This window comes from Myotis yumanensis, unplaced genomic scaffold (genome assembly GCF_028538775.1).
Source record: "Myotis yumanensis isolate MYYU_CA2020_CCGP unplaced genomic scaffold, mMyoYum1.0.hap1 SCAF_3, whole genome shotgun sequence".
Classification (NCBI taxonomy): domain Eukaryota; kingdom Metazoa; phylum Chordata; class Mammalia; order Chiroptera; family Vespertilionidae; genus Myotis; species Myotis yumanensis.
Genome location: NW_027223754.1, coordinates 171,247,126 through 171,391,304, shown reverse-complemented (window position 1 = coordinate 171,391,304; position 144,179 = coordinate 171,247,126). Strand labels below are relative to the sequence as shown.

The following is a 144,179-nucleotide window of genomic DNA, read 5'->3' as shown; positions in this document are numbered from 1 at the left end:
CACGATCTGTATAAGTTACCTATTGTTGTATAACATTATTACCACACACTTAACAGCCTAAACTGACAGCACATATTTTCTCATGGTTTATGGGTCAGGAGTGTTAGTGAGGTCCTCTGCAATCTAGGTGTAGGCCAGGACTGGGTTCTCACCTGAGGCTTGACAAGGGAAAGGTCTGTTTCCAAGATCACATGATTGCTGCCAGCATTCGGTTCCTTGCAGGCTGTTGGACTGAGGGCTTTAATTTCTTGTTGGCCAGTCTAAGTGCCACAGGGCCCTCTCCATATGGCTGCTCCCCACGTGGCAGCTTATTCTTCAAAGCCAGCAATGAAGAGGGTTTCCTAGCAAGACAGGTGTTCCAGTCATATGCAACATCATCATATATATATAATCATGTATATTCTATAACCTTTGTTGTATCCTATTAATTAGGAGCAAGTAACAGGCTATCCCCACACTCACAGGGAGGGAATTATGCATAGGTGGGAACACCTGTACCATGTAAGATGGTAAAAGCCTATCAACTACACGACTATTATTCTCACTTTGCAGGTGAGACATAAACTAAGAAAGGTAAAATAAATTTCCAGTCAGCAGGCAAACCAGGTTTTGAACATAAATGTATCTAAATCCAGATTTTGCCTTCTCAACCACCATTTGCCAGGGAAAGGGTCAAAGAAGACGTAGAACTGGAATTGCTAACAGAGGTAGAGCAGGAATTGCTGATTCTGAATAAACTGAGAGAATGGGGTGAGGGAGCAACATGAGCCAGAAGGCAGGAAAGAGTGGGTGTATTATAGGAGAGTGAGGAAATGGTCCGATTACAATAAAGTTTATTTGGGTGAATGGTGGCGGTGAGGATTGGGGGAAGGCAGGATAACACCAGAAGTCTAGAAAGTCAGAGATGCGTCCGTCTATTGCAGTATTCATGAGGGGATTATTGCAGGTTTTCAAGCAGAAGTTTTTAAAATATTAAGATAAATAGAGTAGCACTGCCTCATTCTAATCAATATATCTGAAACTTTAAGCAAGAACAGTTAGAAGAATAAATATTGATGTTAACCAAAGTAGATATCCACCTCTACTTAGCAATGCCCTTTTAAATGGGGCTGTAAATTATTTAAACAAATAAATATTGACTATTAAGTTAAAAATATTTCTCAAGGAGCATCTTCCGTTAGATGTAAATGGAAGAAAGACCTGGCCATTAAAAGAAGAACTCTGTTTAGGAGGCTTCTACCACCCTCCCCACGTCATAAATCCTAGAACTGGAACACCATGGACACCTTCTAAGCACTGGAGAGCACACAGCCCTCCAACCCACAGCACAGCCAACCAGACGCAGACCTGCCTGACCCTCTAGAATTCTTATCATATGGAATAGAGGAAAAATTTGAGGTTTTGGAAAAGAAGGCTGTTTCAAACAATGATTGGAAATTATAAAATGAAATGTTTTTTCTGTCCAACACTCATGTTCCTCACTTTTTCTTCTCCTAAATTAACAAATATCACCATAACGTTTGGTACAGTGAGATGAGTTGAGTGTTTATCTGTCCGCTAACAATCCCAAGTGTGGGCTTGGAGGCAGGCTGCCTGGGTTGGAATCCTCACTCTGTGTGACCCTGAACAAGCTACTGCATCTCCTCCCTGACGATTTCCTCCTATCTAAATGGGGGAGTAATAATGAGATCATGAATAAAGTTTGCAGAAGGATAAAATGAGATAATACATTGAAAAGGGTGTAGTATACAGACTGAAATGTAGTAGGCCCATGATAAAACATCCTTGATTATGTCATTTGTGCACAGCATAAGGGTTTGGTAATAAAAGTCCAGTGAATTTTGTTGAATAAAAAATCCAATGTAATGAACACAATCCTGAATCCTTATCCATCTTGAGCCTTTCCTAGGAGGGCACATGTACCTCCAGGGCACACAGCCACAGTGTAAATGATTATGGAGCTCTTCTTGAAATCAAAGATTACTTTTCTGGAAGATTTGGGGGATGAAAAAAACTCACAAGTAGCTTTTTTGTTATCTTGATATTAAATTCATAAAAATTTAATATGTTTTTGTGGCTGGATATATACTAATTTATACTAATAATATTGATTTAAATATATATGAGTTTACTTTTAGGTCCACAGTTTAGAAGTCAAATGTATGGATTTAAAAGTTATAAAACATAATTTTATATTAAGTATCTGGAGGAAAGACTCCATTCAAAAGAAAACTTGACACATTAATTTTTTAATTTGACTCATCTTTTATCATCAGGTGGTAAAATACTAGTGTCACTGTTTTATCAAAATAAATCTTACCACAAAGCATAAGCAACTTTTACATTACTTAAATATCTGTTTTCTTCACTAGAGAAAAAAATTGGTAAGCCAGGAAAGTCAGACAGACTGTCTTGAGGGCCACAATACACAGCCTACAGCTAATTGATTGGACCACTTGTTAAAACTCTCAGAACTGCCGAAACCTGTTTGGCTCAGTGGGTAGAGCATCGGCCTGCAGACTGAAGGGTCCCAGGTTCGATTCCAGTCAAGGGCATGTACCTGGGTTGCGGGCACATCCCCAGTAGGAGATGTGCAGGAGGCAGCTGATCGATGTTTCTCTTTCATTGACGTTTCTGGCTCTCTATCTCTCTCCCTTCCTCTCTGTAAAAAATCAATAAAATATATTTAAAAAAAAAAAACTCTCAGAACTTTGATTTTAGGAATCTGACCTACTTCACAGAGATGCTGATAAATTTAAATCAGATATATACAACAAATGAAACATAGGAACTTAAAATTATAGCTCCAGTTCCGAGTTATAATTCTCTACTCCCCACTTCCCTGATCACCTCTTCCTACAAATGTCAACTTCACATCCCACCAGCCATCAATCAGCATGTTTTTGCCTTTTAATGGAATCTGAACTTTCTCTCTTTTTTACTTTCTTATTTAATATGTAAGTTTTAAAAATTATAGATAAGCCACAGACTGGGAGAAAATGTTTGCAAAATATATATTTGACAAAGTACTAATATGCAGGATATAAAAATAATTCCTAAGACTCAATAATAAAAAGAGGACCTAATAAAAGATAGGCAATTGATTTGAACAGACACTTCAAAAAAAAGATAATTGAATTATCAAGTACATGGAAAGTGTGCATCATTAGTCATCAAAGAAATGGAAATTAAATTCATAATAAAGTACTCTACACACCCAAATTGTTAAAATTTTTAAATTGAAAACATCAAGTGTTAGCAAGGATATGAAGTCAACAGAACTCTCATATTCTATGAAACAATAATTCCACTCCTAGATTTTCACCCAAGAGAAATAAGCACATGTCTACAGAAAAACTTGAACAAGAGTATATATAGCAGTTTTATTCACAATAGCCAAAAACTGGAAATGGCTCAGATATTCACCAATAGAAAAATGCATAACCAAAATGTAGTATATTCATACAATGGAACACATCTCTATAATAAAAAGGAACTAATTATTAATACATGCAATAGTATGGATGAGTCCAAAACATTATGCTGGTTGAAAGAAAAACAGTTTATACTATATGATTCCAAGTATATATAATTTTGGAATAAGCAAAAGGTGGGAATTACCTCAGAAAGAGAATGAGGAAACAGTGTAAGATGGTAGTAATGTCCTATATCTTGATAAGGGTCTGCATTGTATAGAAGTTTATAGTTGTCAAGACTTAATACATATATACGTGCTTAAGAGATGTATATTTCTTAGTATAGCAAAACACTATAAATAAATATTGCAAACATGTATTGATGTCTGCAGTTTACTTCGAAATGTGTCAAAATTTAAGATGGATTAAGGGAAAAGAAGAGGACAAATAACCAAACAGATACATGTTAAAATAAATCGAGTAAAATATTAATGGTAGAATCTAGGTTGGGGGCATATGTGTGTTCACTGTAAAATTGTTTCCATAACAAATATTGGAAAATTTGCTTGGCATAATGCAAAACTGAATTGTAAAAACTCAATGGTGAGAAAAAATTCACAGTAGTTGCTGAAGACATTCCATGAAGGACACCATTTTTAAAAATCATAGACACACATACATACAGTCTTTTAATTACAATGGAGCATCACAGAGCATTTATAATAGTGTCTGATATATAACTATTTTCCTAGAAAAACAGTTTCTAAAAGCTATAATGGTTATAAAATCTATATAATAAAAGCCTAATATGCTAAGTGTCCGGTAGGCCAGTCGGCCATTCAACCAATCAAAGCGTAATATGCTAATGATATGCTAAGGTCGCTCAACAGCTTGCTATGACATGTACTGACCACCATGGGGCAGACATTTGACCGGTCTATGAGTGGCTATGATGTGCACTGACCACCAGGGGGAAGATTCTTGGACCTGTAGGTTAGCTTGCTGCTGGGGTCCAGCCGATCGGGACTGAGCAAGATGAGCTGGACACACCCTAGAGCCCTCCCTTGGCTCCTCCCTGGCTGGCCAACCTCCCACATCCCTCCCTGGCCCCGATTGTGCACCAGTGGGGTCCCTCGGCCTGGCCTGTGCCCGCTCATAATCTGGGACCTCTCAGGGGATGTAGGAGAGCCGGTTTCGGCCTGATCCCCGCAGGCCAGGCTGAGGGACCCCACTAGTGCACGAATTCATGCACCGGGCCTCTAGTAAAAATATAATTAAAAGGATATTAGCACAGATCTTGATCTCAGAAGCTAGGAAATAAGTTCTTTTATCCCAAAAAAAAATATTCATTGAGAAGGAGAGGATCTGTTAGGAAAATTGGATGGCAAAGATTTTCTTCAGATTACATTAACATCTGCTTTTTTTTTAAGGTCAGACACTGTGACTTTGAGGTGTGTTTTTAATGCTTTTTGCTCGAAGTTTACTCTATTGCCTATATCAGTGTTTTTCAACATTCAGTAGTTCTTGAGCATCAGAATCACTATGGAAAATAATAGTTGAAAATTCAGATTCTTGGGCTCACCTCATACCAACTGAATCAGACTCTCAGAAAGGTAGTGAAATTTTATCTTTTTTTTAAATTTTCATATGTGATTGAGCCAGAATTGAGAACCATAGCTCAAAACCATGCCGTTATCAGATATTAAATATGCTCTGCTAGCAACAGGCACATAATAAAGACTCACTGGCAATCTACCCACTAACTTGTGCCAACTTCCAAACAGCTCCTAGTGTGTGTTTCCCAGTTACTCCTCCCTCTCGTCACTAACACACTTACTGGTGGTCTCCTATGTGTTAGACACAAGCTTTTTAAACGCAAGCTCATTTTCCAGCTGATTTATAGAGTAAGGCTGATGGCTACATTAGAGGATAATATGGGATCACTTGCAGTGCTATTTCTACAGCTCCCAGCCAGGGCTGGTTTAATGGAATATGCAGAGCATGCTGTGCACGGGGATCCCCAAAGAGAAAAGGACCCAGCCTCTTATCACTGCTTTCATTCATTTAACTATAGATGGTTTTGTGCATCTACAGCACAGGGACCAAAAGATCTCCGTTGTTGTTGTTGTTGTTGTTGTTGTTCCTTAAAGAATATCCCTCTAAAGTTTCCAATGGAGACATGCACATTGCAGATATATACATATGATTTAACAGTCAACTTTCATCAGGATAAAAATTGATGAAGATGTAAGTTGAAGGGCAATAGTAAAGAGGAAAGTAAGGAAAAACATGAACCCAGGAGGTTTCTGGGGGTAGAAATGGTGATAAAGCCAATCCCAGACTCAAATGCCCTTGGTCTATAAGTAGAGAACAATGACCCTTTCTATTTCTTCATCTAAACCAGTGGTTCTCAACCTTCCTAATGCTGCAACCCTTTAATACAGTTCCTCATGTTGTGGTGACCCCCAATTTCATTGTTACAAATTGAACATAATTAAAGCATAGTGATTAATCACAAAAACAATATGTAATTATATATGTGTTTTCCAATGGTCTTAGGCGACCCCAGTGAAATGGTCGTTCGACCCCCAAAGGGGCCGCAACCCACAGGTTGAGAACCGCTGATCTAAACAATCCACAAGCCTAGTTCCCAAAGCTACTTGTAAGAGCAGGTCTCCTTGCCCTGGGAGCCTAGAACTATTGTCTCCATTTGTCAAATTGTGTTCCAAACTGTGATCCAAAGAAAGAATACTTATTCCTACAAACCAGTAGCCACAGTTGAATGAGTTTCAGAAATGCTGCAAATGATATCCCATTTGGGTTTGTCACCATATTGCGCCCCAAATTAAAGATTGATTCATTCTATCCAAAGAAAATCTATTTAACTTTTCTTGACACTTTTCTGAAATTATACTGCTAATGCATTTTCATATATAACATATAAATGAAATGGCCTAAAGAACAATATTTTGAAATGGCTGCCTCAAGATAGGCTTTGCCTCCTTGTATTCTCTTTCCTATATGCCTGAGATACCTAATACTCTTATACTGTGTTCTGGCTATCCAAATTCCCAACTGAGATGTTAATCCCAAACCCAGGATCCAGCTACATAATTTCCAGGGTCACCCAGTGTGAAATGAAAGGGTGGGTCCCTTTGTTCAAATGTTATTAAGAATGTCAACATAGCAACAGCAGAGCATAAAATCAAGCATGGGATCCTTCCAAGTGTGGCTCGTACCTGCCTTCATTCCCTCACCTTTAGAGTCACCCATTAAAAAAAGGAAAGCAATCTAATTAAGTTAATCATGTGAGTTGAAAAAATTGATCACACTAATAGAGGAAAGACTTGAAGGTATTTACTTCATAATACACAAAGAAACAAACAACAAAAAAAAAGCCTGCTTAATTGATGGGTTGATTTTTAGAAGCAAAGAGAGGATGTTTAAAGGAAGGTTGTAAGTGGTGAAGCATTTTGAAATCATTTCGTAGAGAAAATGGATTTTATCTAAAATGTGTCAAGGTCAAAGAATAGAGACTTTGGAAGTTGAGAAAGTACAGCATGGTATTTGTCTTCTATGAAGGCCTCATGGGGATGGGACTTGAGCTAGTTCCTAGTATCTTAATAGGATTTGATTGAGGACCAGAGGTTGGAAGAGCACAGTAGGCAAAGGACCAACACTTGTCAAACAGAAGGAGAACTTCTTGGTGGGTCACTCCTGCCACTTAAAAGGAAGATAAGGCTTCAATTTTTCTTATGTACTACTCCTAAATATATCATATTCAAATTGCTGAAAAGAAAAGAAAAGAAAACACAAAAGTATTGAAGGTAGCCTGAGAAATAAGACATATTACATATAAAGGAACAAAGAGGAACTTACAGCAGACTTCTCATCAGAACCTATACAAACCAGAAGGCAAGAGAGGGACTTGTTTAAAGTACTGGAAGACAAACGCTGCCAACCAGAATTCTATACCCAGCAAAAGTATCTTTCAAAAAATGAAGGAGCAATGAAGACTTTCTCAGATAAATAAAAACAGAGAAGCCATTGCCTGCATACCTATTCTGTAAGCAATATTAAAGAAGTTTTTCAAGCAGATGGGATATGATATCCATCTTAGTCTGCTTGGACTGTTATAAAAAAAATACCATAGATTGAGTGGCTTAAAAAACAGAGATTTGTTTTCTCACAGCTCATGTTCTAAGTGCCAGCATAACGGGGTTGTGGAGACAACACTCTTTTCTGGCTTGCAAATGGCCACCTTCTTGCTGTGTCTTCACATGGCAGAGACAGGTAGGAAAAGCAAGCTTTCCGATGTATGTTCTTATAAAGATACAAATCCCATCAGACCAATGCCCTTCCCTCATGACCTAATTCCCTCTCAAAAATATCATCTCCAAATACTATCATATTGGGGGGGAGGGGATTAGGACTTTAATGTATGAATTGAGATGGGGGGGCACCACAAACATTCAGTCCATAACAATATCAAAGTAAAACTTGGATCTACACACACACACACACACACACACACACACACACACACGAATAGCACTGGAAATGGAATACATGAAGCTTTGATAGAATAGGAACATCACCTATTTGGTTCATTGCTATGTCTTCAATACTTGGAAAGGTGTCTGACTATCTGAGGGTGCTGGTATTGGAGAGTGACAATACTTGAATAAGGACTGGGGATTAGGTTACTAGATTTATTTTTATAAAGCAAGGAGGAAGCACCCAATAAATGTTACCAATGTTTGATGTCACGTATTATCATACCTAATCTTCACAACCACACTGAGAAAGATGTTGTTACTTTATTTCTACATTTTAGAAAGCAGACGCATAACAGTTCGGTGTATCACACAAATTATAAGTAAACCACCCTAGATTTCACCCCTAGTGTGACTGACCCCCAGAGCCCATGCTCAGTTTACTGGGCCACACTACCATGCAAAATGCACAACCTACATGCGTAACAGTGTGTGGCAGCAACAGGAAGACAGTGATAAGGTGGCTTCTGTACCAAACTAAAGTTAATATGACCCTGCAGCTAATGGCTCAAAGAACACCTATTAATCTTGACCTGTGTTTTGAGAACTTCATTTACTTCTTCTTAATAAATGATGGAATAACTTGAAATGACATTTTCATTATTACCTCAAACTATAATGCCAAAGGACCGCAAGTGACATGTTAATTACTATGCTGTTATAGTTATGAGTCTTTTTTCATCTATTTTCTACTGGCATCACTACCAGCATTTCCATTAATAAGAGAATGTCAATGATGGCCTAGAAACCTCTATTATCAAGTTAGTCATATTTTGCTGTTAAGAATTACATAGGCTAAAGTTTTGGCCTTAAAAGGCCATAGTCCAAGAATTACAAGATACATCTTTCATCACGTTTCAGTAAAATGTTTTCCCAGATGAAAGAACTCAGATTCAGTGATTCTAAGCATTTCTGAAAACCTCATGCCTACAGTTCCCTGAGATTAAATCTGAAAATCATTAGCCAGGCTAGTGCAAACTATCTTAATTGCCATGCTAGCAGATAAGGGAGAGAAAAACTACTAACAAAAATGGGTCACAAACTATCTAGGCTTGCTTTAATCAGTTATGTAAATTGGCTCCAAACCCACAAACTAAACCCATGGAGAAAAAGAAATCAGGCTAGCTGGAAAGGCACATGACTATACGCAGAAATATTTTTAATTAAAGTGTATTTTAAAAGCACATTAGCCTGTATATGTCAATGCTGAGCTGCACACAATAAAATCCAAATAAATGTGGAAGGGAGGAAAGAAAGAAAAGGCAGTCATTTCTAAAGCAGTCAGTGCTGATTGATGGCCCAATGCATCACTTCTAACCCTAAGAAAAGGGGGGAAATGGTAAAAATTACTAATTCAAAGAAGAAAGGGCTTAATGATTTTTAACTAACCTGCAATCCTGACATGCAACATACATTAAAATTTACACCAAATTTGAATTCATAACTCTCTAAAAAAAATCACAGAATATTATATAACATAGTGTAATTTTGCCGATTCTTTGAAAAGCTTCTCAATGCACATTCTTTTTCAAAAGCAGTTACATAAACCTGGTGAGTTCGACCCAAAAAAATGGAGAAATTAACATCTGCTACATTCATAGCCATGTGGCTACTATGATGAGGAAAATAACTTCACACACACACTTTGTTTGAAGACATTGGCTAACTGTAAAACACTGTCCATGTGAGTTATAACACTCAGGGAGGTCTCCAGTGGCCCTGCCTGGTGCTCTGCACTACGCAACTTTAAGGTGGTATGTATTATTGTTGTTCTTGTTGTTGTTGTTTTGCCATTATTATTATTATTAAATATTATTCTAAAAATCCATAGCCGTGTCACCAGGGAGCCGACTGTGGGTCACTCAAAGTACAAAGACAGTACCCACTAGACAAGAACAGGGCAAAGCTTTTTATTGACAAGTGACTTTCTTGAACAGTAACGTCCTTTGCATACATAGGAAGTGTTCAGTAAATGTGTAATGAATAGACCCAAACTGAAGCACTCCCTGACTATACTTCAGCTTTCCTCAAACATCTCACCCCAAGGTAATATGATAGGAATAAAAATATCAACAGGCACTATTTATCGATACTAACTATGTACAGGCTGAACATGCTAATCACTTTATATTCATCAGCTCATTTAATCCCCACAACAAATTTAGAAAACAGGTACTGCCATTATTCCCATTCCACATATGAGAAAACTGAGGTCAGATACATGGAGTGATTTTCCCAAAGAGAACAACACCTGGTAAGTAATGGAAATAAGCTTCCATGGGTTTCTCTGACTGCAGTGCCTATGTCTTAACCACAAATGAGGCTGTAATATCCGCATCTATCCTTCATGTTGGAGAAAGAAATATAATCCCAAAGGGGCTAATAAAAGAGCAGGCCAGGGTTGCCTTGCACTTTGAAAACCCAGGGTATCACGTCTGCCTGTTGTCAGTGGGGATTCTGCAGGACATGCAAATCCATGGGTCCTAGTAAATGTGCACTCACAGGAAAGTCCAGTGTCTGCAGCCCTCACTGATGGTATATTTATCATGGTTTCAAGGTTCAGACTTACACATCTCACTCTGGTTTAATAGGTTTCTGCCTTTTGCTAATGAAGCAAGATCTTTCCCTTTCCACTTGGGAGAGAGGAAGTGCAGCAGAGAGGAGGGCTGTGGCAGCATGCCTTTGAAAACCAGGGGACTTTGAAGCTGGCCTTCAAATGGTCCGGTTAGAGAAGCCCCAGACTACATTCTCCTCCCACATCCACTGGAGCCCTGAAGCCTTCTCTTTCAGAGAATCCTCTATTAAAATGCAGAAGTCTCCATCACAGCCAGACATCTGCCAGAGGCCTGCTGGTTCCAGCGGAGTTCTGGACTTGGCCTCTAGTCCTTGGATCCACAGCACCTGCCACAGCTCCACTATCTGCCCACATTCCCAGCCCAGCTCCCTGGACAGACTTTTTCCTTCATTGTGCATGTTCACTACCAAGTCTTCCATCTCATGCTCTCGCCACTGGCTCACCTCCCTCAGCCTTCTAACACTGCAATGCCATGAGATTTATGATCCACATCATAATACTTCTGAGAGTTAAAAGGAACAGTATGTTAATACTACACTGGGTAATAGATTTAAATCTGTAAATCTAGATCTGATCACTCCATCGAATACCCACAGGACTTCTCTGTCCTTAAAACAAAATTATCATTCAGTCTGGTGCCTTTTCTAGAAACTCATCCATTCTTCCCCTTTCTTCTCTGCAAAAATTCCAGAACTTGTTGTCTGCAAACGTGCCCTCCATGTATTCACCACTCACCTATTCTCTAATCTCCAATCATTTGTCTTCTTCATCTACCATTCAACTGAATGGACTTTCTACTAAATCAAATCTCATTTTTTTAGTCCTCATTCTCTTAGAACTCCCAGCTCAACTTGGTTCTACTTGATCCTTCTAACTTTAGCTTCCCAAAGGTCTCACTGTCTCATCTGTTCTTTGCTTGTTCCCTATTATAAATGGTAGATGCCTTCAAATATGTGGAAAATCTGCCTTTTCTAAGGTAAACCTCAGTCATCCTTCATTTGGCATCATTATGATAATTATGAGATGCTTTCATCCTGGCTGATTCCTCTGGTTGAGCTCAGTTTCATCAATATTCACTTTGAAATGTTTCATCCAGGAAGGAGCACACCCTAACCAGCATGGAGAAACTCAGGACTGCTTCTCCCCACTCCGCCTCTCTCCACTATTGCATCCTCACATTGTCTTAGCTTTGTTAGCAGGCTCTTCACTCCAGCCGCTTCTATCATGGTGACAGTCAACAAAATCTCCTGGGTCCTTATTCATGAATTCTTACCAAGTTGCTCTCGTCTATCTTGGCCTTGTGTGGTGAATTTTTGTTGTCAACCAAAATATAGGATTTTACATTTATCCCTATTACGTTTCAACGTCTTGATTTCAATCCTATTTCACAGCCTGTCAAGACCCTTTTGAGTTGTAATGCTATCATCTATCATGTTAACCCTTCTTTCTATTGAGTTGTCTATATATTTGATAAGCCTCCCTTATATGATTTTCTCTTTACTGTGCTAATTTCAGCTTGGAGACAGCTGCTTTTTCAAATATAAGTGTTAAAGACTTTTCACTGCCTCTTTATTTTTGCTGCTCTGTGTGACCCAGTGTGTCACCAGGAGTGCTCACCTCCCCAGCCTGGCATTATTAGTCCTGTTATTTGGAATGGTGGTCCTCAAACAGTAGACATCAGCATTACCTGTCACATCTGTAAAAATGCATTTCCCAGGCCCAGACTTCAGCAATTCTGATTTAGTAGACTGGAGAGAAATATAAGAATAAGTGCCTTTAGTAAGTACCCCAATAATAATAATAATAATAAGCATATAATATCTTTTCTGAATTGGGTGCAGGGGAGAGAGACTGGGGAAGGGGGGAGTAACGGTGATAGAGATGAATTAGATTTTCTAACTGCCCTGTCAATTCCCAAATGTCTTTTCAGGGAATTGAACATAATGGAATTCTCCTGTCATTCAGTTACTCTTCATTCACATTTTCTAGGTAAATTCACATTCAGCATACCAAATGACTCCTTAAAGGACTGGACATTCAATTTGAAAATAATAAGGTGAACATATTTAAATGGCTTCTTTATGGTCATAAATTTAAATAGATTATTTTTGGTCTTAATTTCTATGTCACTGATGTGAGATTTATAAAATAACTCTTCTGGTCATACATTTATGCAATATTATAGCTGTATTTATTTAAAAGAATTTTAAATGTTTCTGTGCTCTGGTTTTAATTTCTCTTGTTTTAAATTTCCTTTCTCGTTATGTTTAACTCAGCATTATTTTATTGGTTTTTAACCTCATAGATTTCATTTCCTTTTAAGCTTTTTATACTTGGCTTAAAAAGAATTTTACTTAAAGATTCATCACTTACCTTGTTTTCAAATTTTTTAGCTTTAAGACTGTCTCACCTGCTTTAAATTGTTTCATTTTGTGTAACCATCCCTGTTCTCATCTTCTGCTTTTCTATTTTTTGTCTCTTGCTTGCACAATGCCTGACCAAAAGAAAGTGGGTCATAGGAATGCGGAATGCTCAAAATGGAAGGAATCCAATTACAACCGGAAAGTATCACAGCTGCCTGGCCACCTTGGTACCTGCTTCTCTGGCTTCCCCCAATTCCTCATCCTGAAGACCCAGGAGACTCACAAATCATCCTATAATAGGCACTTTGACATAATCTACCTAGAAAATTTTATGTCATTTTTCTCTTGCTGTATATTAGCAAAGCCTATTACTTTATAACTACTAGTGTTAGGATGCACATGCTCCAAATTGTTTTTGTTTTCTTTTCCTAACCTAAACTTTTGCTATAACTACCTTGATGCACAGTCAAATCATCAAGTAAAATGATCTATTCAGCATACATTGATTCATTAGGCCCTGGTAGAAAGAGAGACATAAATCGTACTGGTTACCATTTATTGAGTATCTACCACATATCACCCTCTGTGTTAAGACCTTTATATATAAGGTGTCCCCCAAAACTGTATACATACTCACCCTGAATAATTATAAAGGCAGTGTTTATTAAAATATATCCCATTTTCAAAATTGAGCTTGCAGCTGTTAAAGTGTGTATATATTTTGGGGGGAGACTCTCTATATTCATATATATGATTAATCTTCACAAAAATTCTGCAATGAAGCTATTAACTTTATTTTACAGATAAAGAGTTGAGACTTTCCTGCTCCTTCTGCTACTCCACAGCCATGCCGTCAAGGGGGTTGCTGTGGAGAGGTAGGAATGCTACTTGTAGAGGATATGGTGATGCCTGGCAGACTCTCGGTCTGAGCCCTGGGCCTGCTGCTGCCTGACAGCCCTCCCGTTCTGACCTCCCTGAGACTGACCCTCAGCCAAAGAGAGCCCCTCACCCAAGGTCATACCCCTTCCTGGGGCAGCCCACATTCCACAGCTCATGGATGGTGGAGGGAACGTAAGGACCAGCCCAAACTCAAGAAACACTAAGGGCCATCTCAGCTCCAGATCCCCCTGGGGCCAGCTGAAGGCTTATTATAACCATGATGAAGCCCAACTTCTCTGTCCGTCCTTCTTCCTTCCTTTCCCTCCACTGTATGGATCTCGAGAGCACTTCCTACTAAACTTCCTGCATCCGAATTTCCTTATCAGAGTCTGCTCCTTGGAAAATCTGACCTACAACATTAGTTTTGTGGTGAAACTTAGCAATGTTTATTTATGAATCCTCTTTAGCAAAAAGCATCAAAGGCAGTTTTCATGAATATGTAAATACAAGTTAACATATGAGAAGTGGCAGAGAAAGGCTAAAGAAATAAAAAATAAAGAAACCCAGGGAAAGGACATAAAATGGAGCCAGGCATGTAGCTAACATAAAAACAAATCCCTTTAGTAGGGTCATAAATTTGGCTCTGTTTTTGCCAATACAAAAGAAAGTAAACCCTACAATTCACAGTGACCTTAAGATTTGGTTAAAGATAAAGTTGCTCAGGATAAACAGACCAAAGAGAAATACTTCCTGAGCATTCATATAAAGACCTTGACAGTCTTACATTAGAAGCACAGGTGAGCTGCATGGGGATGTGTGACTGGCTGGTAGGGTGACCAGCTATTCAGGTTTGTCTAGAATCAGGTAAAATTCCTGGGACATGGCACACTCAGTCCTAAAACCAGGACTGTCTGGGACAAATTAGGATAGTTGATCACCCTGGTGATAATCCAAATCCAAGATCAAATCAGTAAAAACCAAACCTGCAAAAAACCAATACAAATCAGTTCAGGTGCACAGGTTTATGCAGGCCTGGCTTCATCCAAGGATATTTTGGGGTAACCCAGAAGACTATTTAAACTGCAAAGCCTTCACACAGCCCTCTGTAAAGACTGTTGATCCCGACTGAGCTTTTGAGAGATAATGTACAGTAGTTCCCCCTTATTCGCAGTTTCACTTTCCATGGTTTCAATAACCCACAGTCAACCATGGTCCAGAAGTAAACAATTCATGCGTTTTAAATTGTGCCCTGTTCTGAGTAGCATGATGACATCCATGCTGTCCCACCCAGGAATGGATGAATCATCCCTTTGCCGGTGTATTCACACTGCATATGCTACCCACCCATAAATCACTTAGGAGTCCTCGCGGTTATCAGAGCAACTCACAGTATCGCAGTGCTTGTGCTCAAGTAATTCATGTAGTAGCCTAACGCTACGTCCAATGTCTACACCAATTCACCTCACTTCATCTCTGCGGGAAGGCACTGTGTCATCTCACGTCATCACAAGAGGGGTGAGAACAGTACAGTGAGATATTTTCAGAGAGAGGGAGAGATACCACCATAACATCACAGTATATTGTTATAAGTGTTCTATTTTATTATTATTGTTAACCTCTTATTGTGCCTAATTTATAAATTAAACTTTATCATAGGTTGTATGTAGAGAAAAAACATAGTATACTAGTACATAGGATCCAGTACTATCTGCAGTTTCAGGCATCCACTGGGGGTCTTGGAACATGCTCTCGGTGGATGGGAGGGAGGCACACTACTGTTTACAGCAGTACGTTCAGGGTGCATTCCTCAAAAATAACTAAATGCGGCTATTTGATGCTGTCGGTGCGGCCAGATCCTTGTACTCGAGCAGACAGTAGAGCTGGGGATAGAGTTAACATCCGTAGGTGAAAATTGAAAAACCAGACAAGCACAGAAAGGCGATTTCACCTCCATTTGGTGGTGGGCTAAAGGAGCACTTGAGGCCAGAAACAAAATTCTCCTTTGAAAGTCATATTGAACCTTCTCTACTGAATAATTGCATTCATTGAGGTAAAAATATTCTACTCAAAGAATTGAGCCACCACAATCTTAGTCTGGAAAAAACAGAAACTGAAAAAGGCAGATGTTACCAAGGAATCAATCACAATAAAGCACCCAGAGTAATTAACTTGATTCTCCCCCACTTTCATGTATAACCACCATGGTCAACTATCTGAGGAATCAACAACAAAGCAACAGAATGATGGCCCAGAACCTGATATTCACAGCTACCCCCATCTACTCTGTAACCAAAATGATAATCTGCTCATTTGTAAGCCTGACTTGTTTCTAATGGACTGAACCCAAGAGTTACAGTCAATAATCCTGATTTAGGAGGTCCAGTTTAGCCGCTGTCTTTCAGCAAATAACCTTTGGAAGTCATTTAACAAATAAATATTCCCTATTCCTGAGTGGTCTAATCAGCAATCATATGGATTTTCTTTTCTGTTCAGTTCTAGTTGTCGATTGTAATTTGTAAAAGAAACTGGGAGGAAGTTGGAAACAAAGATGGCAATTTTCCCACTAACTTGGGGTCTGTGTACGGCTGCACACATGTCAGATATGTTTGAGGACAGTTCTATTTCCATTGACAAAACTTCCGGATGATGGCTAACATTCTTCCATGTGTCCCGCTGCACAACCACAAGTAAAACCGAAATGAAGACATCCTGTGGTGCCCGATCCTCGAGGCACAGTGTTTACAGGTCGTGAGCACTGTCCCCTGAGGTTATCGACAGAGGCATAGTCAGTTTTTTGTTGTTGTTTTTTTAGCCATTCTTTTCCCCTCCCTTGATACAGGAGTTGGTGGAAATATTTGCTAGTGAGACAAGGAAACGTCCGTTGGAAAGCCCAACGAGGGCAGACAGTCTTTCCTGTGCATTACTTGCAGTTTCCCAGGGAGGCATCGGCTCTCTTACAGCTTATCTCAGGCATTCACTTCACAAAAGCGGAGCACTGGCATCTACTGGGGCTTCTGAGCTCTGGCAACAGCCCAAAACTGATGTCCACCCCTGGAGAGCCTGGCTTGTATTGCTTCATCGCCTTATTCACCAGCTAATTCCCAGCCCTCCATTTCATTGTGTGCCAAGTCCACCCAGCGAGTGAAGGATCCAAGACCTGGGTGCCCAAGGGCCGTGCACTAAGGCCACGCAGTGAGGCCTCAGGCTTCCTTCCCTTTGCCTTCTCGGCCGTCACCCCGCCTGCTTCCCAGCTACCTGAGTTCCATTAGATGCTGCTTTGCTAAATGCAGCGGTAGCCTCAGTCATTAGACAGGAGGGAAAGGGCACCCTTTGCTGCACGATGAACTTATCCATTTCCTCCGTTCAGCACCCAGGCCAGCTTTTCTTCTTTCTGCGTAACTAGCTTCAGCTGTGACTAAGAGGTCTGAAATCTGACTCCTGGACCCGCTCACTTTGCATGGCATCAGAGCGAAGGTCTGTAATCTTCCTGACAGCAGATTTCAAACCAAAGAAGCTTAGCATTGGAGTCTAGGAACGTAACCCTCCTGCCCTCCTGGGGCACAGCTCATGGAACTGCAGTGGGCTTTTCAAACATGCTGGTGAGGACAGCATGGCTGCACCACCCGCCCCTCCCACCCTGCGGCTAGGCCTTCAGACACCAGGCAGGCCTGCAGCAGGCGCCCAGGCTCCCATCTTTGTGAACTCTTGAATCAGAGTAATTTCCAAATACATCACTGTCAGTACACACCCTTCGCCTGCCCAGAAATTGGGCTGCCACCTCATTCTTTTCTAAAAGTGAAATGGCCCCTATTTAAAAAAAGAAATGCGTTGTGTTGTTGTGAATATGAACTTGGACCTTGAACAAATGAGTGATATGAAGCATGTTTTACTCTCTAATTAACATTTCTATTTCCAAAATGTACGTGCATACATTTGTTTAAAAATAGCTGCCTTCATTATCATAATGATTTTTTTCCCCTGTGTTCTGGAGCTCAGGGAATTAGTGATAAATGTAAATGTAATCAGGGACACCACTGTGCTCTTAATTTGGCAAGTGAAAACCATTTATATCTCTCATCATTGTGCAGGACAGGCAGTTTTATAACCAAAAGAAGCTTGAAGTCATCTGATTGCCATCTGACTTTTTTTCCATGTGTATGTCTTTCCTGACTAAAAATGCTGGACTTACTATCAAGGGAAATGCACTGTGGTGAAGGGTGTAAATTGGTACTACCTTACTGGAGAACAATCTGCCAAAATATATTAAAAAATGTAAAAATGTGATTATCCTTTACCCCAGAAATCCCCTTCTATAAATTTACCCTGATATAGTTGTACACCTAGAAGAAGATTCATGTTTGCTGTTTTGCTATTTACAACAGAATAAAAATAAAAAAGGAAACATCCTAAATGTCCAATAAAAGGCAACTATATATTATGATATGCAAATAAAAGTTATCACAACTATTTAAACAAATACGATATTTAAATATTGTTTAATAAGAAACATCTTATATCATATATAAAATTCACATTAAATGTTTTCATGCAACAAATATTTGTCAAACTCTAAGTAATAGCCATTATTCTATAGCAGAGTTGGCAAACTTGTCCTAAAAGATCTACATAGTACATATTTTTTACTTTGCGGGTGTATAGTTCCTGCCACAGCTGCTCAACTGTGCCATTGGACCATGGGCAACGTGTAAACAAATGGGTGTGGCTCTGTTCCAATAAAATGTTATTTACAACTACGCTACTAGACAAATTTGACTGCTGGCTATTAGTTTGCTGAACCCTGTTCTGGACAATTGGAATATATAAGTGAAGCAAAACATACAAAAAAACTGACTCCAAAAATCTTAATATATATATTAGTGACCCAGTGCACGGATTTATGCACATTGAAAGGAAATTAATTTGAAGAAATATTTTAATATCTCTATGCGCCCTTTCTCTATAATAGAAGTGTCAACCAAATTCACGGTTGACAATGACAGATCAAAACACATGCGTGCAATTAGCACCAGCGAGAGCTTTATATGTATCACGCATGCGTGAGTCAACGTTTATTTTTAAATTGCTAGTGCACGTCATATGTACCTGCCAATTGGTCAGTCGGATGGTCGGACGGATATACAATCAGTCACTTAGCCTTTTATATATAGAGATATATGAATAATCTGATTAGATAAATGTTCACCATTCATTAAGCAATCTTTGCAGACTGCCAGACACCATGTTGTAATTAGCTAGTGATCTAATGGTAAACAAAAGAAATTTGGTCCCTGTCCTCACAAAGTTCATGGTGCAATGGAGAAGACAGGCTAAAGACAGTAAAAAGAACAGTTATAATTTGTGAAAACTGAAAGGAAGCAAATAAAATGATCAATACATTATCTCTTGGTAGTGAAATATCTAATGAGTTTTACTTTTTTCTTTTTTACTTTATCATTTGAAGTTTTTACAATATATGTTTTATCATTTCAAAAACAATAAAACTAGTCTCCAGAAGATGTAAGTAATGAAAAGGATAAAAGTTCAATTTGTGAACACCTAATCCTGATGGATTTAGAACAGTGGATGAGCTCTACATTTTTTATAGTGATTTGTCTTTGAAGTTGTCTATCTAGAACAAAAGGTCTTACTATTCTTAAATAAATAAACAAAACAAAAATCCTTGTCTTTGAGATATAAATGAGACTGAGTGAGAGACACAAGAACCTTAATTCTTCTCCATTGATTCACTAATCTCAAGTGTAAAGCCAAGTGCTTACGGAAGTATAGGAAAGAACCCAAAGACTGATGATCCTTTGAAATGACTGGCTCCAAAAATATATATTTTTTATTTTGAAAGGAAAGTATATAGTAGAATATATGCTTGACTCAAAGAGAGGTCTGGCCTTTGCCCTGGGCTTCAGGAAGGTCATCTCTGACATATTGGATAGGCATATTTTTGTTCAGGATTAGGGCTGGCCACACCTGATAGTCTTAGGTTGTGGGTTGGCCATGCCAAAAAGATCAACCAAGTGATTTAGAGTAGGAACATTGGATCTCATGGTCTCAGTCAACCTGGTGACTGAGTTCACCTGCATAGGCAACTAATCAAACATTCCTATGAATAATGTCCCAGTGACAACTTTGAAAACAAAGCTCAGGTGAGCTTCCCTGATGGACAGTACTCATGTGTGTTGTCAGGTATTGACACCAGGAGAGCAGTGTGTCCTGAGGACAACAGACCTTCACATTTGGATCTCTCCCAGAGTCTGCAAATCAGTGCATTTACTTGATGCAGCTCCTCCTCTGGCTGATTTTAACATGTACCCTTTCCTTGTAAGAACCATAACCACAAGCATAGTTGGCCTCAGTGAAATCTTGTGAGCCCTTCTGGTGAATTATGGAATTAGAAGGTGGTTTGGAGAAGCCCAAAACTTGCCTTTGGGGTCAGACATAAGCGTGGTCCTGCAGAGAACTGTGCCCTCAGACCATGCAGTTTGGTCAACATTGTGTAGGGAGTGTTCAGAGGAAAAGAAGAGAAGACCATGTGTTAGTGGAACTTCAACTCTCCATTTTTGTGAGATTGTGTTCTTGGGGTTCTTTCTCCCTCTATTTCTGAATTTCCAACACCATTCACCAGGTTTCACAGAAGGAGTCACTGCATAGCACATTCAGATTTTACAAAGATGCACAACTGTCCTGATAAAACGCATGTCATCTGGGCACATTTACATATATTATTTTCACACTGTACCTGTAACTTTATCTGTATAATTTTTTTCTCCTTTAATATATAAGAAGCAAATAAAAACCCAAAGACTCAAATCAGTTCATTTCCTTGAAGCAAAGAGCATATATTTTGTCAAAATATTTGCCTGGCTGCTTTTTAGTGAGTCAAAGAAAAACATTTATTTGGTTTCCTAATTTATTCCATTAAAAAAATTATTTCCTAGAACACCAGGGTTTAGATACATTCCATGTGTTCAAAAGAGCTACAAAGACTACAGGTTTGTGAAAGTTTAGATGTGTGTGTATGCCTGTCTTTGAGCGCTGAGATCCTGAGTAATCAACAACTTCTACTGACTCTTTCTTAGGGGAAGCTTTGGGCTGTTAGTAATGGCAGCCTCTAGTCTATTTATCTTTAAGGTATAAAAACTTGAGAAAATCCCTAAAGCTTATTCTGTCATTTCTTAGAGCTTGCCCTAGTGGCTCTCCCAGTCAAATGTGGGTATGTCACAAATCCTAGGTCATCCAGCCCATTGTTTTCAAATATGAAAAAATAATCCAAGAGAATTAACATGGTGAGCCTCCATCCACAACTTGGTCTGAAACTGAAAAGTATTTCCTCCTTGCCTGCATTGCAGCTGCATAAGCCCTGTGATATTCATTTTGAGGACTTGAATTCAGGATAGATGCAACCTCTGAAAACACATTCTAGTTTTGAATTTGTCCTTGCCCAGCACTTGAAAAGATCAGGTGCAATTCAATTATGAAGCTGTGTCTGACTTTTGAAGTGTAAATCCACTGCACTTGAAAATGGCAAGTGTAAAATCCATTCTTAAAAAGCACTTGACATTTTCACATACAGCTTTACAGCCATGGAAATGTGAAGAGGCTCAGAAAGAGATGGCCAAGAATGACTTTTTTTTTTTCAAATAAAGAAAGGGGGTTCTAATGTTTGATCAGAAGCAGAGAAGTCTGATACTTAGCTTTTTGTTTTGACCAGGAAATTAGAACTTCTTTAAAAGCTGTGCTTTGTACCACTCATCTGTGCGAGCTGATTTTTCCTGATAATGTTTCACTGCTGGTTTGTATACCTAGTCTCACATGCCTTTCTCTTCACAAGGCCTTAATAGGTGGTCTATATTCTGTACTTACAACGAGAAGTGATCACGTAGATCAGGAGTTGGCAAACTTTCTGTATAAAAGGCCAGACAGTAAATATGTTTGGCTTGCGGGCCATATGGTCTCTGTCATCTCTGCTGTTGTAACACGAAAACAGCCATTGACAATTCGTATGCAAATGAAAATGGCTGTATACCAGTAAAACTTTATTTATGGACACTGAAATTTGGATTTCTTATAACATTCACTTGCCTCAAAATATTATTCTTCCACCATTTAAAAAAATAAAAACTATGTTTAGCTTGCAGTTTGTACAAAAACAGGCAGTGGGCTAGATTTGAACTCCCTGATATAGATGGTAAAAATAGTTTAACAAAATAAAGCATAGATTGCAGCACACATGTTCTGAAGTCTTATGCACTCTGTGGGAAAGATCTGCTGCAGATGCTCACTACCATTCAGTTCCATCAGTGCTTCAATACGCTGGCTATGCTGCTGATGTCAGGCAGTCGGTGCTCTGGCCCGTCCTGCTCCTCACTCACACAGCAGCCTCTCCACCTGGGAGCCAGACCCATCCAAGCGTCCTCCTTACGCCAGCCACATCGGCATCAGCTGGGAGCAGGTTGTAAATACAGAACCTCGGGCTCTGCCCCCCAAATCTTCTGAATCAAAATCTGTAGTTTAGTGAGAGAAGCCAGACATGAAAGTCACATGTTGCATGGCTCCATGTATTTGAAAACGGAGAATAGGTAAATCCACAAAGACAGGGAGCAGACTGTTGATTGCTAGGGTCTTGGGGAGAGGGAGGAATGGGGACAGTTTGATGGACATGGGATTTCCTTGATGACATAAAAGTCTTAAAACTAAATGGAGATGATGGTTGCACAACATTGTGAATGTGCTAAATATGCCACTGAATTGTACACTTTAAAATGATTCATGATTAATTTTACGTGATGTGAATTTTGCTTCAATAAAAAATGAAAAACAAAGACTCAAAAAGAAAGATTTCCAAGGAAAAGTTGAAATTGACAGACTACTCAATGTGTTTGAATGTTTAAACAGAGATACTAGTACATAGTACTGGGGGAGAGTTTGGATATGAATTAATGATAGGTAGGTAAAAAAAACAAATCAAATTTTAAAATGGGAAAATCCACATTTTAAGAAGACCCCAAGAGGTGGCTCATATACGCATTAAAGTTTGAGGAGCAAGCTCTAATAGAAGACCATTAGGTATTTTCAGTCATTTTCGATCTGGTTTATAGAATATTGGGTTTTCTATACAAAGGAACAAAATATCCATTGATGTTAACGCATATAGCAGCACAATATTGGTAGTTATCTAAATATTGTTGATACATTTTTCTTAAACCTCTGGATTATAAAATGTTAAAATAATCTCACTTTTAAAATTCTTTTGCCCAAATATGTCCTACATATTCCATGGGGAAATTGCTAACCAATGATATATCAAATCTGCTTCATCTTTAAATATGTTTGTGCAATTTTTTCTTATTCCAAAAACTGTTCCCTAGTACCACCTATTTCTTCCTGTTATTTATTCAGCTATAACATTCTTTAAAAAACAATTTTTTAAACTTTCGTAGATTAACTCTCTAGAAGTTTACCCTACTTGATATTCAGTATATATTTTCTTGTGACAGCTTTATGGTACAATTACATTTCCTACATTTTTTTCAGCCCTCTCTGAATATGCATTAGAAAGCCAACCATCATAATTCTAAGCCAATTGGCTTGATTTGCTTACTTAAGCCCAGATCGTAAAGACGTGCTACATTTCCATACATTCCTTTCCCATCTGCACTCCAGCCACCTGCCCCAGTTCTTGGTTGTGCTGACAGTGGAAAAAAAAACACAGGACATTGACCATCACAATACAATCTCCATTAGAAAGCTCCTTAGATTCTGAACTTTAATATGCCAAACTGTATAGTGGTGCCAGGTCATGTAAGAAACCAAAAATTTTTCTGGCTAGTTTGGCCAGTGGATAGAGCATCAGCTTGCAGACTGAAGGGTCCTAGGTTCGATTCTGGTCAAGGGCACGTACCTCAGTTGCAGGCTCAATCCCCAGCCCTAGTCAGGGCACATGCGGGAGGCAAACAATGAATGTGTCTCTCTGACATTGATGTCTCTCTCTATCCCACCTCCCTTCCACTCTCTTTAAAAATCAATGGAATACTAAAGGGAGCAACTCAACAAGAGGATATAACTCTGATAAACATAAATGCAACCAATACAGAAGCACCCAAATACATTTAAAAAAAACTCCTGGAAGATATCAAGGGAGAGATCAACAACAATACAATCATAGTAGGGAACTTGAATACCCCATTGACACCACTGGATAAATCCTCTAAACAAAAAATCAGCAAAGAAACAGCAATCCTAAATGACTCACTAGGACCAGATGGCATTCATTGACTTCTTCAGAACATTTCTCCCCATAGCTACAGAATATACATTCTTCTCAAGTGCACACAGGACATTTTCAAAGATAGACCACATATTGGAACACAGGCAAAGTCTCTTGAAATTTAAGAAGATAGAAATTATATCAAGCATCTTCTCAGATCACAATAGCATAAAATTAGAAATCAACTACAATAAAAACAAATAAAAAAACAAACACTTGGAGGCTAAATAGTATGCTATTAAACAATGATTGGGTTACCAAAGAGATCAAAGAAGAAATAAAAAGCATCCTGGCAACAAATAACAATGAAAACACAACAATCCAAAATCTATGGGACACAGTGCAAGCAGTCCTGAGAGGGAAATTCATAGTTCTACAGGCCTACCTCAAAAAAACAAGAAAAAATGTTAATAAATTATCTAACCATACAACTCAAAGATTTAGAAAGAAAGCAACAACAAAAGCCCAGTGTAAGCAGAAGGAAGGAAATAATAAAGATCAGAGTGAAAATAAATGACATAGAGGAAAAAAAAAAAACAATACAAAAGACCAACAAAACCAAGAGCTGGTTCTTTGAAAGGATAAACAAGATTGATGAACTTCTAGCCAGGTTCACCAAGAAGCAAGCTAGATTTAATAAACAAAATTTAATAAACAAAATCAGAAATGAAAAAGGTGAAGCAACAACCGATCCCACAGAAATACAAAGGATTATGAAAAAATGCTATAAACAACTCTATTTCAACAAAATGGACAACCTAGACGAAATGGACATATTCTTAGAAAAATACAGGCTCCCAAAATTCAATCAGGAAGAATAAAAAAAAACTGAATAGACCAATAACTACAAATTAAATTGAAGCAGTAATCAAAAAACTTCCAGCAAACAAAAGCCCAGGTCCGATGGCTTCACAGGGGAGTTTTACCAAACATTCAAAGAAGAACTAAAACCTATCCTCCTCAGACTACTCCAAAAAATTCAAGAGAAAGGCATACTTCCAAGCTCTTTCTATGAAGCTAGTATTACCCTAATCCAAAAACCAGATAAAGACACCACAAAGAAAGAGAATTACAAGCCAATATCCCTGATGAATATAGATGTTAAAATCCTCAAAAAAAATTCTAGTAATTTGGATCTAGCATTACATTAGAAAAATCATGCACCATGACCAAGTGGGATTTATTCCAGGGATGCAAGGATGGTACAATATCCGCAAATCAATAAACGTGATACATCACATAAACAACTTGAGAGACAAAACTCACATAATCATATCAATTGATGCAGAAAAAGCATTTGACAAAATTCAACCTCCTTTCTTGATAAAAACTCTCAGCAAAGTGGGATTAGAGGGATCATACTTCAACATAATAAAAGCCTTATACAAAAAACCTACAGCCAACATCATACTCAATGGGCAAAAACTAAAACCATTTCCCCTAAGAACAGGAATAAGACAGGGATGCCCACTTTCACCACTCCTGTTCAACATAGTACTGAAAATGCTAGCCATAGCAATGACAAGAAATAAAAGGCATCCAAATTGGAAAAGAAGAAGTAAAACTGTCATTATTTGCAGATGACATGATATGTACATAGAAAACCCTAAAGACTTCATCAAAAAACTACTAGATTTAATAAGTGAATTCGGCAATATAGCAGGATAAAAATTAACACCCAAAAATCTATGGCTGGAAGACAAGATGGCGGCGATATAGGCAGACGCGTCCCAGGTCTTGTCCCGGAGCAAATGGAGTAAGCAGCTGAAACTAATAACACCCACCCTGAATTGGCGAAATTACTCAGCTGGTGAGACGGTTTGCAGCCGGGAAGGGCAGAGCTCCCCTGGAAAGCAGATCCAAGCAACAGCAGCCTCCTGATCACCACGCCCTCTGTCTGAGGAACAGCAGCTGTACGTGAAGCCTCCCCCGACCAGCCAGAAGAGCCACCACAGCTGTGAACAGCATCCACCAGAGAAGCTGCTGCCAACTGAGGAGCAGCTGCTACCGCAACTGCCCGAGGAGCAACCACAGCCCAAGGAGCCACTGCCACCCAGGGAGCAGCCACAGAACGACTCAACATCTAGATATGTCAATGAGATCAAACCTGGGTAGGCAAAGAAACCCTCAAAGGAAAGAAAAGGACTCACCAGAAAAACAGCTAAGTAATACAGAGGCATGCAACATGACAGAAAAAGAATTCAGAATAAGGGTCCTAGAGTGCATAAACTGGATGGAGGAAAAAATCAACTACTTATGCAAGAAGCAAGAAGAAACAGATGAAAAAATCAACAACTTATGCAAGAAGCAAGAAGTAGCAGATGAAAAAATGAATAACTTATGTAAGACCCAAGAAGAAATGAAGAGCGATATAGCTGCAATAAAAAACACCATTGAAAGCATCAACAGTAGACTAGGAGAAGAGGAGGACCGAATTAGTGAATTAGAAGACAAGGAAGCAAAACACACCCAAACTGTACTGCAATTGGAGAAAAAAATTAAAAGACAGGAGGAGAGCCTAAGGGAGCTTTGGGACAACATGAAACGAAACAACATACGAATAATAGGGGTGCCAGAACAACAAAAAGAGGAACAAGGATTAGAAAACCTATTCGAAGAAACAATATCAGAAAACTTCCCTGAGGTGGGGAAGAAAAAAGTCACACAAGCACAGAGAGTCCTAAACAAGGTGAACCCAAAAAGACCAACACCAAGACACATTATAATTACCATGGCAAATGTTCAGGACAAAGAGAGAATCTTACAGGCTGCAAGAGAGAGACGGAAAGTTACATACAAGGGATCTCCCATTAGATTATCAAATGATTTCTCAACAGAAACACATCAGGCCAGAAAAGAATGGATGGAAATTTACAAAGTGATGCAAAGCAAAGGACTGAATCCAAGAATACTCTAACCAGCAAGGCTACAATTCAAAATTGAAGGGGAAATAAGAAGCTTCACAGACAAAAAAAGGCTAAGGGAGTTTATCACCACCAAGCCAGCAATGCAAGAAATGCTAAAGGGACTGGTGTAAAAAGAAGAAATAAAAAGCTCAGAAAGAAAACAGCCACACAAAATAAGAAATGGCTACAAACAAGTACCTTTCAATAATAACTTAATAAACGCAAACGGACTAAACGCTCCAACCAAAAGACATCGAGTGGCTGAATGGATAAAAAAAACATGACCCATACATTTGCTGTCTACAAGAGACCCACCTCATTAGAAGGGACTCACACAGACTGAAAGTGAAGGGATGGAAAAATATCTTTCAGGCAAATGGAAAGGAAAAGAAAGCTGGGGTAGCAATACTTATATCGGACAAAATAGACCTCAAAGTGAAGACCATAACAAGAGATAAGGAAGGCCACTTCATAATACTAAAGGGATCAATACAACAAGAAGATATAACCCTGGTAAACATATATGCACCCAATGCAGGAGCACCCAAATACATAAAAAAAACTCCTGGAAGATATCAAAGGAGAGATCGACAACAATACAGTCATAGTAGGGGACTTTAATACACCACTGACATCACTGGATAAATCCTGTAGACAAAAAATCAGCAAAGAAACAGCAATCCTAAATGACTCAAGAGATCAGATGGACTTGACATCTTCAGAACACTTCACCAAAAAGCCACGGAATATACATTCCACTCAAGTGCTCATGGGACAGATTCAAAAATAGACCACATATTGGGTCACAAACAAAGTCTCCCCAAATTCAAGAATATTGAAATCATACCAAGCATCATCTCAGACCACGATGGCATAATATTAGAAATAAACTACAATAAAAACAACCCAAAATACTCAAACACTTGGAAGCTGAATAGCATGTTATTAAATATTGATTGGGTTACCAATGAGATCAAAGAAGAAATTAAAAGCATCCTGGAAACTAATGACAATGAAAACACAACAATCCAAAACCTATGGGATGCAATGAAAGCAGTCCTGAGAGGGAAGTTTATAGCTCTACAGGCCTATCTCAACAAACAAGAAAAAATGGTAGTAAATCATCTAACTCTACAACTCAAAGAACTAGAAAGAGAGCAACAAGAAAATCCCAGAGTGAGCAGAAGGAAGGAGATAATGAAGATTAGAGCAGAAATCAATGACATAGAGACCAAAAAAAAATACAGAAAATCAATGAAACCAAGAGCTGGTTCTTTGAAAGGATAAACAAGATTGACAAACCTCTAGCCAGGCTCACCAAGAAGCAAAGAGAGAGGACCCAAATAAACAAAATCAGAAACGATAGAGGCGAAATAACAACAGACCCCACAGAAATACAAATGATTGTTAAAAAATACTATGGACAGCTCTACTCCAACAAACTAGACAACCTGGAGGAAATGGACAAATTCCTAGAAAAATACAACATTCCAAAACTTAATCAGGAAGAATCTAAAAATCTCAATAGGCCAATAACTATGGAAGAAATTGAAGCAGTCATCAAAAAGCTTCCAGCAAACAAAAGCCCAGGATCAGATGGCTTCACAGGGGAGTTCTACCAAACATTCAAGGAAGAACTAACACCTATCCTCCTCAGACTACTACAAAAAATTCAAGAGGAAGGAACACTTCCAAGCTCATTCTATGAAGCCAGCATCACCCTAATACCAAAACCAGGTAAAGACAACACAATGAAAGAGAATTACAGGCCAATATCCCTCATGAACATAGATGCCAAAATCCTCAACAAAATCTTAGCAAATCGAATCCAGCAGTACATCAGGAAGATCATACACCATGACCAAGTAGGATTTATCCCAGGGATGCAAGGATGGTACAATATCCGCAAATCAATAAACGTGATACATCACATAAACAAATTGAAAGAAAAAAACCACATGGTCATATCAATTGATGCAGAAAAAGCATTTGACAAAATCCAACACCCATTTTTGATAAAAACTCTCAGTGAGGTGGGAGTAGAAAGATCATACCTCAACATAATAAAAGCCATATATGACAGGCCCACAGCCAACATCATACTCAATGGACAAAAACTAACACCATTTCCCCTAAGAACAGGAACAAGACAGGGATGCCCACTCTCACCACTCCTGTTCAACATAGTACTGGAAGTATTAGCCATTGCAATTAGACAAGAAGAAGAAATAAAAGGCATCGAAATTGGAAAAGAGGAAGTAAAACTGTCCTTATTTGCAGACGACATGATATTATACATACAAAACCCTAGAGACTCCATCAAAAACTACTAGACTTAATACATGAATTTGGCAATGTAGCAGGATACAAAATTAACCCCAAGAAATCTGAGGCATTTCTATACACCAATAGTGAACTTGCAGAAAGAGAGATTATAAAAACAATCCCATTTACCATCACACCAAAAAAAAATTAAGCTACCTAGGAATAAACTTAACTAAGGAGGTAAAAGACCTATACTTGGAAAACTACAGGACGTTGAAAAAAGAGATAGAGGAAAACATAAACAAACACAGAAGAATATACTGTGTTCATGGATTGGTAGAATCAACATCATTAAAATATCCATAGTACCCAAAGCAATCTATAGATTCAATGAAATCCCCATTAAAATACCAACAGCGTATTTCAGAGACCTAGAACAAACACTCCAAAAATTCATATGGAATTTAAAAAGACCCTGAATAGCTATAGCAATCCTGAGAAAGAAGAACAAAGTTGGAGGGATCACAATACCAGATATCAAGTTGTATTACAAAGCCACTGTTCTCAAACTGCCTGGTACTGGCACAAGAACAGATATATAGAACAATGAAACAGTACAGAGAGCCCAAAATCAACCCAAGCCATTATGCTCAATTAATATTTGACAAAGGAGGCAATAGCATACAATGGAGTCAAGACAGTCTCCTCAATAAATGGTGTTGGGAAAACTGGACAGATACATGCAAAAAAAATGAAACTAGACCACCAATTTACACCATAAGCAAACATAAACTCAAAATGGATAAAGGACTTAAACATAAGATGGGAAACCATAAAAATCTTAGAAGAATCCATAGGCAGCAAAATATCAGACATATGTCATAGCAATATCTTTACCGATACAGCTCCTAGGGCAATGGAAACTAAGGAGAAAATAAACAAATGGGACTACATCAAAATAAAAAGCTTCTGCATAGTAAAAGAAACCATCAACAAAACAACAAGAAAGCCCACTGCATGGGAGAACATATTTGCCAATATTCTGATAAGGGCCTAATCTCCAAAATTTACAGGGAACTCATACAACTTAGCAAAAGGAAGATAAAAAATCCAATCAAAAAATGGGCAAAGGACTTAAACAGACATTTTTCAAAAGTGGACATACAGAAGGCCAAGAGACATATAAAAACATGCTTAAAGTCACTAATCATCCAAGAGAAGCAAATCAAAACAACAATGAGGTACCATCTCACACCTGTCAGAATGGCTATCATCAACAAATCAACAAACAAGTGCTGGAGAGAATGTGGAGAAAAAGGAACCCTCATGCACTGCTGGTGGGAATGAAGACTGGTGCAGCCACTGTGGAGAATGGTATGGAGTTTCCTCAAAAAAACTTGAAATAGAACTCCCATTTGACCCAGTGATCCCACTTCTAGGAATATATCCCAAGAAACCAGAAACACCAATCAGAAAGCATATATGCACCCCTATGTTCATAGCAGCACAATTTACAATAGCTAAGATTTGGAAACAGCCTAAGTGCCCATCAGCAGGTGAGTGGATTAAAAAACTTTGGCACATCTACACAATGGAATACTATGCTGCTGTAAAAAGGAAGGAACTCCTACCATTTGCAACAGCATGGATGGAGCTGGAGAGCATTATGCTAAGTAAAATAAGTCAGTCAGAGAAAGATAAATATCACATGATCTCACTCATTTGTGGATTGTAATGAACAACATAAATCGATGAACAAAAATAGATCTAGAGACAGAGAAGCATCGATCAGATGCTCAAACCTCAGAGGGAAGGCAGGGAAGGGTGGGGCTAAGGGGGAAAGATCAACCAAAGGACTTGTATGCATGCATATAAGCATAACCAATGGATACAGACACTGGGGGAGGTGACGGCATGAGTGGAGGGATGGGGGGACAATAGGGGGATAAGGACACATTTGTAATACCTTAATCAATAAAGGGAAAAAATCTTTTAAAAAAGTGGACATACAGAAGGCCAAAAAACATATAAAAACATGCTCAAAGCCACTAATCATCCAAGAGAAGCAAATCAAAACAACAATACGGTACCATCTCACACCTGTCAGAATGGCTATCATCAACAAATGAACAAATAACAAGTGCTGGAGAGGATATGGAGAAAAAGGAACCCTCGTGCACTGCTGGTGGGAATGAAGACTGGTGCAGCCACTGTGGAAAATAGTATGGAGTTTCCTCAAAAAATTAAAAATAGAACTCCCATTTGACCAAGTAATCCCACTTCTAGAAATATATTCCAAGATATCAGAAACACCAATCAGAAAGGACATTTGTACCCCTATGTTCATAGCAGCACCATTTACAATAACTAAAATTTAGAAACAGCCTAAGTGCCTATCAGCAGATGAGTGGATTAAAAAACTGTGGTACATCTACACAATGGAATACTACGCCGCTGTAAACAAGAAAGAACTTTTACCATTCACAACACAATGGATGGACATGGAGAATATTATGCTAAGCGAAATAAGCCAGTAGGAGAAAGATAAATAGCACATGATCTCACTCATTTGTGGAATATAATGAACAACATAAACTGATGAACAAAAATAGAGACAGAGAAGCATTGGACAGATCATCAAACTTCATAGGGAAGGTGGGAGCAGCGGGGAGGTAAGACTTGTATGCATGCATATAAGCATAACCCATGGACACAGACACTAGAGGGGTGAGGGCATGTGCTGGGGGGTGGGAACAGCTGGGAGAGGTCAATGGGGGGAAAAAGGAAACATGTAATACTGTAAACAATAAAGAATTTAAATTTTTAAAAAATGGAAAAATACCTTCAGGTCAGGATTAAGAAAATAAATAAATAGATAGATAGATAGATAGATAGATAAATAAATAAATAATAAAATAAAATTTGAAAGAAAAGAAACTGAAAATTGAACATCTATAGCAGCCTGGGCCTGTGTTTTTCAAAGTCTTCATCAGAGTTTAGCATATGAGAAACTGTTATCACAACTTAAGATTATGAAAGAATCCTGATGTTTAGATGGACTAAGTAACTTAATAAGGCTCATCTAGATGCAAAAATCAATGAGCATCAAGTTAACATTAACTTTTAATGCTTGCCATTTTATGTTAATTTGTGTTTTTAAATGATGGCTGATTCTTTGCAATCAGTCTATAGCTAATTATATCTCCAACATGCAAATCTGATGAAGTGCTGGCACCAAAGAACAACAGAAGATACCCCACAAAGACCTTCGGGACTCAGAGCGGTGATGTGCCCCCATGGACTGGTCCGATGCAGCCTGCGCAGCAGACCTCAACCTCTGAACTTCTGTCCCTGCTCTTTCTCAGGGAGCAAAGCTTAGTTTGCTCAACCGTGGGAACCATATTGATGCATGCTGGCAGGTGTTTTCCCTGTGTTTTAGTTTTTATCTTTGAAGCTGATGGCTCTATCCTAAGGACACAAAAGCTATGTGTTGGTAGATGTAGACTGGTTTTTCAAAAGCCTCCTTGCTGAAGCAAACTAAATAAGAAAGCTGGAGTAAAATATATTCTTCCACCCAACACTAACATTCTACATGATCTTCAATACCAGACAAAAGGATTCTTGCAATTATTCAAAAACATCCAGGTCTAAGTAGGATGTATTCTAATGACACATTCTCATCAGAACTTAGGATTCTGATAATACAAAAACTAATATATAGTTAGTATTTAATGGGGGTCTACCCTGAGCCAGGCCCTTTGTAAATGCTATTTATCTCACTTTCCACAACAACCCTGCATGAGAAAACTGAAAGATGTTTAACCAAAGACACCATCCTAGTAAATGACTAAAGCAGAGTGGTCTGATTTCAGTCAGGTAGATCAGGGTTGTTCTAATCCAGGTGCTACAAATTTAACAGATATTTATGTGTTTATTGACCACTAGCTTTAAGACTCTAATTACCACATTTCACAGGTGAACACATTGAGGCTCAGAGAGGCTAAGCAACTTGCTCAAGTTGACACAGCCAGTTATTGGCAAATTCAGGACCAGAGCCGAGATCTCCTGTCCGCTCAGCTATCTTCTGATGTCCAGGGTTGGGTCCCACTTGGTGCCCTGAGCTGCCAGAATAGGCTATGGCCACCAGCATCCCTGAACTAGAATAAGCAGGTTGGAAATCATTATCTTACTTGTTTTCATTAGTCTTTCTTAATGTTTGTATAGCTCACATTCATTTCAATGTTTAATATTAAAAGTGTTTTGGTCTTTAGAAGTTTGGTGATGCTTTTGTGACCAGAAATATACCAGAGGAACTTAACGCCTGTTTATATTAATTAGCCTAGAGTAAAATTGGTTTTGCTATACATCGTTTTTGCTTAAAGTCGCAGTTTCCAGGAACCTATCAACAATACTAACTGACACCTTATTGTACGAGGGCTCCAATCACTCCACATCCTTACCAACACTTGTTATTGTCCATCTTTTTTACTATAGCCCTCCCAGTGAGAGCGGCATACTTCGTTGTTGTTTTGATTTTCATGAAATTCTTCAGAAATCTGAACAAGGAGTGCCTCGTTTTCATTTTACCTTGGATCCAGCAAATGATGGAGCTGGTCCTCACCAGAGCAAAGTAACTACGAAGGGAGTACCAGCACCCAGAAGCCATAGCCCCTCCTTTCCCTCCTTCCTTTCCCCAGAGACAAAAAAAAAGGCTGGGGTGTGGGAAGAAGGAGAAGAAATCCATCAGACACTCAGAAGAACTGCCTGGTTCACCCTCTGAGGGGACCTACTGGGATTTCAATTCACCCACCCACCCACCCAACCCTTCCCCGCTTCTACTCCTTCAACTTGAATTTCTTCAAGGGAGATGGAACCAGCTTTTTCACTCTCAATCCAACAAGAGTCTGCTACGTGCCTGCCAGGTACTGAGCTAGGGCCGCGGCTACCATGGCAAGCAGTTCCGAGTCCCTGGGTTCCCAAGCGTGAATCAAAGGCCTGGTTGATTTGCCACATTCATTAAAATTCACTCACATTAAATTAACGTTCCGTGTATTCATTGACAGACATGATTTTTACAAAATCAGTTTCTGATGAAGAAGAAGGGAACAAACAGGATGTGGGATCCCTTAAATTGGGGCAGCCATTAAGAGGTAACAGAAAATGGAAGGTGGAGAAACAAAGAACATTGAAATATTTTAGAACCTGCCAAAGGATGGCCCTGTTTGCCCATAACTGGGCAGGGCTGAGAGCCACCCTGCTCAGAGGAGCTTCTGTCTTGTCAATGCCTAGTGGCAGGCAGCTCTGCCGGGCTTGATTTATGAAGATGAGATCAGAGCATATTTTTTTCAACACTGCCTCTTTCCCCGAGGATTTGTTAATTGAGGTATCACCTCTCAAGAATCATTGAGTAAAACTAATATATTACATTGCATGTTTCTGATTTCCACCAGGGAAAATTATTTCACAATGTGAATTAAAAGGGAGACCATGCTTTTGAGCATGTCAAATAGAAAGCAGTTTATTCAGGACTAAACTGGAAGAGGTTGATTTCCCTAATTTACACCCTGGAATTGGACTTTATTTCATTTCTTTACCCTATTTCTAGAAATGAAATCATAAATTTCTCCTGACAGGTTAGCACAGATTAGTTTTAAGTGCTCGTAATTCAGTTATCTTTGGCTTGTCTTCACCAACATTCAGCAGAAGTTCATCACATAACTTGGTAGCACCCAAAATGGCACACTTGACCGTTTCTAGTATCTGGGGATGATTACTTCCTACCTAGAAAGGTAATAAAATAATCTAGTATAGTTCTAGGGTTTCCTAGACTCCTGGCAATTTGGGAAGGTACAAATGGGGCCCTTAAGTATTTTTCTATTTCTGAAGTTCTAACAAAAATCAAACAATACATCTGCACACACCAACAACATCAGTAAAAGGCTTTTTGTATGTGGCTGGAATTGTATCAACTCACATTCATCAGACCTTCTGATTGACAACCATGTGTTGTTGTTCGGTTAACAAAAAACATATTAGTCATCACTTAAAATCATTTTGTAGATATTTTTTTAACTGGAGGATGTGTCAATCAATAAAGAGGCGTTAGTTTGTATTAGTTTCAAGTGTTTCTCTGCCGTAGCAGGTGTGTCTGATGAAGACCCAGCCATGGTGCCTGGAGGATGTGTCAATCACTAAAGAGCGATTGGTATTAAGAAGTGGGGGGGGGGACGGAAATAAACTATAAAACATCAGAAAATTCTATTCCTTTAGCAGCTATTGCTTTTGAACGCAAAGCTATTTCGGAAGTCATGTTCCTGCTTTCTCATCCCTGTTCACAGGCCTTTCTCCCCCTCCCAGTTCTCCCGCCTAGAAGTGACCACATTTGGGGGTGGGGCTCCCAAGCAGGTACTCTTTGTGTGTTGAACAATCAAAATAATTTGCATTGTTGATACATTTTCTTGACAACCTCAGCTTAGAGTTCATTTGGGATATTAACATCAACTGTTTTCTCTCTGCTCACTGGAGGGGCTCTTGCCTGGCATGAAAGTCCAGAGAAATCCGCATGGGTACCCCTGCTCCCGTTTGAAGGTTTGAGCAAGGATAGCTCTGATTAACTTGATTGTTCTCTGTTGGGGAGTTTTACATATGACCAGACTAATGAAACTTCTTAAACTGGGTCTTTACCAAATGCCTCTCATCATTTCCTAGAAGTGAATTCTAGTTCAAACCCAGTCTTACCAAAAAGTAAGATTAAATGTCTATCAAAGTCAAAGGGAGACAGAAAAGAGGCAGGGATGGGCCATTCCTTCTATAGAGAAGCTACAGGAGCAACGTGTGCGCTCTCATTGTCAAAGTTAATAATAGTAACAATAACAATAATGCATAAAGCTCGAGTTTCAGAAACTCTGAGGTGGGGCCCAGCAACTGTGTTTTAACAAGCCCTCCAGGTCGTTCTGATGGACACAGTTTGAGACTTGCGGCCCTAGCGTATGTCCTTGAAAGTTCGCTGCACCTCCTGGTCTCTGAGTAAAATGAAAAACCTTCCAGGGCTCCTGTCAGAGATGCTGCTAGCGCCCTCTGCAGGCCATGCAGATAGAGAGAAATGCAGCCGACCTTTTCGGAACAGGGACCTATGTCCTGTCCTGCCTCACCCAGCATAGAGCTCTTCATAGCTGACACACAGTGTGCCCAGTCTGTGCCCTCCCCCCAAACCCATCCCCCCAGCAGCCAGGCCGCTCCCCTGCAAACAGCAGAATCAATGCAGTGAGATTAGCCACAAGGTCAAAATCTGAGTCTGAACTATAAAGGTGCAGCATTTGACATTTATACTGCCAACTGCTTTCTGTAGCATCTCAAATATTTAACGAGTAGCACTTCCTGATATTTCATTTTTCAGGGTTAACAACGTATTTGACGTTCCCAGGATGTGGACTCAGATATCAACCTTACCCTGCTCATAAATTCTGCATTTACCTTACCAGGACCTCGTGCGCCAGGCTATAAAGTACACCATGCTTACCAGGTTCAGAGTTGGCTGCCAGCTCCCAACGCCTGGGTGTCTCTCGCTCTGTCTGACCCATCCTAGAGGAGACACAAGGCAGACCCTCAGGCTCTTCGGCCGCTCCTTGTAATGGTTCTGACGGATTCCATTATTACAGCTTCCTCCTTAATTACTGACATGTGTGCAATTCAAGTTACTTTCTTGCAATTATGTTATTCAGCAATAATTGGGTTTCTAGTTTTAATTGGGCCCTAAATTAGCGATCACTTTCATGAAAGCCATTACAGTGATTTCTCACTACGCTTTTTGGTGCTTTTTGAGTCCATTATGTTTCAAACCGACTGATTCGCCAGTAGAAGTCACAGCTGCAGTGGACTCTTCCATGGTTTCCTATTAATGACTACAAGGTGGGTGCTGCTCCGCTGTGACTAAGCCTTTGCTGCAAATACTACCCACTGAGCATCGCTGTGTCACGGAGAGGCTGTCTCCTGCCTGGGGTTACAGCACACAATTCTGTCTGATGAAGACCCAGCCATGCGACCAGCTATTTAGCTCGGTTAAATGGGAAGAGAATCTATTTTTTACCACCTGCTACGGCGGAGAAACACTTGAAACTAATACAAAAGAAAATCAAATTATTCTTGAAAGCTATGAAAATCAAAATTTTGTTGAAACTACAGAAAGCATAATCCCATGGGTGTCTTCTTTTCCTAGAGGGACTGTCTACTCGAATCAGCCCAACAAACATGCGCTGAGTATCCGCTATGCGCTAGTTATTGCAAAGGGCACTAAGCTGTTGGAAGCAGAAGAGGAGTAACAAGGACATCGGTGTTTGTTCTCTTGAATATTCCCCACAGATCTTGTAGGGCACTCCTGGATTCTAGCCAGTGGGTGCTACCCCAGCTCATTTCTACTGTGCTCACCCCCGTTACTCTGTCAGCCCACCGTGTTGACCTGATTTGCTTTCTTGGCTCTTTAATCTCTGATAACTCACTCATTTCCAGGTCCCTGCCTCCTTATCGTCCTGCAGCTCAGTCCTGGTTCTAAGCCCACCTCTAGTTAACCTCTGGCCTTCGAGGTACTTGTGTTCAGTTACCCACTCAGCGCTGGGTGCATCCGGGCTCACAGTCCAGAGCAGAGCTGTCCAGCAGGACTTTCTGTGATGACGGACAGGTTCTGTATGGGCGCTGTCCAATCAGGTACCTGCTAGCACAGGAGCACTGGAAAGGAGGCTAGAGAGACTGAGGACATGAACTTTTAATTTTATTTAATTTTAATTAACTCTAATTTGCATCGCCTCGGGTAGGAAGCTCATTTTAGTGTGGAAGATGGAAAAGAATGAAGATTTGTTAGATTTTGGAGAAGCAAGATGGCGGCGATATAGGCAGACTCGTCCCAGGTCTTGTCCCGGAGCAAACGGAGTAAGCAGCTGAAACTAATAACACCCACCCCGAATTGGCAAATTTACTCAGCTGGTGAGACGGTTTGCAGCCGGGAAGGGCAGACCTCCCCTGGAAAGGTTAAAAACCAGGGATCTGGGCAGGAAAGTTTGCCAGACCTGAGCCCAGAGGGTCGGAGGGAGACCGCATGGCAGACAGCCGCGTCTCTTGGGACAGACACAGACCCTGACCAGGGTAAGGAGTTCCGCGGGTTTGCTGGCGCCAGGAGATTTGAGATTTGGATTTTGTGATTGCGGAGAACTGAGACTAAAGGGGGCATCCTGAGGAACTGATCAGACCATGCAGTGCCCATAAGAGAGGAGCGTTTCCCAGACCATGCAGTGCTGGTAAGAGAGGAGCGTTTCCCAGACCGCAGATCCAAGCAACAGCAGCCCCCTGATCACCACACCCTCTGTCTGTGGAACAACAGCTGTACGTGAAGCCTCCCCCCACCAGCCAGAAGAGCCAACACAGCTGTGAACAACACCCACCAGAGGAGCTGCTGCCAACTGGAAAGCAGCTGCTACCGCAACCGTCTGAGCAGCAACCACAACCCAAGGAGCCCCTGCCAGCCAGGGAGCAGCCACTGAACATCTCAACATCTACATATGTCAGTGAGATCACACATGGGTAGGCAAAGAAACCCCCAAAGGAAAGAAAAGGAGGACTCGCCAGAAAAGCAGCTAAGTGAGACAGAGATATGCAACATGACGGAAAAAGAATTCAGAATAAGGTTCCTAGAGTACATGCACCAGATGTTCAAGAAGCAAGAAGAAACAGATGAAAAACTCAACTACTTATGCAAGAAGCTAGAAGAAACAGATGAAAAAATCAACAACTTAAGTAAGTCCCAAGAAGAAATGAAGAGTGACATAGCTTCAATAAAAAACTCCATTGAAAGTATCAACAGTAGACTGGGAGAAGCGGAGGACCGAATTAGTGAATTAGAAGACAAGGAAGCAAAACACACTCAAACTGTATGGCAAATGGAGAAAAAAATTAAAAGACAGGAGGAGAGCCTAAGGGAGCTTTGGGACAACATGAAACGAAACAACATACGAATAATAGGGGTGCCAGAACAACAGAAAGATGAACATGGATTAGAAAACCTATTCGAAGAAATAATATCAGAAAACTTCCCTGAGGTGGGGAAGAAAAAAGTCACACAAGCCCAGAGAGTCCCAAACAAGGTGAACCCGAAAAGACCCACACCAAGACACATCATAATTACCATGGCAAATGTTCAGGATAAAGAGAGAATCTTACAGGCTGCAAGAGAGAGACGGAAAGTAACATACAAGGGATCTCCCATTAGATTATCAAATGATTTCTCAACAGAAACACATCAGGCCAGAAAAGAATGGACGGAAATCTACAAAGTGATGCAAACCAAAGGACTGAATCCAAGAATACTCTATCCAGCAAGGCTATCATTCAAAATTGAAGGGGAAATAAGAAGCTTCACAGACAAAAAAGGGCTAAGGGAGTTTATCACCACCAAGCCAGCCATGCAAGAAATGCTAAAGGGACTGGTGTAAAAAGAAGAAATATCAAGCTCAGAAAGAAAACAGCCACACACACACACACAAAAAGTAATGGCTACAAACAAGTACCTTTCAATAATAACTTTAAATGTAAATGGACTAAATGCTCCAACCAAAAGACATCGAGTGGCTGAATGGATAAAAAAACATGACCCATACATCTGCTGTCTACAAGAGACCCACCTCATTAGAAGGGACTCACACAGACTGAAGTGAAGGGATGGAAAAATATCTTTCACGCAAATGGAAAGGAAAAGAAAGCTGGGGTAGCAATACTTATATCTGACAAAATACATCTCAAAGTGAAGACCATAACAAGAGATAAGGAAGGCCACTTCATAATACTAAAGGGTTCAATACAACAAGAAGATATAACCCTGGTAAACATATATGCACCCAATGCAGGAGCACCCACATACATAAGAAAACTTCTGGAAGATATCAGGGGAGAGATCGACAACAATACAATCATAGTAGGGGACTTTAATACACCACTGACATCACTGGATAAATCCGCTAGACAAAAACTCAGCAAAGAAACAGCAATCCTAAATGACTCACTAGATCAGATGGACTTAATTGACATCTCAGAACACTTCACCCCACAGCTGCGGAATATACATTCCTCTCAGGTGCTCATGGGACATATTCAAAAATAGACCACATATTGGGTCACAAGCAAAGTCTCCACAAATTCAAGAAGATTTAAATCATAAAAAGCTTCTTCGCAGACCACGATGGCATAATGTTAGAAATAAACTACAATAAAAACAACCCAAAATACTCAAACACTTGGAAGCTGAATAGCATGTTATTAAATATTGATTGGGTTACCGATGACATCAAAGAAGAAATTAAAAACATCCTGGACACTAATGACAATGAAAACACAACAATCCAAAACCTCTGGGACACAATGAAAGCAGTCCTGAGAGGAAAGTTTATAACTCTACAGGCCTATCTCAAAAAACAAGAAAAAATGGTAGTCAATCATCTAACTCTACAACTCAAAGAATTAGAAAGAGAGCAACAAGAAAACCCCAGAGTGAGCAGAAGGAAGGAGATAATGAAGATTAGAGCAGAAATCAATGAAATAGAGACCAAAAAAACAATACAGAAAATCAATGAAACCAAGAGCTGGTTCTTTGAAAGGATAAACAAGATTGACAAACCCCTAGCCAGGCTCACCAAGAAGCAAAGAGAGAGGTCCCAAATAAACCAAATCAGAAATGATAGAGGCGAAATAACAACAGACCCCACAGAAATACAAATGATTGTTAAACAATACTACGGGCAACTCTACTCCAACAAACTAGACAACCTGGAGGAAATGGACAAATTCCTAGAAAAATACAACATTCCAAAACTCAATCAGGAAGAATCTAAAAACCTCAATAGGCCAATAACTATGGAAGAAATTGAAGCAGTCATCAGAAAGCTTCCAGCAAACAAAAGTCCAGGGCCAGATGGCTTCACAGGGGAGTTCTACCAAACATTCAAGGAAGGACTAAAACCTACCCTCCTCAGACTACTACAAAAAAATTCAAGAGGAAGGAACGCTTCCAAGCTCATTCTATGAAGCCAGCATCACCCTAATACCAAAACCAGGTAAAGACATCACAATGAAAGAGAATTACAGGCCAATATCCCTCATGAACATAGATGCCAAAATCCTCAACAAAATCTTAGCAAATCAGATCCAGCAGTACATCAGAAGGATCATACACCATGACCAAGTAGGATTTATCCCAGAGATGCAAGGATGGTACAACATCCGTAAATCAATAAATGTGATACATCACATAAACAAATTGAAAGAAAAAAACCACATGGTCATATCAATTGATGCAGAAAAAGCATTCGACAAAATCCAACACCCATTTTTGATAAAAACTCTCAGAAAGGTGGGAATAGAAGGATCATACCTCAACATAATAAAAGCCATATATGACAGGCCCACAGCCAACATCATACTCAATGGACAAAAACTAACACCATTTCCCCTAAGAACAGGAACAAGACAGGGATGCCCACTCTCACCACTCCTGTTCAACATAGTACTGGAAGTATTAGCCATTGCAATTAGGCAAGAAGAAGAAATAAAAGGCATCGAAATTGGAGAAGAGGAAGTAAAACTGTCCTTATTTGCAGATGACATGATATTATACATACAAAACCCTAGAGACTCCCATCAAAAAGCTACTAGACTTAATACATGAATTTGGCAATGTAGCAGGATACAAAATTAACCCCAAGAAATCTGAGGCATTTCTATACACCAATAGTGAACTTTCAGAAAGGGAGATCAGAAAAACAATCCCATTTACCATCACACCAAAAAAATTAAGATACCTAGGAATAAACTTAACTAAAGAGGTTAAAGACCTCTACTCAGAAAACTACAGGACGTTGAAAAAAGAGATAGAGGAAGACATAAACAGATGGAAGAACATACCATGTTCTTGGATTGGTAGAATCAACATCATTAAAATGTCCATACTACCCAAAGCAATCTATACATTCAACGCACTTCCCATTAAAATACCAATGGCCTTCTTCAAAGATCTAGAACGAACTCTCCAAAAATTCATCTGGAATAAAAAAAGACCCCGAATAGCTGCAACGATCCTGAGAAAGAACAAAGTAGGTGGGATCTCAATGCCAGATATCAAGCTGTATTACAAAGCCACTGTTCTCAAAACTGCCTGGTACTGGCACAAGAACAGACATATAGATCAGTGGAATAGAATAGAGAGTCCAGAAATTAGCCCGAACCAATATGCTCAATTAATTTTTGACAAAGGAGGCATGAACATACAATGGAGCCAAGATAGTCTCTTCAATAAATGGTGTTGGGAAAATTGGACAGACATATGCAAGAAAATGAAACTAGACCACCAACTTACACCATACACAAGAATAAACTCAAAATGGATAAAGGACTTAAATGTACGACAGGAAACCATAAAAATTCTAGAAGAATACAAAGGCAACAAAATCTCAGACATATGCCAAAACAATTTCTTCACTGATACAGCTCCTAGGGCAGTTGAAACTAAAGAGAAAATGAACAAATGGGACTACATCAAAATAAAAAGCTTCTGCACAGCAAAAGAAACCATCAACAAAACAACAAGAAAACCCACCTCGTGGGAAAACATATTTGCCAACGTCATATCTGATAAGGGCTTAATCTCCAAAATTTATAGGGAACTCATACAACTTAACAAAAAGAAGATAAACAATCCAATCAAAAAATGGGCAAAGGATCTAAATAGACACCTTTCAAAAGAGGACATTCAGAAAGCCAAGAGACATATGAAAACATGCTCAAAGTCACTAATCATCCGAGAGATGCAAATCAAAACAACAATGAGGTACCATCTCACACCTGTCAGAATGGCCATCATCAACAAATCAACAAACGACAAGTGCTGGAGAGGATGTGGAGAAAAAGGAACACTTGTGCACTGCTGGTGGGAATGCAGACTGGTGCAGCCACTATGGAAGGCAGTATGGAGGTTCCTCAAAAAATTGGAAATGGAACTCCCATTTGACCCTGTGATCCCACTTCTAGGAATATATCCCAAGAAACCAGAAACACCAATCAGAAAGGATATATGCACCCAGATGTTCATAGCAGCACAATTCACCATAGCTAAGATCTGGAAACAGCCTAAGTGCCCATCAGTAGATGAATGGATTAGAAAGATGTGGTACATCTACACGATGGAATACTATGCTGCTGTAAAAAAGAAGGAATTCTTACCATTTGCAACATCATGGATGGAACTGGAGAGCATTATGCTAAGTGAAACAAGCCAGTCAATGAAGGAAAAATACCACATGATCTCACTCATTCATGGATAATAAAGACCATTACAAACTTTTGAACAATAATAGATACAGAGGCAGAGCTGCCTCAAACTGATTGTCAAACTGCAGTGGGAAGGCCAGGGAGGGTTGGGGGGGAGGAGGGAGGGGATTAAGAGATCAACCGAAGGACTGGTATGCATCCATATAACCATAACTAATGGACATAAGACACTGGGGGGTAAGGGAGGGCAGGGGTCTGTCAAGGGCGGGGGGGAAAAAAGGACACTTATGTAATACACTTTGTAATACTTTTAGCGAAAAATAAAAAAAAATAAAAAAATAAAAGGTAGAATGAATCATAAAGCAAAAAAAAAAAAGAAGGAACTCCTACCATTTGCAACATCATGGATGGAACTGGAGAGCATTATGCTAAGTGAAACAAGCCAGTCAATGAAGGAAAAATACCACATGATCTCACTCATTCATGGATAATAAAGACCATTACAAACTTTTGAACAATAATAGATACAGAGGCAGAGCTGCCTCAAACTGATTGTCAAACTGCAGTGGGAAGGCCAGAGAGAGTTGGGGGGCAGGAGGGAGGGGAGTAAGAGATCAACCGAAGGACTTGTATGCATGCATATAAGCATAACTAATGGACATAAGACACTGGGGGGTAAGGGAGGGTAGGGGTTTGTCAAGGGTGGGGGGGGAAAAAGGACACTTATGTAATACCCTTTGTAATACTTTAAGCGAAAAATTAAAAAAAAAAAAAAAAAAAGATTTGTTAGATTTTGAATTTTTAAACAGATTTTGCTGGAACTCACCCTCACAGAAAGTGTGGCAAGAATAAAGTATGTCTGTAGTATGTTTTCAGCTTTACTTCTACTTCCTTTCCCCAAACCCATATATCATGTCGGAAGCTACTCTCTGAGCTCCCTGCAGCAGCCCTCAACCCTGACCTGCTTTGCCCTGCCTCTCCTTGGGGCCTCTGTGGTGGGTGTCCTTGCCCCCACAACTGTCCCCACCAGGCTGGGAGGAGCATTAGGCGAGCTAAACAAGGAGAGGAGGCAGGACCAAGGGGGCCAGAGCCAATCAAACCAAACTGTCCAGCTGAGCCCCTTCAGGAGTAAAAGCCTAATTCTCACTCTAGGTCCTGCTCTAGGATTTTTCCATAGCATTTTTCACATTCTAAAAGACTATGTAATTTAATTATGTTATGTTGACGATTTAATACTCCTCTCCCCACCCAAGAATATGAGCAGCACAAGGGCAGGAAATTTCATCTGTATAGTTCACTAATGTACCAAATTACCTACAGCAGAGTCTGCAGAATGAATGGATTGGCCAGGTGAGGGAGACAGGGACTGTGGCAAGTAGTACGTAAAGGCATTAAGATGCTAGGATCTCAAACACTCCTTGGCCTTTTGGCTCAGTTCAAGTGAAGATTCTAGGATCCCAGATAGTTGCTGGAGGGTACAAGAAATAGGATTTCGTTCAGGACTAGACCAAAGGGTGAAACCTGTGTGCATCTCCAAAAGAATAGTAGTTGCCTAACCACAAGGTTAGGAAGGACTGTAAAACTAGCCCTGAACCCAGAAAGAAAAAGAAAAAAAAAAAGTGTTTTAACTGATTAGTTATGTCTGCCATAAGTGCAGGAGTAGTGGTCATAATTGATTAGTTATGTCTGCCATGAGTGCAGGAGTGGTGGTCCACATTTGTCAGTCTTGGCTAGTGAATCTAAGAATTAAGGCTCCGGGACTTGGTTTCCTCAGCTATGAACAGAGAGAGTTGGATTGGGTCAATGGTTACAAAACTGTGATTGCCACAACCCTAGGATTGCAGAGGTACATCAGGAGCCCTGGAGGGAGATGATACTAGAGGCCAAGTAGCTGAAGATTTGAATTACTTCCCCACCTCAACGTTTGGTCTGTTTTATACAACGGGGCTTCAAATCAGATTTTGTTTGAGAAAAATCTCACTACACACCCCCAAAAAGGTCTGAAAATCATTAAATAGTGACTATAGCATTTTTTTCTTTTAAGTAATTGTCGTAATTATTCAAAAGAAAAATCCAATAATGTTGTATACTGGGCCTTGATTCTTCACTTCTCACTGCTTGCCAAGATTTCACTACTGCATGTGGTTTTATTACTTTCCACACAAAGGTATTTATACTGATGATAATGAGTTTTAAAACAAATCTAATAAAATATGCAGTTTGGGTAGGATTGTGAGTTCCTAGAATACACAAGCACTGATGTAGGGAACCAAATTCTATAGCTACCAGGAGAGAAGGCTGCCCAGGAGAAGGCTGAAGTGCAGCCTGCATCTCCTTGCCCTTCCCTGCACCTGCTGCCCAAACATCCCTACCTGCTCCCTATCACATTCCAGATTGGATTTCATTACGGGATCATCTGATTATTCCCATTTAAAATAGTCCTCCAGCACACACACACACACACACACACACACACTCACACACACGCTCACCTAGAGGAATTTTCTAATAGGCGATAGATCCTCAGGACAGGGTCCCGTTCAGTCAGATGTCAGACATAGCATACCCACATAACTGATTATATTGCTCTCCCCATAAATATTCCACCACCAAGGAAGAGATTTACGATATTGTATCTTCAGTTCAATTTTCAGAACGATTTACAGCTCACACACATCCAAAAACTTATTACCAACTGCATTATTTGAAAACAAAGCGATAACTTGCTCTCCTCTGAGAGGACCGACGGAGCCTTCGGCGGCGCGCTCTATCTCTCTCTCCGCTATCTCTGCTGCTCCCACCCCTGGAATATATAGAACAAACCTCCTAAGTGAAATTACAAAGCACACATGCGACATGGTGGGTAGGAGTCTATTAAGTGGAAAGCCTTCAGAGGATCACATATTTGTCTTCAGACTGGGAACCTTGACAGGACTTTTCAAGAAACTGACAGGCCTAAAGCAGAGATTGTGCTGAGAAACGATGTGCCCCTCGGAGCACACTCCTGCTGATAACAACTGGCTTTCTAACATCTGACACCACGGCACAGATGCGGAGTCTGGCCATCCATAATGTCCTGTAGGCCCCTGGCTTCGTGGCTTACACTCCTGTCCCCAGCCAGTCCCGTGTGAGCGTGCAGCAGTGTTCCCAAGCCCCAACTGCATATCAGAACCAAAGAAACTTTTAAAGAAAATACAGGTCTTGCCCAGTTGGTGTGGCTCAGTGGTTGAGCATGGACCTATGAACCAGGAGGTCACGGTTCGATTCCCGGTCAGGGCACATGCCTGAGTTGCAGGCTCGGATCCTCAGTGTGATCCCCAGTGTGGGGTGTGCAAGAGGCAACCAATTAATGATTCTCTCTCATCACTGATGTTTCTATCTCTCCTTCTCCCTTCCTCTCTGAAATCAATATGTTTAAAATATATTTTTAAAAGAAAACACCAGTCCCCAGTCCCATATTTAGCAATTCTGACTTAATCAATCTAGGATTGGGACCAGACATCAGTATTTTCAAGTGAAGAGCCCCCTGGATGATTCCAATGTAGCAGAGTTTGAGAACCTCTGACTTCAAGTCTCTGAGCTTTAGTTTGCTCAGCTGTGAACTATAGTAAGTTAGGCATTTCTTTGACAAGTTGTGTGAATTGTTAGCCATCGTAGCTCACACTAGCACCTGCCATGCATTGGTAACTCGGTAATTAACCAGTGAGTGAACAAACACAAAGTGAGAGGCATGGCGCTACATGGTAGTCCTCAATAAATGAGAGCCAACAGTGTTACTCCAAGTGCTTTCGTTAACCTTTAGATTTACAGCTTCATCCACGGAACTGTTCATATCTGACTCTTGCTTTCCCATTCCAGAGGCGTGGTTTCCTTCCAGGACCAGTGTTTTAGTGGCATTATCCCATTACACGGGAGAGCTATGAGACCAGATACAAGAAAGGTACCATCATTCAGTATCTTCATGCATCTTTTTATCCTGAAGTATTTTCCTGTGTCCTGTTTCCATGGTATATTGGACAAGAAATGCATTTCTCATTTATTGAGAACATATTTTTCCCCAAGATTAATGTCATACTACATGAAAAAAGAAAATGATGTCCCTAAATTCAATATGCTTACAAAAACTGAGCCAATACCTTTGTTTGTGGAGGCAAAATCACAGAATAAAAAATTCTCAATTACAATGTCCATTTTCATTTTAGTGCCAACAGCATCAAAGTCCTTTGCTGTTCAAGTAGGAGTGGAACACCAGTCATCTCTCTAAATGAAACGCACCTCCTCTTCACGTACACAATACGTTCACTTTGGCCCATGTCATTGACTGGTGCCAAGAGCCACACAGTTGATCATCTGGGGAAATAGTAGCCCTCATGGCCAGCATTGGGGAGGAAGGCAGCTGGAAGAGGTACTGCTACTGCGCTGAGTTCCAGGGTGGATAGATGGCTACAACTGTGAACTCAGTTATAGCAGAGAAGGGGAATTCCGGCAAAGTAGCCAGTTCACACAATTCATCAGCCCATTTACTTGAGATTCATGCCTAATCCTTCCTTCTGTTTTCTCAAACTGCATCTCTCCACATCACTTAGGTGGCCCTGTGATTCCTTTATACTACATCTTCCTTTTAAAACCAGGTGCTTCACAGTCATGACTTAAAAGTTTCATTCAGATTCGGTCCCTTTGAAAGCCAACTTCTGGCTGCTCTTTAAAACGTGAATACTTTTCACTCCCTGGGCCAATCAGGTCGCGCCCGCGACATTCTTTTGAGGTGCATGTTCCCCTCGGATTGCCTCCAATTGCTTGCATCTTTGAAAAATATCTGTAATAAAAATTCAAATGCATTCAGAAGTGCACATAAATAAAACATAATTTGCTCCAAATGATTTATAATATACTAAAACATTCACTCCCCTGTCTGCCTGCCTGTCAAGAGCACCGCGGCGTATCCATCCTCGGGTGGTGGGACTTTCCCTGCAGACTCTTCCACAGGCGCTGCCTTCACAAGAACACCCAGCGACCCGCCGGTCCTCAGAGAATGTCGGTCTCGCTTTATACATCAAAGCATCAGGGTGGTTTTCTTCATGGCGGGATAGTATAGCTCTACATTTACTCCTCGGAGGGCTCTACTTTCAGAGAAAATGCTCTGATGATGTAAGAATCTGTCAGGGTGGCAACAGGTAAGAGACAAAGGAGTGACTCACCTTCTAGGCTTCCCCAATCTTAGGGAGGGCCCTGTGGGGTTAGGTTCACTCCTCCACACCTCCATGCCCCGTTCCCTGCCAGTGCCCAGGCCCCTGCCTTGGTATCCATGAAGGTAAATGGGGCCTTAGGCAGTGGTTGACACACACAGAATCATCCCCAGAAAGTCCTGTGAAAATGCAGGTAGCTGGGACCTGCTTCTGAGCTCCTGACACAGTAGGTCTTCGGATGAGCATTTCTTTGTTCCAACGTTATTGAGATAGAATTGACATATAACATTCTGTAAGTTTAAGGTGTACAACGTGATGATCTGATATATGTATATATTGCAAATTGATGACCACAATATGGTTAGTTAACACATCCGTCACCTATATAGCTGCCATTTGTGTGTGTGTGATAAGAACTTTTCAGATCTACTCTCATCAACTTTCAAGTATACAATACAGTATTGTTAACTACAGTCACCATGCTGTACATTAGATCCCCAGAACTTATTGATCTTATAACTGGAAGTTTGTACCTTTTGATCATCTTCAACCATTTCCTGCAACCTCACCATTCCCTGCCACCCCTGACAACCACTAGTCCAGTGATGGTGAACCTTTTGAGCTCGGTGTGTCAGCATTTTGAAAAACCCTAACTTAACTCTGATGCTGTGTCACATATAGAAATTTTTTGATATTTGCAACCACAGTAAAACAAAGACTTATATTTTTTATATTTATTTTATATATTTAAATGCCATTTAACCAAAAATATCAACCAAAAAAATTAGTTCGCCTGTCACCTCTGACATGTGTGTCATAGGTTCGCCATCACTGCACTAGTCTATGCTCTGTCTCTATGATTTTAGATTCCACATATAAGAAAGATCATAAAGTATTTGTCTTTCTCTGACTTATTTCATTTGCAATAATGCCCTTGATCCATCCATATTGTTCCCAAATGGCGGTTATTTCCTTCTTTTTGTGGCTGAATAATATTCCTGTGTGTGTGTGTGTGTGTGTGTGTGTGTGTGTATAATCACAGTCTTTTCAGACCATCGTCCATCTACAGACACTTAGGTTGTTTCTATGTCTTGACTGTTGTGAATAAAACTGCAGTGAACACGGGGAGCAGCTATCCCCTTGAGATAGTAATTTCATTTCCTTTGTATATATACACAAACATGAGTCCAGTGCATAATAAATGATAAAAATATCAAGATAGTTACATATGGGTATACATTTTGCAGTCACAAACTTAGATGTGCAAAGATAGAACTTCTAAAAACATGTTTCTCTATAACTCAAACTACCTCAGCTCTCAAACCTCCATTTCACCTGAAGCAGAAAACTTTGTCTAGTCACTTCCAGGAAAACAATCAATTCAGAGTTCTCACCCTCTCTATTAACTCTTTTTTTGCCCAGAGATTATTTCAGTCATGGGGTCTTCAGTAGAGTTTCCTGTGTATTGGTAGACAGCATCTTTTCCCCATCTCCATCTTCCTTGGTCATATGCTGTGTCTACTACTAATACATCTTGCAGGATGTTTATGCTCTCTGGGCACTAACCTCACTGCTCTGCACCATACAGGCTGCACCCTGCTCCCAGGGGCTCTAGGCCATGCTGGTCACCTGCACCCTTCTTGTCTAGATGTCTAGGCCTCTCCAATCTCCTGGCCACTCTCAACCACTTCTTCACCCCTCTTCAGGATACAGAAAAATTTCTTTATTCTCCCACTTCAGGGACAAAGAAACTTGATGATTGTGGGCTGTCAACTCTTCTCTGCTTAAGTAAACCACTCTATCATTTTTAATCTACTGGAGACCCACTTGGTTCAGGGGATCCTCAGTCTAAGAGGCTTTCTGTTTTCTCAGGCTTCACCCAGAAAGCACATGTTCCCTGCTCTGGAACTTCCCCTGACTTCTCCAGGCTTTCCATTGTCCAACCCCTGCCAAGGACCCAGGAGGTGTGGCCTCCCTTCTCCAGCACCCACTAGCTCCAGTTATAGCTCCTCCAACCCACTTCCTACCACCAATGACTGACTGTACATCTCTTTTTTTATTAAAATTTTTCCACCATTATTATTATATTATTTGCTTCAAAGTACATCTCTTTTTGAGCAGTTAAATTTTACCTTAAAAAAAAACAACAACAATAGCCTCATCTACCTCCAAATTATTTGAATAGTGTACCTTGGTCATTCTTTTTTCATTTATTTGTTTATTACTGAATATCTATTATTATATCAAATATGTTCTAGGCACTGAGGATACATCAAGAAACAAAACACATAAAAATATCTGCACTCTGAAGCTTACATACTAGAGGAAGAAGGTAGACTATAACCAATAAATACAAAACATTATATTATCACATTTAGTATATTATATCTATCATATGAGAAGATTATGTAGCATACTCACTAATTAAATAGTATTTTAGATGATACGTGTTATGGAAAAAGAATTCCACTGTTGGGGGCCTAATGCAAACCAACGCATTAGGTTCTGTGGGTGTGGGGTCCTGGCATCAGCATTTTTCAAAAGCTCCCCAGGTGATTCTAATGTGCAGCCAGATGTGAGAACCACTGCCTTTGTCCATGGAAATTATCATTATCGCTCTGTGGGAATTCTTGCTTTTGTCTTATTAATGTCTTTAGCTGTTGATTCATTCAATAAGTTAAATAATAAATCAATAAATATTTACTTAGTAAAATGTAGCACCTCCCTTCTCCAGCCTTGTTCAAACTACCAGGGATTTGGCAACAAAGAAATGAGACAAGGTCCTTGCTTGCATGCTGTTCGCATGCAGAGGATTGCTTTTTCCTCCCATCGTCTCAATTCATTCTCACAACACACATATGTGACCATTCTTATCCTCACTACCCAGGGGAGGAAACTGAGCTTTCATCAAAGTAAGAAACTCACCCAAAGTCGTACAACTATGAAGTGACAGAGCTGGGACTCAGATCTGAGGAATCAAAAGTCCATATTCCTACAACCTCTCTCGTAACAGCATTTCTCAGTGGAAGGCCTTCATTCATGCTTCTCTCCATCTTATATTCAATACTCATGATAGAATTTAATAGAATTAAATTTGAACAGCTCAAAATTGTGTAATTGATTACATTCAGTCTCCATCACAAATTACTAATTTGATTCACACCTGCCAATGTGACACCTGAGGGAGGGATTAGCTGGGGGCGGGGGGAGGGGGGCGGTGGTGGTGGTTAGGCCTTAATGATCTACGATATATGTGCTAATCGTGTAAAATAAATGTAATTTTAAATTCCCAGACGGGCTGTGATTAGGCAGGCCACATAGCTATCATTAGCTTACCTGTTAGACACCTGAAAATTATTATAATTAAGCCTGGTAAATTCTGAAATTAATTTTCATTAAATCTCCCTATATGAGAGGTACACTGAGGATATCTCAATGTATTATCTATATAGTATATAAAAGGCTAAGTGACTGACAGTCTGGCTGGCCGGTACCTATGACACGCACTGACCACGAGGGGGCAGACGCTCAACACAGGAGCTGCAGAGCTGCCGTGACTTGGCAGCAGCCGTTCTCAGGTGACACACCCAAAACCAGAGAGGAGGGAGCCCAATTCCTCACGGGCCACACGATTCCACCTTCAGCCATGGGGTACGTTGTTGCTGGGGCACTATCAGCCCGAATCTGGTTTACTGCACACTTGCGTTTGTGTTCCACACTCTGTACGACAGCAACTTTGCAGAGTGCCCTCTTGCACTCTGAGACCTCTCAGGGGATGTCGCAGAGCCGGTTTCGGCCCAATCCCCGCAGGCCAGGCCAAGGGACCCCACCCGCTTACTCCACAGACGCCCTTGGAGCCAGGCGAGGAGGGACCACGGGAGGTTGGCTCCAGGGTGTGTCCAGCCCATCTTGCCCAGTCCCGCCCACCGGCCACCTTCTATAATTAATTTCCTTTCAATGTGCACGAATCCACACCGGGTCAGTAGTATGATATATTCTCAACGTATGTTTCATATGTTAAGCTATATATCTCATCTAATATATATCATACATGATATGAGAACATATATTTATAGAAATTCTAAATTTTTAATCATCATTTCACATTCACTACAACTGTGAGTTATTTTAAAGACATATGTTGCTGTGGACTGAATTGTGTCCCCCCCGAAATTCTTATGTTCAAGCTCTAACCCTGGTAACTCAGGATGTGACTGTATTTAGAGTTTAAATGAGGCCATTAGGATGTGCCCTAATCTACTATGACTGGTCCCCCTATAAGAAGAGGAAATTTGAACACACAGAGAGACACCAGGGATGCGTGCACACAGAGGAAACAATCATGTGAGGATACAGCGAGAAGGCAGCCATCTGCAAGCCAAGGAGAGAGGCCTCAGAAGAAATTAAACTTGTCGACACCTTGATCTTGGACTTGTAGAATATGAGAAAATAAATTTCTGCTGTTTAAGCCACCCAGTCTGTAACATTTGGTTGTGGCAACCCTAGCAAACTAATGCACATGCCTATTGCATTCAGTTTAACAAATAATTACTTTTCTGTGTCTGACTAAGCTATACTGTTAGGGGATGTCATGGACTCTTTCTTCAAGGAATTTGCAATCTCTTAGAAATACACACACATGGGTGAGACAATTAGAAAATATTAGGAGGTCCATTCGAGGAAATAAGTGCTACCTTGAGGGGATCAAAGTCAAGATAGATGAGCAAGGATCACAGAAAGAATAGAGCTGGAAAAGAAGGGGAGGCATTTTTTAAAACTTTTTATTAAACTTATTGGTGTGAGGGATACAGTCAGAACTTAAATGATGATAAATTTTCAAAACACACACACAAAAAGGGAAGGCATTGAGGTTGGGTAGGCTTGGGGTGAAATGAACAATAATACAGAGTAACAAACAGAGTATGCAGGATTATGAGAGAGTAAAACATAGAGGTCAAGAGTATGTGCTTTGGAGCAGCCACCACCACTTACTAGATGTGCGGCCTGCAAGCGGAGAGAGTGCACACCTGTGGGGTGGCGGTGAAGACGGGCTCTGAGAGCTCTCTGCTGGTATGTGTTGAGTTCTCAATAAGTACAATGGACGTATGGGAGGGCAGCAATAAGAACCTCACTCAGAAAAATAAGATTTAGCCTGAGAAATACTGAAAGATAAGGGACAAATTTGGCAAGGACTAGAGGCTAACCTAAATTCTCCCAGTAAATAAGATTTTCTCTAAAAGGAATATTTTGCTTCCACATTGATGGTACATCAATATAATCACAGCTGACATTTGCTGAGCACACAGGTGTGCCAGGCTCTATTTCAAACACTTCGCATGTGTCAATTGCTTATATGCTCATAACAATCCATTGCGTTAGGGCTGATAATCACAGCTGTCCCCATTTTAAAGATGAAGACACTGAGGTAGAAAAGGTGACCAAAACCACATAACCCATGGACACAGACAATAGTGCAGTGAAGGCCTGGGAGGGCCTGGAAGGCAGGGGTGGGGTGGAGAGGGTCAACAGGGGGGAGGGAAACATCTATAACACTTTCAACTCTAAAGATAAATTTAAAAATAAAAAATGAATGAAAGAAAAGATGACATAGACAAGCCACCGTTACACAATTAGTAGCAGAGGAGGGGCTCACACACAGGCAATTCTGTCTGAGAGCTGCCACACTACACGCGTTGCACCCACTGCACCCACACGCTGCTCTAAAGCACCACAGTGCTCCACACTGAAGAGCTCTCAGAATCCTCTCAGCTTATTAATGAGGAAATTGAGACAAACGGGGAGGTCCTATGTTACTCAAAATTGTATAGCAGGGATTGTCTGGTTTTTTTAGGAGAATACATCCTCTATAACCCTCCCAAAGAATTCTGATGATTCTCATCAGACTCTGAATACTTCCTACTTCTCCATGTGACTCAGCAACTACCAAATAAAAAGAATAAGAAGAAAATCTCAAAATATAAATTCTGTGACAATGGGGAAAAATGAAAATTTAAATACAACTTCCCTTACGTTTGCATGATAAATGCTAATATTTATTAAGACCCTAAGATATGGTGAGCACATTAACTGCATCTCCTCCTTCAATCCTCACACCAACCCTTGCAGGTAGATGCCATTATTATCCCATTTTAGAGAGGAGGAGACTGAGTATCAGATGTGAAATAACTCGTCTAAGTCTGAAAGGTTGTCAGTGGTGGAGCAGGGGAATTCAGAGCCAGGCCTATCAGACCTCAGCACCCACACTTCTAACTCCACGCTCTGTTACCTCCAACTCATGCTCTTTTCTGTACTTCCACTCAAGCGAGCCCCCGACTCCTGAATGCCTTCCCTCTCTCCAAATCCTAATTATGTTCCAAAGCACCAGTTCCCACCTTCTCTGCAATACCTTCAGCTTTCTTTTTAAATGTATATATTTTTACTGATTTCAGAGAGGAATGAAGAGGGAGAGAGAGATAGAAACATCAATAATGAGAGAGTCATTGATCAGCTGCCGCCTGCACACCCCACACTGGGGATCGAGCCTGCAACCCAGGCATGTGCCCAGACCAGGAATCGAACTGTGACCTCCTGGTTCATACGTCGATGCTCAGTCACTGAGACACGCTGGCTGGGCACCTTCAGCTATTTATACCAGAACGCAGGCATCAAAATCACTCAGGGTGGCCCTGGCTGGGTGGCTCAGTTGGTTGGAGTGTCATCCTGGGCACCGAAAGGTCGCTGGTTCAATTCATATACCTAGGTTATGAGTTCAATCCCAAGTCGGGGTGCATATGGGAGGAAACCAATTGATGTTTCTTTCTTCTCTCTCTCTCTCTCTCCCTCTCTCCTCCTTCTCTCTCCCCTCCCTCTCCCTCTGTTGCTCTCCCTTCCTCTCACTCTTTAAAAAAAAAATCAATAAAACATATTCTCAGATGAGATTTTTTAAAAATCAGCCAGGGTGGCTGGCTGAAATGTAGGTTCCTGTATGACACCCCTGATCCAATGAATTACAGTCTAGGCGAGTGGGGCTCAAATGCATTTTAACAGGCTCACTGGGATACTCTGAAGCTCACTGATGTCTGAGGGTGCTGGTCTGCGCTACCCTGCATGAAACTGTGTGCTAGACAGGTTGACCGAAGGGGCACTTGGAACCTGGCAAGGGTTGCCACCAGTTCTGAGCAAGTGTGGACACAAAGACAGCTGTTTGGCCTTTCTCACAAGACCAGGACTATCATTTTTTTGGACTCAGGTTAACCAACCAAAGCTGGGCTATCCATAATGTGGCTTAACTATGGCGCTAGGTAAGCCTTGGTAGTAATTACTGAAGAAACACAAAGAAAGAGAGAATACGGTAGCTCGCAAAACACATTTTCTGGAGTTCATGTTTACTCCATATTCACAAGTTAAAGAGTATCCCCTTATGGCATTTCCACTTCAAATGTTCAAGAAAGAAAAATAGATAACAGATTTAAATCAAGCCCTGTAAGAAGCCACTTCTAACAGCCAGGTGGCTAATTTAAATTAGAATACATTTTGATCCTTTTCTGAATAACAAGGAGGAGCAGAAAAGACACATTTTCAATAACATTTATGAAGCATTGATTTCCCTGTCTTTCTAACCCACGGGTATTCCAGTCACTGCAGAAAGCCCACCCTAAATAGGAACACGATTAACAACGATGATTTGATGACAGGTAGTTAGAGTAAAGCAATTCCTTCATTGGCACTAACGAACATTTACACCTACTATCTATAGAGCATACATTGAAGTAGAGATTTGAAAAATATTTAGGTTTACACCATGGTGACCTAAAGATGACAGTATCTGAGAGAATGATTACGCTGAGTCCTGGATCAGATCTGGAATATTTAAGGAGCATCTATATCCAGTCTGACCAAAAAATTATAGAAACACTAGAATGTAAGTTTTCCTCAGCTGCCTCCTCAGCTAGCAGGGTTTGGTGAGCAGGAACTGCCTTCTCCTGGCCGCTCTTCTATTTTTCCAGAACAACCATGATTGAACGAATGGTCCCTTGGCCCTGCCAATGACTCCAGATAATTTGAGCAGGGGGAATCAATGCATCTTCTATTGTTATACTTTCAGTATCTGTTGAGAAAATGCATATTGTTAAAAGGTACCATAAATTCAGTATTATCTTAAAATAACATGCATTTTATTAAGCACAGCAATTTCTATATAAACCTAGAAAGTAGTTAAACATCTCATTTATTCAGTCTATATGGACAATGCTTGGTGTACTGGGGAATGGGAAGGTCCCTTTAATCATTTCAAGGGCCCGGGCCGAGGTTGGAGTCCCACTAGCTGAGATTTGTTGCCTCAGCCTCTGATCTCAAGGGATTTCCTCCCAGACTCTTCTCCTTGACTGGTCTGTGGAGAGAGAGCCCAGTGCCCTTTGAAAGCAAGAAGGTCAGACCTGTTAGGACATGGGGAGGCTCGCAGCCAACGCTGGGCTTCTGCAGTTTCCTTACAGCAGCGTTTTCAAAGGCCATCAGGGTCTCCACCATGTTTAGCCTTGGGGACTGAGCCTAGACTGTCTCAGAGCAACTACTTCGCTCTCTGTGAAGACCTGATTTCACCCTCAGAGGATCCCCTGGCTGGCACAGAGCATGGTGGGTAGAAAAGGATGAGGTAAAAAAGCATTGTCAAGCAGCTCATAAATGCCCAATTCTCTCCAATGGAGGCAAGCGTTATCCTTAGGAATAGTTATGTTATAAAACTGTAGGCAACAGGGAAGTGCGCTAAAGCAGACCATTCGTAAGGTTTATTCCTCAGAAGTCAAACATGATTTCAATTTGGGGTCATCCACCAAGCATGAAGGTTGTGGAGAACAGAATTATTAATATTCCATAAATTCTTTATATAGTACTCAGTGGAAAAATCATCATTTGTAATATTTATCTGGTGCTTGAATGGGAACATGCGATAATATGACAATTCAATTTTCTACTTTGACATTTCAAATATGACCAAGTCATTATAATCAATCCGTAATACATTTATCATCTACATGAAGCCAATTATGCCCCAATAATCAGTGAATTTTCGAACTTGTAACCTAGACCCGTGTGCAGTGATGACAGCGAAGGTGGAGACATTTGCTATAATTATGCTGTTATTGCTTCTAACAAAATGCTTTATACCTGAAAGGGCAGACAGTGCTTTTAAAACCTCAATTCAAGTCTGGCTTTTTATTACAAATTGCCTTTTGAATCATAAGCTTTTTAGAAGGGCAATAGGAGATGCAGTCATCAGCATGGGTATATGCCTTTGGAATCAGAGAGGCTGTGGTTCAAATCCCGGCTCTGCATTTATTAACTGAGTAACCTTGTCCAAGTAATTTATTAAGCTCTCTAAGCCTCAGTTTCCCCTTTTATAAAGGGGATGGTAATAATTACCTTGCCATGGTGCGTAAGGATTCACCATGATGTATGGCACAGAGGTGACCTACAAAATATAGGCGCTATCATTGTAACCAAAAGAACATAATGAAATCTTAAAGGTTTAGATCATGTTTTTAAAAGGATAAGTATAAAACTTTCAGCCAATGTTGAGAGAAGAGAAACATTTAAAACATAGAACTCAGTGTAATCAAGTGTTTTTTAAAATATTCTGATTACTAGACAATTATATGCACTATTTTAATAATATCATAAAATGGTTGCACTTTGTTCTTTGTTTATTGCATTCTAAAACCCCGTGTTAGAATTATAGGCCTATAAACTGGGGCTATTAGGAATGCCTGCAGAAGGCACTTACTGATGCATCATTTAGCCTGAATCTTGTCTTTGGAAGAGAGAAATCCAAATGGCTGCTTCTTTCAAATGTCACCCAGATACATAGTGTTCATTTGAGATCATCTAAATAGCATATGTGTGTGCATTTTAGCTTAGCTTTCCACAGTGCCTCATGGGAATTTTTCTTCTCCTATGAGACAGTGAAGAATACTGTCTGGGACCAGGATGGATTTGGAGATAACCACTATGCGTGGGATGTGTCACTATAGGAAAGTTCCCATGAACCTCTTCTCTGACCCCAAATAGTTGGCCTCAAACCTCATGGAGCTACAGTTATTGCCAAGGATCCTTGAATCAGTGTGAGCACAATCATTCACCTGTGCACAATATAGAGAGCATGTTATCACAGAGGATCTGTGTTCCAGTTACCTACTGTGGAACAAACCACCCCAAAACATAGAGGCTTAAAACAAAAATGATTCTCTCACCTCATTTTCTGGGTTGACTGGGTGGTTCCACTCCACGTGGTGTCCGCTGGGGAGCCAGGATGGCTGCTGTCATCAGGGGACTTAATTGGGCTGGAACATCCAAGATAGCTCATTTATAGGCTCGCTGCCTGTTGTTGGCTGGGAGCTCAGCTGCGGCTGTCAATCAAAAAAAAAACCCACACGTGAATCTCCACATCGTTGGGGCATCTTACAGTTTGGTGGTTAGGCTGAAAAAGGTAGACTCACAAAAGGAGAATTCAAAGAGCCAGATGGAAGCAGCAAGGCTTCTAATGACCTTGCCTTGGAAGCCACCAGTGTCATTTTGACATCCTGTTGGTCAAGCAACTCACAGGGCTAGCCTTCACTGCTCAATGGGAGTGCTGCTATTTTTCAAGTGTTTTTCAATATGTACTTGCTAAAGTACAAATTTATTGAAGGATAACTTTTAGTCATCAGGTATTTTTTTAAATCAACTTATAAACTGTATAAGCAATCTTACAAAATGATTAAGAATTTAAGATTTGGTCCAAGCCAACTCAGTGGTTGAGCATTCACCCATGAACCAAAAGGTCACTGGTTCAATTCACGGTCAGGGCACATGCCTGGGTTGTGAGCTTGATCCCCAGTAGGAGACGTGTAGGAGGCAGCCAATTGATGATCTTTCTCTCTCATCGATGTTTCTATCTGTCTATCCCTCTCCCTTCTTCTCTCTCTTAAAAAATCAATTAAAACATATTTTTAAGAAAAGAATTTAAGCTTTGTCATCACTTTCCAAGCACTGAGACCACAGTGTCTGATCAAATGTTGGTCATCAAAGCATTCTTTGGATTGATGTATGGCCAAAAGGGGTAACTGTGGACAAAAAAGGGGAGGGAGGTTCTGTGAAAAGTAACATCATGGTGATCTGATCATAAATTCCTAACTGGGCAGGTCATGGTGGATAGTCACACCCTTTAGTAAAGGCCTATCTTTTTCTCAAGCAAGCCCTGTCCATTGTTTCTGCAAATCTACATTAACACACCTTTGAAATAAGCTATCACCACCTTCAAGAGAGCACTGTACTAGTAAGCTTGTTAACACATCCTGTAATCTAATCCCAGCCTTGCTTTTGTTCACCTCCATGTGAACTTCCTTACTTTTTCTCTTTAATTTCAAATTCATAAAAGAAGCTACAAAACTCTCTGGAGATCTTGCTCCTGGCATATGTCGTCACCTTGGCTTAAACTTTTAAATATTTAAAAAAAAAAAAAAAAAGCTTTGTAGTCAGACAGGTCTGAATTTAAATCCCTATACTTATTGGTTGTATAACCTTGAGAAAATCACTAAGCCTCAACTTCTCTACCTCTAACTTGGCTACAGAAACTTCACAGAGTAGCTTCAAAAATTGCATTAAAAATGTGTGACAGATGCTTAGGACTCAGAAAAAGTTAGTTAGCTGTAGTTACTGTAGTTACTGTAATGCCAGGAGGCAGTGCTGTAGCTGCATCTCTGTTCTTCTCCGGCTCCCTGCTCCACCCCCATCCCTTCCCTCACCTCATCTTACTAGTATATTGTATTCGAATGGATGCATTGCTACAATGCCTGACATGTGCTCTGGCTGGGAAGTGTCCATAATTAGAAACTCACTGGAAAGATGGATTTTAACATTTGTTTAGGCACAAAATTTACTAATGACAAACCATTTAAGGAGCAACCTGTTGATAGAAGAGAAGGAAAACTGAAAAAGTAGCCTTGTTATAATCAAATACCCTTTTTTAAAAAAAAAATCTTACAAGTCAGAAACTGACTCCTACATATTAATCACGTTGTTAGTGCTGGCCCACTTGCCACATTTCTCGGGACAAACTAACCAAGAGTCAGGAGTGGGCTCCGTGCTTACTGAGCTAAAGGTGGCCTCTGAGCGCACAGTGGGCACACTGGGTCCCACGTCCAGGAAAGCAGGAGGGGCTGCAGGCCGAAGCAAAGCTTATAACTGGGAACCAAAGGAACTGAACCCAAGCAATGTGGTTAAGGCAACAGGGCCGATGCACTAAATGAGAGGCAGGAAGTTCACAGAAAGAATTCTGGTGGCCTCCTTGTGGCTGTTCCTCCTACTGCCTGTTCCAAGCAACTCTTCCCAACCTGGAGTGCAAAGCTGCACAATGCAGCTTCCGACCACCCTTAGCCCAACCAAGTCCAAGGTTAGTCCAGCAAAGCACTCAATGCAGATTTTAAAGTGGAAATTTTGTTCAATTCAAATATTTTATTGGAAGGAAGGAAGGGAGCTCTCTGGCCCTGAACTGTTCAAGTGACTACCTTATGAAGAACTGAATGGCCCGGCACACATAAAGCATGAGGTTTCTCTCCCATGTTCTGAAGCCAACAAGAGCTGTGCACTTTGGAAACTCTGAGGGTGAAAATGTTTGTGGAAGTTAAATGGACCGGGTCTCTCTCTGGGTGGCATAGCTCTGCGTGACATGAGTGAAACAAGCTCTCCTCATGTCCCCAGATAAAGCTTTTTTTAAGGCTGCTAGAAGGGTCTGCCTACTTCTCTGCACTGTAGTTGATCTTGTTATATATTAGGACCCCATTGGATAAGGCCTTCTCAGTAATGATTTTTCTCCCAGTTCTTGGACTATACCTACAAATTCGCCCAGCTACCCATATCCATTGTTCTCATGCTGCTGCTCCGTGTTAGCAATGCTAAACAATGGATTTACAGGCAATACATTAGCCATTGAAAACAGACTCGCCCTAAGACTTTCACATCTTATCACAGCATTTGGAATACTATTGAGAAAAAACTCTTAGATGCTAACCCTTTCTTAACTTACAAGCTAGAAGGGAGAGCCATCACTTAACATTCCTGGTGGTGCTTCTCACAGGCTGTGAGTGCCACCAAAGAAACAGCTGGCTAGGACTGCCATGTCCCTGTGAGAATGTCTCTCATACGCTGATAGTCACAGCATCCATCGAGTCACTACTTTGACAAGAATTGTTTATTTATTTTCGTTTAAACTCAAGAGATTGTCATCGGATGACCAAGTGGTTCCAATGAATCTCATTGCTTTTTGCTCCTTTTCCCATCCAGAGAGATGCTTTTGCCAAACTCCCCATTGGTCAGACTCTACTTTCATTGAAAAGAAGGGCCTACCTTCTCTAATCCGTCATAGAAGCCTGTCAGCAATTCACGGATGATACTCAAATGTTGCTGCACACCTTCAGGCAGCCATTTATTACTTAAGACCGTTATATCAGAGAAAATTCAGTTTATATCTCACAGAATTAAATTCTTCTGACTACACCCTGCCGACTACTTGCATTTAAATGTACACTTAATTGGATGGGAGTTTAGCCAGGCGAAGGTGACAGATCTGCAGCCACCAGGCCATGTGGAATTGACTGTCACTCATTAAAGTTATCCTTAAGATAAAGATTTAAATCTATTTCATTTCCTTGCTCAGGATCAGCAAAGTAAATAGGACTAAGACACGGGAATTAAAGGAGATATTCTAGCCGAGAGCATTGACAGCTGAAATATAATCAGTTTCTAAGATTTATAATGCTATTGACTTTTCTTTTGCATCATAAATTCCACTGCTGACTCTCTGCCTGGGCTTTATTATAATATCATATCATATTAGGGAGATCAGTTTTGCTGGTGACGAATGAAAACCACTGGTATGAAAAAAATTCCCATTATCAGCTCATCACCTAATTATATTAGCATCTTTGTATCCTATTATCAACTCTTTTTATATAAAATAACATTTCCTAATGACAGGGATTTCACTAATGCTATATGAGTGATGCTAATATCATTTGCGAGTTCTCATCATGCATGTCCTGCTTGAAAGCAGAGTGTATTTGTTTTCTACACAGACTTCAAAATTGCAAAAGTGGTGTCTAGCAATGCAAGCAAAAATGGTGCTTTCTGGAAAAGCTCTCCTCTTGCTTAGCATTGTGGGCCCTTCACAGTTTGGGTCCAACCTTCAATTAATAGCATGATGACCCCAAATGTGAAGGTGGTTACAGCAAAAGGAAAAAAATCGGCTAACCTACACGGAATGCAAAGTTGGATATATCTAATTTCTTCAATTATCACTCATCCTACTCTCAAAGTCACATCAGGGTAAAGTTCAGCCAAGTGCACTATTATCCCAAACCACAACTGTTCTACATCAATGCCACTGAATAAGAAATTTTTACCTATTTCTCGGCAAACTCACAGCTTTCTTCGCTGGTTTGAAACCTGATAAAGGCAAAAAAACAACAACAACATCATTTCTAAACTTCATGTTTTAGAATGTGATCGAGTCGTTGGAGTTTCTGGCTGTAACTTTGAGATACTGAACCAGTCAATCACCTCAGCGATTCATCTTGACAACCAGTCAATGCAGCGAGAAAATCAATTTTATCAGTTCATTGAACTGAACCAATGCCCATGGACATGTGCAAATCCAAGGCCCTCCACGGCCTCCCATCACCGGGGCGGCAGCTGCTTCTCTCTGGCCATGTGGGTAAGGCTCTCACCTAGCCAAAATGGCCACACTGGGGAGCCTGGCTCTTCCAGGTGTTTTTAAGTTCCCATGGCATCTGGCACCGAACTATGAGACACTTGCTGGGCAGCACCAAGTACGTCTCCTGGCCAACGCCAGCTCAGGGCCCGGTGGAGCAGACTGGGCTACTCGATGAGCTCTGTGGCGACCCTGCTCATTCCTTGTAGAATTCAAGGCCTGACGTGGACCCTGCTGTCCAAGTGCTCTCACACCGTTTCACAGACTGGCCGTCAGAGCAGCGTCTCTCCAGCCTGCCTTCCAAGAGCCCATCTACCAGGTCCTCGTGGTGGAGCCACGGACCTCCAGGGCCAGTCCTGAGATTCCAGAATTCCTACAGTGGTTAAGTAGCTTGACTTCTTGAACCCTCCCTACAAGTCATCAGCTGAAACCTAAGTCCTTGAAATGGAAAATTCAGGTCTTTATGACCTGGGCAATGAATGGCAGATCGTAGGGTTTATTAAATATCGAACAACTGGATTAATTAATTAAAAGCAATGGCTCTCAAACTTTAATTAGCATTTTTTAAATCACGTGAAATCTTGTTTATGGATTCCTGCACTCCACTCTCCCCCCCAAAAAAATATTCTTATTTAATAGGTTCTGGGTAGGGTGCAGGCATCTCAATTTTAACAAGTACCTTAAGTTAACATGCTTCAATTCAAAGTATCAGTTGTCTTCCACAGATCTGACTCATCCCCGGTTTGGCTCAGTGGATTGAGTATCGGCCCATGGACTAAAGAGTCACGGGTTCGATTCCAGTCAAGGGCTTATATGTCTTGCTTGCACACTCGATTCCCGGGGGATGTATCTCTCTCACATCGGTGTTTCTCTGTCTCTCCCCATCCCTTCCACTCTCTCTAAAAATCAATGGGGAAATATCCTTGGGTGAGGATTAACAAAAGAAAAAAGAAAAAAAACCCACGAAACTATGTAAATGTTTGCTGTAAGAAAAATGTTGTAAGTTGGCCCATTTCTGCAGCAAGTTGTTTTGATGCATCATTTATGTAAGCCTGGGAGAATGGTCAAGCATTTAAGTCATATTCCCAGCTCTCAGTTTCAGAGGAAATTAGTTGGGAAAACATCCCTAGTAAAATGTATGAAAGTATTTTCACAGGGAATGCCTGAAATTCTTAAGCAATGTCTCCCCTCACGTGGCTTTTTTTGAGTTACCTTAGCCTCAGCGAATTTCCAGGAACCCAGCCACAGGAAAAAAAAAAAAAACCACACCAGGTTCTGAGCATTAGTTCCCACCTTTAAGGAGAGGTGAGAGGAGTCACAGAGAAGCCTAATGATGCTGTCAGACTAAGGAAGAAAGTGCGGGAAAGCCAGCTTCTTGGGAAGCTGTGTAGAAGCTGAACAATACAGGGAGGGTGAAGAGGTTAAACTCTCACATCTCTGAAGGTGTCTCAGCTGCTCCTTGCCAGGGGACATGTGCCCTGTTCTGTGCTCCTATTCTCAAGTGGTAAGTCTACCTGACTGTGCTTTTCACAGCAGTGTGAGCTTAAGGGCTCACTGTCCACAGGGGCAGTAAGCTCCTTGGCGAGGGGCCTATGATTGCCAGTGTCGTGGTAAAGAGCTTGTTTTAGAGCTAGACCCCAAATTCAAATCCAGATCTACCACTTCCTGACTGTGTGAGCTGGGCAACGTATCCTCGAAGCCTCAGCTTCCTCATCTGAAAAATGGATACAATAATAATTTCCCCAGAGGAATGGGTGTGAGATAACCCTTGAAAACGCTTAGCAAACTTGCACTGTAAGCATCCCCGATAAATGTTAGTTTATATAAATTTTGATTCATTTTGGGTCCCCAGTACAGCTTGTGATAAATGGAATGGAAATCCCTCTGATACCCAGCCTACCACAGCCAGCCTCTCTCTCCAGCTGGGCCCCGAGGGAGACAAAGTCAAGGCCAGACAAATGCTCACTGCTGATTACTCTAAGTACTCGCCATAAGCTTTATGTGAAACGCTAACCCTCGTGCTCTTGGACCAAAAATTCCGGAGACTTCCATGGCCCAGTCCACTGGGTCTATTCTTTGATCTTAGATCCTAAAGGTTCCCACTCCTTGGAAAAATATACAGAAAAGGGATATCAATGAAGAGAGCACCAAGACCAAGGCCTTCCCCAAACCACACCCCGAGGGAGAGTGACCCCCTGCTTTGGCTTGCCTGGGGCAATCCTCGTGTGATCATTAGCAAGACACCCTCTCCCATGCCCCTAGCCCAGTGGTCGGTAAACTCATTAGTCAACAGAGCCAAATATCAACAGTACAACGATTGAAATTTCTTTTGAGAGCCAAATTTTTTAAACTTAAACTATATAGGTAGGTACATTGTCATTAACTTAATTAGAGTACTCCTAAACTGGCCTTTGCTAAAAACGTCCTCAATCTGATTGAGGTACGTTCGCTGAGGTCGACCCCTTCCAACTCTCCCATCTATACTCGTCTTGTATACTTGTTTCGTCTATCTCCTTTCGTTCATCCTCTCTAAATGTCCAAACCATCTCAACATACCTTTCTCAATCCTTCACACTACATCTTCTTTCACTCCACAACGTTCCTTAAAATTAACTTAATAAACTTTACTTAAAGTTTTAAGTCAACTTTGCGCTGTACGTGCGCGCCTGCATGTGGTATTTTGTGGAAGAGCCACACTCAAGGGGCCAAAGAGCCGCATGTGGCTCACAAGCCAAGGTTTGCCGACCACTGCCCTAGGCAATGCAGAGCCAGGGTCCCTCCAAGTCACTTGCAGGTGTTGGAAGCAGATGGACCTGTCTGATGACAACAGCCTTAGGGGCTAACAGGGAAGAGAAGCAATCAAGGAGGAAGAAACCTCCAAAGACAGAAACTGCAGGCCCCACCTCCCTTCCCAAAGCCCCGCTCTGGAGCCTGGCAGCCCAGCTGTGTCCCTGGGAATCCCTTTGCTTGGACCTCCCTCAAAACCCCTCTTCCTCAGGTGGGGAGCCCAGGGGAGGTCTCTACTCCAGGAAATTTGTAAAGAGGACTTTAAGTCCTAACCAGTTTGGCTCAGTGGATAGGGCATTGGCCTGTGGACTGAAGGGTCCCAGGTTCGATTCCAGTCAAGGGCATGTACCTTGGTTGTGGGCACATCCCCAGTAGAGGGTGTGCAGGAGGCAGCTGATCGATGTTTCTCCCTCATCGATGTTTCTAACTCTCTCTCCCTTTCCCTTCCTCTCTGTAAAGAAATCAATAAAATATATTTTTTTTAAAAAAAAAAAAAGAGGCCTTTAAACCCTGCTCCTAACAGGGTCCCCAACCAGTACAAGAAGCTCAGAAGGTGAATTTTTACTTTAGAAAGAAATCTTTACGTGGACTTAAAAGGTAGCATATTTTTGATGGTCATAACATTCTTGGGTCAGGGACGAAAGACGGTCTCACAAGTGGTCTGTTAGCCAGCACAGGGTGTTAAAGACACAAGTCCAGAAAGATCACAACCAGCCATACTAACAGATTCCTGACAAGCAATTTGCATTCACAGTGTGCTTCCAGACACGGAGCCTCACTGCCGCCTTTCCCAGCTCCATGAGATCGGCATTGTTGCCCCAAGGTTTACAAGAGGGGAAGGACCCTGAGAAAAGCTGACTGACTTGCCAAGATCACGGAGCACAGAAGTGGCCGCGCTGGAGCCGGGAGCCCAGGCTTGTGGTTCTCGCCAATCCAGCCAGTCACATCACAGTCAGACTAAACTTGAAGTCAGTTGTACAGGAAACAAAGGAAAAACACAAAGGAGGAAAAGTCCAGGAGGAACCATTTAAGTAGTGCAGGCAACATCTCTGCCCCATCTCTTCACGCATCGCGAGCCGTGGAAGGAGAAATGACTGGAAACAGGGCCACGTGATTCACTCAGTTGGACTCTCTTCTCAGATGCTTTCACAAGGCGGGCATCTCCTCCCTGACGTGATTCTAAGATGTAAAGGCTTGTGTTTTCTCAACAATATATATACAGAAAACAGCAAATTATTAAAAAAAATAAATAGCCCTAGCCGGTTTGGCTCAATGGATAGAGCGTCAGCCCAAAGACTAAAGGGTCCCAATTTGGTTCTGGTCAAGGGCACGTACCTCCGTTGCAGGTTCTCTGGCCCTGGTCCGGGCACGTGCAGGAGGCAGCCGACCTATGTGTCTCTCTTTCTCTCCCACTCCCTTCCACTCCCTTTAAAAATCAATGGAAAAATATCTTCGGGTGAAGATTAGCATAAATAAATAAATAATAAACAAACAAACAAACAGAATCTACAGAACAGGCTGATTTTTAAATAAATATATAAAGGCTTGTGTTTTTGATAACACAATCCCTAAACACACATGAACACAACTCATGCATCTGCTGCTCAACCCAAGGGAACATATTAGATGTCAGAGGAAAACCCTAGCGAGCAACAATGCCAGCTCCTCCACACACACACACACACACACACACACACACACACACACACGGCACCATCCTCAGAGCCGTGGCTGCTCCACTGTCCAGCAGGCACAGTGGAGAAAATGCTCTGACAGACCCCACCTCACCCACTCCTGCCAACAGCCCTGAGAAAGGGGGCAATAGGAGACATGTGGTTGTCCCCGTCCTGCAGGCGGGGCAGGATAGCGCATTGTGTTGTTGTTTTGAGATAGTACATTGTGTTGTTGTTTTCTCTGTATCTATGCCATAGGGGATAGAAGTGGACTCATGAAGATCAGGCCCCTGAGGGAACGGCTTTCAGGACTGGGCAAGGTTCTTGGGCCCAGCTTGGTCCAAAAACCACAGAGCTGCCGGCCCCCAAGGCACAAGGCATGGACAGTGCAGCTGCCAGCTGGGACCTTGCTGGACTGAGGCTGGACTGTCCTCCCTGTAGAGCAAAGCACCACAGAAACTCCTGGGCCCGGTACAACCCAAGGGAGATGGGAGGAGCCCCAGTAATAACTATAAACAAGTTTCTTGCTCACCCTGGGAGATGAGAATGTGTTTGTTTTTGCTTTTTGCTTTTCTTTTTTTTGTGTGTGGGTTTTTTTGTTTGTTTGTTTGTTTGTTTGTTTAGAGCAACTTAAAAATTCACACCAGAATTATAGGGAAGGTACAGAGATTTCCCATATACCTCCTGCCCATACAGATGCATACCCTCCCCCCATCACCAACACCCTTCACCAGAGTAGTACATTTGTTACAGTTGATAAACTGATATTGATTACCCAAAATCCATAGTCTACAGTAGGACTCATTCTTGATGTTATGCCTTTTATAGGTTTGGACAAATGTATAATGACCTATATTCACCATTATAGTATCGTACAGAGTATTTTCACTGCCCTAAGGTCTTCTGTGCTCTGCCTATTCATCTCTGCCTCCCCCCACCTCCCCCCCCCCCCTCCACACACACACCACACAACCACTGATCTTTTTACTGTCTCCATAGTTTCACCTTTTCCACAATGTCATATAGTTGCAGCTTTTTCACATTGGCTCCGTTCACTGAGTAATATGCATTGAAGTCTTTTCATGGCTTGTACTCCTTTCTCTTGGCACTGAGTAATATGAACTTCTCTGGAGGGTACCACAGTTTATTTATCCATTCACCTCCTGAAGGACAATTTGTTTTGTGTTGACTTTTTTAAATGAAGAAAGATGACATTTCTTGTGGATCTTATTTTATGATTGTAAATTTCTTCTCACCATATGAGTGAGAAAAAAACTAAGATGCCAAACATCCATAAAAACATGTTTTTGAGGTATAAGAGCAGCCCTAGTTTGTAATGAGACACTTGGTTTATTAGGCAACCTGTTGGCTAACTTATGGTTCTCTCCTTGTTTCCTACACAGACCTCCATGGTTTAAAGGGACTTTGGGGTGATCCTGTCCTTTACTGACTCACTGGACTGATAATCTCAGCACCAGTTACCATCCTCGGGATGTCTTGCCAAGACACACAGTAGAAGGGGTCCCCGAGGCCCACGGTCTTTAAGCAGCTTTCCGTGCTGTGATGCCGAGGCCTTTCATTAGGATATAGGAAGTAGCTCAGTTTAATGGATCCTTGTCGTAGAAGAGTCTGTGACTATAAACTCACTTGATATTCATCTAGTTGCAAATGTCTCCTACACATGTCCTGTTCTGCTCCCATTCTAAAGTTTGGCTTTTCCTTGCTTTTTAGCATTTGAAGATTTCTTTTTCAGTTTTTCTTACTTTCCAGCTCAGAGATACAGTTACGGGTTTCTCTTACATTTAATCCAGTATATGTATGTGTTCAGAGCCCAAGGAAGACTTCCCATGGCACCTCAGTTTGCCATTCTCAGGGTAGTCTCTGTAAAAAGTTCATTCATTCATTCATTCATTTGACATTTTTGAGGTGTCAGGCACTGGGATGAAACAAACACTAGTGAGACAAAATGCCAGTTCCCAACAACCTTAGAGTCTAGGGAAGACAACAAACTCCAGCGCCGTGGGGCTCGAACCCGGCCTAGGTGTGCGCCAAAGGGAACAGGAGCAAAGAGTGCGGAGCCCCTCGCTCGGTGGGAAAGCCGGGGAAGGCTTCGCCTGTATGGCCAGGGGTGATGAATGTGACCAGCCAAGACCCATCTGTGATCAGCATGTCAGTAACACAAATCAACCTTGGCATGTGTGATCTGCACCTGTTTTAAAATGCAATGGAGCATAAGGTAAAGTGGGCTGTTGCACGACTCGTGAAACCTGGGTCAGAGTTCTCACTCCGCCTCCGTGTGAACATGAGCCTTTCTACGCATCTCGTTCTCACCAGATTATTTAACCATTTGGGTTAAACAATCTCTACAGTCTTCTCTAGCTGAAGATGACATGACTATTATACTGAACTGTCATCATTTTCCCACCAAAAACATCTTATTACATTAGTTAAGGAAATGCAGCTAAATGCTAGTATATCTGTTTCGCCAATGTCGACAAATGCAAATTTAGCTGAAGCAAATTTAGCTGAAAACAAACCAAAAAACTAAAGAAAGGAGAGATGGCTGGTGAGCCTTGGATGCAATTAGCGCAATGATGCTGGAACACGGCAGAATGAAACTGTGGCTGTTCGGCGTGAGTGGGCAGAAAGTCGTTTTGACTATTTCTGCTTCACCTGCTTAATCACAAACTTCTCAAAGTTACAAGTCGCATCTTTGCCTCGCAGCCCACTACCGAACACCAGGGGACCCTTAATAAATGCAAATTGGTTGTGAGGAAGAAGACACCCGTCTTATGGTATCTGTTAGGCTGCTGAAAACATGCTTTCAACCTGCCGCAGCAACAACCTGGTCCCTCCTGGCAAGCAGCCCCTTCCCTCAGCATAATGGACACGGTTACTCCAACGCCCAGAGCCCCTCCCTAGATCCAGGATAACAAAAACTATGTCCTCGAGAGCCCAAATTGGTATGAAGTGAGGTAAATGATGATGCTAAGTGCGTAGCTTCAATTGCTCACCCAATTCCGAATGTGTTGTTTGCAATCTTTAGCTCAGCTCTGCCAGAGTTGGGTTCCGGCCCCAGCAGCGAGGCAGACAAAAGGGGAAGCGCAGCGCCACCTGCTGTCCGTCCGCGGGGAGCTGCGGAGAAATTCCTTCCAGTGGGACTGCGACTGCATTTTGTAAATCAATTTTCTCTACTGTAAAGGAATACATGAAATGTAGTAGTTGTCGTATGTTTCATTATCTTCTATTGTTTAGTTTTTGTCAAATATTCTGCATAAGGATCTCAGACAAAAATGAAATTTTAAGTTTAAAACCTAGTTTAGAATATTTTAATGTATGCGATTCATAGAACCACAACATACATTTTTTTAAATCATCTGACCTATCCTTTGCATTCATTTTAAGTACCATAAAATTAGTGCCATACACACAGGGACCTATTGGTGAGGAAAAATGTATCAAACAATGTTATTTTTTTTAAAAAGCCAAAACTTGCATCAAGTTTACTGATCTTTTCTTAAGTAAACTTGGTATATGATTCTATTTTAATAAAGCCTATTTTCAGAGCTGACAGTGGTACCCTGGAATTCCTTCAACTATGAATAAAGAAGTCCTTCCCTGGCTAGCATGGCTCAGTGGTTGAGCGTCAACCTATGAACCAGGAGGTCACAATTGGATTCCCAGTCAGGGCACATGCTCGGGTTGCAGGCTCGATCCCCAGTGGGGGGTGTGCAGGAGGCAGCTGATCAATGATTCTCTCTCCTCATTGATGTTTCTATCTCTCCCTTCATCTCTGAAATCAATAAAAATATATTTTTTAAAAAGAAGCCCTGGTTAGGACTACATATTGGCTTTCTAGCGTGGATGATTTGGGGCTTGTGTTTTATGAACAGAAAAAAATATATATATTTGGTGAACAAGAAGGCAAGGACAGCCACAAATGTCTCCGAACCCTTACCTGCCACACGGCCATCCCTAAGACTCTGTATTGCTCCCACGGCAGCAACCTGGCAGAGAAGCCCAGGGACAGCTTTCTCTGGCCCCTTCTCCCAACATCTCCTACTTTTATTAATTAAGCTTCTCTTCCTATAACTCGAGGTAGGAGTGACAGCAAGAGCGAAACGGTGCTTGTTTTTTTATTACAAATATTCCCAAAAATATTGAGTGAGACCAAGATGCTAGAAATAGAATTCATGAAACAAATTATAGATTGAGCCATAAGAAACTGCTGCTAGTTGACTATTTTTACCTGAAATAAAGCAATTTTGCATGCTACCTAGGAAATACTTAGGAAACTCAAGAAAAGGAACACCGATGTGGATATAACATCCCACGGAAGTGCAGCTTTTAACTGCACAGAATTGGTTTGACTCTGTCCATGTGTGTGTGACCTGAGGTTGGGCAAATGCCGCAGCTTGCTATCCGAGTTACAACGTGGCACCATCACTTAGCAGGACGCACACGTGCAAACACGCTTCCAACAGGGACAATCCATTTGGGCGATAAGACTTAGTTTCTCATCCTTGTTTAGTAGTTAAGTATCTGTCAAACTTTTCTATGTTATAATATAAATTAGAACTACATATAAAATTAACATCTTCATATATCCACTAAAGACATGCTCTGTTGCCTAAGCCTATTTCTAAAGCAGCTGCTTAAAAGTAAGAAAGCACCGTCTTAAAGAAAGATCAGGAAGTTGAGCTCCCAGGCCAGCTCATGAGAGTCTGCATCATTCGCAATGCAGCTCCACTATGATGTCATTTTACAAACCTGAATCGCAAGCCCCGGAAGCAGAAAGACAAAAAGAAGAATGAAAAGGATCAGAGAGTGGCCTTGTGATACTTAGTGTTTGTGACACAATTCCCAGTATTCTGATGTACTTTGTTATTTTTAAGTACTGAAATATGTATTTAGTTCTGGGTAATCCTGTTGTTTTAATACTTGAAAGAATGTGAATCCTAGATCATTTATGAATTCACAGGTCAATGACTCAATGGTCCAATTTATACCGCAATACAAAGTTATGCTTATTTTTTCCATCGAGGCAAAACTACACCCATAAAGGTTGCAATAAGCAACCAGATGTGCGACTGCAAAGTTCCCGCTGAAAGGATTGAGGCTTATCCCAATTCAAAGACTTTCTGAACAAGTGAAATATGAAAGCACCAGTATTGAAATTGACAAAGGTCCCTCCATCTCAGTCTCCACATGATGAAACTAAGAAATTCGACAAAGGCAAATCCAACATGCTTGCTTCACAACAAAATATTACAGCTTCCCATGATAAAAAGATCATGAATGAGGCAGCATCCCATCTAGCAATTAGAAAGGTTTGTATAAAATGGAAGGTTTCGCCCTAGTCAGTTTGTCTCAGTGGCTTGTGGGTTCGATTCAGGTTAAGGGCAGGTACCTTGGTTGCAGGCTCCTCCCCAGCCCGGGACCTGGTCAGGGCTCATGTAGGAGGCAACCAATTGATGTTTCTCTCACATCAATGTTTCTCTCTGCCTTTCCCTCTCTCTTCCACTCTCCCTAAAAATCAATGGGAAAATATCCTCGGGTGAGGATTAACAGAAAATTTAATTTAATTTAATTTAATTTAATTTAATTTAATTTAAAAATGTAAGGTTTCTACAGGAAGAAGCGTGGGACAAGGGAGCGATTAGCAAAAGAGGAAAGGATTCTTTGTAGGCCAGCACATCTTCTTTTCAGGGGGTGGGGAGGGGCGGGGTTAACAAGGGTTTTACATGCAGATTGCCTCTTCCTCCTTTGGGGCTGGGAGGGGGCCCATTTTGAGGGTCCATGTGACAGATATCTTACTGGTGCTAGCCCAGAAAATTCCACATTGGTAGATTAAGATAACATTTCTGATGAAGGTTAAAACTGCAGTTAGGTCAGGTATTCAGTCTAGGTTTGGTTTCATGGGCTTTAGCACAAGCAACACCCTTTTGGGCCTATGATTTTCTCTTTAACATTCATCAACCCAATAAAGATGATATCCAGCCTCCCATGCAGCTCTAAAGAATTGCCCTAGCCAGTTTGGCTCAGTGGTTAAAGCGTCAGCCCATGGACTGAAGGGTTGCTGGTTCGATTCCGGTCAAGGGCACATACCTTGGTTGCAGACTCTATCCCTGGCCCTTATCAGGGCGCATGCAGGAGGCAACCAAACAATGTGTCTCTCTCACATCGATGTTTCTGTTTCTCCCCCTCCCTTCCACTCTCTAAAAATCAATGGGAAAAATATTCTCAAGTGAAGTTTAGCAAAATAATAAATAATTACTCACTACAGAGTCAGTCCTTGGCAACAAACAACAAATGCTGGCGAGGATGTGGAGAAAAAGGAACCCTCATGCACTGCTGGTGGATGCAGCCACTGTGGAAGACAGTATGGAGTTTCCTCAAAAAGTTAAAAATGGAACTCCCATTTGACCCAGTAATCCCACTTGTAGGACTATTGCCCAAGAAACCAGAAACACCAATCAGAAAGGATATATGCATCCCTATGTTCATAGCAGCACAATTTACAATAGCTAAGATTTGGAAACAGCCTAAGTGCCCATCAGCAGATGAGTGGATTAAAAAACTGTGGTACATCTACACAATGGAATACTACGCCGCTATAAAAAAGAAGGAACTTTTACCATTTGCAACAGCATGGATGGAACTGGAGAGCATTATGCTAAGTGAAATAAGCCAGTTGGAGAAAGATAAATATCACTTGATCTCACTCATATGTGAGATATAATGATCAACATAAACTAATAAACAGAAATAGATCCAGAGACGAATGGCAGGGAGGGGGAGCATAGAGGTCAACCAAAGGACTTGTATGCATGCATATTAGCATAACCAATGGACACAGACCCTGGGGAAGTGGGGGCTTACCCTCGGGGGTAGAAGGGGCAACGGGGGGGTCAACTGGGGAAAAAGGAGACATATGTAAAACTTTAGAAAATAAAATAAAATAAAAAACAAGTTTGAGAGTAGAGATCTAGGGTATGACTGAGCACACCTTCATATCTAAGATGTACTCAACCTCCTTCCAAGTCTATGAGTCTCTATCTATGACTGAAAAAAACAATTGGAAATGCAAAGAGATATTGTGAGATTTTAATGTCATTATGGTGATGTGAGAAAGAGAAACCCACTTTTTGCATTTTGTTGGAATAACAGAAGGAAGATTTCATAGTCAGATGTGCTTTAATTTTTGCTAAGGAAAATTACAATATTAATTAGAGGAACTTGAACTTTTCTGTGAGATCAAGGGTTTTAGTTCATGATCAAACTTGGGGCATATTGTATCACTGGAATATATGTCCACTATGCCAGAGACAAGGGAAATGAGTGCATTCTCCAGGGGAGAGAGACCGCCACCTCTACCGGAATTTATTGTGTATGTAGCCTTCAGGTTTCCTTAATTAATGCTCTTCCTTGACCTGTTCATGGGAGCAACATGAAAGAGAAATTTACAAAAAGGCCTTCTGGGGCCTCACTGCCTTCTTAATTAGTCCAAGAACTGTCTAAGATTTTTGAAGTGACTCCAAAAAGATCCAAGCAGGATATGTCACTCTGGATTTGGTCAGAAAACAGGGTCACTACAAGTATTAAGAATTAAGGAGTTTAACATAGGAATTCAAGTCTGCAGCTAAAAAAGAAGGAAAACAGTCACTGACAGCCTTACACTAAAGGCATGGGGGGCGGGGGGGGGGCAGGCCTCCCAGGGCAGCCCCAAAACTGTTGCACCTGCCCAGGGGGAGCTCTGGGGAGACCTGCAAGCTGCTATCCGTGGCCGCTATAACTTCCTGTGAATGATGGCTTTTGTTTCCATTTCCACCCTCTAAATCCCAAAGTCTCCCTCTGTTGTCCAATTCTAACTCAGAACCATCCCTGGAGTCACCTTTTACCTAGTTTCTCCTTCTCAGTCTCTTTTAATGGTTCTTCTTCATCTCTCAGAGATCAGTCCCTGGGACCTCCTTTCTTATTTCATCCAGTCTCATGACTTCAAATAGCATCTCTGTACTGAAGATGGACCTGAACATATATCTCCAGCTCAGACCCTGCCCCAAACTCTTGACTTATGTACTCAGGTGCCCTCTTGATTTCTCTGCCCAAATGTCTAATAGCACAAACCAAATCCTTCATTTCCCCTAAGAAAAACGTCTCCCTCAGTCTTCCCCCATCAAAATAAATAACAATTCTGTGTGTGTGTTTTTCAGTTGTTTAAATCAAGTCATTTTGATTTTTCTCTTTCATCCTAAATCTAATTCATTGCCAAATCCTAGCAGCCCTATGTTCAAAATATTTTCAAGTACATGTATCTTCCTGCCTGTCATTACCTCCACCTCTGTATCCTGTGCAAGCTTCCCTCTGGATTTCTGAAATGGTTTCTTTGTCCAGCACACCCCAAGTTTATTTCCAATACCACAGGCAGAGGGATCCAGTTGAAACATAAGTTAGATCACATCACTCCACTCTCAGGATTCTACAGTAACGCTCCATTTCACTCAGAGTAAAGCCAAATATTTTACAACGTCACATTATCAGGAAGACCTCTCCTGATAGCCTTACATAAAATGGCAAACATACTCTCCTCTATTGACTCCATTTTTCTCCATAGCGCATATCACCATCTGACTTATTATGTAATTATTTAATATTCTATGTAGAGCCCGCTATGGACTGAACTGTGTTCCTCCAAATTCATACGTTGAAGTCCTAGCCCCCAATGTGATGATATTTGGAGATGGGCCTTTGGAGGTACGTAGGTGGAGATGAGGATGGGGTCCTCATAATGGGATTAATACTCTTATAAGAAGAGACACCAGCCCGGCCAGTATGGCTCAGTGGCTGAGCATCGACCCATGGTTCAATTTCCGGTGGGAGCACATGCCAGGGTTTCGAACTCCATCCCTTGTAGGGGGCATGCAAGAGGCAGCTGGTCAATGTTTCTATCTCTCGCCCTTCCTCTCTCTCTAAAAAATTAATTTTAAAAATATTTTTTTAAAAAAAAGGGAAAAGAAGAAACACCAGAGACTTTGCTTTCTCTCTTTTTCTCTCTACCGTGTGAGGTCCTGGCTTGAAAACCAAGGCAATGCTTTCCTCATTCCCTGCGAAGGAGGGCTGTCTATAAGCCAGAACCAAATCTACCTGTACGTTGATCTGCATCGGTGAATAGCATTTAGGGATTCAGAAAGCACAGCATTAAATTCCACTCCCCACCCAAACCACAAAAATGTCTCCCTTTCTTAAAAGCTATTGCAGGGCTAACTCTCAGTATAAGGGCCAACCAACACACTTGAGGTCCTGACTTTGAAACCAAGACAGCCCTTTCTTAATTCTCCAAGACGGAGTACATGTTGTTACAGAAACATAATTCATGATGTGAATTAGCTTTTGATAGTCATTCATCCGGTTCCACCAACACAGAAAGCTCAAAGCCACTCAGACGCGTTTCCTTCAGATTGCTGAAATGAGAGTCCTTTCCAAGCCGTAAATAGTAATTGTCTCTGAAAACCAAAGCCAAATGGGCCAGAAATGAGAAGCAGTTTGTAAATCCTGAGTTTGGACCCACCAGAGCCAATTACTCTAACAGGGGCAATTTTGGTGTCTTTATTTGGACGCTTGAGATAGCCTGCTTACGGCAAGGCAAATGAATTGATGTGTTCTGACTGTGTAATTGAGGAAAAGCCTGTTGGATCACAAATTCACCCAGTGATTACTTTAGGATTCCTCTGAGAAGGTGCTTCCATCATTTCCTTTGTATGGGTTTTCCAGGAGGACATATGTCTCCTATCCAGTGTTCTCGAGACCACAAACGTACCCCATTGATTTTCTCAGTCTACAGTGTGTTGATTTTCAGCCCATAGTGTGTAAGGTAAAAGGAAACAATAACTGTATATAGAAAATATTGATCTGCAACCATTGATTGAAGGCCCCATGTTGTCAAAAGATTAGTTACCTTTAAAAGAAGTACTAAAGGTGACTTTCAACTACTTTTTATTGACTAACACAGACCAGATAAACCCTTCTATTCAAAGCCATAGACTCTTCTCCAGGAGCCATAATGAATAAACCGTTTTATTCCCTTGCTTGAGATCTAAATAATACTGTCTACATATTTTTCAAGTACATATAGACATATGCGTGTGCTGTTACCAAATGTCAGACAGATAGATGGACAGATAGCGCTTCTCTTTTTATAGTAATCAAAGGTATGAACACTGGTCGGTTCCTTCTTTTCTTATCACAGCAAAATAGCTTAGAGATAATTCCATATGAGCACATTACTTTTAAAAGCTGCTTGTTATTCTATGGTTGGGGATACTATAATTCATCTAAGCTACCTGTTAGCAATGATCATTTCATTAACTAGTTTTTTGTTACAATAGGCAATGCTGCAACAACAAAAATATCCTGTGAAATAGAAAATACACAATAGTTCCTGCATTAATCAGTAGTTACAACCTCCCTCCTTAATCACCACTCTCCACCATCTCAGTCCAGAAGCAGCTTCATAGCTCTTAGCCAGAACTCGGATTCAGTTTCTCCCTCCCAATTGAAAAGAGGCTTAAAAATGTAGGTGAATAAAATGATGTATTTGATGAGTGTTATGACTATCTCTTCCACACTTCAATCACATAAATAGAAACCATTTCCTTACTACAAATGAATTCAAAGTTTGCTAATTACTTATGGAAAGCTTCTTAACTCTCAAGTGGTTACATTTCATTCAACAAATATTTATATCGTTCCTACTTCATGCTGAGTGCAGGAACATGCTAGGCATTCAATGCATATTTGCTAAATAACCAAAGGAATGAACCCTAATTATACTAGTAATTGCTGCCATTTCTCCCAGAGCAATCCAACAACTAGAAATGGGTAGAAAGAGCAAATAAGAAAAGACTTCTGTCTTCCCTCCTAGTCACTTGTCATGAGCCCTAAGTACCCTAACTTCCAGTTTGAGTCCAAACCTTTACCCGCTAGAGAACCAGCAATCTTAGTGAGCTGTACACTGCAAGTAAGCTGTGAGCATTGCCCAATTCAAAATTCTCATTGTTTCAAGCTCAGTCTACAAGCCTCAGATGGCACTTAAACATTTCAGCCTATAGCTCGCATTTGCATTTTGCACAAATATTATGCAGGGGTAAAAGAAGAGAATGCCATGCAGCCTAATCCAATGGCTAATTAGCAACACCTGCACTGGGGCACGCTTCGAATCTTGCTTTTAGGTTACCGGTTGCATTAAAGGATAAGTGATTATGCCTGTCAAATGATGGCAGGACTTGCTTCATTTTTTTCAATGCATGTATAAATTAAATGCCATCTTTTTAAATATCCCACATTTTAAAATGACATTGCTAGTTTTGATTTTCAGTTAACAGATTTCAAACGTCAGTGACAGAATTATAATTCAATTCCTATAAAATTAGAAAGTTGTATTTACATGCATAAGCATATCCATTTAATCATCAGCATCAGAGTACCTTCTCTACTTGGTCTGATGTTCATCATTTTATCCCTATGCCTAGCAGAACACCCAGCATGGATAGATACTCAATACGTATTTGCTGAAATAATTCAATTTCTGCCTCAATGTTGATGACTCCCAAATCTCTCTAGCTCCAGGCTTCTACTCACTAAATATCTTTCAATATGTCACCATTCTAGAGACAGTACACGCTCTACTACAATAAACATTTTCATTATTTTCTAAGTTTACAGTCATTCAAATCAAGGTAAAAAAAAAAAAATGCACAGTGTCCCTTGCCCACAAATGAGAAAAATCTTTCTTCCTCTAGTCCTGGGGGGCAGTGTTATGGTGGGAAATGGACGTTAGACCAGCAGTCCTACCCTGGGACCACAGAGAGTCCTGTAGAAATCCAGGAATCCCCTAAAATCCACACAAAATCAGTGTCGTGTGGATTTTCTCTCTCCCTCTGGGAAGGAGCAGGGTGGCTGCAGGATTACGTGTGTCTGTCACATTGACACGATGGCAACCCCAGGTGCCGTAGAACCTCTTTGTGTGTCAATGTGGTGACAGTGGTGGTTGTTCCAGGTCCACATGAATGTTGTCCATGTAGGACCGGTGGTAGGTACTATAAGGTTTAGTGTGTCACCCAGCCAGTGTGGCTCAGTGGTATGAGCATCAACCTATGAACCAGGAGGTCACAGATCAATTCCTGCTCAGGGCACATGCCCGGGTTGCGGGCTCTATCCCCAGGTGAGTGTGCAATAGGAAGTCCACAATGATTCTCTCTCATCATTGATGTTTCTATCTTTCTCCCTCTCCCTTCCTTCCTGAAATCAATAAAAATATATTATTTTTTTAAAAAAGAGGGTGTGCAGTCAGGGCTGGCCACATAATTTATAGGTCCAGGACAAAATGAAAATGTGGATCCCCTCATTCAAAACTTACCTAGAATTTCTAAATGCTGACAGTGGACACTAAAGCAAATGTGGGCCCTTCTGAGCCCAGGGTTCTGTGCAACTGCCCAGGTTCCAGGCCCACGGAGCAGGCGCTGGGGCAGTGGCAACATGGTGATGATGGTGGCGGCTATGAGTCCACGTTTGTTATGTTAGCAGGTATCAGGCACTGCTGCTGCAGTACCAAATTTGTGGGGTTGATGTGGTGGCAGCAGAGGTTTCAACAGCACTGAATCCCAGAAACAGCAGTGCCAGCGGTAGCTTCTAGCGTTTGTGTCCTCACCAGACACTTCCAAGGGGTGGGCTTGGCATTTTTCCCTGGCTGACTAATGTCATTCCTGGTCCTACAGCAGTCCCAGGGACTCAGTGGGCTACCAAGATCTCAAGAACATAAAGCCTCCCCTCCTATTTCAAAACCAGATTTGCTTCTATAGCTTATAACAAAGAACTCCAACTGATTTGTGGCTTATGTGCATTTACTGGGAAGGGAGCTATGGCTTTTACCAGACTCTCACAGGGCCTCTCTGCCTTAGACACGAGCCTAATTGAGTCTCAATCCCAACTCTGTCTGTTCCATGCCTCATGACGTACTTTCCTCTTCTATAAAGCAGGATTAATAAAATCTACTTTGCAGTATTGTCATGAGGAATAAGCAATAATGCAGAGGACTGCCCATCATTCATGTACTTAAGTTTAATTCCCTTTTGTAGATTCCCTCAAATTATAAATAAAACTTAAGTTTCACTTTAAGAAATGGGGTTGTAAGGTGAGTTAATAAACAAGGATTGGAGACGACTTAGATATGTTTAATATTTGTAAAAAAAAATCAACTATTCTATGTTTACTAGGGATGTTTTGAAAACATAACTCAAATCTACAGAAAACTGAGATAAGATAGAGGATTCTATAACAATACAGGGAAAGACAATGGAAAAGCTGGATGTAAGAATTAAATGCCATTGTAGTTTAAGATCAGCACAGGTGTTGCATTTTTGGACTGACAGCACAAGGGAAGGCCCTGTGTCCAATATTTCTGAATTTCAGGATGGCATCTGGCAGGGCTTCACGCTATTTCATGGTGCCCTATGGACATGAGCGATGAGAGGTGTGTGCTGGGAGTGACTCAGCACGGGGGGGTCCATAACTGGTTAAATGACCACAGCCTAAATCACGAATTATAGATTGAGGGAGCAGGGTTTCAGAGTCATCATAGGACAATTTCCTTGGTCCTGTACACATGCTTATTGTTACTCAGTGAAGCCAATTAGCTCATCTAGTTATTTATTTGAAAATAATATATATATATATAATATGCTATATATACTATAGGCACTGATGATAATGGCTGAAAAAATATATATTCCTGCATTCGAGGATCTTATAAGTTAGTGAGCCAAAGAAGCCATGAATATTGTGGTTTGATAAATGCTAGGACTGAATAGTATGGCAGCTCAGAGGTGAGCTAACTTGCCCAGTAATAAAAGAGTCCTGGAAATGTCAGTCGAACCTTGAAAAGTAAGAAAGAATTTGCAGATTTAGAGAGAGAGAGAGAGAGAGAGAGCGGAAGAAGGGTATAGAGGGGATAAATGGTGATGGATGGAGACTTGACTTGGGGTGGTGAACACACAATACAATGTACAGACGATGTGTCGTGGAATTGTACACCTGAAACCTATATAATTTTGTTAAACAGTGTCCCCCCAATAATTTCAATAAAAAGAAAAAGTGTCACAGAACAATTCGTGCAATGACTCACCTTGAGATAAAGTGTGGACTGTTCCAAGAATTACATTCCTGGCTGTGTGTATGGAGCAGCGTGTATGAGGTGGGAGCAATGAGAGGTGAGAACGGAGGTGACATAAAGTGGTTGAGAGGATCACTAGTGACACTATATGATGTAAGAACCCATAAAGATCCTGGTGAGCCAAAGGATAGGCTACATACAAGAAATGTAATAGGGAGAAGTGGAAACTTCCTGATCTAACTACAGAAGAACAGGGTGGAGCGTGTGAAAAAGACAATCCGATTTTAGTTGATTACAGGATCAAGAATCGAACTTCATGGTGCAGCCCTTGCCATAAATTTTGTGTCATTGTATTTACCTTCCAATGTCCAAAGCACTTTAGACATGGAAGAAGGATCAGGTGTGTTCTGGGAGGTCTCAGAGGACAGACCTGGCCTGGGGAAGTGAGAGGAAAAAGCCTCCACTTGTCAAAACCGACACAGACTCACAGGTGGGGTGGGGAGGTTTTGTGTCGAAAATGTTCAAGCAGAGGCTTGTCTGTGATCATTTGGATGAATGTCTTCAAAGACCTTCATCCCGCTCTGACGAGGTGAGAAGATAAAAAATGAATAAGCAACGCCTGCCTTCTAGGCACTCCCAACGATATCATGCCCTACGTTCAGAGGTATATGCAAACTAACAAGCCTATTAAAATTATACTTTCACTTGAAACTGTTCTATGTTTGAGAGCTTATTTCCCCTAAATATTAGTTTTTACAACTCCTTGTGTGTAAAAGAAAATCTATGTCACCAAACTATCTTGTATTCCGTTGTGATTTACAACCTAACATAAGCAAAACCGCACTCTGACCGTAAAGATTAAAAAGCTGTTCTCTGGGTGGGCCACCCTGGGAACCCATCCAATAATCCAGGCTCCACGCTTTCTGTGAAATGGACTCGGATTTTGCCTCCAGCTGTATAATATAGAACCCTGTAGACAACATTTTTAAATTTACCATTAAAAGTCTAAGAACGTTTTCCAGACCCTACAGAAAACGACTCTTTGAGACGAGGGGAGTCACTTTTTCCATAGCACTAAACTGAAAAGGGCATGGTGGGTCAAAGTCTTTATACTCAGAGAGCACATTTATTAATTTATTTCCACTTTTATCTGAGAATGAACCACAGCAGTGGCGACCTACAATTTCTTACAGAAAGATTTGTCCTGAACAGATGCAAAATGGCCTTCCTACTCAGCATGCAGTATCTACTCTTCTACTGTGAGACCTTCATTTTGGATGCATATTTTCTGCAGGTCATGGATATTCTTTGCAACATTCACTTGACTTTGATCACCAATTTGACGATTTAGCCTCTATTTCAGAAAGCAGTCTCCAGTTTAGAAATACAGTCTTAAATTGAAAACTGTAGCAGATTAGTCAAAGCAAGGCAATTTTTATCTATTTTAGAATCTTTAGAGACTGGTAAGAATAGGAAATAGTTTTCCAACCTCCTCTTTTATATCAGGGAATTAGAGAAGTAGGGGAGGGAAGAAATAAACACAGCAATACTTAATATTTCTCATGAATGGAGTGAGAACCAAAAATATAGTTTGCAAAACAAATGATATCTACACTTCAGAAATAAGACAAAGTGTCATCTATAGGGTTTGGAAGTTTTACTCTGTCATGCTGATTCTATGAGATGTATTTAATTCTATATACTATAAATCATCAAACACTATTAAAATGAAATATAATTTGAAATTAATGATGCAAAGAATTTATTTCGGTTATCATTTAATCAAACTACTTTCATAATTTAGCTATTCACCTTGGCTTCTCAGAAACTAATGAAATCGCTTACCAAATGATGGGGGGATGGACTTTTGGATCTGCTCTTTACCACATGACTACCGCTATAACCTTGGACAAGTCACTTCACCTCCCTGGGCCCAAGACTTCATCTGAAAATACACAAAATAACACCTGCAGCATAGATTATGTTCATCTTTATGGCAAATACTTCTCAAGTGCTCACAAGAAATTCAATGAAAAAACAGGTAGGGTCCCTATCCTTATGAACTTACATTTTAGTGGGATAGGAAAATAAGACAGCACACAAATAATTACATGTCATGATGACCACATCTAATATATCTGACTCTGATCCCACCTCTGATCACCAACTCTGCACCCAATTCCAACATGGGGGAGAGGGTTTCTCCACACCACCAAGCAACTCTCCAATACCAGCTGGGTGTCCTATGGTTCAACTCAGTTCTGATACTATCTACCCTGAGATAGCATCTGATCCCACAGGTTAAGGATTCAGTACTACAAGACCACACCTCCCTCGTCAGATGCCAATCAAAAATCCAGGTTGTCATTTGCGCTGTCAGCAGCTATGGATTGGAGGTTACAATGACCCCCCTCAAGGGTTCAATTAATTTGCTAGAGTGGCTCACAGAACTTAGAGAAACATTTTACTTACTACATTACTGGTTTATTATAAAAGGATGGAACTCAGGAGCAGCCAACTGGAAGAGATGCCTGGGGCAAGGCATGGGGAAAGGGTGCAGACCTTCCATGCCCTGTCTAGGTGTGCCACTCTTTCCAAATCTCCACACGTTCATCAACACAGAAGCTCTTTGAACCACATCCTTTTGGGTTTTTATAGAGACTTCATATAAAAGGCATAATTAATTAAATCTTTGGAGATCCGCAAGTGATTCAACCTTCAGTCCCTTTTCCCTCCCCAGAGGTTAAGGGGATGGGAATGAAAGTTCCAACCCTCTAACCCAGTGGTCGGCAAACCATGGCTCTCGAGCCACATGCGGCTCTTTGGCCCCATGGCATGGGTCACGAAGTTTCAATCGCACTGTATGTGCGTGCCCACAAGTGGTATTTTGTGGAAGAGCCACACTCAAGGGGCCAGTTTGCCAACCACTGCTCTAACCCCTGATTGGTTCTCCTGGCAACCAGCCTTATCCTTAGGTAGGGTCCAAATGTCACCTCATTAACATAACAAAAGACACTTTTAACACTCTCAACACTTAGGAAATTCCAAGGGTTTAGGAGCTCAATTGGGATGATATATATATATATATACACACACACACACAATTTTATTTATTAAATATACTAGAGGCCCAGTGCACGAAATTCGTGCATTCGGTGGGGGGACCCTTAGCCCAGCTTGCACCCTCTCACAGTCTGGGAGCCCTCAGGGAATGTCCAACTGGTGGCTTAGGCCCACTCCCCCGGACATCCTTAGCACTGCCGCGGAGGTGGGAGAGGCTCATGCCACCACCACTGCACTCACCAGCTGTGAGCCTGGCTTCTGGCCGAGCGGCACTCCCCCTGTGGGAGTGCACTGGCAGCTCTTGTGCTGAGCGTCTGCCCCCTGGTGGTCAGTGCACATCATAGCAACCAGTTGTTCTGCCATTCGGTCGATTTGCATATTAGCCTTTTATTATGTAGGATATTTCTTACTAGGGGCCCAGTGCACGAATTCATGTCCCTTGAAGGAACTGTGGGCTGCGAGGCTGCAGTGGGCACAGGGGCAGGTCTCGGCCCATCCTCCACACCCCTGCCCAGCCCCTCCTGTTGCAGCCCCTGGTCCCCTGTCTGCCAGCAACCCCACTCCAGTTGCTGCCGCTCTCACATGCTAATGGCGCTGGCCCCGCTTGCACCCACTGACAGTGCCAAGTGATTGGGGCCAGTGCCAGCTGTGGGTGCAAGTGGGAGCTGCTGCCCTGATCACCCCTCAGGAGCAGGGGGAGGTGGAGAAGCCCTCAGGGGCAATCAGGGTTGGCAGCCGCCGCTCGTACCCACTGACAGCATTGAGCAATCAGGACGGTACTGGGCGCCAGCAGGGGGTGTGAGTAGCAGCTCTGGTGTCAGCTGTGTGTGCAAGCAGGGCCAGCGCCAGCAGCAGGTGCAAGCACTGGGCAGGACCATAGCACACAGGAGCAAACAATTTTCAGTAACCACCAGAAGCTCAACCCTATGACAGTGACCATGTTCCACGCTCTGCCACCTGCTGCCGACACCCCTCATGTTCCTCACGCACCCCCTGGTGGTCAGTGCACGTCATAGCAACCAGTTGTTTGGTTGTTCAGTTGTTCTGCCATTCGGTCTATTTGTATATTAGCCTTTTATTATATAGGAAGGAAGGATTAAATCACACTATCACACCACTGTTTGGGATACACACAGGGTAAATACAGAGAATAACAGGGTCCTATTTATATAGAGTGATTAGTGTTACAGTAAAGATAACAACAAAATAGGATCACATATATAAAGCACTTGGCACATAAAAGACATTCAATAAACAATAGGTTTTATTATTACATTGCTTCAGAACAAAGGCAGGGAGAAAACTCTGGAACACAAGTAGGTAGGATTTGAAATTTAAAGGAATAGCAGGCCAGATCATTACAAAAATTCTTTTACAAGATATCCAGAAAAACTGAGTGAAATATAACAGCCAGCCTATGTAATGCATAGCTAAATTCATTAAGAACTAATTAATTAATTATTTAATTAATCAATTAAAGAATAGCCCAGCTGATGTTGGCTAAGCGATGAACATCGACCCAGGAACCAAGAGGTCACTGGTTCGATTCCCAGTCAGGGCACATGCCTGGGTTACAGGATGGATCACCAGTAGGGGGTGTGCAAGAGGCAGCTGATTGATGATGTTTCTTTCTCATCAATGTTTCTATTTCTCTATCCCTCTTCTTTCCTCTCTCTCTCAAAAAATAAGTAAAACATATTTATAAACAAATAAATAAACATATGTATGTATGTATGTATATAAAGGAAATTTCCAAGGGTCAAGACTAAAAACAAGTGGTAACCCACAGTTTTAGACTGACACCAAAAAGCAGCTGGCCTCAAAATGATTTCCACTTTCCATTATCTAAAGGCTTGGGTTTTAATGATTGCTTGGGGACCGGAAACCAGGCCTTGAACTTGCAAAAGGTAGGGATTTGGAATTGGAGTTCCACATGAATTGCTCACCCTCAGTGAAAAAGAAGTCTAGAAAAAGGCTGCCCATCAGCAAAGAGGGAACACACGGAGATCTGTATGCCTTGGCACAGAGCCAGGGTGTTTAAAATAAACCCCTCCTCTCCCCTCCCCGCCCCCAAGATTCATAAGAACAGGCCTACCCTTATGCACTTGGGATTAAAATTCAGTCTCGGACTTTGGAAACTTCAAAACAATAAATTAACATATAAAGTTCAGGCAAACATGCTCTCATAATCCAAAATTACAAAACAAACCACCATGAGCAAAAGTCAGCAGAAAGAAGAAATTAGGCTCTCAATGACTTCAGCTATTGGAAAGATCATTTAGAGAATAGAAAATGAGAATAAGTAAAATAAGAAAATGACCCATAAGTAAAAATTGAGAAGAGATTACACTGATGATGGGGTAGAACACACACACAAAAGTTAATTGTAAATAAAAATTAAACTAAAAAAATTGGGGAGTGGGTGACTATAAAAATGTACAAAATTGTCTGGAGGATCTCTGAAATTGAGACAGATATTCTAAATTATAACAAAATGAAATTTATACATCACAAATTTTAGAAAGTTTCAAGACTAAAAATAAACTGCTGGAATAGCCTCTTTCTCAGTGAAATGAATAACATATATGGAAATAATTCTCTGCTTTATAAGTTATATTAGATAGAAGTAGCATACATTTTTATGCTTAACGAGAGGTCCGGTGCATGACATTTGTGCACTGGTGGGAGGCGGAGTGTCCCTCAGCCCAGCCTGCACCCTCTTGCAGTCGGGGAGCCCTCGGGGCATATCCAACTGCTGTGGAGGCGGGAGAGGCTCTCACCACCACCACTGCACTCCTCAGCTGTGAGCCCAGCTTCTGGCTGAGCAATGCTCCCCCTGTGGGAGCACACTGACCACCAGGGGGCAGCTCCTGCATTGAGCGTCTGCCCTGTGGTAGTCAGTGCGCATCATAGCAGTTGTTCTGCAATTTGGTCAATTTGCATATTAGCCTTTTATTACATAGGATAGGATAACTACTGGATGACAGAAAGCCTAGTGTATAGTACAGACCAAAAAAACAATCAAGATTTTAGAAAGAACTTCTTTCATTGGTATGGAAGCAGATAGAGCAGAAATTGTGGGAATTTCTTAATGTCTGTACCAGTATGACACTCCTGAGGCAAATTTGTAACTTTCAGATTGCTCCTTCTGTGGCCAGATGAAAAACAGAATAACAGGACACCAATGTATGTTCCAGGTTCAAGGGGGAAGACCCCGGTATAATAAAATAAGGAGTAAGTCATATGTTTTGGAACTGGCAGATGCTCTGACAATAATGCTGATGCATCCAGGGAGGCATCAAGGTCTTGCAGGATGATTCTTCCTTAGATCAGCACTGCCTAATTACGAATAATTGAATTATGGGCACTGCTTGTGAGGCTCTCATCATTTGTCTTATTGAAAATAACTCCAAAACCCACCCACACTTGAATTAATTCACTGGGAGTTATTGAAAGAGAAGTAAAACAGTTCAGCAGGCTAATCAGAAGGGCTGGGAGAGTGGGCCTGACAGCTGTACAATCAATTGCATACCGTGGCCCAGCTACATTGTGTAATATGTTATTTACTAGTATATGTCAATTGATCCTTCTGCCTCGTTTTCTTCACAGTGGAGCTGGAAAACATGTGCAGCTCAGACCTACATAGCATTCTGCTCATCTTAGCAACCCAGAGTGAACACCAGTACCAAAATATTGGCACCCGCCCAGCCGGTGTGTCTCAGTGGTTGAGTGTTGACCTGTGAACCAGGAGGTCATGGTTCAATTCCTGGTCAGGGGACATGCCCAGGTTGCAGGCTCCATATCCAGTGTAGGGTGTGCAGGAGGTAGCTGACCAATGATTCTTTCTCATCATTGATATTTCTATCTCTCTCTCCCTCTCCCTTCCTCTCTGATATCAATAAAAATATATTTTAAAAAAGAAAAGGTATCTTTTTACATGACAACATTGAGTAACAACCCATCTTTATCCACTTGTTGAACAGGAGCCATGGTAGGAATGAATGGGATTCAGCCTGGTTGGCATTAATATGAGAACCTTCTCTTCACTATATGCAGGCGAAAGTATCCAATTTATTCCCCGGGTCAATTAACACATCTCTGAAAATATTCTTTTTAAATGGACAGAATAATGATAAATTTTCAGACTTTTGATCACCTTCATATTTCTTCATTGAATCTTTTTTCATCCTGGAAAAATGGATATATGAATCTTAATTCTACAAAGGAGAGACTGACATAACAAGCCTCAAAGTGATTTCCACTTTCCATTATCTAAAGGCTTGGGTTTTAATGGCTGCCTGGTTCAGTTGGTTGGGTGTCATCCAGTGCACGAGATGGTTGCCAGTTTGATTCTCGGTCAAAGGCACATGCCCCATTTTCTAGCTATATCCCAGATTGGGGGTATGCAGGAGGCAACAGGAGGCAGCTGATCAACGTTGCACTCTCACATCGGTGTTTCTCTCTCTCTCTCTCTCTCTCTCTCTCTCCTTTCCCCTTCTCTCTCTAAAAAGTCAATGAAAATTAAAAAGGAACTTATAATAAAAATTTTATATTTAATGTTTTCTAAAAGCATCTATAGATATAAAAGGCTAATATGCTAAGTGTCCCTCCACCTGTCCGACCGGTTGCTATGACGTGCACTGACCACCAAGGGGCAGACACACAACAACAGGAGCTGCAGAGCTGCAGTGACTAGGCAGCAGCAGTTCTCAGGTGACACAACCCAAAACTGGAGAGGAGGGAGCCTGATTCCTCATGGGGCCAGGCGATTCCACCTTCAGCAATGGGTTATGTTGTTGCTGGGGCACTATCAGCCCCAAATCTGGTTTATTGCACACTTGCGTTTGTGTTCCACACCATGTATGACAGCAACTTTGCGGAGTGCCCTCTTGCACTCCGGGACCCCTCGGGGGATGTCGGAGAGCTGGTTTCAGCCTGATTTTTGCAGGCCAGGCCGAGGACCCACTTGCCAGAGGACCCTTCTCACTCTGCCAACACCCTTCGAGATATGGCACCACCCCAGGTATGGCCAGCCAGGGAGGGACCACGGGAAGTTGGCTCTAGGTTTTTTTTGTGTTTTTTTGTTTTGTTTTTAATATATTTTTATTGATTTCAGAGAGGGAAAAAGAGATAGAAACATCAATGATGAGAGAGAATCATTGATGGGCTGCCTCCTGCATGCCCCACAATGGGATCAAGCCCACAACCCAGGCATGTGCCCTTGACTGGAATCGAACCTGAGACCCTTCAGTCCGCAGGCTGACACTCTATCCACTGAGCCAAACCAGCTAGGGCACCAGGGCCTTTTTTTGCTTTGCAGGAGAGGTTGTGTTTTTCTGTAGACAAGTGGGCACATGTTTGAAATAAATTATGTGAATGTCAGAAATTAATTTTACAGATGATATTTTTGTATGAAAAAGTTGTTAAATTATCAGCAAACTTGAAAATGCTTTAAAAATAAACATTTTGTCAAATTTTTTTGTGCGGTGTAGCATATCATTAAAGAACTGTGGACGTAGTTCTAGCAAAAGGAAAAGTGTGAGACATATATTGTCCTCCTGAAACCTTGGGTAGTAAAACATACATATAGCACCCCCTCAAATTGCCCACTTCAAATAACTTGAAATGATATTAATACAAAAAACAAAAACAAAAAACTAGAGAAATTTCCTTTAGAAAGAGAATTAAGTGATTCATTCAGTAGTTACCTATTTTCTCCAAAAAAGACAATATAGTAATAGGAAAAGGAAGAATAACAGCAACAACAAAAGCAAAAGGATGCAAATAGTGCATGTTGCTTTGAGGATAAGCTTAGGAGCGCTTAAGTCTGCTTTGCCACTTGTTAAGTCACTTTGCCTCAGACAAATAACATATTGTCTTTCTGTTTCCGCCTATGTAAAGTGGGGATGGTACTATCTAGCTCCTAGAACTATCAAAAGATTTCATGAGATGATAAATAAATATAAAGCAAAAACATCATACTTAAAGCTCAGTGTTAGGAAAGGCTTAGCTCCTTGAATAAACTCATGTGTGGGGTAGGGCAAGGAGCTTAAAAGTGCCAGAGTTTAGCTAAATGCGTCTCCTACATGTAATTAAAAGTCACTAAAAATGTACAGGAAGTAAAGTGAGAAGCACAGATAGAAAAGAGAATTTAAACTCCTTATGTTAAAAACAACAAATTGCTGAATTAAACATAGTGACCTGAACTAGCATGTACCTTTGCTTCCTCCACAATGACGTAAAACAGGAGACATAAACCCACGAGGACAAAGGGCAAGGAAAACAGGAAAGGAGAATGAGAGCAGCAACAAAGAACTGAAAACAAATGTGCCGGGAGCCGGTCCATCCTTGCTGCTTGACACAGTCGCTGCAGAGAAGAAACATCTGCACAGCGTATGTTTCGGGGGACCTGGCGTATGTGGCATACTGTTCTTGATATGTTTGCTCCCCTTAGCGCTATGTGTTTTAACCAAGGTCACCTCTCCGAGAAAGATTGTTTCCCCGGGTAGGGATTTTTCCCTGAGGTTAGGGAGGGGATACAACCCCTTAATTAAGTGCCAGGCGGGTAGTTAAGCTACATAATCTTTATTTCCTGGAATGGAGATAAGAAACGCCCTAACCTTTGTAATAGAAATTGACAGGATTAAAATCGGCTGGTATAAATACGGATGTAACAAGACAATAAACATCAGATCCTCATCAGCTCCTCATCAGCTCCTAACCAGAACTCCGACCAGAACTTTGGCTGGAGATCCTGGCTAGAGGTCCTGACTAGGCTGCTGATCAACTGAAGGCTGTCTTCGTGTCATTCCTTCTTCGCCGACTCCGTCCACACCTTTGGGGACCCCTGGACCCGCTGGGATTGGACCCCAGCAACTGGCGCCCAAAGTGGGGCACGAACCCACGACCCTGAGATTAAGAGTCTCATGCTCTACCGACTGACCCGCTGGGATTGGACCCCAGCACAAATGAACAAGAAGTTCTGGCTTTTTTTTTTTCTTTCTCTCTGAAAGGTAAGCAGGCAATGGGAAAAGCCCAGAAATAAACTATCTGAATCAAAGAATCCTGGAGAAATATCAAGAACTGAGTACAACGTGCAAAGTAGGAGAACTTGTAGACACCACAAGTTCGAATTAGCTAAAGCTGTTAGACCCCACCACCACCTCCACCTTCAAGTCCTTGTTTCTTACACAATGGCAGAAGCCTGCAGGTTAACTGGTTACAGGGTTTGAACAAAAAGGCTCTAAGACTCTGAATTTGGGTACATCAGGCTCAACTGATGGTGAGAGGCACATAACCAAAAAAAAAACGGGGGAAGGATGAGTTAAGTCAAAGGCAACAGTCCTCTTCCCCCACTTACCAGGTAAATCAGGCTCTATCTACATAAATGAGAGTTCCTTTCTGAGAAGCCTAATCAGCCCAAGAAAACAAATCTATCTTTACTGAATCAGGAGTTCCTAGTAACAGCACAGATTACCCTACAGTAAAGCCCATCAGCTGATAAGTCTCAACCACCCACAGAGCTTCCACTCAACTCCTAGGGCCTCATATTAAATATGATAAAGAGAGTCAAGGAACACCAGACATTAGAAAGCTTCCACTCGACATGAAAGACCAAAACAAAGGCTAAGAAGAAACTTTGTGACTGAGATAATGCAAAAATCATTAATGTTCTTGCGGTGATGAAACAGTGCATCTTTGAAACAAAAACAAGATGCTATTAAAAGGAACATTCAGAGAGCAAACAACTGTTTTTGGATACTAAAAATATGAAGACAACTGAAACACAGAATAGAAGTGTGGAAGATGAGTTAGACATAAAAAATAAGAGAAAAAGGACCAGATTATTAGGGAACCCAACCAGGCCATACAATAGCTGAAAAAATGGGTGTTTCAAAAAAAAGACAGAAGTCACAAAGAAAATACTCAAGACAATTTCCTTCAAGGAATGAAGTACCAAAGGTCCAAATCAAAATATTTAAGTACCCAGCACACTGAAGGGAAAAAGGCTCACACTGAAGTGCATCACCAGGAATTTCCAGAACTCCACGGCTTCCCCAGCAGAATGAAACAAAAAGAACCCCAGGAAAAAAAGAGATCAGATTCAGGAAAGAAAATCAGGCCACACACAAGAGCTCAAGAATCAGAGTTCCATCAGCTATCTCAACAACAACGTGATGGTTAACGGTGTATGTACACAGTTACTGGGCCAAGGGGTCTCCAAGATTAAACATTTTTGCCAGGTGTGTCTGTGAGAGTGCTTCTGGATGAGATTAGCACTTCAATTGGACTCAGTAGACTGCCCTCCCCAATGTCAATGTGCATCATCCAAGCCACGGAGGTCCTGAATAGAACAAAAGGTGGAGGAAAAATACCACATGATCTCACTCATTTATGGATAATAAAGACCATTATAAACTGATGAACAAAAATAGATACAGAGGCAGTGCAGCATCGAACAGACTGTCAAACTACAGTGGGAAGGCCGGGGAAGGCTGCTGGGCGGGGGTTTGGGGGGAGCGTAAGAGATCAACCGAAAGACTTGTATGCATGCATATAAGCATAACCAATGGACACAAGACACTGGGGGGTAGGGGAGGCCGGGGGAAAGTGAAGGAGAAAAACAAAAGGAGACATATATAATACTCTTTGTAATACTTTAAGCAATAAAACAAAATTAGAAAAATAAAAAAGTGGAGGAAGAAGGAATTTGCCTTTTTATCCCCGCCTTATTGCTTGAGTTGGAACATCTCATCTTACCTTCTGCACATGGACTGGGATTTTTTGCCCCCAGCTTTACTGAGATATAATTGTATATATTTAATGTATACAACATGATGTTTTGATACACATATACATTGTGAAATGGTTACCACAATCAAGCTAACAAACCCATTAGCTCACAGTTACCATTTTGTGTGTGTAGTAAGAACACTTCAGATCTACTCTCTTAGCAAATTTCAAGTATACAGTATTTCTAATTATAGTCATCAAGCTGTACATTAGACCTACAGAATTTACTTTTTTAATTTTTATTTTTGACTTGAGAAACACTGACTTGTTGTTCCACTTATTTATGCATTTATTGGTTGGTTCTTGTATGTGCCCTGACTGGGTATGGAATCTGCAGCCTTGGTGTATTGGGACAATGCTCTAATCAACTAAGCTGCCCGTCCAGGGTGAAATTACTCTACTTATAAACTAGAATTTTGTACTTTCTAACCAACATCTCTCCATTTCCTCTAGCCTCTGGTAACCACCATTCTATTCTATGCTTTTGTAAGTTAAACATTTTTAGATCCCACATATAAATGAGATCATGCAGTATTTGTATTTCGGTGACTTTTCCATGTGGTCATAAATGGCAAGATTTCCTTCTTTTTACAAGACTCAATAATATTCCACTATATATATATATACTAGAGGCCCGATGCACGAAATTCATGCAAGAGTAGGCCTTCCTTCCCCTAGCTGCCGGCACTGGCTTCCCTCTGGCACCTGGGACCCAGGCTTCCCTCACAGCCCTGGCTTCATCCAGAAGGTCGTCTGGTCTAATTAGCATATTATGCTTTTATTATTATAGAATATATATATATATATATATATATATATATATATATATTCAGCTCCTTTATCCATTCATCCATCCACAGACACTTAAGCTGTTTCCATATCTTAGCTACTGTGAATAATGCTGCAAAGAACATGGGAACGCAAGTATTGCTTTGAGATACTGATTTCATTTTAGATTGGGATTTACACCATCATTTCCACTTGTTCTCAGGCCTTTGGACTTGGAGTGACTTACAGCACCAGTTTCCTGGGTCTCCAGCTTGTGGGCAACTGATCATAGGACTATTCAGCCTCCATAATTGCATAAACCAATTCCTTATAGATATAAATATAAACCCCCCTCCCCCGCACCCAGAGAAACCTAATACAAACAATATAGAAAGTTAAAAAAAACAATAAACCAATGTTTTGAAAATTTGAAAAAACAAATTGCTCAGAGTCTATAAACAGCCAAATTATTCAATAGGGCAAATACAGACTAAAACATTTTCAGATGTGAAAAGTGTCTAAGTGATTGTTTTCCCTTAATATATATTCTTTTCTTCTTCAGCAGCAGCAGTTGACATGACAAATTTTATCTGGGCCCATATGAAGAACATGTAAAGATATCCCAACCTCCATTGCAGCTAGAGAGTCCATGACTAGGTTTTGAGCCAAAGGAATGTAATCTGTGATACTCCCCAAAAATGGTATGAAAGCTGGAGACAGGCTCTTTCCCTTCCATTTCTTCCTCCCTGCTATCTGAAAGTAGACATGCTAAGTGGAAGCAGAAATACATTCTTGTACCACTGGTAGAAGCCTTTTACTGGAGATGACAAAGGAGCAGGCAAGAGAGAGATTGAGTCCCTGAGCACAGTGGAAACTCCAAATTAGACTTGACAACCACATTGATGTGATAGAGAAATGAGCTTCTATCTTTAAGTCACCATTATTTTGGACTTCTGTCACTTGTAGTCAATTCTCATCCTAGGTAATCTTACCTAATACACAAGTTTATGAAGGTTTTCTTTGCAGGTTACTAAATTCTATAAATATGGATATAAAACATGGTACTTATTTATTGCATTGTTCAAATCCTCTGAATACATGTTTATTTTTGGTCTTGATGTGCAAATTCAGAAAGAAGTTTATTCAAGATTGACAAAATGATGGTGGCTTTAACAATATCCTATTTTCTGGGAGATTTTGCTATACGTAAACTTATATGTTTGATATATAAGAATTATTGTGTATTTTGGTAGATTACTGTACAAAATTATTTAAAATATTACCGTATTTTTCCATGTATAAGATGCCCCCATATAAGATGCCCCCCAGTTTTCCAACCCAAAATTAAGAAATCAAAATTTTAAACATTTTGCTGGTTTTCCTCTTAAGGCCTATCTTCTTTTTTGGCATCTTAAGGAGTTGTTCTTCCTGTTTTCTCTACTGTCTGATCATACACTCAGTGGGAGGAGGTCCAAATTGCCTCTCTGCAGCTCTATTTCCATGCTCTTTTGCATAGCTGATTACATTCAGTTTGAATGTTGCAGAGTAAGACAATCGCTTACCAGTATTTATCTATATTTTTTGACCTCTTTATGGGCTCAGAACACTCAGGTCCCTATTGCATCTGTGCACTTTCCACCTCCACTTCTAATTACTCACCAGCTGACGTCAGTAACAATAAGGCTTGTGATTGGAGGAAGCCTGTTTGACAAGGTATGGGCAGCTACGCACTCACAGGGTTCCCTCCTCAGCTGACTTCCATGTGTAAGATGCCCATTGGATTTTCAGTCTAACGATTTTAGAAAAAAATAGCATCGTATGCATGGAAAACTACGGTACTATGGGCTCTGCTTCTCTGCCCCCGTGCCCACTCAGCACCTCCTCCTGGTGCAGATATGGCCTCAGGTGCCACCCCCTACAGCTATGAAGATTGGAATCATTGGTGCAACAGGCCTGGATGATCCAGAAATCTTAGAAGGAAGAACCAATAAATACGTGGATGCTTCGTTTGGCAAGCCTTCTGATGCCTTAATTTTGGGGAAGACAGAATGCTGATGGCGTCCTCCTTGCAAGGTATGGGGCCTTCAAAAGTCAACTATCGGGGGAACATCTGGGTTCTGGAGGAGGAGGGTTGTACTCCTGTCATAGAGACCACAGCTTTTGGTTCCTAGAGGGAAGAGATTCAGGTGGGTGATATTGTCATTATTGACAAGTTCATCAACAGGACCACCATGAGGCCTCAGACCTTCTATGATGGGAGTCACTCCAGTGCCAGAGGAGTGTGCCATATCCCAGTGGCTGAGCCATTCTGCCCCCAAACCAGAGAGGTCCTCATAGTGACTGTTAAGAAGCTAGGATTCTGGTACCACTCCAAAGGGACAGTGCTCACAATTGAAGGACTTTGTTTTAGCTCATAGACAGAAAGCTTCATGTTTTGTACCGTGTGTGGGGCGGGGGGGGGGGGGGGGGGGGGGGCAGAGGGGGGGTTGGGGGGGTGGATATTATCAATATGACCACAGTTCCAGAGGTGGTTCTTGCCAAGGAGGCTGGACTTTGCTATGCAAGTGTTTATGGCAACAGATTAGGATTGCTGGAAGGAGCACACAAAAAAGTGGTTTCAGTGGGCCAGGTTTTAAAGACCCTGAAAGAAAATGCCAATAAAGCCAAACGTTTGCTCCTTACGACCATACCTCAGATAGGTTCCGTGGAATGGTCAGAAACCCTCCACAACCTGAAGAATATGGTCCAGTTCTGTTTTATTACCAAGGCATTAAAATATAGCAGGTTGCCCAGAAGATAGGACTTTCTAATTCTAATCATTTGGGGAATTCCTGCTTAACTTGAAATGTGGAAACGCTTTCATGCTTTTGCTCACTAAGAACACGTGATCAGACCATGCCAATGTGAAGGATGCCTTCTGAAAGACAGACTGCTTCAAAAAAACAAGGAAAGCAAAGGACCAGTAAACATGTGGCAAATTCCTACCCTTTAGAAAAAAGACAAGAAGACACCATTCACCCTTCCCCCATTAAATTCAAAACAATAAAAGGTGGGAGGTGACAGTTTCCCCTATTGACAAGGATATGAAGACAAAAAATAAAAATAACAAAATAAAAATATTACTTTGTCCCATTTTAAACTTTGGATCTTGATTTTACTTTTTCCAATAGTACATTTTCTTTTGGTGTGTTTTTATTCTTCTATGCCTTTCCCCCATTCCTTTATTTTCCCTTTTCCTTATATACTTACACACTTTGCTGAGGAATTGCAGGATTAACCTGAGAGAGTTCTGAAAGCTAATTCTTTCAAGGGAAGTTAGGCCTGACGGAAATTCTTCATCCAGCCTCATGGTTAAGCATTTAGAAATATGTTGGGGGGGGAAAAAAAAAAAAAGAAATATGTTGGGATTATTCTGCCCCTGGTGAGTGGCACCTAACTTACTGTGCCAAACCTTTCTATGTCAACAATTTAATTTTCAATTATCTTTTCTGGTCCTAATTTATCAGCTTTTTAATGGCATCCTTCTGATCTTCAACTTGTTTCTTAGGCCCAACTCTCTTTTTATCATGTCATTTTGCGGTCAACCATAAGGAACTCACGGCCTTTATAAGTTATTCTACAGTACGAAGCACTTGAGGAAAATCTATCTCTTAGGATAGAGCTACTGGACTCCGAGTTATCAAGCATCCTAACCCTAAACATTCCAAAGCTGTTTATGATTTCTAGAATAACTCAGACACATCATTTGGAGAAATTAAACATTTATTGAGATGGGGTTTTTTTAATAACAGCAACTGTTTCTCAACAAAAAGATGAGTTGAACTCACCCAAAACAAACCGAAGCAACTTTCCACTATTCTCAGGTAATAGTGGCATCTATAATCTTATATTCCCCTTTAATAAATGTCAAGATACATAAAATACTTGGAGGAAGACATCCAAATTATTCTAAAACCACAATATTTTAAGGTAAAAAGCAGTTTAAGGGTGGTAATCTCTGCATATCACAGTACACCAGAGGCCTTCTGCAGCTTTACAAACATTCTACTCAAATAATTAAAACATTTATGCAAAATGCTTGTAAAAAATGGAAACATCTGCAACCTTTCCCAGTGTTTGATTTTGGGAACAGGTGCAAACCATCTCCTTCATAGATCTTCTCTTATAGCACCCATCAAAAACCATTGGTCCAGCTCTCAAATAACGAATACGAAGCATGTGTGTTCTGCTAAGTTTTGAATAAACGATGTATTCTACAGCTATACTACAAGCCCTGAATTATTTTAGCACATTCCAATATTCCCTGAAGAGATTTTATACAAAAGTTGAAAATAGCTATTTTCCATCATAGTCAAAGTCAATTTACTTTTTACGCAACGTACACGGTTGCATTGTGTTCAATTTTTACACGCAGTTGCTATGGTGTTGGGTGCGTGAATATGCTCACATATTCAGACTGTACATATACTAAACATAATCAATGGCTCCACAGCAGTTAAGTTTGATATCAAAATGTCTGACCACAGATCCTCCAAATAACACTCACAGAATTAGTAGTGAGAGAATTTTTCATTTTTCTTCATATATTTTCAATGGCTGTTTTAAAACTCAGACTACAGATAATTCTAAAGAAATAAATCCCATTAGACACTTGGAATTGTTGATAGATGAGGTGACGATACATATTTTCCATTTAAAAATGAGTGTGACATTGATTTATAATCAACTTCAAACTGCCTAGTCCAATATGCTATTTCATGTTCTCCTCATGATTCTATTGCTAGATAGTTGATTTAACATCATATTCCTTTTCAGTTTTACAAAAGAACATTCTTGTACCACCTTTTAGAGTTGTCTTAAGTTTATGTAACATTATAACTTAGTTTTAAAAAATCTAGTTTCATGTTCAATGAATTAAGAAACAATAAACATCAGAACAGTTCGGCCAGAATTTAACAGGCAAAAAAAAGGTTGCTTTGGCAATGTATAAGAAGATAACTGTTACATACAAATCATTCTTTAATCTACTTTTATTAAATATTAAAAGGCGGTTGTTTTAAGACACTTGAAATTACATTTAATAAATGGATAACTGACCCCACACTTAACATATTGCTCCCCTACTTTTCTTAATTTACTCTAAGGAACCAAAAAAGCTATTTTTAAAAAAACAGATCAATAGTCATTCTAAACACCTCAAAGAGGTTCTGACTACGACTAAGGACGATCAGCACGACCATATTACCTACAATATAGACTGCGGAAAAAGACAGCGAGTACTCTCTTAAGGTCTTTCCCTTTCATGTATTTCTGCTATCTCCCGTTCTCTTGAATCCATTCATACCAGTTCAACTGAAAATATGCTATTGAGTCAACAGATGTTGATTATTTAAGCTGCCACTCAAGGGAGGGCGATGATTCCCAAACCTGGCTTCCTATCAGCATCATCTTGGAAAAATGATGCAGAAAGTTCCTGGGCCCCTTCACACCTATGAAACCATCCCTCCACCCTAACCTCTCCGGTGACTCTGTGTGGTGGTCTTGCGTAAGCCAATATTCAGGATGACTAAAAGGACAATGCTAAGGGAAGATGCTTGTCATTGTGTTTCCACTGGCCCTACCTCATAAACTGGAATCCAGAAAATAATAATAATGAAAATAATGTTCAATCATTAGCTCTAAATAAGTGAGTAGTGACTGGGAAACAACTCTAGCATCAACAAATCAAACAAGGGAGCTGTGCTGCCTGCTCCATGAAGCCAGCACCCCGACCCCGAGGGCCCAGCACTGCACTGGAGGAAGGCGGCGGGCAGAGGCACAGGGTGGGGGCTACAACTCCGCCAGTGACTGTTTCCACACCATTTCTCTCCATCACTCCACCTCGATTCTCCCACTCTCATTCCATCTTTTCTTACTCTACCTTTTGCCATTCTCACTCTCATTCCCATCTTTCCTTCCTTTTCTCACTTCCTCTCTTTTCCTTCTTTTTTTGGTCATTCACTTATATTATTCTTTTCTCTGCTTTCTCTTCCTTAAAAACTCTTCCTTACCTCATATAAGCAAATTAATACTGGAGATGCCATGCATGTCAGAAAACATTCAGCCGAAGGGGACGACAGGGAAAGCAGACCTTCCACAGCAACGCTGATGGACGTGCATGACAGAGGCCATGCAGAACATTTTCAAATCCATTCTCTCTTGAGTCTCAAAACTTCCTAACTCATGACTGCTGGGTCTCATGAGGTTGGAAGGGCATATTCATTACTTGCAAACCCAAGGCACAGAGAAGGTTAAACAATTAACCTGGAGTCCCTTAACCAGGAAGAGAATACAGACCTAGTTCACAGTCTGATTTTCTTCACATTACACCACTAACATCTGACTGGAGGTAAGATGAGAGAGCAGCAGTAAGCAGTAATATTACTTCAGGCTCTAAAGCAGGGGTCCTCAAACTACGGCCCGCGGGCCACATGCAAATACAAATATTGTATTTGTTCCCGTTTTGTTTTTTTACTTCAAAATAAGATATGTGCAGTGTGCATAGGAATTTGTTCATAGTTTTTTTTAAACTATAGTCCGGCCCTCCAATGGTCTGAGGGACAGTGAACTGGCCCCCTGTTTAAGAAGTTTGAGGACCCCTGTTCTAAAGCATCCAAAAGTAACTAGGTTACCTAATACATTCTAAACTATTCTTCATGGGGGGGGAAGGGGGGTCGTATGTATTTTTTTCTTTTTTAAAATATATTTTTATTGATTTCAGATAGGAAGGGAGAGGGCTAGAAACATCCATGAGAGAGAATCACTCCCGCACGCCCCCTACTAGGGATTGAGCCCGCAAACCGGGCATATGCCCTTGACTGGAATCGAACCTGAGACCTTTCCGTCTTCAGGCCGACGCTCTATCCACTGAGCCAAACCAGCCAGGGCTGTATTTTCTTAAAATGTATCACAATATATATTTCTAAAAGTTTTCCATATTCTTTTAAGATAACTACTTCATACAAATGAAGTGCGACTATATTTTAGTCAATCCACTTTGGTAATACTGTAGCCCAGAGATAGTTCTGAGGTCAGAATTGTTCTAACAAATGGACTCAAAAAATATACAATGTAATTTATATAAACTGCATAGGTATACTATTTTATAAAAAGAAATGTAATATTCTCTAAGTTATCCTATAATTTAACCTCATTAATGCTAAGAGCTGCATTTCTTGAGAATTCTCAAGGAAAAAGTTACCTTACCTAAAGTCAGAAAACTCATTTTAATATTTTTATGGACTTTCTGTGATATTCCAAGTTTTAGGTAAAATAGTCCATAAGTGGAAAGTTTTCACCATAAACCAATTTATGGTAAAAGACCCAATTAGGCCAGATCTGAATAAACCAGGTGAGGAATCTTCCAACTGATGGACAATGTAGAATGTGTGGCAATGTAAATAAGCCACATGTGTGAGACCAGAGTATACAGCGCAGCTGGATTCAACTATGACCACACTCTACATGGTCCCAATCATATCAGAGCCCACGGGGCTGAGATTCTCTGTTCACTGAGGAAATTAAACCTAAGGAACTTGCTTAGAATATAAATTCATATGCTGTCAATAACCCAAGTACTTCCTCTAATATTTCAGAATCACAATTATAATCCACCAACTATGCTAAGAATTATGATATCCTAATTTCAACCTTCAAGTTGGCAAAATGATTTCCAGTGGTTCCCAAACTAGCTGACATCAAAATCACCTGAGGTGTTTATTAAAAATAGAATCATAATGTGACTTATTTTTGCGCCCTGATTCTAACATTGGAGACAATCAGGAATCTGCTTAAAGACTTAAGATGCATTTAATATGGAGGAAGTATTCTGTCATTGTAGTTACTGAACTGTTCACGGTGCTGAAATAACATGCTGTCTGGGATTTTCTTTAAGATACTTTAGAAAAAAGGGAAAAGGATAGATGATGCAAATATGGCAAGATATTGTTAAGTGCTTGATCCGGACAAACAGCACCACTGTATTCTCTCTACTTCTGTGTAATTTTTAAATCTCTTCATTAAAAAAAAAAGGTTTGCAGACCCCAATCCTAGACACAGTGGGCCAGAAAGGGTAAGCCCCGGCATCCATTCTCAACAAGCTCTCCCCAAGAGTCTAATGCAGCCAGGCAGGCAATGGTCTTATTTGGGGACCGTTAACAACAACCTTCTATATACCCTCCAAACTTAGAAAGGGGTCAACAACACTGAGAAGTCTATTTTCAACATTAAAAAAAAAAAACTGTCTTAAGTGATGTTCAAAAAGGGAAGCTATTCACATTGACCCAAACTACTTTCCTGTAGTCAGAGGTACTGGTTTTCTTAAACCCAATCATCCATGACAGTTGCTTAAATTAAGGCTCTATATATTTGCTTCTTCAAATATATCTTGCAAATATATTTTGAGGTAGAAGAAAAAAAGTTAAATGACCACTTTCTCCTGCTCTGTTGTAACTAAAATTACTGTTCACAGAAGTACAGAGCTTAATGCATTTTGGTCCATCACATAGGTATACTATTTAGGTTTTCATTTTATTTTCATTTCTTTTTCTGCTTCCAGAATGCCCAGTAAAGCTGAAATTCTTCATTTAAAATGATAAAAAAAAAAATTTTCAAAATATTTAACGATCTTAGATCTGAGTTTGGCAAGACAGTTAAAAATATACACATGAAAATACTATATTTCACAAGCATACACACAGACTAAAACACAATTTTCACTGTTTTCCCTCTTTCTTATACAGCGCCATCTTAAACGTGCAGTTTACTTGTAATCTAAAAATAACTTTAAACATGATTGTCACAAAAAGATTTTAAAACAGAGATGAAATCTATGAAGGCACACATGGATTGTCAATGGTTACATCACATTTCTTTAGAAACAGAATCTTTTCTGCTCCTGTAAACGTTTTTCTCACGTATTTAAAGTGAGGTTAGTGCTGACAAAATTATTGCTATACTCAGTTTGCAACCTACTGTGTATGAGGTACATCTTCTCCATTCATACACCCGCCCCTTCTACTGTTCCTACTCACTTGAGCTTAACAGTCAACCAGTCTATAGGCCACAAACAATTCAATATTTTCATCAATACTGGAATGACAGCAAATAACATTATAAAACGTCAGAGATGAAAAATGTCTTCTTATTGGAGTCAAGACTTTAATTTATTCTTCATTAAATGAGTATATTGCTCATTCAACTTCCTCAGGAAAAAGAAATTATTCTGAAGATGAATAATTCTTTCCTGAACACTTCATCCAAGACTATTCCTTCACATTTCCTCTAACATTTTGTTGGTTTCATTCATTTGACTCAGTAGTCTCCAAGAATCACCTTTCCTTGGGTGGTCTATCATAGCGGTCCTGGATGCTTTTGGTTAGCCGTTTGATAAATATTTTGTAAATTTTCCCGCAGTATGTATGCACTGTCTTTTGCAATTCCAGTTCTAAAGGTTTTAATAAGGAACGGATGTGGTCATCTTCAAAAGAACACTAGAGGAAGAAAATAAAAAGACAAATATAAATATGTAATTAATTCTAAATAACTTCTTCAATCAATTTAATATTGACAACCTCCATTTAAAGTCTCATAAAAAGCGCCCTGGCCAGTGTTGCTCAGTTGGTTGAGCACTGTCCCATGCACTGAAAGGTCGCTGGTTCCATTTCTGGTTGGGGCACATGCCCAGGTTGCCAGCTCAGTCTGCAGTCAGGGTGTGTATGGGAGACAACCGATAGATGTTTCTCTCTCACATAAATGCTTCTCTCTCTTCCCCTCTCCCTCTCTCTCTAAAATCAATAAAAACGTATTTTAAAATAAGCAAAGTCTCACAAAAGCATTTCCTCAACAAATATTTTCAGTGAAATAAACAGAACTATGGTCTCACAATCTGGAGGAGGAGGAAGTAATGGTAATCACTAGGGCAGCAGGGGGAGCTTTCCTCAGCAAGGACAATGGAGGCAGGGCAAGCCAAGGCAGGAGTTCTCACGTGCTCAGGGACAGAGAATACCCGGGATTCTAAGGACTGTGAGATGACAACCACAAGCTCGGAGAGAAACGAACAAAAGCCCCAAATCCCTCCGATGTGAACATAGCCTGAAGTCACTGCATTCTTCCATCACGTAATGCGAAGTGCCCGGAGAGTTGTGCAGTACACAACTGGCATCTAGGTGTTCCCACATGTGCCTAACCTGACTGCAGGCCTCTTTCCACACCGCAGGCTGTGCCTGGCTCATCTTCACTTCCCTTCTCTGCCTGGTCCTCATCTTTACAGCTCAGTTCAAGTGTCAGCTCCTCTGAGAAACCTCTCCTGACAGTTAATCACTCCCTCCCTCGTCATTGGCACACCACTCAGTACAAGGACTTTCAGGAAGGTCATGCTCTGTATATAAGACTGCAGATTGAAAGGCAGCAAATAGCAAGGCTATGATGACCACAATTAAATAACTCAAGGCATTTTCAAAGAACAAGACATGTTTTTAAAATATGGCAGAATGGCAGTTCAATCCAGCAAATGCTGGGTACAATCATGGCTATGGCGAAGAAGGTAGTGTAGGAGTAAGTACTCAACTCTCTTGCTGAGATAGTTATGCAAATATAAGCAGGGTGTGTGAAGTAAATCAAAGTTAACACAGAAATACCAAGAAATATAATAATTCAGGATGATATACATTAAGCAGAAAATACCTTACAGAGCAATAAAATACTTTGTTCCCATTTTGAATTTGCAATTTTTAATCTTAATATTTTTATTCACTCAACAACTAATATTTAAGAAATATGTATGGACTGTAAAAATTGATTTGCTGGCAGATATAGCCATGCATTTACAATTTTAAAATGATACACATTCTTTGTAATTCATATTGTTCACTGTATTCGATGGCTATGACTAAGCGTCTGTCTAAAACTTGCATAAATACCTTTGAATGCAATTCTTTTAAAAATTACACTTCTCACTGAATTATAGATAAGGGAAGATAAAACACTAACCAAAAGCACCATAAAGGGTTGATTAACTTCATTAAGTTGAAAAACATAAAATCATTAATTCAGTATTTGAAATAATCTTAAAAGATTTTTTAAAAATCAAGTGTAGTTAATCAGTTTAAAAACCAACTCAACATTTTAAAGGTACATATTTATATTTATAAAACATAAAAGATCAAATAAATTAGAAAGATTTAATTCTTTAATAATGCATTTTTAATGCTCAAAGGAAACAAAGAAATCACATTTTTATAAGTATGCATTTCTTTTCTATCCTGCAAAGTCTCAGATCCTCCAAAAGTCCTTTTTTTCATTTTTATCACCTTTTGACAATCCATGTAAAAACATCATTAAAATACGATATTGACTTCTGAATACTGCATTAAATGATCAACACTAAATTTTATAATTCTCCAATGAGTGTAGCTCAGTGGATTAAAGTATTTTTTTCTCATTCCTATTGATAGGCTGTACTAGACCAGAGGTTCTCAGTCACCAGCAATTAATAAGAATTAGAATCCAGCGCCCACACCTAAGCCAAACTAGTACTCCCATGATTCATTTATGTCTTATCTTCACATCCATATAAGATTAGGCACAATCTAGCCCAGCCGTGGGCAAACTACGGCCTGTGGGCCGGATCCGGCCCGTTTGAAATGAATAAAACTGAAAAAAAAAAAACTGTACCCTTTTATGTAATGATGTTTACTTTGAATTTATATCAGTTCACACAAACACTCCATCCATGCTTTTGTTCCGGCCCTCCGGTCCAGTTTAAGAACCCATTGTGGCCCTCGAGTCAAAAAGTTTGCCCACCCCTGGTCTAGCCTGACAGCAGAACTACATGAGATGAGTAGTCACATTTACTTCTCCCCAAGTATCAGTGAACTAGCTGCATGCATAGTGAGTGATACAGATCATTAAACAAAATCATAAATTCAACCGTCATTTGGATTTGCCCCAAGACTTGGTCCCCAACATATTCAGACCTGGTTCCATGCACCACCCTTGAGGCATTTGAAATATAATCACCTTCCCTTGTAAAACCACCTTAATTACACAAAAGGGGACTGTAAGAACAAGAAAAACGAGGGCGAAAAGACTATCTGGGGCAGGAATAGGAGAGGGGGAGTATTTCCACTCGAAACTCACGGTTATGCATGGCTGCATTATTTATCATTCAAAATGTTGGAAAACAAGACATTCAAACACAAGAGGTGAGTTGAATAAACTCTGGTACATATACAAAATGGAATATTATACAGCTATAAAAAAAAGAATGAGAAAGATATATATAAATACATGTATTTCCAGAATATTTTAATGAAAAAAGCAAAGAGCAAAAAATATAAACAAAAAAGGTATGCTATCTTTTGTTTAGTAAAGGGAATTATAACACATACACACATCTGCTCATGTGTACAGGAAGGACAAACCAGAAGATAATGAAACTGGCAACTGACGGAGTGGGGGGAAAGAGATGGGGAATGTACTTTTTGAAATATGTTAATATTCCACATATCGAATTAAAGTTAAATCAACAAGGATGAGGAGGGAAACTTAACACTAAAAGCATACTGAAACAATGAACTCAATTGTATTTGAAATGAATAAAATAAACTCACTTGAAAGAGAGGATAAAATAACTAATCCAAGTAACTTCTGAACACAGTAATTGAGCACACACCCTCGTCCGGGGCAGGGGCAGGGAAGATAAAGGACTGGAAACAATCCTGAACAGGTTGTTTTTCTTGTGAAGAGGGAAGCAGAGACACAACATTCTTCAAATTATTTTACATGTATTGTAGGATTAAGTTAAATTAACAAATGTTTTATGTTAGGAGCCAGGATTCTAAATGTAGAAGAAGATAAAACACAGAAACATAGAGTACGAAAAAGCAAGGAGGGGGCTGGGGGGCATGGAGCTGGAGGCATTGGTGTGGGCGTATGATCATAAGTGAGTGTGTGTGGGTTTACATTTTCTAGCTCTGTTACTGAAAGGGCTAAGAAGACACCCTGGCAGCAATAAGGATACCTAGCACCCAGAGCCCACCAAAAGGAACCAGAGCTCCTTTGTCAGATAGTTAATTTCAGGGCTACAGTAGGGAAGGTATTATCAAGATGAGCCTGGAATAATTTGTTGGGACAAACAATGAGATACTAAAAATAATGATGGGAATATGTCAAAAGGGCACAAGAGGTAGCCAAAGGGATTCCCAAGAGTCAAATTTGGAACAACATAAATAAAAGGGAAAAACGCATTATAAATCATTGGGAAAAATACATACTAATTTCATACTAAGTGTGTGTAAAGATCAATAAACAGGCAAAAAGCTGTATGTAGAAGGAGTGCCAGAGTTGGACAATGACCAATTTGTAACTATCATAGTAAAGAATGGCTTGAGCAAGAACCAATAATGGCTACTAAATTTACTATGGACATTTTGATGAGCAGGATTTTAAAGAGTCTCCCCAAAAAGTGCTTGCAAGAGGAAAAATAACTATACAGTGCATAAACTGAACAACATTTTGACTGAGTGGTTAGAATCAACGTCACCAATGAGAGGCAGGCAGACAAAGGGGACTGAATGTGACACCCTGAGAAGAACACAACTTCACTTATATAGTATTCTGACCAGGAGGGCATACCCTGAATCTAATCATAAAGAAACATCAGGCAAGCCAATATGAAGAACACTCTAATAATATAAGGAATTAAGGGGCTCTATTCCTCCCAAGATGCCAATGCCATAATAGACAAAAAAAGATTGAGAACCTGTTCTAGATCAAAGAAGAGTAAAGCTCATGGATGGTAGATTAAAGTATTTTATCAATATTTTATTTCCTGAGTTTGACATTTGTCCTGTCAGTCGGTAATAAGAAAATATCCTTGTTCTAAGTCAGTGGTTCTCAACCTTGGCTGCACATTAGAATCACCTGGGAATCTTCTTAAAATCCTTATTTCTGGGCCTCATCCTCCAGAAATTCTGTTTCTTCGTTATGTGGTGAGGCCACAACATTAGTAACAAAGAAACAGAATTTCCGGAGGATGAGGCCCAGAAATCAGGATTTTAAAAAGATTCCCAGGTGATTCTAATGTGCAGCCAAGGTTGAGAACCACTGTTCTAAGTGAAAACACACGTAAGTTTTTAGGGACAAAAGCACATGATGTATTCAAATGATTCAGAAAACAAACAATGTATGTATAAAGAGAACCAATGATAAAGCAAATGGGGTAAAATATTAACAACATATCCATATCCTTCCGTAAAGGGTATGGAAATTTTTCGTACTATTGTTGCAAGTTCTCCATAAGCTTGCAAGTATTTCCACATAAAATTTTTTTTAAATGCTTACATTTCTCAGTGCTTCATAAATAGCTCTAAATGCTGGCTGCTTATCATCATGGTAAACACCTCTGTTCCCATGAAGAATGAAGATTCCTTCTTCCTCTGCTTCTTGGCAATTGCTTCCATATATACAATGATCTGGCCGATAATTCCATTGACAGGGAAAAACAAAAAGGCTTTCTACGTGCAGAAAGACAAAACAATTAAGCAAATAATCCTAATCCCACAGAATTAACATTTTGCAAAAATTTTAGTTTAAAACTAGTCCTTACAGAATAAAATTTAAAATAGTAAAAAATATGTTTGGCATTTGGATCTCCTCCTACTAAATCAATATTCAAGAAAAGCTTTACTCTGTCTTTAACATAAATAGTAACAATTATTAATATAAAGCCAAAATCAAATAAATGCATTTCATTTTAACTAAATAATATCTGTAATTTTTTTTTACAAATGCAAAGGATTAAAGAAATTAAATGATTACCTGGGTTATGAAAAAATATGATATTCAACAGATCTTGATCACCCCACGTGATATTCAGTTTGTATTTCTTGAGCAATGGCATAAGTATGTCTCCCCATCGCATCCGTACAGTTGTCATATCATTCTGTTGGTAAACACAGTAAAAAGGTCCTCAAGCTTCCAGGCTCAAAATGGTGACATGACAACAGTTCCCCATTCTTCCCTTAGCAATCATTACAGATCAGGAAGAAATATCAACTTCTTTTGTTACAAAACCCAGTGATGCCAATGTAAACCTTAATGTGAGTAAGGCTGCCCAGCTGGAGCGGGAAAGATAACAAAAGAAGCTATCTGAAACTGCATGTAGAATTGAGAATACTAATAAAGCTGGGAAGGATATGGAAAGGGAAAGCAGGACATGGTTTAAGTCCTATGACTATAAACTATAACCTCATCTGAAAATGCAGAGCACTTTAGTACCTATGCCATATGTCTAGACAAAGTACCTCTGTCTATGTCTATGTCATAGAGTTGTTGAGGATTAAACCTGTTACTATATAATTTAAAAGTACTGGGAATAGTACCTGACACGTGGTACACATGCAGTTAGCTATTACTATTGTTGCCATGATCGCTATTATTCTTAGACTGATTGCTAATCTTTTGTAACTGGCATTTCAGAGAGATCATTCAAAATTGGTATTATCTACCCTAATAAAAGAGAAACATGGTAATTAGTGTACGACCGCTACCCTTTTCATTGGCTAATCAGTGAGTATATGCAAATTAACTGTCAGCCAAGATGGCGGCCGGCAGCCAGGCAGCTGGAAGCAAACATGAGGCTTGCTTGCTGCAGTGACTTCAGACTCCAACGTTCCCCGCCTCACTTTCCGTTCCCCGCCTCACTTTCCGGCCTCTGAGCTACAACTCTAAGCAACTATGTACTATGTTGCAAATAAGAAAATAAACAAAATCCCAGAAACTGGCTTTCATTCAGCAGAGCTTTAGCAACATTGTATCGATGTTTGATGTTTTCAGCTGCGAGGCCTCAGAGCTAAAGCTGGCCCAGAATAAAAAAAAAAAAAAGAAAACAAGGAGCGGTTGGAAGCTTTAGTCACTCGCTTCGGGAAAATAGCCCTCAGCTCCTCACCCAGACTGGCCAGGCACCCCAGTGGGAACCCCCACCCTGATCCAGGACACCCTTCAGGGCAAACCAGCCGGCCCCCACCCGTGCACCAGGCCTCTATCCTATATAGTAAAAGGGTAATATGCCTCCCAGCACTGGGATCAGCGGAGCAGTGAGGCTCCCGGCACCGGGATCAGCGTGACTGGGGGCAGCGCCCAAACCCCCTGATCGCCCTGCGGCTCTGTGTGTGACAGGGGACGGGGCCACAACCTCCCTATCTGCCCTGCTCTGTGCCTGATAGGGGGGAGCTCCCCAATTCCCTGATTGGCCCTACTCTGAGCGTGACTGAGGGTGGCATGGCAACCTCCCGATCCGCCCTGCTCTGTGCATGACGGGGCGGAGCCCCAACTCCCCAATCGGCCCTGCTCTGAGCCTGACCAGGGGCTGCGCCTAGGTATTGGGCCTGCCCTCTGCCACCCGGAAGCAGGTCTAAGCCAGCAGGTCGTTATCTCCCGAGGGGTCCCAGACTGCGAGAGGGCACAGGCCGGGCTGGGGGACGCCCCCCCCCCCGAGTGCACAAATTTTTGTACACTGGGCCTCTAGTCAAAAATAGATACTGAACTTCATCAGTTGCCTTTCAGCCTCATAGCTCATTATTTTAAAACATGAAGTCAAATACCTGAGGAAACAACAGACTTGAAAGAGGGCTCTGGACCACAGAATCTGGAATGCGAAGGGATGGAGTTGAATAGTAAGCTTCTTATACCTACTAGTATGTGACTCTCTTAAACCCTCCAGACTTAATCCAGTATTTCTCAAAGTGCAGTTTGCAGCATGCAATCAGTGAATTTTTTATGACCTCTATAAGACTAAGTACAGATATTAAAAGTGAGGTTTAGAAACTTTTATAGAATTTAACAGAATTATATCTATTTAATTTATATTTTAGTAACTTATTTATATCATTTTTTAAAAAACATGTTTTTATTGATTTCAGAAAGAGGGAGAAGGAGATAGAAACATCAATGATGAGAATCATTGATCAGCTGCCTCCTGCATGCCCCCTACTGGGGATTGAGCCTGCAACACAGGCATGTGCCCTGATTGGGAATCCAACCATGACCTCCTGGTTCATGGGTCAACACTCAACCACTGAGCAACAGCAGCCGGGCTTATTTACATCATTTTTAGAAAAATATTGGCTCATGACAGATTGTAAGTTAAAAAAAATTTTTTTGATCCTTCTCCAAAGTTTGAAAAACATTGTAAGCTATTCTAGGATATATATAAACTTAGTGGAGGTATAAACAATCTATCCTTGAAGAAAGAGAAAGAAAAGCTAGAATTTCTGGGAAAAAAACCCAAAAAACATTTAAACTAAATATGATCTGCTCAAATTGTTTTACCTTTGTGTGAAGTTTGTCAGAATGCAGTAATCACAGTAATAAAGGAATCTAAAGTCCCTCCCAAAATAATTTGGAAAATGACCGAAACTAATTTTACTTAAGGAAATAAGAAAATATTTTATTGAAAAAAATTATTGTGAAATAAGTTACTGAGCAGGTTAACAAAATAGTCTTAGGATCTGAAAAGGAAAATATAAACTGCACGAGGATAAAGACCAGCAAATCTTCAACAGGCAGGGACTGGTGGGCCCACTGTACCAGGCCATGTTCAACTCTACACTGGGTTCAATCTACTCAAATATAGACTGACAGACAGACAGATTTAAACACACACACACACACACACACACACACACACACACACACACCTATTCAAAGAAAAATCAATGGAAGATATACTACAAGGCCCAGTGTAGTCTTGGCAGGGGGGAGGGTGGAGTGAAGATCATAGAAGGAAAAACCTTTATGACTTAAAAATCCCACTAGGAAAATACTTGACAAGAAACAACACTAATATAATTTGCTGATGATATAACTAGAATATTCAAGACAACCAATTAAAAAACAATGAGAAATCAAGTCAACAGAATTAGAAAAATGGCCCAAGAATATGGACAGCCATTACAAAGGAGAAAAAAGAAATGACTAAAAATTATAATAAGATTTTACCCACACAAATTAAAATATATGAGATATTTTTCAGCCATATAACTTCAAGTTCAATAAAACCCTATCATTTATTCTCCACAATACCACAATCACATTGAAAATGTGACAGACTACATGTACTGAGAAAAAGCAATTAATCTATACTAAGCAAAAAAAGCAAAGTGAAGATATATAATAGGACCCTACATATAAGTGTTAATATACATGTGTATCAGTTTCAAATTTCATTTTTAAAAAGTCTGAAGAATATGGTACATTGCAAAGTTTGTCATTTTGGCAAAGAAATGAAACGGGGGAAAGCGGTGTACAAAGGGGGAACTTGTTTTTTGACTCTATATACAATGAATTGTTTAAATTTTTATAAACATGATTTAGCCCAGCCGGCGTGGCTCAGTGTTGAGCATCAACCCATGAACCAGGAGGTAACGGTTCAATTCCCAGTTCAGGGTACATGCCTGGGTTGCAGGCTTGATCCCCAGTAGGGCGTGTGCAGGAAGCAACCGGTTGATCGCTCTCACTGATGTTTCTATCTCTTTAAAATCAATAAAAAGATCTATTTTTTTAAAAAAGATTTAGTTTTATAATTTAAAAAACACAGTGGTTGGCAAAAGTAGGTTTACAGGTATATGTAAAACAGTTTATTCTTGTATTATTATTTATCAATTATCGTATTATTTTCCATATGAAAAAGTATATACCTAGTTTTACCAACCTCATAGTTTTAATTTACTAAATTTAGCAAAACTACTACCAAAATGCACATGTATTATATTAAGATCAATTACTTTCCCTTTTAGAATTATGTATGCTTCTGAAAATACATAGGCTCATTACCATTATCAGTCTACCTTATAATATAAAACTGACAGGTGGCTATTCATATTATATTCCAGCAATGCTAGAAAATGAAACTCATCAATTCCCCAAAATTAGTTACTCCAAATTAGTTACTTCACGAATCTCTGAAAAGTTCTATCGCTTTTGGTAAGATGTTCATTGATATTCTGTTCTCATAAGGTGTGTGTGTGTGTGGTGTGTGTGTGTGTGTGTGTGTGTGTGTGTGTGTGGTGTGTGTGTGTGTGTGTGTGTGAGAGAGAGAGAGAGAGTCAGTCAGTCAGTCCCAGTCACATACATCTCTCAAATATGTAAAAACCACCATCATGTCTACCTCATAGTAAGTGTTCTCTTTTCATGCGGGTAAGAACTATGGGATAGCATTCACAGATCTGTATGAAACAGTTTGAAAAGTTATTACAAATAATTCAGAGCTCTAAAATTTAAGACCTGTGCCAGGAAAAATCAAAGTAAAGTTTGCTACAGATATAGCCTGAAAAGCAACCTGGAAAACAGATTATAAAAAAGGAATTAAAGACTCAATAAATTTTGTAGAAGCATCCAGCAATCACAAATGTAATAATATTTGAAAACAAAGCAAATGTGTATTGTCCTCACTGAGCAAGAGTAGGGTTGTTTAGAACATAGAGAAGAAGGTATGAAGCAAACTGTACCTACTAAATTAATGTACAATGCCTCATATTTTTCTTCATTAAATAATCATTAATACACAAAAGAAAGCTAAAGTTTGAAAGTTTAGAAATTACTTCAACTTCCATATCTACATCTCCAGCTGGTTTAGAACATGCCACAGACAAAAATAAAAGAAGAATGGGAGAAACTGTTAAAGTATTTAAGAATGACATTTAAATAAGTAAAAAATAATCATAGATTTGAACTATATAGCTATATTTTGAAAATTTTAAAAAACTGAATAATGGTGTTACACTAAATTATCTCTAAGGTTCTTTGCAACACTAGCTTTCTCATAATTCTGTGAATTTCAAGTGAAGGGTTACTGAGAAGTCACATTATTCCTTAGCAGATAATCTTAGAGCACCATCTTCTGGTATAATATTACCATGCATAGAAAAGGAAGAAAACTCATAGTTTGACATCTCATTTAGAAAAATTTATGGTATGTGAAATTTTAAAACTCAAGATATATTAACAAATTGGGTAACTAAAGAAAGATGTTCACTTTTAAGCAAGAACACAGGTCACACCAGCCTCATTTGTTCATTCAATTGTGAGAGACAAAGGTAAAATGAAATCAAGATTTCAGAAAGGTTCAGAAAATGAAAAAACTTTATTAAAAAAAAATACAAACACCTAGATTTACTAGATCTACAGAATGATGGGTATGAACTGTGTGTCCTAAGACTGAAGTGTCAGAATGTGGGGGGAGGGTGGCTACAAGCATCACTGCTGCCTATACCCAAAGTAAGAGGGAGGTTTAAATCAGACACGTAGAAAGGAGTATTAAATAATGATGTAAATTCTGTTCCACCAGAAGCCATAACAAAACAATCTGACAAATATATGTATAAAACATACATATATACTCATATCAGATATGACTTAATATCTCTTAATGTTTATTTCTGTCCTAACTAGATGTGAAGAGATAAACAGTAAGTCTATAAGGGTGTTACAGAGGTCATTGTTTTAGCTGACATTTAAGTGCTTACTTAGTGGCATACTCTGTACACTTACTATGTGTTAGCCACTGTTCTAACTAATTTCATCCTCACAAAAGCCTATGACATAGGTACTGTGTGACCTTGCCATCCTCATTTCACAGCTGAAGAAACTAAACCTCATAGATATTCAAAACTTACCCAAGGTTCTAGCGTTTGAACCAAGCCAGCAGGCACCAGAGTCTTAAGCTCATAACTGCAACTCTGTGTTCCCCCAAGACGTCTCACACTTTAAATTCAAGTATTCTACGGCTGCACAACTACAGAATGACTGCTGCTGCCTGGAGTAACAACCTAAGAAGGTGATGTTTGCTACAGTGCGTTAGTTCACCTCATTGTAATGCCATCTCGTTTGAGCAATCCTATATAATAAAAGCCTAATATGCTAAGTGTCTGGTTGTCCGGTCATCCGTTCAACCAATCAAAGCGTAATATGCTAATGATATGCTAAGGCTGCTCAACCACTCACTATGATGTGCACTGACCACCAGAGGGCAGACAGTCGACTGGTCAACCAGTCACTATGACATGCACTGATCACCAGGGGGCAGACGCTCCAACCAGTAGGTTAACTTGCTGCTGGGGTCTGGCTGATCAGGACTGAGCAAGATGAGCCTGACACACCCCGGAGCCCTCCCACAGTCCCTCACTGACTGGCCAACCTCCCGCGTCCCTCCCCGGCCCCGATCCTGCACCAGTGGGGTCCCTCAGCCTGGCCTGAGCCCTCTTGCAATCCAGGACCCCTCAGGGGATGTTAGAGAGCCAGTTTCGGCCTGATCCCGCAGACCAGACTGAGGGACCGCACTAGTGCACGAATTCGTACACTGAGCCTCTAATGCTCTAATAAACAGAATACTAAGAACATGCCTTTCTTCAAATATTTTAGACAAATGGAAATATTCTGAATAGTTCAATCTAGTTTTTAACAAAGCAAAATTAAATCAGAAACCAAACACTTCAGAGGGAAAATAACCAACTATTATCAGGGACTTACCTTGAAATACTTCCTTCTTATTCTAGTCATGTTCATCAACATAACTCCAGAGTTTACTCCAGTTTTTCCATAGTATGGATGTCTGGCAAAGCGATTATACCATCCTATTCGAGGCTCTTCATGTTCTGGTGCCATTGCAGCAATTTGTGTGGAATTAAATTTCTTGAGTAAAGACCAAATGTCATCAACGGGCCGTAAAAAAAGGATATCAGTGTCGACATACAATAGTGAGTCAACTTCTTTCAGGATTAACTATAAGGAGAGATATTTGAATCATTAACTATAATTCTATTTATTTAGTGTAAAACATAAAAGAGATAAGCTAATTTACATGAACTTTTAGAGCAATTTTTCCTCGATCAGTCATTTTTTGCAACAGCATGTTAAATAAAGATACTATGCTAATCTTTATATTAACTTTTAGAGAAGAAACAGTATAAAAACAAATCAGAACAAACACTCTAACAATACGAATAAAATAAAAGCATATGCTCAGAGATTAGGGAGAAATCTTAAAGAACATTAACTTAGGTGAATTTCTATCTCAAATCTTAATTTCTTGAGATAAATATAGAAATAAACCAATATAGATAAAGATATGAATTTGTTCCCTTGGCCTGTAACACTAATGGCTGGCACCTTTACATCATTTTGGTCTCAACTAGGAAACTGTAGAGCCAAAATTGAAACCCAGACCACTTAGCTTAAGTTCATGCTCTTATTTCTGTGCTTACTATCCCCCAACAAATCAAAGAAAATGTGCAATCACTTAGTAAGAGTAAAGACAAGACTTTTCTTGCAAGACAGATCGGCTATGCTGCTACTTTCTGAGAGATGTTAAATCTCCAACATATCTTCTACAGGGAGTTCCAAAGGCAATTTTTGTTTTTTTATTTCTGCCTTACCCATGAACTTTAGAATCTGACTCCTGCAAATTTAAATTTATTGCCTATCCAGTGTATCAGTAAAACTCGATAATCAGGTTAAGCTAAACCTTTTTAGATAAGAAGATAATGAAAATAAGAGCTTGATCTTCATTCTGCTCCTTTTCAAAGATGCTACCTCCTCCTAGAGCTAAGGTTAAGCAATTACCTTAATGAGAAGCTAGAAGGCTGAAAACACTGAATTCCTCCCACTAGCTGGTTTAATATCAGGCTGAAAAAAATATGATGGTAGACTGGAGTGCCTGAATAAAGCCCCCAATTAGAAGAATATGTGTACATGTGTCTGTACGTTTGTCTGTCTCTCTGTTGTGGGGACAAAAATGAGGACAACTGGTTTTATATCAACATTCTGCTCCTGTACCACGATACAATGTGCATTTACAGATTACTGGATTGTTGCAGACTAGGAAGACTGCATAAAACTCCAAGTTCACTGCCAACTGGAAATCAGACATAAGGTTAAATAATAACCACATCAGTATTTTTGGTGGAAGAAGTTGGCAGAGCTTACATTAGTTCTTTTCATCCATTTCAAAGGAAGAGAAACTCAGTAAAAAAAAAAGTTTATCACTTACAAAAATAAAGCATCAATCTTTTAAAATCTGAATATTTTAGATTAAAAAAACTATAATCAAGGTTTATCGCCAGACAACATTATCAAAAAACAGCCCCACTGAATAAATGGTTCCCATCTCCCTTTGAGTTCACATGCCTTAAATTGTCTTTGTGTTAAAATATTAGTTAGAGCCAAAACCGGTTTGGTTCAGTGGATAGAGCGTCGGCCTGTGGACTGAAAGGTCCCGGGTTCGATTCCGGTCAAGGGCATGTACCTGGGTTGCGGGCACATCCCCCGTGGGAGATGTGCAGGAGGCAGCTGGTCGATGTTTCTCTCCCATCGATGTTTCTAACTATCTATCTCTCTCTCCCTTCCTCTCTGTAAAAAATCAATAAAATATATTTTAAAAATATATATATATTAGTTAGAAAAGGTAAATTGACTTGGTACAAAAATGGTTACTTAATGATGCAATCTACTTCTTTTCCCAAATAATAATGAAGTCTGCAACTTGAAGGTGATACTACCACTGCATTTCTGCTGGCAACAGATGACCTTGATTTCTTCTTAGAGATATAAGTTTATAGCACTGAATAAATTAAAATGCAAGAAACAGTGTTTCAATATAAATTATTTGCAGTTTTCACTTTAACAGAGGTTTTTATTGTAGCTCTTATTCTATGGAAATGTTTTCTATTCCTTGTTTTTGTTCAAAGGAAAAGTCATACTGTGTTTGTGTGTGTGTGTTTAATGATTTAAATGTAACTCTTCAGTAACTCGTGTGTGTAAAAGCAAGAGTCAAAAAACAAACAGACAAACAAAACACTGGGGAGAAAACTTACTGGCAAGAACAATCTCTGGGAAGCACATGGTTTAAAGAGCTTTTTCCACTCCACTGCATTCTCACTCGGAAAACTTATTGGGTATAATGAATAATTAAATGTTTGTAAAAATGACCAGCTGTCGAGCTGAAAAATATGAAAAAAAAGAATGGTTTAATTTTGTTTCACTTTCAATTTTCTCTGTAAGATCATAATACAGACTATTTATTTTTTTAAAAATTAAAAATGGAGAATACTGGGACCACCAAGATGGCGGCACAGATAAACACCGGAGACTGTTGCCGCAAACAACCACTTCAAAAATACAACTACAAGACGGAATGGACATCACCCAGAACCACAGGAAGGCTGGCTGAGGAGAGACTCTTCAACTAGAAGGAAAAACAACAGCATTCCGAGGCTCAGAGGAGGCGCAGTGTGGAAAATTTAAAGGTACGGTGGTGCGCACGCAAAGCGGGCTGGTGGCTGAGGGCTCGGTTGTCGTTTTCAATCAGGAGGGAGTCTCAGACTCTGAGCTCCAGATCCGGGCGAGTCTCTAGGGACTAAGACTCAAACGGGAGAAGCGAGATTGTCTAGCATCAGTTGGAACGTGAGGGCAGCTTTCTCTCCGAGGTTTGCAACGGTTGCCGGGGTTCTGAGAAGCAGAGCCTCTGGGAACAGGACTGAGAGCAGCCATAACTGCACCCTCCACCCACCCTGTGGATCCCGCCCCGCCCAAGCCCTGCGCAGAGCCATTTGCCAGATCGCCTCTGGCAAAGGCTAAATTAGCACCTCCCCAGAGGACAGAAGTTTTCCCACAGCTGATTCTCACAGCCAGTCGGCCTGGTGGTCAAATCCCTCTAGTATTAACTACAACAATCAAGGCTTAACTAGAATAAGACTGCGCACAAAGACCACAAAGGGGTGCACCAAGAAAGCATAAAAAATGCGGAGACAAAAAAACATGACAGAAATGGAGGATATAGAGCTAAAAAACGCAATTTTGAGGGCTTGCAATAAACTTGAGGAGAGCCTCACGAAAACTAATGAGACCCTCGATGCTATGATAAAGAAACAACTAGAAATTAAGCATACACGGACTGAAATAAAGAATATTATACCCAATAGCGGACCAGAGGAGCGCAAGAATCAAGCCAAAGATTTGAAATGCGAAGAAGGAAAAAACACCCAACCGGAAAAGCAAAATGAAAAAAGAATCCGAAAATACGAAGATAGTGTAAGGAGCCTCTGGGACACCTTCAAGCGCACTAATATCAGAATTATAGGGGTGCCAGAAGATGAGAGACAGCAAGATATTGAAAACCTATTTGAAGAAATAATGGCAGAAAACTTCCCCCACCTGGTGAAAGAAATGGACTTACAGGTCCAAGAAGAGCAGAGAACCCCAAACAAAAGGAATCCAAAGAGGACCACACCAAGACACATCATCATTAAAATGCCAAGAGCAAAAGACAAAGAGAGAATCTTAAAAGCAGCAAGAGAAAGAGACTCAATTACCTACAAGAGAATACCCATGACTGTCAGCTGATTTCTCAACAGAAACTTTGCAGGCCAGAAGGGAATGGCAAGAAATATTCAAAGTGCTGAATACCAAGAACCTACAACCAAGATTACTTTATCCAGCAAAGCTATCATTCAGAATTGAAGGTCAGATAAAGAGCTTCACAGACAAGGAAACGCTAAAGGAGTTCATCACCACTAAACCAGTATTATACGAAATGCTGAAAGGTATCCTTTAAGAAGAGGAAGAAGAAAAAGGTAAAGATACAAATTGTGAACAACAAACATGCATCTATCAACAAGTGAATCTAAGAATCAAGTGAATAAATAATCTGATGTACAGAATGAACCGGTGATTATAATGAATCAGGGACATAGAAAGGGAATGGACTGACTACTCTTGGGGGGGAAAGGGGAATGGGAGATGCGGGAAGAGACTGGACAAAAATCGTGCACCTATGGATGAGGACAGTGGGTGGGGAGTGAGGGCGGAGGGTGGGGCGGGAACTGGGAGGAGGGGAGTTATGGGGGGGGGGGAAAAAAGAGGAACAAATGTAATCTGAACAATAAAGATTTAATAAAAAAAATAAATAAAATAGAAAAAAAATAAAATAAAAAATTAAAATTAAAATTAAAAATTAAGATATTACACATTTTATGTTGGACACAGTTAAGACAAAGTCAGAGTCTTCTTTCTCACCATTTTTTTTTCATTCAGAATTTTAAAGTCATAATAATATGCTAGAGAGACTCCACCACAAAGATTAGAGGCACAACAAAAGTTATAAGGAAATCAATCACAAAACCAGAAAGTTAAAAGAGCCTTGTAAATTGCTGATCTCATTCACCTTTACCTGATATATAAATCTTCTCCATCCCTAAACAAATTAAACTAAGAAAAATGAAGCACTAATTTTATTGCATCATTTCCTATTATATCATACTAGTGGCCCGGTGCACAAAATTCATGCACATTAAAAGGGAATTAATTAGAGGAAATATTGTAATATTGTTATTTGCCCTTTCTCTATAATAGAAGTGTCAGAGATGAAAGAAAATTAGTAAAATGTATACGAAAATCTTCCTCCTGTCAGAGTCTGGGGCACACCAGGGGACCCAGAGTCAAGTCCCCACCCACCCACACAGGGGGCGTGGCCTGAGGTCTCCCTTCAAGCCCCGCCAGGCAGGGGGCGCAGCCTCAGGTCCCCCGGCCCGGCGCCGGGGTGGGGGGCACAGCCTGAGGTCCCCCTTCAAGCCCAGCCCGGCAGGGGCATGGCCTGAGGTCCCCTGGCAAGCCCCGCTGAGCCAGGGGCACGGCCTCAGGTCCCCCACCCCGGCACCACGCAGGCTCAGGTCCCTGCTGATCGCTCATTACGGGAACCCTGCCTCCATGTGGGCGCAGCCATCTTGTGATGGTGTGACAGAGTGAGGATCAATTTGCATATTGCCTCTTTGTAATATAGGATAATATGTTTACAAAGCCAGACCAATATGAAACTAATCCTATATAATGAAAGCCTAATTATGCAAATCGACCGAACAGCGGAATGACTGGTGGAACAACCAGTTGCTATAACACACACTGACCAGGGGGCAGACACTCAATGCAGGAGCTTCGCCCAGCCCGCAGGCCCCAGGCCAGCCAAGGTGGGTGCCAGTGGGGGCCCCCAATCACCCCACCAGTAGCTCCACAGATCGGCCCTGATTGCCAGCCAGGCCTAGGTACCCTTCCCGTGCACGAATTTCATGCACCAGGCCTCTAGTTAGAAAATATGTGTCTATTTATGTGCTTTTAATATGCATAGATATTCCTGATAATAAAATGTTCTGATAAATACGTATCCAATGCCAACTTCTAAAAAGATTACAAAAGGCAAAAAAGACCTAAAAATCTATAATGAACACGTTTACTCTTTAGCATCCTTTAATGCATTGCAAGACACTGTATTGTTTCCAATTCTGCTTAAGTATTACCTATCACTGTTGCTTCAAAAGAATTGTTGACTCAAATTTCCTACATTCACAATTTATAAGGAGGGGGTTCTAAGTAGTTTATGTAACAAGCTAAAAATGTTCTCTTTTTGAATGATGACTGTGTTCAAGTAATTTTTTTTTAAATCCTCACCCCAAGATATGTTTAATTGATTTTAGAGAGATGAAGGGAGAGAGACAGAAACATCAATCTGTTGCTCCCTTTACATGCCCCAAGCAGGGATTAAACCCGCAACGTAGGGACGTGCAATCTCAACATGAGAAATGGTTGCTGCTTTAAAGCAGGGGTGGGGAACATCCGGCCCTCGGGCCATATAAATCCCACGAAATCATTTGGTCTGGCCCTGCCAAGGCATTAGGAGTGAGTTAATTAAATGTCTGACCAAATATAGCAGGCTAATTTTAAAGGTAATAATTTTGCACGGCCCACAAATGATGTTGCAAATATCCAAATGGGCCTGGGAAGAAAAAAAGGCTCCCCACCAAGCAATACATCAGTAAATATTTAACTCCATAGACTTAAGTCTCAAATACTTACTATGCCTTTGAAACTATCATGTAGTTGATCTTCAGCAAAAATATGGAACTGAAGAGGTTTGATGCTGAAAATGATCGCTGACTTCAACATGGTTATAGTTTCTTCCAGTCGTTCACCACAGGCAACCACAGCTAGGTGCATCCTCTCAACGGGCTGTACTTTCGGACCATATCTAATAGAAAAGAAAACCACATTTTCAAACAGTTTTAGTATAAAGTTAATATATTAACATGGCATTTTGACCATGTTCAAAAACTGAAGTACAAAACTTCTATTTAAAAGGTAAAGAAACATCAAATTACAAAAGAGTACAATGTTGAATCAATCATACAGTTCTATACCCTCAACCAGCCTTTCTTGGCCAACATTCCTCACTAGGAACCATAAAATATTAAAACACACACACACAACTACTTACTTTCTCAAGTCTCCCAAGAGTGGTATATAATTAAAACCATTCTTGATGCATACAAGAGAAGTTAATTCATTACTCACACTGAATGCATTAGCACATTAGGGCTTAATTCTCTCAAGGAACCTCCCCGATTGAGAAGGGGAGCATCAATTTTTAAAGCTTTTTTATTTTAAAAAAAATCAAAAACACACATAAAAGTAGAGAGAATACACAGAAGTTCCCCATGTGCCCATCTCCCAGCTGCAACAATTATCCATCCAACATTATTATTTCATCTAAAAACCCTTGCCCACGCCCCCTTTCACTAACCAAAGGATCATTTTGAAGGAAACACAGACAGAAATTCACCCATAAATATTTCAATATTATATCCAATATTCACCCATGTGACTACAAGAAGTTTTCTTCACCTAACTTTTGTCACTGACATATATATACCTTCAGTCCCCTTTACCAAGTAATCAGTGAGTAGCGGAAACTTCTGAGGTGGTCTAAAACGTACAAGTCAAACTCTAGACTGCATCTTGGAAGGGAAGACTCCCTAAGCCCCAGTTACTGGCCTAGGCCAGTGGTCGGCAAACTCATTAGTAAACAGAGCCAAATATCAACAGTACAATGATTGAAATTTCTTTTGAGAGCCAAATTTTTTAAACTTAAACTATATAGGTAGGTACATTGGTTTTTTTTTTGTTTTTTTTTTTAATTAAATCTTTATTGTTCAGATTACATTTGTTCCTCTTTTTCCCCCCCCCCCCATAACTCCCCTCCTCCCAGTTCCCGCCCCACCCTCCGCCCTCACTCCCCACCCACTGTCCTCATCCATAGGTGCACGATTTTTGTCCAGTCTCTTCCCGCATCTCCCATTCCCCTTTCCCCCCCAAGAGTAGTCAGTCCATTCCCTTTCTATGTCCCTGATTCATTATAATCACCGGTTCATTCTGTACATCAGATTATTTATTCACTTGATTCTTAGATTCACTTGTTGATAGATGCATGTTTGTTGTTCACAATTTGTATCTTTACCTTTTTCTTCTTCCTCTTCTTAAAGGATACCTTTCAGCATTTCGTATAATACTGGTTTAGTGGTGATGAAGTCCTTTAGCTTTTCCTTATCTGTGAAGCTCTTTATCTGACCTTCAATTCTGAATGATAGCTTTGCTGGATAAAGTAATCTTGGTTGTAGGTTCTTGGTATTCAGCACTTTGAATATTTCTTGCCATTCCCTTCTGGCCTGCAAAGTTTCTGTTGAGAAATCAGCTGACAGTCGTATGGGTATTCTCTTGTAGGTAATTGAGTCTCTTTCTCCTGCTGCTTTTAAGATTCTCTCTTTGTCTTTTGCTCTTGGCATTTTAATGATGATGTGTCTTGGTGTGGTCCTCTCTGGATTCCTTTTGTTTGGGGTTCTCTGCTCTTCTTGGACCTGTAAGTCCATTTCTTTCACCAGGTGGGGGAAGTTTTCTGCCATTATTTCTTCAAATAGGTTTTCAATATCTTGCTGTCTCTCATCTTCTGGCACCCCTATAATTCTGATGTTTGTATGCTTGAAGCTGTCCCAGAGGCTCCTTAGACTATCTTCACACTTTCGGATTCTTTTTTCATTTTGCTTTTCCAGTTGGGTGTTTTTTGCTTCTTCGCATTTCAAATCTTTGGCTTGATTCTTGTGCTCCTCTGGTCTGCTATTGGGTATAATATTCTTTATTTCAGTCCGTGTATGCTTACTTTCTAGTTTCTTTATCATAGCATCGAGGGTCTCATTAGTTTTCGTGAGGCTCTCCTCAAGTTTATTGCAAGCCCTCAAAATTGCGATTTTTAGCTCCATATCCTCCATTTCTGTCATGCTTTTTTGTCTCCACATCTTTTATGCTTTCTTGGTGCACCCCTTTGTGGTCTTTGTGCACAGTCTTGTTCTAGTTAGGCCTTAATTGTTGTAGTTAATACTAGAGGGATTTGACCACCAGGCCGACTGGCTGTGAGAATCAGCTGTGGGAAAACTTCTGTCCTCTGGGGAGGTGCTAATCTAGCCTTTGCCTGAGGCGATCTGGCAAATGGCTCTGCGCAGGGCTTGGGCGGGGCGGGTCGCACAGACTCAACAGGGCGGGCGGAGGGTGCAGTTATGGCTGCTCTCAGTCCGTCCCCAGAGGCTCTGCCTCTCTGTCCCAGCAACCGCTGCAAACCTCGGAGGGACCATAGCCAGACAGTCCTGCTTCTCCCGTTTGAGTCTGGGTCCCTAGAGACTCGCCCGGATCTGGAGCTCAGAGTCTGAGACTCCCTCCTGATTGAAAACGACAACCGAGCCCTCAGCCACCAGCCTGCTTTGCGCGCGCACCACCGTACCTTTAAATTTTCCACACTGGGCCTCCTCTGAGCCTCGGAATGCTGTTGTTTTTCCTTCTAGTTGAAGAGTCTCTCCTCAGCCAGCCTTCCTGTGGTTCTGGTTGATGTCCGTTCCGTCTTTTAGTTGTATTTTTGAAGTGGTTGTTTGCGGCAACAGTCTCCGGTGTTTACCTATGCCGCCATCTTCGATTCCAGCCTCTAGGTACATTGTTATTAACTTAATTAGGGTACTCCTAAGGCTTAGGAAGAGCCACACTCAAGGGGCCAAAGAGCCGCATGTGGCTCGCGAGCCGCAGTTTGCCGACCTCTGGCCTAGGCTATGTTAGGCCCCACTACTTCTAACACAGAGCAGCAGTCAACAGCACCAGGCCTATTTCAACCCTCTTGCACCTTTATAACCTACCAGTACCTAAAGAACAGAACTAATTACATGTGACTGTATTGTTATTAAATAAAATAACAAACTTATAAAATAAAGATTCCATCTGTAATTATGACGTAAAACAATCTTTTTGGAACTGACAGCTAAAGTAATGTAAAAATGGAAGATAACAGAAGACAAAACTAGTAACACATTAAAGTATTGTAACGTACAAACAATCCACACTAAAAATGTACAAATTTGACTTTAACTCCATTTTTGCTGACACAGAGCATTTCTGGAAAGTGTGTAAAGTCTTAGAAATTCTAATATTTAACATTACCAGTTGTATGTATACGTAACTGAGATTTGCAATAGCAGGGATGAGAAATTAATTATTTCTCTTAAATTTACAAGCTAAAATTACTGTAGTTATATTCTTTAGCATAAGACTTTGGAATCCTGGAATAGTCACCCACATGTTAGAGTGGTCCCAGACTGTTTTCTGAGGAAATGCTTGATCTTGCTCATGGATAATTAGTCCCTCAACCAACTAGGCTATTAGAAAACAGAAAATCATGTTAAATAACTTTAAATACAAGCAACTGACTATATAGAACATACTTGGAGAAGTTACATATAAAGATTTTTACTATTCCAGAAGCAGCAGTGATATTCTTCAGCAAATTCATACATCTTAATGTTAAAATGATAATAAACATTTAGAATTTTTCATTGTAGTAGTATAGAAAATTAAGTCTGAGTCCTGTTTTGCTGTGATCTATCCCTTCCTACTAACAAGCCTGTTTTGCTAAAGGCCTGGAGGTATTTAAAACAGCAGTTGAAACTGCTGCTTTTCTGGTCTAACTGGGTTCTTTGGGCCTGAAAATGGGTTCATTGCTCTTACATTGGGATATCTCATATACACAATTAGTGGTAACTGGCTGTCAGCCTTTATGCAGAAGAGCAGAAAGCTCTTCAGCCAAATTACTTGTCTCCTAGAAAATGTAGGGACCATTTCCTTCCCTGGGCCCTGTACTGGGAGGCTGAATTAGACTCCTCAATGCCGCGATAACTCGCCTTTTGTTCAGGCTAATGAGCCAATTATTCTATAGATGGATATGCTTTCTTTAAGAGAAAAAAAATAACCTTCGCCAGATAATTTATAAAGTTAACTGTTACTTAAATGGTGTTAAATGCAGAAGTTACATATAAAATGGTATTCTTGCAAGAATTATTTTTACTATTCCAGAAGCAGTGGTGATATTCTTCATCAAAGTATTAAGATCATCATTAAATTAAAACATAGTATTAGGTACAGACTTTGCTTTTAATATTCAGATTGATCTGCCAGGAATGGATTTTATGAATGGTTTGAGGTGGGGACAGTCACATAATTTTGCACATGGCTATCCCACTGTGCAAGCACCAGCTGTTAGGTACCAGTTTATCCTTTCCCACCCACCTGGCCTGCCTTGCCACTTCTTTCACATACTGGTGTTAGCATAAGCTTAAATCTTTTTAAAGCACTGTTCTTTCCCATGGACAGCAACAGAAAGCAGCAGTACCTCCTCCCTTGTCTGCATTCTCTATCTGCCCCCACTTTTCTGTTGAGCCCCCCGGTTTGTAATATTAAACCCTAGCAGAGGGAAGACTAGGTATCTACGCTTTCTATACCTATAATAAGGGGGTGGGTGGGAACCTCGTTCATCTCAAAGCACGATGACACAATAAAAGACAAAGCAGAGAAGACATACAACAATTTCACAGAGTTCTAATTATCTAATCTTTCCAGCAAATGCCTCCAGACCCCACTTCTCATGATGGTATAAAGGCCCTCATTAAAGCACCAAGACTTGAGAATCTATAATGGGTTCTGATTGCTTAATTGGCCCTAACTAGATCCTGCCCCAAAGCTAAAAGCCAAGAGATTTTTAAAGTAAGCCGTAATAGTCATGTGTTGCACAGAATTCTCTACATACAGAGACAAGAAGTATAGCAAACCTTTTTAAGAAAAATAAGTTAAATGTTCAAGAAAAAAATAATCCCTCTAAAATCAGTCCCGGGACTCCTCCTCCCAGGCATCTTAGCAAGGCTTAGTCACACTCCAACACTCCTTCCACCAATTTCTACGGAAAGAGTACCATCAAATTGCATTTGCTTTTCTGTTGAGTCCTTTGTTAGAGAAAGCATTATATACAGTACAGACTCAACACCTAAACTGTGACAAGACAAAACATCCTTTAACAGGTCTCTGTCCACCACCATGTCCCTAGAGTCTAGACTCCAAGGACAGGAAATAATTCCAAGTGGAAGAAATCTAACGTACGCTTCTACTCTATAGGAAGGGGAAACTAAAACCACCTAGAAGTGACAGGGAAACAGCCATTCAAGTAATTTTGGTGACAACTGAATGGCGTAATCTTATCAGGCTCTGTGAAAGTATGCTATACAGTGTAACTAAGGAAAAAAGGCCCAATGGATTAAAGAAATATTATCCAAAAGGACATTTTTAAGTCAAACCTATTTTCCACAGATATGTGATTAGAAGAAAGTCTTCAGATAATTCAAAGATAACACTTGAGGGTTCCCATGGCTGAATTTGGCATAAACTGAGCATGAATAGGAATTATGAGAGTGATGCATAACACACTAGATTTAAAAAATGAATCCATGAGTCTACAATGACACCAATGAAAAGGGATGGGGGGAGGTGGAACTCTTTAAAGATGAATGCCAACCAATAAATGTAGAAAGAATAACAGAATTATGAAAATCACTAGTTTGCAATCACCATTTTAATAGACTAGAGGTGTGGTGCACGGATTTGTGCATGGGTGGGGTCCCTCAGCCTGGCCTGCACCCTCTCGCAATCCAGGACCCTGAGGGATGTAGCAGTGCTGAAGCAGCAGGCAGCTGGGGAGGAATTCCAGCCGGGGCCGGGCACAGCTCCGCTGCCGCTCATTCCAGCCCCGCTGCTCCTACTGCCACTGACACACCTGCACTCACCAGCCGTGAGCCCAGCTTCTGGCTGAGTGGAGGGGAACTCTCACTGTGGGAGCCCCCTGACCACCAGGGGGCAGCTCCTGCATTGAGTGTCTGCCCCCTGGTGGTCAGTGCACATCACAGCAACCAGTAGACCAGTCGTTCCGGTCATTCAGTTGTAACGGTCACTTAGGTTTTTATATATAGATAGATGATTTGAACAAGAATAGCCAATGGATGTTAAAACCACATATCAAAGTATTATCCCCACACATTACAAAGGGGATAAAGATACTTTTACAAGTTTAGAAATGTAATATCACCACCTTAATTACATGATCAAACTTAACCAATAATGTTATTTAAACTTATGACCTCATAGGCCTCCTGAGAGCAGGCCCAAAGAGGAGCACAGTATCTATTATGAGTATTCCTGCCAAAAATCCTGAAACCAATCATGAGGAGACAGACAAATCTAAATAAAGGAATATTCTACAAAACAAAACACAACACAAATATCAAATCATGAAGGATACCATCACTGCCCAAAAGGCTGAGGTACTACTATTCTAGAGGGAAGGAGACTTTTAAAGAAATCTAACAACTGAATGCAATATATAACTCTTGAGTGGATCCTGAATGAGGGAGGAAAGACATAAAGTTCATTAACAGAAAAATAAAGAAATATTAATATGAATATATAGTCTGTCAGTGTTAAGCAACCTGAAGTAACAATTTTATTACGCTTATACTGGAGAATGTCCTTGTTCTTAGGAGCTGCAAGCTGAACACATGTAATTAGGTGGGTGTAACAAGGGCTGCAGCTGTCTCTCAAATGGTTCAGCCAAAAAAAAAAAAAAAAAAAAAAAAAGCTGGTAAAAAACAATGTTAATTAATAATAGATAAATAGCTAGGTGAAGGGTATGTAGTGTGCTTGCTATACTGTTCTTATAACCTTTGAGGATTTGAAACTAATGGAAGTACAATGCTGAGAGGGGGAAATCAGAAAAAAATACTATTTAAAGAATATTTTACATGTTTTAGCAATTAATACTTATATTTAATATAGAATTAAAAAAATAAAATCAATAAACTATTCTTTAAAATTTTTTTAATTCTATATTAAATATAAGTATTAATTGCTAAAACATAATTTAAAACAACCTATTAAAAAATAAAATTACCTGTAAATATATAGTTCTTAAAATGAACATGTGACCATTCAAGAGAAGACAGATAACATTAAATTCACCTATACCCATAGACTCCATGAACTGAAAATTGATTCCCACCATAAAGAGAAAGATTAAGTATTTTAAAAATTCAACTCTTAGAAAAATTAGTATATTAAAACAATATTTATAATAATACTAAAATTAAGAGATTGCATAATGAAAAGATAACTAAAAATTAAAAATGAAATAAATTAGTAAGATATTTGTGATCCATGGCAAAAGCAGAATATATAATTCTATGAGTTCATAAAATAAGCATTAAAAATTCAATAGGTAAAATATCAATACAGAAAAAATTTAAAAGCTAAATAAATATGGAAATATATTCAACAAATAATCAACAAAATATAAATCAGAAACAAGCCATCATTTTACCCTATTATATGGTAAAATTATAACTCCCAATAATGCGCTTAAGGTTATGGAGACACCAGTAGATTCACACAATCCTGGTGCACACTTAAATCCACATAATTTTTAGGACATAATATAATAATTCATTCTTTGTAATGAATGTGTAACTCCTTTCATATGCCAGACATTGGGGACAAGCAGGAAAGCCACAATCCTTACCTCACACAAATTTACAACCTTGGTGAAAAGACAGACTTTTAAAAGATTTAATCAGAAATAATGGTAACTGCTTAAAATAGAAAAAAGTTGAGATTGCTCAAGAAGCTTACTACACAAACATGTAGGCTAGTCTGAAAGTGCTGAGAAAAATCATTAGTTATTTACTGGTTGCCAAGCACCATTAAAAAAAAAAATCAATAAACTATTCTTTAAAAAAATAAATAAAAATTTTACATTAAATATAAGTATTAATTGCTAAAACATAATTTACATGATGAATACAATGTGCTATCTATCTGTAAAGTCAACATCTACAAGTTGATTCAGAACCACAACCGATGAAATAGATAAAATAATACAGAAGATACAGAGAAGGCAGGAGCAGTGGCAGGGAAGGGAGATCACACTAGCTGGATAAGAAGCGATGAGCATGACAGATAAGGCAACAGGAAGGAAGAGGCCAGCAGGAGCAACTGTGAAAGGAAAAGGGTAGAAGTGTCACTGTGGACTGACATGTGAAAGTCAGTTGTAAACCAAGATTCAATAGCTGGATAAGAAGTGATGAGCCTGGTAGATAAGGCAACAGGAAGGAGGAGGCCGTCAGGAGCAACTGTGAAAGGAGACCAGTAGAAGAGTCTTGTGGACTGACAGGTGAAAGTCAGTCAGTTGTAAACCAAGATACAATCTACAGATGAGGGAAAGTGGGAGGAGCTAGACCACGAGTTCAGGTCTGAACAAGAGTGTCTGAGGCATCTGAATCGGCAAGGTAAAATAACCAACATGCAGCTGGAAATACAGTTGTGGAGCTCAGAAAAGAGATCTGGACTAGAGACACCAGTTAAACAGATTATCCTCAGTGGGGAGAGGAAAGAGCAGAGTTCTAAGGAACTTCGATGTTTAGGAGTCGGGAATAGAGAAAGGAGTTCAGATCAAAGAGCTGAGGACACTGGTCTCCAGAGCCATAGACTGATAGAGTTGAAAGAAAGAAGAAGTGGTCACCAGTGTCAAACGGACAAGAAAAGTGAATGAGGCCCAGAAGAACAGTACAGAGGCAGGGGTGACTTCAGTGAGAGGCAGGCGCCACTCATAGTGGACTGAGGTGTGAAGGGTTGGTTGGTCGGTTGGTAGAAGTAAGCCAGTAGACACTCTTAAGATGTTTGCTGGTAACGGGAAAGAGAGTAAATAAAAGACAATTTTCTTTTTTATGTTATTTTATGTTCATTGTATAATAAATTGGGAGAAAATAATCCTCCCAGATAAACTTTGATCAAAGTAAAATTATATAAAGAACTAGAGGCCTGAGGCACGAAAATTCGTGCAGAGTAGGCCTTCCTTCCCCCCGCTGCCAGCACCAGCTTCCCTCTGGCACCCGGGACCCAGGCTTCCCTCCTCCGGCCACTGGCAAGCACCCAGGACCCAGACTGCTTCCCTCCGGCCCCCCGCAGGCACCCCGGACCCAAGGTGGCTTCCCTCAGGTCACCTGCAGGCACCCGGGTCCCGGGAGGACTTCCCTCTGGCCCCGGCTTCATCAGGAAGATGCCCAGTCTAATTAGCATGTTACCCTTTTATTATTATAGATGGATTCAAATTGGCAAAGCAGGGACAGGCCTGGGAAGAAGAAAATGGTGCCAGCTAAGTCCCCACTGGTGCCAGGCAAAATCTGAGACCTAAGGGGACAGTAAAAGGGAATTTCAAAGAAGCTTTACCTCTTTGAAGTAAGGAGGTGGGGCAGAGAAGACAACCTCGTGGAGTCAGGGAAAAGGGGGTATTATTTAGAACAAATACTGAAATGGAGGGAGGGAGTGATGTGGCTATTATATGGCATTTTGGCTTGGCTGTGTGTTTGAACAGAATGAGTTAAGTGTGAGGGATCCTAAGTTCTAAGTAAGAAACAAAATGGTTACAGATATATAGTATGGATTCAATATTACAAGTAAAAAGTATAACAGAGAAATGTAACTTTTAAAACCTCAAATCCAGGAGAGTAACAAGCACAAGGGTTTACATTATATATTCATTCACATGTAATTTCTTCCAGGGACTGGAGAAGCCAAAGCAAAAGGAATAATAATAACCAGAGGCTCTGGGATTCAGACCAGGTCCACTTCCCTGGGCTACTCTTGCAGTTGAGAAGGAAGATTATTCCTCATGCCTTATGATTATAACTTACAAAAGAGTCTGGGTTGTATAGATCAGAGTATATGGAAGTTTTCAAACTTACCAAGCTTCTAGAGTGAGGAATTTATGGCACAAGGCTGAAAACAGCAAGGTGGTACTTGTCGAGGCTCTATTCATTTAGCAGACTTTTATAAGAATGAAAAATATGGAGCCCCAATTCTCCAAAATTATGATCAAGCTGAAGGGTGAGATTAACTTTCAAAAGGATAAGATCATTTTTAAAAGTTTGAATAATCTGATTTGACTCATTCATATTAGAATTTCAATCTTTCCATAGCAATGAGATATAATTAAAATATCTGATTTCAACGATTTCCTCCCAGTAGTTCATGAAACACATAATGTATTGGGAATACAAGAATTTTAAAATACATACTATTACATATTAAAAATGTGTATTAGTTCTTCCCACCTAGACTACTTCACCTCCTGTCCTTGAGCCTATTCATCATGCAGTAGCTACCTCCAGGAAGCCTTCCCTGATGCCTTAAGGTGATCCCACCTGATGACTCACCTGTTTCTCCCATCATCATAGCTATTTATAATACATCACCCTCTGCAATCTCAGGTTTACTAGCTCCAGTCAGAACGTAAGCTCCAGAAGGATGAAGCCACATTAACTAGACTCAAGTCTGGTTCTCAGCACCTAGCACTGTGCCTGGCAAACTGAATGAGTAAAATTTAATGACTCACAAGACACAGTAAAAGTAGGTGACTCTCAAATTTTACCTTTGGGAAGAGCATTTCAGGCTACCGCCTCTCTCTCCCCTGTCACTATCTCAGGGAGAGAGGCTGATGTCTCATTCAATACTTGCTTCTTTCATTGAAAGTTAGGGCAAGAAAGGGACCAGAGAGGTCAGCCAATCCAGTGCCTTCCTTATGCAGAGAAGTGAACAAGGCCAAACTATTCAGGAATTTAAGAGATCAATAAACAATGCCATATCATTTTCTCCTTCATTAAACCCTGATTTTTATCCTCCCACTCCCCAATATTCAATCTCTGCTAATAACCAAAATAATCCTTGCCCAGGTGTCCCCATCCACTTACAAAATGTTCGTTTAGTATACCAACTTAAATTAAATAAATGTCGCGTATGTGTATATATCTCTATAAATATCAGTGGAAGTCTAGCTTAAACCACCTATTTGTCACTTTATCACTTGTTACCTAAAATTAAATAATAAATTCTCCTAAGAACAATGGTTTATTTATCATAATAACATTTAAAAAGATTACAGCATTTTATATACATTATGTACTAAAAAATAGTGATAACTACAAAGTAGGGGGAAAAAAACACAGAAAAACTAGAAAATAAATAATTTACTTATATAATATATTACAGGGGGAAAAACATTTTTATATCCTATTTATTATTAAAAATGTATCTACTATCTAATCTTACCTACACTGACTTTTCTGCCAATTAAATATTAAGTGCCTACCTAAAAGCCGCTTCCCAAAAGCAGTTCATTCCACAAACATCAGAGGGCAGCATCCAATAGGGATTCCAGTAACACAGAGAGAAATCTTTACACCTAACAAGGTAAGACAGAAATAGAGTCCTAAGTGAGTATTTTAGTTTAAAACTAACAAGGAATTTACCCCAACACATTAACTTACTATTCTATTTTACAGCAATAAAACTGCAAATCCAATTTTGCAAATTCAATATTGCTACAGTAATTTGCAGATTTTTGAAAATTGATTTCTCCATTACTTAGGGTACCATTATTTTAAATAGAACTTTAAAACCTTAGAGTGGAATATACAACAGATTGGAAACCAGTTTCCTAGTCAGGAACTCTCCTAATATATTAAAATCCCCTCCTTAGACGACACAGAAAATACAAGAGTACATCTAAAATTTTCCTTCTGCCCTGGATGGTTTTGCTCAGTGGCTAGAGCATCAGCCCTTGGAACAAAGGGTCTCGGGTTCTATTCCCAGTCAAAGGCATGTACCTCGGTTGCAGGGGTGTGGGAGGCAACCATCTCTCTCACATCTATGTTTCTCTTCCCCCTCCCCCCACCTCTCTCTAAAATAATCAGTGGAAAGAATATCTTCCGGTGAGGATTAATTAAGAAAATAAAATTAAAATTTCCTTCATGAACTACACATATTCCCCTTAGAATAAAATCCATTTTAGCCAAACAAAATATTTGCTTATCCTGAAGCAAAACTAAAATGCCACAAATGCTGATGAAAGGCAAGAGGAACTTTAAATGTTTTCAAATGAATCCTCAATCAAAGCTTCTAGTATGGTGTTTCAAATTGAAAAAATATGAAATCACGGCTCGGTTTCATTATCTACAGTATGTCAGTTTTGCTATATTATATACACTAAAATGGAGGCTCGAATGTGTTCTTTCTCCTTCGATTGCAGGTTGGAGCAAAAAACAAAACAATGCTTCATGTTACAAAAAGTATGTTTTTCACTGTTACTCCTTTTCAAAACAGTCTAGTTTGAAATCACTACAGTGGAGGCCTGGGTATTAAATTAACCAAGTATGACCTCAGGGTGAGGTGCTAAGCCAGGTCCCCTCATATCCCATCACCCTGAAGCTTTGTTTTCTCTCCACGGATTCAATGATAAGTTACTGTTCTTACAAGGAAAGGTCTATGTAATTTCAGATTCGCAAAGATCTCTAATCATATCTCTCACTAGTGCCAATGCCTCACACCAGACCTATTAAATCAATCTCCAAGTACAGGGTCAGGCACTGGTGGCTTTTAAAATGCTGCCTAAGTAATTCTGTACACTACTGCATAAAACTAGTCTAAATTTTAAAATCAATGGGGAAAAGTTACATTGCAATCTGATTTTCCTTTAAAGGAACGCCCTTTTCAAACATAACATAAAATGTTACATACCTTAATGTAGGTGGTTGATAAATCAGAAAAAAAGGAACTGTGTGCAGACCAGTAAAACATACAAGTTGATCAGGAAACTTATGTTTGTCCCTTCCCTGACATGGTTATGAGTTTTTTAAGACTTGCATTTCATACTAGAGACGCAGGCTCAGCAGTGGTGGTAAGAGTTCTTTTCAGATTCAAGTGTTTTCACATCCCTTTAAGCCTCACAACAAACCTGTTCAAACAGGTATCTCCATCCTTCAGATTCAGACATTATCACAGTTTTCTTTCAACAAATCCACAATTCATTGATAATCAATCCTAAAGTGCACCTTTGTTCCAGGAAGGAAATAACTAATCTGGTTATTCCATCTCTCCATGTCAAACCTTACAACAGTAGAAAATGGATAATAAACTCTCAAAGAAAATTACTCCTTAATTAAATTTTTCTATAAAAGTTATTGCTTAAAATTACGTAATAATACCATTTTTTGCTTCAACTTACAATCTTCAATCACTCAGCCCTAGGCAACCACAAATCTATTTTCTGTCTCCATAGATTTTGCCTGTTACTGGCATTTCACATAAATGGAATCACATAATATGTGACCTTTTGAGTCTGATTTCATTTACTGGCATAATATTTTCAAGGTTCACCCAGTGTAGCATTTATCAGTACACTCCATTCCTTTTTATAGTCAAACAATATTCCATTTTATGGATAGATATACACGTTTTGTTTATCTATTCATCAGGTGATAGACATCTGGGCTGTTTCCCAATTTTTTACTATTATATAGAATGCTGTTATGACTATTCATGCAGTTTTTCTGTGAGCACATGTTTGCAATTCTCTTGAGTGTACACTTAAAAGTGGACTTGCCAGATCATGAAATCACTGTCAAGATGAAGCTACAGGTAAAAAAGTTAAGTTTTAGGTAAGTTTCTTGACTATAACTTAGTATCAGAAAACACAGTTAATAGAGGATGGTTTTCTGCCTTTCTTTAATGGGGATGTAAAACATAAGCACTAGTGAGTACACATGCTTTTTTTTTTTTAATCATAAAACACTGAGGTGCTGCTAGCAAAAGGTGGCATAATTTAAAGTGTCTTACTTCCCAAATTTACATTCTCTTATGAAAAATTGATTTTAAAAATTAAGATACAAAGTAGAAACTTATTACATACAGTAACTGTTACTATAAGCAATAAATTAAGAAAAGCACTTGTAGCTTCAGGCCAAAAAAAAATAATAAAGCTTAAAAATACTGGAAAATAAAGGTAGTTATCCAAGTTCTGGTTATTTATTGCTTTTTCTTTTATTCCTTAAAGCTACTAGAAATGGATACTAGATATATAACATTCAAAAGAGAGTAATTCTATTAAATACTTTTAATGGAGCAAAACTGTAAGCTAAGCTAAGTGGGTATGTCTTCAGTAAACAGTGATATAAAAAATCAGACAAGTCCATAAATGCAGTATTTTCACTGTGAATCAAATTGAAATAAAACTTTTCTGTGGCTCATCCTCAACTTTCTTATGGCTTAAAGTTTCTAGCTCTAGATGGCTTGTCCAAAAACAAACTGATCAGTGGTAGCACAAAGGACCTGCGTCCTCATTGTGTGATTACATGAATTAACATCTGTAATAAAATTACACAAAATTGCACATACAAATGAGTGCATGTAAAACTGGTAATACCTAAAAACTGAAGTATGGGTTGTTCAATGTCAAATTTTGGGGTTATAATATTACATTATATTGATACATACATATTCCAGATATAGTAGTATATAAGGTTTTATGTATATATAGTGGTATGCAACATTTTACTGCTGAGGGAAAATGAGTGAACATGGGGTAACTCAGCCACTTCCTGTGGACTTACACATCAAGTTTAAAAAAATAAAGCTGGCCAAAAATAAAATTCCCAAAAATTTCAGTACTTGAAAAATGTTACAAAAATTGAGACATTTCATGCTGTAGATTAAGGTGAACATTTAACACAATGCTCACCACAATATCAGTTCTCAAACTTAAAGTTTTCTTTAAAAACCTAAATCTGATCATGGAAAGTCTTCTATACTTTTTAATTAAACTGAAAAAAAAGCTTTTCTTCTTATCAAAATGTCTATGAGGCTTTAGTGAAAACCATGCACAACTTACAGAGTCAGGGATAAGTTCAGGCATATCCAGCATGAGAATGTGGAAGCTTGAATGAGGTGCCACAAGCCAACAGTGCAACTGCAAGGCACGGATCAGCTGCGGTAAAGGAGCCCATGCCCAAGAGACTGACACAGCACCATTCTTTGAAGATCAGAGCCTGGGTCACTCATCTTCAACTAAAACTTGTCTCCAGACAACTTCAATTAATTTCTAGCTTCTTTTTTCCTAAGTCTCTAATTTCACGAATACTCAGGAAGTGGGAAAAGGACTGCTTACATATAAATGGCACTAAACAATATTTATATATATGTATATATATATGCGCCTAAGTGATCATTCGACCATTTGACTGGTAGCTATGATGCGCACTGACAACCAGGGGGCAGACGCTCAACGCACAGGCATGGAAACATGGAACAGACTGATGAATCTCAGAGGGAAGGGGGAAGAGAGAAGGGGGAAGGGCAGGAAGAAATTAACCAAAGATCTTATATGCATACTAGAGGCCCGGTGCACGGATTCCATGCACCACTGGGGTCCCTCTGCCTGGACTGCGGGGATCGGGCTGAAACTGGCAATCCAACATCCCCCAAGGGGTCCAGGATTATGAGGGGGTGCAGGCCAGGCCAAGGGACCCCACCGGTGCATGATGCACCGGTCCTCTAGTATTAGATAACCATTTCTAAAATAAGTTAGCATCACATTGTACCCCCTCCCTGAAAAAAAAAAAATGCTGGATTAAAGATTTAAATGTAAAAAAGCTTGGGAGGGGGGCACCCTCTTGTTAGAAATGACAAAAGTAAAAACAATAAAGGAGAAAAACTGTCTATCTGAATATATAAGACTTTTAAGCTCCACATGGTATACAAACTGAAAAAAAATTAATTTAACATGGGGGGGGAAGTACACTCAACAGGTATGGCTGATAATAATCTTAATGTTTTAAAAGAGGATTTCTAAATCAAAAGTATACATTTCTCATTAGCCTAATCACTTTCCCCTGCAAAAGCACAGAACAATATTTTAATTAATTAATTAATTATTAGCCAGGTTTGTGCTAAACACTTTACACCTTTTAATTAATTATTAGCCAGGTTTCTGCTAAACACTTTACACCTATGTGAAATATGATCTTCAATGCACAAAAATTACAAGGTGCAGAGAAGTGCTTTTATACAAGTTGTCTCTACATTAACAAAGTGGAGAATTATAGTCAATATTACTGTAATAAGTATGTATGGTGCCAGGAGGGTAAGAGACTTATCAGGGCACCACTTTGTAAATTATGTGTCTAACCACTATGCTGTACACCCGAAATCAATCTTAAAAAAATACTGAATGTCAATTATAATTGGAAAAAAAAACTTTTCTAACTGATGAGGAAATGTGTTCAAGGTGAACACAGCCTGTAAATGACAAAGCTGAAATATGTGTCTCCAAAACCCTTATACTTGCCACTCTAAATTCTCCATGAAACCTACTAGTGTTCCCAGGACGAGCAGAAATAACAACTCGATGGCCTATCCAGATCTGAGAATCAGTCACACTAAGGGCATGGACAGTCCAGGAATGGTATCACTGAAATGCTTCGTGTTTGTTGATTCCCTATGGCCAATATGCTATATAGTCACAACAGGATGAGATCTTGAAAATCACTGTCAAGATTCACCAGTGAAATTTGAGAATTTAATCACCCTGAGTAGCTAAAGTCGCAAAATGGCACATAAATCCTTCACAGAAGCACTGAGGCCTGGCTATAGTATCTGCTTTCGGTTGAATAACTTAATACAGTTTGTCCCATACTGAATAGCTTAAGAGTTTCTCTAGGAGGAAGTACCACTGCCCACCCACCATTCTTCCCCTCCTCTGAGGCACCCACCACTCCTCTCCAACACCAAACATGGGATTCTCTCCACCACAGGGATGTGCAAGCAACACAAAGCCAGACCATCAGAGGTCCCCATTCCAGGCATCACTGAGTGGTCCACGGAGGACATATGAAGAAAGGAAGAGCAAGGAGTGCCTTTCCCTAGAATTTTCTACTTGAGATTAAAGAAACACTGCAAGGCGCACTCCATGAACCAGGCCTGTCTACAGTGGAAGAGAATGAGAGTCCCCAGTCCTTGAGGTCCCTGAAGATGCCTGGGCATTTTTCCTTCAGTATTGTTCCTTCCAGCAACCCACATAAGCCTATAAATATCTATTTTTGCTTAAGTGAGTTTTATTGGATTTTAATCACTGACAACTCAGAATCCTGACTACTACAAATTAAGTAAGGTGAGTATCCTATATAATAAAAGCCTAACATGCAAATCGACCAAAGGGCGAAACAACCGGTGGAAAGACCGGTCAATATGACGTGCACTGACCACCAGGGGGTCATGCTCAATGCAGGAGCTGCTCCCAGCCCGCAGGCCCCAGGCCGGCCAAGGTGGATGCCAGCGGGAGCCCCCAATCGCCCTGATGGTCACCCCACAGATTGACCCTGATCACCAGCCAGGCCTAGGGATCCTACCTGTGCATGAATTTCGTGCACCGGGCCTCTAGTTATCTACGTATTACAGGTGAGAAAACTGAAGCAGAGAGGTGGCCATGGTTTCTCAGCAAACAGAGCCAGAATGAGAGCACAGGCTTCTCTGACTCTAAGACCTTTGCATTTTCTAAATACCAAAATAATGGATTCAAATGGAATGCACTAATCAATAACAGATTTCACTAACAAACTGTTCTATCATTTTCGTTTTCACTGAATACTTGGTAAGACCTTTCCAAGTATTCTGTTGTCATGGAATTCCGTGCGACCAATATTTTCTGTAAGAGTTGACCAATGGACCCTGCTGGGTATAAAACTAGATCCCATGTATTAAACAAAAGAAAGAAATGATGGACTTCATCTTTCAAGTTAGAGAGCCTCAAAAAAGGTAAGAATACAATGATAATCAAGTCCTATAGAAAAAGGGAAGATTATGTTTGCTTCATAGCCCCTTTCTCCACTGATGAAACTCTACAGACTAGGTTCTTATCACAGCAGCTTCATAGAAAGAGCACTTGGAGAGCAATCAAAGGATATATAATTTTTAATCCTGGTCCAATCCAAAGATCGATGCCCTATGAACCTTGGTCAAATAATTTAAACACAGGAAGAGAGGTTACGGATGCCTACTCCATATCCTACAATAGTCAAAGAAGTTGCCTGAAGTCTATGAGAAATCTAAAAAGATGTTGCTAAAGAGTCCTGATGTCTTAGCAATTCTTCTGACCTTAATCAAAGCATAGGGTAAAAACATGACAACACAGCTTTCCCACCTTGTCCCTCTGCCCAAACTTCTTATGCATGAACATGTGGTGGAATGTCTTTCATCAGTTTTACAAAGACTTTAGTTCTTTTTAGTTACACCTTTAGTTTTTACGTAGATGTTTGCCCCATTTTAAATAAGGAGTTATGCTGCTTAGGGGACCTGTAATGTCCAGCTTTTGGGTTGACTCTACTCTGACACATCAAAATTAAAATTTCAGTGATGGTTCTATAAAATAAAAATTTATTAAAATGGAGGTGCTTATTTTCTAAATGGCAAATAGAGGGACTGTGTTAAAATTAGCTGATCACACCCTAGCTGGCTTGGCTCAGTGGATAGAGCGTTGGACTGCAGACTGAAGGGTCCCGGGTTCGATTCTGGCCAAGGGCACATGCCTGGGTTGCGGGCTTGATCCCCAGTGGGGGTGTGCAGGAGGCAGCCATTAACAATTCTCTCTCATCACTGATGTTTCTATCTCTCTCTCTCTCCTTCTCCCTTCCTCTCTGAAATCAATAAAGAAATATATTTTTTTTTAAAAATTAGCTGATCAAGCAAATACAATTTATAAAAATCTGCCACAAAATAAAGTATACGGGAGACAAAGCACTGAAAATGAATGTCACTCTATCGAAGTGAAATGCTAATACCATCGTATTACTTCACTCAGTGGTTTGATTAAAATGTTGCTTCTACATAATTCTAGCCAATACCAAAATAATTTCGTTTCCACAATTTACAATGCTTCACAGTCACATAAACCGCTGCTTTGCACGAGTATTTTTCATGACCTCATCCTCGGCTTCAAGTCACTGCCTCTCCCAGGACAGATAACTTGAGCTTACAAACCTGGCTCTGGAAGTGGTTCTGCTTTTATGAATAGAGTGCTCATGTCCTAGGAATTCGCCTGCTGTAATCAAATCAGAAGGCAAAAACAGGACCACTTCCATGCTCCTCTGCCCAAACGCCCCTTTCATTTGGGGAATGGTCATCAACTCTCCAAAGAAGGTTCAACAGCCCAGTCTCCCGGCGCCCGCTCCTCCTTCCAATCCCACACTTTGGCTATCAAAGCAGCCTTTGCCGCTCCCGAAGGCAACAGAGGCTCTGGTCGCTCGAGAGGTGCCCACAGGTAGGAGTCTGTCCTCGAGGAAGTGGAAACGCTCGGATTCTGATAAAGCATTCGTCACGCGTTGCACTCTTTTCTCCACTTACATCGCAAGCCGACTCCAACTCGGGCAGCGATTTGTGAAAACCCACCTAAACCATTCTGCTGCTTTTTAAGTGCCAATTTTTAAAGATCTCTCTCTACCCCATCTCACAAAAGGCGTGGGCATGTTAAGCATCGCTCATCTTCTTTAACTTGTAAGTTTCAGAACAGATTGTTTCCTAAGGAAAAATCCAATCAGCCTAAGTGCTCTGTCCAGATTTAACTAACCGACTCGTCATGACAAATTTAAACGTTAACACACAAAAATTAGACTCCCCGTTCAGGAGGGGGTGAAAAAACAACAACACAAACAAACAATTGAACTAGGGCGCCAGCCTGATGCTTAAGATCTCAACCTGAACTCCATGGAAACAAGAGGGAATGCCGACTCGTCCTACAGCAGGAAGGCTTTTGTGAGGCACCTCTGATTTTCACAGAACCCCTTTTTAAAACGCCAACTGCCAATTAAAGTTGAAAATGAATTTCTTCTACATTCAAGAGCGCAGAAGGAATGGGTCGAAGGCAAACACCAAAGTGTGGGGCGCGCTCAGGCCGGAGCGGCGCCGGGCACCCCCCGAGGTGGAGGGAAAAGGGGGGAAAAGGGGGTCGGAGACCGCGGCCAGGGAGCGGGCGGCGCGGGACGGCCCCGCGCGCAGACCCGGCCAGGCCGACCCCCGCGCCCCGCGCCCGCTCGCCCCCCACCGCCTCGGCCCCCGCCACCCGGGACCCGACCCGTACCTGTGCGCCCCGCCGGGGTGCGCCGCCGTGGCCGCGCTGCCCGCCCCTCTCGCGGCGCCCCGTCCTCCGCCCGCGAGCCAGGAAGCCACTCGGGCCTGCGGCTTCCCGCCGCCGCCCGCGCCTTCCTCCGGGGCCAGGGCGAGCTGGCTGAAGGCGTAGAGGAGCGAGCAGAAGCCGCAGGCCAGGCACAGCACCGCGAGGCGCAGGTAGCGCCGCATCGTGCCGGCCCTCGCCTCCTCCCCGCCGCCGCCGCCGCGCCCGCCCGCGAAGGAGAGCGGAGGGAGCGGCACCGCGCAGCCGCGGGCGCAACAAGTTCCTCCGCCGCCGCGGCCGCGAGCCACCCGCCCTCCACCCCCGCCGCCGCCGCCGCCGCCGCCGCCTCCGCGCCGCCGCGCGCTCCTCCCCGAGGGGCGGGCCGGGCCGCACGCGCCGGCGCACTGAGCGCGAGAGGCTGGGCGCGCCGGCCCCGGCTCCCGGAGGCGCCGGCCCCGCGGGGCATCGGGGAGACGCCCACCCGGGCGTCCCCGGCTCTGAACTGCGCCGGAGACGCGTGGTGAAATGAACCGGGCGTTGGAGACAGCTGACCCAAGTCCAATGGACGGGTCTCTGCTGCGCAGCTCGTGATGTTGAGCAACCTAAGCTCTAGGAGCCTGTGTTTTCGTCTCTAAATGGAGAGAACATCCTCCTCACGGGGAGGTTGTAAAGACTAAGTTGCTCAACGCACATAAAACGCCCTTCCCTTAGCAGGCACATGACTAAGCCGTTTTTCAGCTCGCTCATCCCCAGCAGGGACTTCCCCAGACTCTAAGTTTGTATAAATCTGTCTATTAGAGCCATTTCACCAGGGACCTCATCATCTTGTAATACTGTTGGGAATGCTTATTTTCCCTCCCAAGTCTTGGGCAGCAAGAAGGGCACCGGGTGTTAGACCCGTGGAGTCAGACCGCACCTGGGTTCAGCACCCTCAATACTTGAGCCTCGCTAAGAAAGAATTCAGAGCCAAGACTCAAACTGTAAGAGAACATTTCTTTGTAAAATCATAGAGATGGAAGTGATAGGACCCTTGGAGCTTAGAAGTGAGGAAGGTAATGGTAAGGTGCCTGGGGTGGGGGGAGGAGGCAGGGAAAGGGGGATGCTCCTCCTAAGGGTTTCAAGGGTGGAAATTGAAGGGGAGGTCCCAGG

General features: G+C 40.5%; 1 protein-coding gene and 1 pseudogene across 2 annotated transcripts; one reads left to right on the top strand and one right to left on the bottom strand.

The window, feature by feature from the left end:
* Positions 1-96,612: 96,612 nt before the first annotated feature.
* On the top strand, positions 96,613-97,491 carry LOC139005583 (S-methyl-5'-thioadenosine phosphorylase-like; annotated as a pseudogene).
* Positions 97,492-98,461: 970 nt separating this feature from the next.
* On the bottom strand, positions 98,462-143,215 carry GXYLT1 (glucoside xylosyltransferase 1). 2 transcript variants are annotated; one of them, XM_070410416.1, is made up of 8 exons: positions 142,998-143,215; positions 134,184-134,276; positions 122,657-122,828; positions 118,627-118,752; positions 116,285-116,536; positions 109,577-109,700; positions 109,100-109,272; positions 98,462-104,247 (listed from the first exon to the last, which is right to left on the bottom strand). In XM_070410416.1, exons 1-8 carry the CDS (start codon positions 143,213-143,215, stop codon positions 104,086-104,088), a joined length of 1,320 nt encoding a protein of 439 aa, XP_070266517.1. In that variant the 3' UTR covers positions 98,462-104,085. The 2 variants fall into 2 exon arrangements, with proteins under 2 accessions (XP_070266517.1, XP_070266518.1); XM_070410417.1 differs by lacking the exon at positions 134,184-134,276.
* Positions 143,216-144,179: the final 964 nt, after the last annotated feature.

Excerpts from the sequence above, each read along its gene's own strand:
- GXYLT1 (XM_070410416.1), bottom strand. The coding sequence starts at position 143,215 with ATGCGGCGCTACCTGCGCCTCGCGGTGCTGTGCCTGGCCTGCGGCTTC. Across the intron at positions 116,537-118,626 it reads CCCAGAGATTGTTCTTGCCA|TTAATCCTGAAAGAAGTTGA; the intron begins GTAAGTTTTCTC and ends CTCTCCTTATAG. Across the intron at positions 109,701-116,284 it reads TAAGAAGGAAGTATTTCAAG|AATGATATGACAACTGTACG; the intron begins GTAAGTCCCTGA and ends GTTTACCAACAG.